At 36.9% G+C, this 134,078-nt stretch overlaps 1 protein-coding gene, 1 non-coding gene and 1 pseudogene across 7 annotated transcripts; 2 read left to right on the top strand and 1 right to left on the bottom strand.

Moving 5' to 3' along the window:
- Nucleotides 1-29,563: 29,563 nt before the first annotated feature.
- Nucleotides 29,564-132,516, top strand: LRCH2 (leucine rich repeats and calponin homology domain containing 2). Of its 6 annotated transcripts, none has more exons than XR_011998280.1 (21): nucleotides 29,564-30,067; nucleotides 60,187-60,331; nucleotides 64,752-64,878; nucleotides 70,039-70,144; nucleotides 70,228-70,364; nucleotides 74,366-74,499; nucleotides 78,967-79,054; nucleotides 79,784-79,895; nucleotides 80,071-80,168; nucleotides 80,287-80,345; nucleotides 83,311-83,418; nucleotides 90,250-90,315; nucleotides 99,026-99,074; nucleotides 99,156-99,272; nucleotides 106,323-106,367; nucleotides 108,502-108,552; nucleotides 111,577-111,634; nucleotides 111,826-112,024; nucleotides 112,403-112,515; nucleotides 112,697-112,834; nucleotides 113,023-113,079. XR_011998280.1 is itself a non-coding variant. In XM_025983882.2 (21 exons), the coding sequence occupies exons 1-21, from the start codon at nucleotides 29,644-29,646 to the stop codon at nucleotides 129,931-129,933; spliced, it is 2,373 nt and encodes a 790-aa protein (XP_025839667.1). In that variant the 5' UTR covers nucleotides 29,574-29,643; the 3' UTR covers nucleotides 129,934-132,516. The 6 variants fall into 6 exon arrangements, 4 of the variants coding, with proteins under 4 accessions (XP_025839667.1, XP_025839670.1, XP_025839669.1 ...); XM_025983882.2 differs by lacking the exon at nucleotides 111,826-112,024 and adding an exon at nucleotides 129,814-132,516 and having other exon boundaries at nucleotides 29,574-30,067; nucleotides 113,023-113,100; XR_011998281.1 differs by lacking the exon at nucleotides 108,502-108,552 and having other exon boundaries at nucleotides 29,565-30,067.
- LOC112908458 (small nucleolar RNA SNORA35) lies at nucleotides 108,891-109,019 on the top strand. Its single transcript, XR_003232934.1, has one exon. It is a non-coding gene; the product is annotated as a small nucleolar RNA SNORA35 (small nucleolar RNA).
- Nucleotides 127,388-127,935, bottom strand: LOC112908434 (transcription factor BTF3 pseudogene; annotated as a pseudogene).
- Nucleotides 132,517-134,078: the final 1,562 nt, after the last annotated feature.

Below are 134,078 nucleotides of genomic sequence, written 5' to 3'. Positions count from 1 at the left end.
ATTTTGGTTCAGGCCTCATAATTTAGTATCTATCCCTGAAGCCACTTTTGAGACACAGTATTTTAAAAATATTGTTCCCCCCAAATTCAAAGAAACATACATATATTTTTTAAACATATATTTTTTTAATAGGGAAAACATTTTTCAATTCTGCCATTTTTTTTGGCTGTGATATCAAATACCTTGTTTTTTTGGACAAAATAATGCATTCTGTAAGAGATCCACACCCCTCATTAAGGACCACTTCATTTTCTGGCCTGAATTCCGTTTGTTGCTTCCCTGCATTCAGATATTCAGATAAATTATCTACTTTCACTGAAGCATTACTAGCTATATACTTAGGCATAATTAAAAACTGAAGTTTTCTTAGGAATACATGAGTTCTTTGTTAAGAACCTTCCACAAATGAATAGAAGGGAACATTTTGTAGTCTTTCTACTATTATACAAAATACCCCAGAATAATGATCACAATTATCTTTTCTTTCATTAAATATTCCACTGAAAATCTATTCATGTTAAGTAACATTCACCATTTGTTCTCATTTTTAACGCAAAAAGGGTTTGCCATAATTGCAGCCTTGCGTACCAAACTTGTGTTTTTAAAAAGATGCAGCATCTTCTGGTTTTCATATTTTGGAACATGGGACAAGTTAAAAATTAAGGGAACTGCAATGCCTTTAAAAAAATCAAATCAACACCTTCACCTCCAGCTTTTGAGTATAGCTTTAAGGTCCCCTGGGCTTATTACTTTGGTTTTGATAAAAGCTACTGCTTGCTTTTCAGATGCAGCTATTGCTTAACTTTGGTGACTCACTGTTCTGCAGGAGCAAGTATAACGCTCTTTGTGTACATGCTTTGGTAACAGTACTTCTTAGCTGGTAAGTGACGATATTGTCACTAGAACATAGCAAAATATCAGCAACTCCTCTCACCTGCAAAGACTTCAGACAGGCTTCCCCTTTTCCCTAAAAACTGGTGGATTATTTACAGCTACTGTAGGGGGAGGACAAAGAATTTTCCCTTCACCCTTCTAAGTTCTTGGCTGAAACACTCTGTAATAAAAGACGGATAAACATGAAAAAAACGGGGACGCCTGGGTGGCTCAGTGGTTGGTTGGGCATCTGCCTTCGCATGGGCATGATCCTGGGGGGAGTTGGTCCCGCATCGCGGTCCTTGTAGGGAGCCTGCTTCTCTGCCTGTGTCTCTGCCTGCGTCTCTTTCTCTCTCTCTCTCTCTGTCTCTCATGAATAAATAAATAAAATCTCTTTTAAAAAAATGAAAAAAAAAAAAAAACCGAACAGAACTTTATCAACATGTATACTTCATGTACACCTGGATATACCCAGAAAAACTGAGCGACTTCATAAAGTGGTTCAAGTCACCACCTTAAATACCCTTGTCAGAGAAAGACAAAAGAAAAATGTTGGGGGTGGGGAGGAACCAGTTATGGGAGGTTACCACGGAAAAAACCCCCAGTAAACAAAGGTAGATTTTATTATGCAGATTTAAGTGAGAGCCCTCTCCACTACTAGATTCTCTTGTGACTTAGTCATTCTTCACTTCCTGGTACAGAGAGGAAGACACCCTTGCCAATGGAGATTTTCTTTAAAAGTGTAAATTTCCCAGGGCAACCCGGGTGGCTCAGCGGTTTAGCGCTCGCCTTCAGCCCAGGGCGTGATTGGGGAGATCCGGGATCGAGTCCCATGTTGGGCTCCCTGCATGGAGCCGCTTCTCCCTCTGCCTGTGTGTGTCTCTGCCTCTCTCTGTGTGTGTCTCTCATGAAAAAATAAAGTCTTTTAAAAAAATGTAAATTTCCCTTACAAAAAGGCAACTTCTACTCTGCTTTTGGAATTTGTCCTGTGTCAGCTCTTTCTCAAAGTAATCAGGTCAAAATAATCCTTAGGCCAAAAAGAGGCAGATTTTGGGGTGATATATTCTGCAATGCTTCACCACTTTAGTTCAATTTGTGTGGGAGAATGTGGAGTACTAAGTAGGGGATTATGTATGGCTGTGAAGGAGCCATCATAACATTTTTGTTTTGTTTATGTGACTAGGTTGGGAAATCATTTGTAGGGTTTTGAATGAGGAGTGAGGTGGGGATTTGACTTTTTTTTTTTTTTAAGATTTATTTATTTATTCATGAGAGACACAGACTGAGAGAGAGAGGCAGAGACACAGAGGGAGAAGCAGGCTCCGTGCAGGGAGCCCGACATGGAACTCGATTCTTCGTCTCCAGGATCACGCCCTGGGCTGCAGGCAGCCCTAAACCGCTGAGCTACCCGGGCTGCCCGGATTTGGAATATCTTAAACAGACCTCGCGTGAGTACTGAGCTCGACATGGGACTCCATCTCAGGGCCCTGAGATCACTACCTGAACTACCTAAATAGAAATCATGAGTCAGATGCTTAACGGACTGTGCCACCCAGGTACCCCCCCCAAAAGACTTTAAATAATTTATTCATTCCTTAATTTCTGTTTTTGGTGTTATTGTTTATATGTCATTGAGGAGGCTCCTGTCTGGCTCAGTCAGTGGAGCTTGTGCTTCACGATCTCAGGGTCGTGAGTTTGAGTCTCACCTTGGGAGTAGAGGTTAGTTACTAAAAAGAAAAAGAAGATAGATAGATAGATAGATAGATAGATGATAGATAGATATGTATGTCATTGAGTTTTCTAAAATCAGGATACTCCTGATTTTTCATGAAGTGTAAATTCCATTTTTTTTTAAATTTTTATTTATTTATGATAGTCACAGAGAGATAGAGAGAGAGGCAGAGACACAGGCAGAGGGAGAAGCAGGCTCCATGCACCGGGAGCCCGACGTGGGATTCGATCCCGGGTCTCCAGGATCGCGCCCTGGGCCAAAGGCAGGCGCCAAACCGCTGCGCCACCCAGGGATCCCCTAAATTCCATTTTTTAATTTCATTTTTTCTAGCTTAATTGAGGTATTATTGACAAAAATTGTATACATTTAGGTTGTACAATATGATTTTTAAAAAGATATACATCATAATTTAATATACATATACATTGTGAAACGATTACCACAATGATGTTAATTGATACATCCACCACCTCATATGGTTATCATTTTTTTTTGTCTGTGGGATGAGAATACTTATTTAAGATCTATTTGCTTATCAGATTTCCAGTATATAATGTAATATAACTAACTATAGTCACCATACTATACATTAGATCTCAAAGTTACTCATCTCATAATTGGAAATCTTCCTATATCCCCTAGCCCCCAGACTCTGGCAACCACTGTTTAAATCTCTGGTACTATGAGTTGAGTTTTTAAGAATTCCACATATAAGATCATAAAGTATTTACTTTCTGTGTCCCTTATTTCACTTAGCATACTATGTCCTACAGGTTCATCCATGTTGTCACAAATGCCAGAATTTCCTTTTTTTATGGTTGACACATTACATACATATACATACATATTATATACATATAGTATGATATATATAATCACATTTTCTTTATGTATTCATCCATTGACAGACATTTAGGTTCTTTCCATGTATTTGCTATTGTGAATAATTCCTCAATGAACATGGGTGTGTAAGATATTTAGATGATGATTTCATTTCCTTTTTAAAAAATGATTTATTTATTTATTTATTTATTTATTTATTTATTTATTTGAGAGAGGGGGGAGAGAGCCAGGGAGTGGGGGTGGGGGAGGGACAGAAGGAGAGTAAGAGAATCCTCAAGCAGACTCCCTGCTGAACGCAGAGCCTGATTGCAGGGCTCACTTCCAGGACCCTAATATCATGACCTAAGCAGAAACCAAGAGCTCGACACTCAACCTGAACCACCTAGGTGCCCACCATTTCCTTTGGATATCAACCAACCCAGATGGGAGATTGCTGGATCATATGGTCATTTTATTTTCTGGTTTTTGAGGAACTTCCTTACTGCTTTCATAATGGCTGTACCAATCAATGTAAGATACTTTTAATTTCTTCAATAATTTTTGAAAACAAGGAATACTTTTCTTGAATAGAGTTGATAGAAGTATATTCTCAACAGCAGAGCATCAATTCAAGCACATCTATGTTTTATATAAGATGGCACAGAAAGAGTCTAGCTGTCTGCTTAAGCTGTATATTATAGCATGTCTATATATTTTGTGGGGAGGAGAGAAAGTCACAATACATTACAAAATCTACTTGAGAGGCAAGGTTCACAATGAAATATATGGTAGATAAAAGTCTCTTTTGGTATAAAGGAAGCATAAAGGATTGAATTATCTTTTTTTTTTTTTTTATGATAGTCATACAGAGAGAGAGAGAGAGAGAGGCAGAGACACAGGCAGAGGGAGAAGCAGGCTCCACACACCGGGAGCCCGACGTGGGATTCGATCCCGGGTCTCCAGGATCGCGCCCTGGGCCAAAGGCAGGCGCCAAACCGCTGCGCCACCCAGGGATCCCAGGATTGAATTATCTTAATGGCTAGTGTAATCCAGTTATGATAATCAGATGCATCCATTACTTTTATAGGAATAGAGCTGTAAAGAAAAGTTCAATCCTCCTATGGCACTGCAGAAATGGACAAATTGCTATACCTTGAATCTCTTGTTTTATTATATTTCTTTATCAATCATCAAAATGTTTTTTCATTTAAATTTTCCTCCTGAGGGATGCCTGGGTAGCTTTGTGGTGGAGCGTTTGCCTTTGGCTCAAGGCGTGATCTGGGAATTCTGGGATCAAGTCCCACATCGGGCTCCCCACAGGGAGCCTGCTTCTCCCTCTGCCTATGTCTCTTCCTTCTCTGTGTCTCTCATAATAAATAAATAAAATCTTAAAAATAAATAAATACATAAATTTTCCTCATGAAATACGTATTTACATGGCCTTGATTATGTTCATTGTTTTATTTTATTTTTATTTTTAAAAAAGATTTATTTATATTAGAAAGAGAGGGGGCAGGAGGAGGGGGCAGAAGGAGAGGGAGAGAGAGGGAGAGAAGCAGACTCCCTACAGAGTGTGGAGCCTGATGTAGGGCTCCATCTCATGACCCTGAGGTGAGGGCCTGAGCCAAAATCAAGATGCTCAACCAACTGAGCTACCTGGTGCCCTTGTTATATTTTAAATCAACACCTTTTTTTTTTTTTTTAAAGATTTTATTTATTTATTCATGAGAGACACAGAGAGAGAGAGAGAGAGAGAGAGAGGCAGAGACACAGGCAGAGGGAGAAGCAGGCTCCATGCAGGGGGCCTGATGTGGACTCGATTCCGGGTCTCCAGGATCAGGCCCTGGGCTGAAGGCGGCGCTAAACCGCTGAGCCACCAGGGTGGCCCCAACACTTTTTTTTTTTTAAATGGGCTGCTCCTAACTTAAGAAATCCCTAGTCTAATTGTCAACATACTCAGAAATCACCTCTTACATGGGTTATTTTCCTGAAAATATTTTTTTCTGGGTGATTAATTTCATCCATTTGATTTTGAGTCTTTTAGTTTTTGCATTCAAACCACAACATTCCTGACCTCATCTAAAAATTCTGGAGGTGAATGTATAGCAGCAATGTCCACAATAGCCAAACTGTGGAAGGAGCCTCGGTGTCCATGGAAAGATGAATGGATAAAGAAGATGTGGTTTATGTATACAATGGAATATTACTCAGCCATTAGAAACCACAAATACCCACCATTTGCTTCAACATGGATGGAACTGGAGGGTATTATGCTGAGTGAAGTAAGTCAATCGGAGGACAAACATTATATGGTCTCATTCATTTGGGGAATATAAAAAATAGTGAGGGACACCTGGGTGGCTCAGCGGTTTAGTGCCTGCTTTCAGCCCAGGGCGTGATCCTGGAGACCTGGGATCAAGTCCCACATCAGGCTTCCTGCATGGAGCCTGCTTCTCCCTCTGCCTATGTCTCTGCCTCTCTCTCTCTTTCTCTGTGTTCTCTCATGAATAAATAAATAAAATCTTTAAAAAAATAGTGAAAGGGAATAAAGGAGAAAGGAGAGAAAATGAGTGGGAAATACCATGATGGTGACAGAGCATGAGAGACACCTAACTCTGGGAAAGAACAAGGAGTGGTGGAGGGGGAGGTGGGTAGGGGTCTGGGGTGACTGGGTGACAGGCACTGAGGGGGGCACCTGATAGGATGAGCACTGGGTGTTATGTTATATGTTGGCAAATCAAACTCCAATAAAAAATATACAAAAAAAATTCTAGAGGTGTATTGTATTTGGAGCCTATAGTTTTGTTGCCTGAGGACTTTCACATGGAGATAATCTATTTTTTAAAAAAATATATAATGCATTTCAAACCACTGAAAAATTAACATTTTTATATTTGTAATTTCAGCTGAATACATACATCCCAAGTTTCTGCCAGGTCTTACACACACTAAGGTATAGTCAAAAGCTGTTTTTCTAGGGTTAGTCACATCTCACTGACTTCACTCACTGATTAACAAGCCAAGTAAAGTTCAATTGTTTTCAAGCAGGCAAATGAAGTGTTTCCATGCATTTAACCAATTTCTCAAATTGTAGTATGAAACCTGTCAAGGAAGGATTATACGTGGGAACTGAGACATTTATTTAGTTTCAACACACTACATTAAATTTTGCCTTACCTTAAATTTGTTAGCTTCTTAATGTTGAAAGGATAACCAAAAAATGTTAGGATTTTTGAAGTTAAAAATATAGCCACTTTAGAGGTAGACTGGCTGGTTCAATCGATACAGCATGTGACTCTTGATCTTGGGGTTGGGAGTTCAAGCCCCACCTTGGGTGTAGAGATCACTTTAAGGAAAAATTAAAAATTAAAAAAAATACAGCCACTTTATATTCCTCTAAAATAAAGAACACCAAACAAAAAGCCAACTGAAGACATCAATAGAAGTGCTCATATTTGTTTTAACATTTCTATGATTACAACTTGTATATACTACTTATATTTTGTGAGACTACTTTAGATTTTCAAATACTCTCATGTTTTTACCCTTTCTATACTATAACCACAAACTAATACTTTGTATTTGTACTACTTGAAAAATCACATTGCTGTGGATGAAAAAATTGGCTAGTTGTTATATATGGATTTCTCTGGTAATATGTTCCTAAAGCTATTAGAACGGTTTAAACTTGTTTTAAGACCAGAAACTAAAAGTTGCCGAGGTACTGTGGCTGACCCATTTTATATATATTTAAAGATTTTATTTATTTATTCATGAGACACACACACAGAGAGAGAGAGAGAGAGAGAGAGAGAGAGGCAGAGACACAGGCAGAGGGAGAAGCAGGCTCCATGCAGGGAGCCCAACGTGGGACTCAATCCAGGTCTCCAGGACCATGCCCTGGGCTGAAGGAGGTGCTAAACCACTGAGCCACCCAGGCTGCCCTGACCCATTATATTTTAATGTACGAGCATTTAATGATGAATTTCCAAACCACTCTGTGGAGTTACTATGGACACTAAGAGGCATTCCACTGCCAAATCAGATGGATAGGAAAATGGTTCTTTTAATACATTTCAGGTATCTGTAGATTTCCAGAGCTGGTTCTGTCACAAACAAATGGGACTTTGCCTTAATTTATCAGAGATTTTCTGACGGCATTTCAGCTATACATTTTTGTTTCATTTTCTTCTGCCCTCTGCCTCAGTCTGTATTTTATCTTTGTGAAAGACCTTACAGTGAAGACACAAGATAATTTCCTAAATGTTATTTGGCTTTGACAATAAGGCCTGTTGTTCAGGGTTGGACTGGCAGATAAGAAAAGGAGAGATTTGCTTAGCATGTCTCCTCCACAGGGACACCTACCAAATCTTAGGGAGACTCACATGCATTCTTGTTGTATTTTTGTGATTGTTGCTATACATGCCCTAAAATAATGAATTTAAAATCTCTTTATGTTTTTGGGAGGATCTTCTTTGATAGGGATTCATTATGTAATCCAGTTGATAGACGTATGAAGCCTATTCTACTAGGGAAGGGTTTGCTATATTGAGGGAATATCATTATGCTATTATTTTTACCATAATATGTATTTTGCTTCCTAAAAATATCTTTTAATTAAATGTTTGGGGCAAAATAGGGTTGGCTCTCTCCTTCTTACACAATATTTAGACCTTTTTATATATCATCAAATATTTCTCAAATATTTAAATAAATTTACATTCGTGTATTACAGTTTTGCTTCTTTAATAGTGTTCTAAAGCTGATCTATGATGTTGAGCTAACCAAGGTACTGTCAAAACTTCATGTGTTTTCCTCATCCTAGTCATCTATTTTTACCTTTATACAAACTAAATTTTTTCTTAATTTTTATTATTATTAGGCCTACACAAATTTAAATCCATTTCTATAAACTGCTCTATGTCTCTTTTTAGAGATTAAGCCATTAAATATGCTTAATTCAGCAAAGTGTTATACAACATTATTCTTTGTCTTACTATATTAATTACCTTTATTTAGGCCACTTGTTCAGAATCTCACCTATATTGGCAAGACTTTTGTTGTTTTCATCTCTACAGCAAATGCCTAACAGATACATTAGGAAAATAGGCAGACAGCTGGTAAACAGACCCAATCCCTGCCTCAGGGCTGATGAAGCAATTTGCCAAATCCATCTTTCCCTAGTTTGTTTCACATCATCACTATTTCCAAATTTTCTGCTTTTGTTCTCTAAGGATTTGAGCATGTCTAGTACATATAAGTAGCTGAAATCAAATTTGTACTTCACCAGTTTTGATTAGTTGACAGGGCTTTCTTTTACTAAATTCTGTAGCATGTGTTCTTGTTTTTGGTTGGTTCATCTTCCTTTAATTTTATTAATTTTATTTTTTAGAGGGAGAGAGAAGGGGGGGGGCAGAGGAAGAGGGAGAGAATCTTTTTTTTTTTAAAAAAAGATTTTATTTATTTATTCATGACAGACACACAGAGAGAGGCAGAGACATAGGCAGAAGGAGAAACAAATTCCTCGCGGGGGGTCCCATGTGGGACTTGATCCCAGATCCCAGGATCACACCCTGAGCAGAAGGCTGATGCTCAACCACTAAGCCACCCAGATGTCCCCCTAGTTATCCTTTTTAATACTAACAACAAAAATACAAGTAGCTGAAACCAGTGGGGCAGGTATGTGCCAAAATCCACATTTTATTGATTTATTATTCAATCAACAAATATTATCTGAGTAATAATAATGTACCAGGCCCTAGAGATAGCATAGTAAACAAGACTCTTGTCCTCATGGAGCTTATGATCTAGTGGCCATAAGCCACTAAACTGAGTCTAGGAAACTCAAGATCAGTCTGTGTGGATCCCCAGCCACATAGTTAGCTTCTACTTCACATTAATGAGGGTTGTGAGGTAGTAATCAGAAAGCAGGTAATATTTACAGGAAAAATTGTGCCAGAAATCACAGCCAGTTGGACACTAGGTAAGCTAGTAGGGTTCCAGAATATTGTTAATGAAAGTCAGAACAGAAAGAGACTGTTCTGTGTACCAAGGAAATTATCAGAAAACCAAGTAGTGAAATGGGCCAATGAATACATTTTAATGTATACTCTGCCATTATTAGAGTTCAGCGATTCATGATAGGAGATATAAAACATCACAAACACATGAATAAAAAAATCTGGACATTGTCAGTGTTCCTTGTAGGTTCTTCTTTCTCTTCTGGTAGCTTAGTAGTTTTCACAGAGATTTCTCTTAGATCCTCTTCTCACTTAATATACTTTCCTTGGATGATTCTGTCTATTTACGTAGTTTCAAAAGCTGATGACTTTCAAATCTAATCTCTGGCTTAACTCCTTCTCCTGCTACAACATATCCAACTGCCTATTGTTTATCTTTATGTGGATACTTCATAGGCTTCTCAAATTCCCCAAGTTCCAAGTTGACCTCATCATGTCCATCTTCTCTGCATAAAAGCTACAGCCTCTGTTTTCCCTGTCCCAGGCCATAAACCTGAGAATTGTCCTGGGTTCCCGCCCCTCTTGAACTCTTTCATCCAATCTATCATCAACTCCTATCAATGAATTTGAAATTATTTCTCAAATAATTTATTTCTCTTCATCTTCAATACCCTTTCACTAGTCTAAGCAATGCTGTCTTTCTTCTGAACTACTGAAGAAAGCCTTTTGTACCTGGTCTCTGGGTCTTCAGTCTTGACTCCTTTCCAATATTTTCCATGCACTAAAAAAATGTTTTGTAGTAGACTGAAAATTTGACCATCTCATTTTCCTTCTTAAAACCCTTCAGTGGTTCCACGTTGCCTTTGGATAAAATCCAAAGTCTTTATTATGATCTATGGCCCAGAGAGATGTGGACCCCATACACCATTTCATTCTCACTTTGGGTCTCCTGGCACTTCTGCTCTAAGCCATTCTGAACTGCCTTCATTTCCTTGAATGAGCATGCTATCCTCTTGCCTCCTGCCCTTTGCACAAGCTCTCCTCTGTCTCTTTGCCTTGCTAACTCCTCCCAACTGTTGAGTTTTCAGCTTAGGTATTATCTCCTCCAGAAAGCGTTCCTGACTCCCAAATCCAGTTAGGTGCACCTTCTTTATGTTCCCTCAGCACCTTCTATTTCCTTCAACCACAGCACTTACCATTCTATATCTACCCTTTTCTCTCACTACACTATACATTCCATGAAGACAGGAACACTGCTGCCTATTGACCATTGTATCCCTACAAACTAACACAGTGTTCAGTACATAGTAGTTGCTCACAAGCAAATGTTAAATAAAGGAAAGATCAAAGAAATCAGGATGACCAACTTTGGAGGCCATGGCATAATCTTATTAGTTTGAAGCTTTTTGCATAAACTTATCAAATGTGTGAGCTAGAAGGGATTCAAGAAATCATTGTGTTTAACTTCCCACCCAATGTAAAAACCCTACTCCATCATGCTTTAAAGACAGTCCTTTATCCTCTCTACATGAACACTTCCAGAGGTGGAGAATACACTGATCTGCAAGAAGGTTACCTTTACTGATGGCTATGTCTAATTTTTAAGATATTTTATTTATTTATTTTATAGAGAGCACAAGCAAAGGGAGGGGAGAGGAAGAGAGAGAATCCCAAGCAGACTGCCCACCAAGCACAGAGCTCAACTTGGGGCTGGATTCCTCGACACCAAGATCATGACCTCAGCTGAAACCAGGAGTTGGATGCTTAACTGACTGAGCCACCCAATAGCCCCTATGTCTAATTGTTTTCTTAAGAATCTTCCACATTTTGAACACTTTCCTTTTATAGCTTTTATCCATAGTTTAAGGTCTGCCTTCTTGAGCAGCACAAAACTAATCTTTTCCTTTCCTGAGCAACTCAAAATTAATCTTTTCCTTTTTCCATTTAAGAACCTTTCCAAATAGCTGAAGGTCATTAGTATGTGCTTTCTAAACCATTAATTCTCAAAGTTTAATGTGCAACAGAATTGCCTAGGGAGCATATTAAAAATGTAGATCTTCTGGTCCTAGCTCCAGAGACTGATTCAATAGGTCTGGGATTGAACTCAGGAACCTAAAATTTTAATAAGCATACCAGATAACTTTGATATGGGTAGTCCATAGACTACTTGTTAAGAAACCCTGCCTGGGGATATATATTTTAAAGATTTTATTTATTTATCCATGAGAGACACACAGAGAGAAAGGCAGAAACACAGGCAGAAGGAGAAATAGACTCCATGTAGGGAGCCCAATGTGGGACTCGATCCCGGGACCCCAGGATCACGCCCTGGGCCAAAGGCAGGAGCTAAACCGCTGAGCCACGCAGGTGTCCAGGAGATATATTTTTAAAATTTCCCAATAAATGATGTTTATATAAGACTTGATCTTCAAAGTCACTAGCTATTTGTGTCTATTCTCTTCCAGTGTAGTCCCTATGCTGGAACCAAATATTCAGGTATATTCTGACTAATAAAAAATAGAGTGAAGATATTATCTCCTTTAACCTGATTTATATACTTATCTTGAAACTGTATCCAGTTGTGTCACCAATTTTAGTAGATGTGTCACATTATTGACTGTGATTTTGTTTTTAGCTAACACTTGTTAGGTCAGTAATGAATTACAGGGCATGAATGACCCATAAGTCACAGATAAGAAAGAAAGAAGGAATAGAGATGCCTGGGTGGCTCAGTGGTTGAGCGTCTGTCTTTGGCTCAGGGCATGATGCCGGGGTCCCTGGATCGAGCCCCACATTGGGCTACCTGCATGGAGCCCGCTTCTCCCTCTGCCTGTGTCTGTCTCTCTATATATCTCTTGTGAATAAATAAAATCTTTAAAAAAAAAAAAGAAAGAAAGAAGGAATAGGATGACAGTAGATAAAGGCATCTCCTGAAGAGGGGTAGCAATATACAGTATTCCCACTAAAGATGGCATACACACTTCTCAATAACTCCAGCTGCCCTCTCCCACAGCCCCTGCGATTTCCCACTGCCAGCCACTTGCAAGAACTGCTGCTCCTGTCATCTACTGATCCTCTCTCCGGAGTCAGCAGATTAACAATCTGCTTTTCCTCTTATTAGAAAGCTGGTAGACCTGCTGCCCATCCTCTTAACCCACAGTAAGAATCAGCATTTTGTAATCAGCCCTGCCACATCAGGAGTTGGAACCTTGGCACACTTCTTTGGAAACATTTTTGATCTCTAACAGACTACTGAGGGTACCTTGGCATATTTGTAAAAGATGATCTAAAACTCTAAAAATAGCTATGAGCATAATTCTCCCACATGCATACAATTTGAATAGGTCTGGCAAGATGCTTTTAAACTCATAAAAATGTCATAGAATGTTATGAATTGGCTTTACATGCTTCAATACACCCGGTGTACAGATTAGCACTTTCTGTTATGACACCCAGGCTCTATGCCCTCTACTCCAAACAGCAGGAAAAATTTATGAGCCAGAAAACCTTTCTTGGATTTGGCCTTAGGGCAGTAAGCAGTGGAATTTAGTTGCTCACAAGGCTGGAGTCTGAGGCTCTCAGAAATCAGGGGGGAACAGTCACATTGAGTGAAATTAGTTGCTAGTGTTTTCAGAGGGAACAGTAAGTCTGAAGGGGATTTAGGGTTGCAAGTATCAAAACTTTGAAACATGGCTATTTTGTGTTGAATGCAAGGATAGAGAGGATCCCAACTGTGATGTGGAGAGAGCAAGTTTAGAATGTGAGCCTGAGGAAAAAAGGATCATTCTGTTGCAGATGTTAGGATTAAATGATTTCAATTCTCACCAGGCCTATATGTATATCTCAAAAGGGGTTGGGACCAGACTTTTTAAAGTGGTACCCAGGAGCCAAATGTAAGGTGGTGATCATGAGGCTTCTGTGATAGTCGCCTTTGTATTCCTTTATTCATGAAACAAATATTTTTGAGCATATACTATGTGCCAAAACACAAATATGAATTTGACATGGTCCCTGCCTTTTAGGAGTTCACATCTGAAGGAGAGGTAACAAGACAAAAAGGTGATAATATATTGTAACAATTAATATAATAGAGATCATAGAGTGTTCTGAGAACAAAGTGAACTGGAGGGAAGCCAGGTGATGAGAAGTTGAAGAAAGGTTTTGTGGAAAAGTGATGCCTGAATTGAATCCTAAAAGATGAGTAAGAGTGGGGATCCCTGGGTGGCTCAGTGGTTTAGCGCCTGCCTTTAGCCCACTGCGTGGTCCCGGAGTCTCGGGATCGAGTCCCACATCGGGCTCCCTGCATGGAGCCTGCTTCTTCCTCTGCCTGTGTCTCTGCCTTTCTCTCTCTCTCTCTCTCTGTGTGTCTCTCATGAATAAATAAATAAAATCTTAAGAAAAAAGATGAGTAGGAGTTACCCAGAGGAGAGTTTGGGGAGTTCATTTTGGTCATGAAGAACAGCATGGTACGGGGAGGGAAATGTAAGTGATTTAGAATGACTAGAATAGAGCGTCCAAAGCATGTGAGGGATGAGAAACAAAACTGGAGAAAAAGGTAGGATTCAAATCATGAAAGGTGTTGTATGCTATGCTAAGGCCGCTGTACTTTTTTATGTAAGCAGCAGGAGAGCTGGTAAGTGGCCATTTTCTTTGCTGCTCTGGCAGCAGCATGGAGAATAGAAAGGATTAGAGAGAGGTAAGACCGAAAGGAGGGGAACTAGGCCGCTGTCCAGGAGATGACTAGGGTCTGAATAAAGAGGACACACTGGGGATGGTAGGAAGGGAATGGGTTTGAGTTTGAGACTGTTGAGGTAGAGTTTTGTTGTTCTTGTTTCATTTTGTTTTGATACAAGACTTAGTTTGACCCTGAGGTCAAAGTGGTTGATGTGGTGGCAGTAGAGAGAGGGTAATGTGATGGTGTGCAGCAACATCATAGAAGCTTATATTAGATATTTGTATAAAAATCATTCTAAAAATGCTTTTTAAAAAATACTATTTTCTGCTCAGCTTGCAAGAGTAACTATTTGCTGGAGATTGGTTGCTTCGCCTATTGTTGAAGGGTAAATAACTAATGTTCAGGCTGCTCTGGGCAATTGTACAATGGGAATGAAGCAAGCTACAGTCAGAGCAAAGGAGAAAGGCTCGGTCAGCTGTCTCCTTTCCTCTCTCCAAAAGCACAAATACCCTCTAAGCAATCCCACACACACAAAAAACTTTCTGTGCCAGAAATCTGCTTATTTTACAAAGGAAGAGTCCAGAAGATCATGTGGAATGCAATTGGCAATGATACTCACTTCAGAATATACAAGACCAGTAAGAAAAAATAACTAGAATAAATGTTAAATTATTAGGACTTAATACTGAATCATAGAAATTAAGTTTAAAATACTAAAGAAAAGGATGCCTGGGTGGCTCAGCAGTTGAGTGTCTGCCTTTGGCTCAGTGTGATCCCGGAGTCCCACATTGGGCTTCTGGCATGGAGCCTGCTTCTCCCTCTGCCTGTGTCTCTGCCTCTCTTTCTGTCTCTTTCATGAATAAATAAATAAAATCCTAAAAAAAAAAAAAACTAAAAGTTTTATGGGTGCCTGGCTGGCTCAGTTGGTAGAGCATGTGACTCTTGATCTCAGGGTTGTGAGTTCAAGCCCCATGTTGTGTGTGGAGCCTACTTTAAAAAAAAATACTACAAGAAAGTTTTATTTTTTTAAAGATTTTATTTATTTATTTGACAGAGAGATAGAGTCAGAGAGCACTAATGGGGGAAATGGCAGAGGGAGAGGGAGAAGCAGGCTTCCTGTCAAGCAGGGAGCCCGATGCACGGCTCAATCCCAGGACTCCAGGATCATGACTGGAGTCATGCCCCATGAAAGAAAGTTTTAAAAATTATAGTTCAATATATTCATTTAAAAATGAATCTTGGGATGCCCGGGTGACTCAGCAGTTGGATGCCTGCCTTCGGCTCAGGTGGTGATCCTAGGATCCGGGATCGAGTCCCACATCAGGCTCCCTACAAGGAGCCTGCTTCTCCCTCTGCCTGTGTCTCTGCCTCTCTCTCTCTCAGTCTGTGGCTCTCATGAATAAATAAATCTTAAGAAAAAAAATGAATCTTGTGGGGATCCTTGAGTGACTCAGTGGTTTAGTGCCTGCCTTCAGCCCAGGACATGATCCCAGAGTCCTGGGATGGAATTCCACATCAGGCTCCCTGCATGGAGCCTGCTTCTCCCTCTGCCTGTGTCTCTGCCTCTCTCTCTTTGTGTCTCTCATGAATAAATAAATAAAATCTTAAAAAAAAAATGAATCTTGGGGTGCCTGGGTGGCTCAGTGGGTTAAGTGTCTGCATTGTAATCTCAGGGTCCTGAAATTGAGCCCCATGTCTGGCTCCCTGCTCCACGGAGAGCCTGCTTCTCCCTCACCTCCCCTTTCATGTTATTTCTGTGCCTCTCAAATAAATAAAAAATCTTTAAAAATTAAAAAATAAAAATGAATCTTGTGGGATGCCTACCTGGCTTAGTTGGTAGAGCATATGACTGTTGATCTCTGGAGTACAAAGTTTGAGCTCCATGTTGGATGTAGAACTTACTTTAAAAATAAAGAAATAAGAAAATAAAAATGAATGTTGTGTAAAAAACAGAATAACCAGTGTATCAGATTATGAAACGAGGTTATAATAAAACAATTATACCAAAGATGTTAATGAAAGTGAACTCAGAATGCTTCATACTGAATAAATTAATCAGGAGGAATTAGGACATATTATGTTTGAATAACAATAGAAAAGATCCCAGGCTTAGAGTATATAACTGTGACTATGTAGTTCTTCTTAAATATGGATGTGAAAGGAGACTTAAATGTGAAATTAACACTAGGTATCAATCAAATATCAAGGAAACAAGGAATAGAACTTATGATGTTATGGAAATAAATGTCTAATTTGTCTCTAAATCTTGTTGTGTCCTCCTATAAAATCTCTTAAATTTATCTCCTAAACATTTCTAAACTACTAACTCAGTCTTCCATAATAGTGAATCTCCCCACTCCAGTATTTCCCTGCTTAAATTCATCAAGTATAATGATATCATATCTTCTCTGAGAAATCTGTCTAATGAATCCAATCAAAATATTTCTTTCTAACCTGAAGACCTTTTATTTTATTTTATTTTTTTTAAAGATTTTATTTATTCATGAGAGAGAGAGAGAGAGAGAGAGAGAGAGGCAGAGAGACACAGGCAGAGGAAGAAGCAGGCTCCATGCAGGGAGCCCAACGTGGGACTCGATCCCGGGACTCCAGGATCACGCCCTGGGCCAAAGGCGGGCACTAAACTGCTGAACCACCCAGGGATCCCCCCTGAAGACCTTTTATAATCTAGTTCCATCCTACCTCTGTAAGCTTATCTTTCCTTCCTTCCAATGTGCCCCCTATGCTCTGGTCAGGCCATGGTGCATACTGTCCCTAAAACATTACATGTTCATTTCTGTCTCTGTTCCTTCTTGAGGTGTAATATTCTATCTGCTCTGTCTGTCTCATTGTCCTTTGAGGCTCAGATCAAATTCCAACCCTGCCATGAAGATTTCCTTAACCTTCTTAGTTCTTTGATTTCCCATTACAATTATAAATGGAAACATACACCCTATAGATAATTTAACTATTATTTAATTGTTTATCATATGCAAGTCTTACTTCTCCAACTGCATTGTAAATTCATCAAGGGGGATATAATTTTTTTTTAAAGATTTTATTTATTCATGAGAGAGTCCCCCTGCGGGACTCCATCCCAGAACCCTGGAATCACAACCTGAGCCAAAGGCAGACGCTCAATCACTTAGCCATTCAGGTGTCCCAAGGGGGATATAATTCAGTATTACTTCAATTATCCCAATTGGGTCTAGGACATTTTTACTCTAACATTTTGACCCATGTTGATAAAGTATCTATTTGAACTCCAAGAGCCTATTGATGTCTTTCTCTCTCTCTTTTTTTAAAGATTTTATTTATTTATTCATGAGAGGCACAAAGAGAGAGAGGCAGAGACAGAGGCAGAGGGAGAAGCAAGCTCCATGCAGGGAGCCTGATGCGGGACTCGATCCTGAGACTGTGGGATCACATCCTGAGCTAAAGGTGGACGCTCAACTGCTGAGCCACCCAGGGGTCCCTCTCTCTCTCTCTCTCTCTCTCTCTCTCTCTCTCTCTCTCTTTTTGGTTAAGCAGGCTCCAGGCCCAACATGGGGCTTGAACTCATGAGCCAGCCAGGTGTCCTGAACATGTTGATTTCTCACTTATATGTACAAACATTTGATTCAGAATGACATTTCACTGACTCTTTCATTGAGAAAGCATATTAAGAGTGAATTCAATTTAAATCTTTGATCAACTTTCTATTACATGGTCTTAAAACATTTTAATATTTTTTATATTTTTATTTTACTGAAATTTTAATCCTAATCTTTTCCATGTTCATTTTATAATGAATATTTACCAATTTTAACCTTGTTATGGAGGTATAATTGACATACAATGAACTACACATATTGAAAGAACAATTTGATAAGTTTGAGCATATGGTATACACCCACGCAACCATCACCATGATTAACATAGTGAATATACCAATCTCTCATTCTGTGGTTTGTCTTTTCATTTCCTTAACAACAAGAAGAAATCTCTGTCTTTCAAAGAGCAGAGATTTATAATTTTGATAAAGCCAAATTTATCAATTTTTTTTATGTGTTGTGTTGTTGATATCACATTTAAGAAATCTTTGACTAAAATCAAGGCCACAAAAAAAAATAATAATAAAATAAAATCAAGGCCACAAACATTTCTTCCTATGTTTTATTTAAGGGTTTAGGTTTTACATTTAGGTCTATGATACACTGTTGGTTTGTGTTTGTATGTGATATGAGGTATGGATCTATTTTGTCCTTTTTAAATATGAAAATTTACTTATTTATTTAGAAGATTCTATTTATTTATTTCATAGAGAGAGAGAGGAAGAGAGCACAAGCAGTGGGGAGCAGCAGAGGGAGAGGGAGAAGCAGGCTTCTCACAGAGCAGGGAGCCTGACATGGGGCTTGGTCCTAGGACCTTGAGATCATGACCTGAGCTAAAGGCAGGCACTTAACCCACTGAGCCACCCAGGCGCCCCTGCATATATTTAATTGTGCTAGCAGCAGCATTTATTGAAACTTTTTTCTACTTATTTGCCTTTATTTTTCCTTTTTAAAAAAGATTTATTTATTTATTTTTACAGAGAAAGAGACAGTTCGAGAGCACAACAGGGAGGGGCAGAGGGAAAGGGAGAGAGAGAATCTTGAGCAGATTTCCCGCCGAGTGTGGAGCTCAACATGGGGCTCCATTTCATGACCCTGAGATCATGGCCTGAGCTGAGATCATGACTTGAGCCAAAATCAAGAGTCAGACACCTAACTGACTGAGCCACCCAGGTGCCCCTTATTTGCCTTTATACATTTGTCAAATGTCATTTGTCCATATGTATGGGTTTATTTCTAGACTTTCTATTCTGTGCTATTGATCTATTTCTCTATTTTTAAACTAGTATTGTTTTGGTTAGTGTAGCTTTGTCTTGAATTTCAGTATTCTTAGTCTTACAACTTTTTTTTTAAAGATTTTATTTATTTAGTCATGAGAGACAGAGAGAGAGAGAGGCAGAGACATAGGCAGGCAGAGAAGCAGGCTCCCCTCAGGGAGCCCGATGTGGGACTTGATATCAGGACCCTGGGATCATTACCTGAGCCAAAGACAGATGCTGAACCACTGAGCCATCCAGATGCCCCTAGTCTTACAACTTTGTTCTTCTTTTTCTGAATTGTGTTCACTATTCTAGATACTTTGCATTTTCATATGAATTTCAGAATTAGCTTGCCATTTTCTTTCTTCTTCTTCTTCTTCTTTTTTTTTTTTTAGATTTTAAAAATTTATTTATTCATGAGAGACAGGGAGAGAGAGAGAGAGAGAGAGGCAGAGGGAGAAGCAGGCTCCATGCAGGGAGCCCAATGCAGTACTCGATCCTGGGTCTCCAGATCAGGCCCTGGGCTGAAGGCGGCACTAAACCGCTGAGCCACCCGGGCTGCCCTTTCTGGAAACTTTAGTACAGGGGTACCTGGGTGGCTTAGTGGTTAAGCATCTGCCTTTGGCTCAGGTCAGGATCCTGGGGTCCTGGGATCGAGTTTCATGTCAGGCTCTCTGCAGGGAGCCTGCTTCTCCCTCTGTCTGTGTCTCTGTTTCTCTCTGTGTGTCTCTCATGAATAAATAAATAAAATCTTTAAAAAAAAGAAAAAAGAAAAGAAACTTTAGTATAATGTTCAACGAGTTGGTGAGAGTGGGCATCCTTGTCTGGCTCCTGGTCTTAGAGAGAAAGCAGTCTTTCTTTTTCTTTTTCTTTTTCTTTTTCTTTTTTTTTAATATTTTAAAAAAGATTTTATTTATTTATTCATGAGAGACAGAGAGAGAGAGAGAGAGAGAGAGAGAGAGAGAGAGAGGCAGAGACACAGGCAGAGGGAGAAGCAGGCTCCATGCAGGGATCCTGACGTGGGACTTGATCCCAGGTCTTCAGGATCACGCCCTGGGCCAAAGGCAGCACTAAACCACTGAGCCACCCGGGCTGCCTGAAAACAGTCTTTCATCATCAAGTTTATCAAGTCTACATCAAGTTGTACGTATTTCATAGATCTTCTTTATTCCAGTTGAGGAAGTTTCTGGAAATTCTCTCAGAGCAATAAAAATGAGCATTTGCAAGTCTCACTTCATTTGTGTCTCATACGTCATGTATTACTATTTTGTTGACTGATATTCAGTGTCTTGAAAACCATAGTTTCATATACATTGTCCAAATTTTTGGTTATTTCAGGTAGGACAATAAATCTGGTCCCCTTAGGGTATGTTGGCCTAAAGCAGAATAACTAACTCTCTCTCTCTCTTTTTCCCATATATAATAAAGATGTTTAAAAACTGAACATTCCCAGTACTAGGAAAATATTCTTACTTATGTTGTTATTGACAATGTAAATAGGTTAAAATCTTTTGGGAAACAACTTAGCAATATTTATTAAGAGACTTAAAATATTTCTACCTTATGATCGAGTAACTGAATTTCTTGAGATTTAGTGTAAGGAAACAATAAATAAGAAAAGTGTTTGGGGTGCCTGGGTGGCTCAGTCAGTTAAGTGAATGCTTTCGGCTCAGGTTGTGATCTCAGGGTCCTGAGATCAAGCGCCCTGTCAGGCTCCCTGCTCAGCAGGAAGTCTGCTTTTCCCTCGCCCTTGTCCCTCTTCCCTGCTTATGCTCTCTCTCTTTCTCAAAAATAAATAAATAAAATATTTTTAAAAAGGGCTCTATTAATAATAATCTTAAAAGCAAGGTTATGCATAATAAAGGAATATTGCTAAGAACCTAAATATGCAACAACAGATGTACAGATCAAGTAGTATACGGTTATTTAATACAGAGAAATATATGCTATGCAGTATATAGTTATAATATCCTTTTTGAAAAAAAGATTTTATTTATTCATTCATGAGAGACACACACTGAGAGAGAGAGAGAGAGAGAGGCAGAGACACAGGCAGAGGGAGAAGCAGGCTCCATGCAGGGAGCCTGATGTGGGACTCAATGCCCCGTCTCCAGGAGGCCCTGGGCTGAAGGGGGCGCTAAACCACTGAGCCACCCAGGCTGCTCAGTTACAATACCCTTCAAGAGGGTCAGTCTCTGGCTGGATCAGTCAGAAGAGCATGCAAGTCTCAATCTTAAGGTCATGAGTTTTCAGCCCCACACTGGGTGTGGAGATTACTTAAAAAAATAAATAAGTAAACTTTAAGAATAATATCTATAAAAAGTATGTAATAAAGAAAAAAGCTTATATGAATTTATAAAATAAATTATAAATATTTATATATATCATAAAAATAAAACAAAATAAAACTTTATGCCACAGGAAAACCTGGAAGCAAATCTATAAAAATATTATCACCAAATACACTCCTTTGGTTGTCTTTGTGAACTCTGACTATGGGTAAATTTTCACAATAATAATAATAAAACCCTTACGAAAGCCATTGTGATAATCTTGGGTTTATGGTATATCAAAAAAGAAACAAGTCAATATTATGTCCATATAAAAAAGTAGGTTGATTTGAAACATGATGGAAGCTGTTAATGAGTAAACTTAATGATTTTTTAAAAAGATTTTATTTGCTGTGATGCCTGCGTGCCTCAGTGGTTGAGTGCCTGCCTTCCACCCAGGGCATGATTCTGGAGTCCCAGGATTGAGTCCCACATTGGGCTCCCTGCTTCTTTCTCTGCCTGTCTCTGTCTCTCTCTCTGTGTCTCTCATGAATGAATAAATAATATCTTTAAAAAATATAAAGATTTTATTTGAGAGAGAAAGAGCATGAGAGAGAGCATGAACAAGGGATTGGGTCGGGGAGGCAAAGGGAGAGGCAGACTCCATGCAGGGAGCCTGATGTGGAACTCAATCCTGGGACTCCAGGACCACGCCCTGAGCCAAAGGTTCAACCGCTGAGCCACCCAGGCATCCCAACCATGCTTCTGCTCAAATTTTTGCTTTTCCACTTTTCAACTGAGACCTTGGACAAGTTCTTAAATCTAAGTAGAGATATTTAAGGTGAAGATTTTATTAAGGAGTGTTTAAGATGTAAAAAATGGAAGAAGTCGATGAAGTCATCAAGGATAACCTAGTTGTTTAGTAATTAATACCTTAGAATTACCTACTCCATTAATGAATGACTATGTTTAGCTATTTCAACAAAGAGACTTTTAGAGACGCTTGGTTGGCTCAGCGGTTGGGCACCTGCTTTCGGCTCAGGTCGTGATCCTGGGGTCTGGGATCAAGTCCCAGATCAGGCTCCCTGGAAGGGGCCTGCTTCTCCCTCTGCCTATGTCTCTGCCTCTCTCTCTCAGTTTATGTCTCTCATGAATAAATAAATAAATCTTTTTTAAAAAAAGAGTTTTAAAACCACAAAAGTGGGAAAGTATGTTAGTTTCCTACATTAACGGCATGTGTTAAAGCCAGGAAGTGTAAATATGAGGTCATCGCAACCAATATATTTTCTCCTACTTTGTGGAATCATATCATAATTGTAGACAAAGTACTTAAGCAGGAATAAATTGCTTTTAAGGGTTAGCATTGCTAAACTGAAACCTATAATGTAAGTGAAAACTAAAATTTCTGACTGCCTCACCAAAACAGAACACATCTCAAATACCTGCAAAGTTGATCACATACTCTCTTGTTTTTTTTTTTTTTTTTTAAAGATTTTATTTATTTATTCATGAGAGACACACAGAGAGGGGCAGAGACACAGGCAGAGGAAGAAGCAGGCTCCATGCAGGGAGCCTGATGTGGGACTCGATCCCGGGTCTCTAGGATCACACCCTGGGCCAAAGGTGGCACCAAACCGCTGAGCCACCAGGCTGCCCCAACCTTCTATTTTTTTTTTTTTTAATAGTCTCCATGCTCAATGTGGTGCTCAAACTCACAACCCAGAGATCAAGAGTCACATGCTCCACCGCCTGAGTCAGACAGGCACCCCACAACCTTCATTTTATACACAGATTTTGAGCCATGTGTTTCTATCTCATTCTATGTAAGTGAATAAAGAATCTAAACCCTTCTGGGATTTATATTTTCTCCTGAGGTTTTAGTCTGGCTTGATATCATAATTCTTTTAATGTGTTTTACTGAAACGCCAGTAATGTCTGTTTTTTTCTATCAGAGGTATAGCCTGCTTATAGGTGTATAATTGTTGCCTAAGTTTTCCTATTAGGAATTTGGATTTTGCTTAAAAAGGCCCTACTTCATCATTCTCTCTCACATTCTGCAAGAAGAGGAAGATAATTTTACAAGACAAGATTTCCCAAAAGGCATTTGGCATGTTTCTGTGTTTAATATATAAAAAGGAGACTTTCCAATGTAATACTAAAGAAGACTAAAAAAAAATCTTCCTCAACCTCATGTTTTCTGATTGGACATTACAGTTTTCATAGTCTAATGTGATGTTTTATTTACTTTCTTTTGGCCAAGCTAAACTAGCAAAATTCTGCACTCTGTATCTTTTATGTGCTTCTCTAATAAGAGAGTTCTTCAGGATGTTTAACAGACTTGTGTCACTTACATGAAATAATATATATATTGTTTTTAAGTAAACTCTACCCCCCATGTGGGGCTCAAACTCACAACCTCAGGATCAAGATCAAGAGTCACATTTTCTACTCACTGAGCCAGCCAGGTGCTCCATTTTAAGATATATTTTTAAGGAGGATTTGGAACAGATATTTAAATGGATTTCATGATATCAGGTTAACATATGAGAAACACAAAGGTCAAAATCTGGAATTGCATTAGAGACATTAAAGAGGAATTGGAATCAGGTTATGGAATCATAGGGATAACACAAAAGTTAGGAGAGGTGGAAGTTTGAGGTGAGTTAACAAGGATGTAACTTCAACAGCAGCAGAAGGAAAATGTTTTGTTAGCACTGGTGGCACAATAGTACAAAAGATTTTAAGAAGTGCCATGCTGATAATTCATGGTTCACTCAGATCAGTGTTCTCCTGACAAAGTGAACCTAGAAAAACAATAATAATAACCTTTATAATATGGTAGGTGTTTTATGTAATTATCTCATGTAATCCTCACTACAATCCTATGAAATGGCTAATAATGTTATGATTTCTAGTCTAAAGGTGAGGAATCGAAACTTTGAGAGGTAAAACTTGTCTATCTCACATCTTGTAAGTGTCATAGCAGGGATTCTAACCAAGATGGAATAAAATAGTGCTTACTGGCATCAACAATTAAGATTAGGTATGTAATCACTTCTTTTAAGTAATAGTGATCATTGATACATTTGTCCAAATCTCTCTCTCTTTTAAGGATTTTATTTATTTATTTATTCATGAGAGATACAGAGAGGCTGAGACATAGGCAGAGAGAGAAGTGGGCTTCTCACCGGGAGCCTGATGTGGGACTTGGTTCCAGGATCCAGGGGTCACGCCTTGAGCTGAAGGCAGAGACTCAACCACTGAGCCACTCAGGCGTCCCTGTCCAAATCTCTTTTGAGTTAATAATTATTAACTTTGAGATTAGTGAATTTGTTAAGATTGGTTAAAGCAGTCCAAGGGGTTATCTGCAAGGGTAGAAGCAAAGAGAGACAGGCAAAGGAGGATTCAGGGATGTTGTAAATAGTGTGCCATAAATTATGCTAAAATAAGTTAATGTATCGTCCTCTGTAGTTCCCATACCAGAACAGGGATTTTAGAAGGGACTGAAGATCAAGTTACTAGAGAGAGGAGGGCCAAGTGAGTTTTCTCTTTCCTCACTTCTCTTATCATTTAGGTGGACTTCTCAGGGGTTTATCTAATTCAGGAGTTGTGCTGAGATTGGAGCGAACAGAACTACACATCTCATTCTAGCTGCAGCTGTGAAATAGTTCAGTATGGAGTTACATGAGTAGGTTTTGCAGGGGCGCCTGGCTAGTTTAGTCAGTAGAGCATGTGACTTGATCTTGGGGCTATAAATTCAAGCCCCATGTTGGGTGTAGAGATTACTTAAAAATAAAATTTTTAAAAGTTTTTATTTATTTATTTGAAGGGGGGTAGTGAGAGAGAGCACAAGCAGGGGGCAGAGGGACAAGGAGAAGCATGCTTCCTGCTGAGCAGAGAACCCAACTCAGGGCTCAATCCCAGGACACTGGAATCACAACCCAAGTGGAAGGCAGATGCCCAATTGACTGAGCCATCCAGGTGCCCCCAACATAAAAAAATATATCCTTGTTGATTTAAAAAATAGTTTTTTAGGGTTTCTGATATACATCTTGATGATACCCACCATTTCTTATTTTTCCCCCTGAACTCACGACTCTGAGATCAAGAGTAGCATGATCTACTGACTGAACTCCCTGCCCCCAACCCTGGACTTAGTATTTAATTGAGCTGACGGGGACGCCTGGGTGGCTCAGTGGTTGAGTGTCTGTCTTTAGCTCAGGGTGTGATCCCGGGGTTCCAGGATCGAGTTCTGCATCAGGCTCCGTGTGACGAGCCTGCTTTTCCTTCTGCCTATGTCTCTGCCTCTCTCTGTCTATCATGAATAAATAAATACAATCTTAAAAAAATGGAGCTGATGTTTTCAGGGAACAAACTGCAGAGACTCCCATGGCTCTTTCCTGGATTCTGATCAAGATGAAAAAAAAAATATCAAACTATAGTTTGATCTATTTAATCCTCAGGTTCATTGACTTGTTCTAGATCCTGAGATAAAACATATTTCACTTTTGATTTATTTACAGACTGGTAAGAACATCCTGCAGTCTATCCCAATAATCTTGCTGTCTAATAGAAGATTTTGGAACTTTGGATCGTGCCTTTCCTCCTCTATATTATTTAGAAATGTTGGTTGACTATGAATTTGCTTGGAAGAGCAGTGACTATAAACTGGCCTGGAATTTCAGAAGTCCCCTACAGAATTTTTTTAAAAAAGATTTTATTTATTTATTCATGAGAGATACAGAGAGAGAGGCAGAGACACAGGCAGAGGGAGAAGCAGGCTCCATGCAGGGAGCCCAACGTGGGACTCGATCCTGGGTTTCCAGGATCATGCCCTGGGCTGAAGGCAGCGCTAAACCGCTGGGCCACCGGGGCTGCCCCAGAATTCTTTAGAGTACAAATCACCTTTGTCATTTGTCAGTGCTTTATTTAATGCAGGCTCCATAATTTCAAAACCCCTTGTTTTCCTTCTGTAATCTTTGATATATGTCATTTAGTCCTGATGATTTATCAACATTTGTTTTCTAAATTTGGCTTGGATAATGCTGAGTATTGACTAATTTAACCAATTACCAAATGTCCAGATCAGAAATACTATTGAAATGTTAATCATTGTAAAATATTCTCTAGTATAAACTGATGCAAAAAATTCATGCAATTTATCAAATACCTCTTTGCCCACAATTATCAAGAAATTAACTGATTAAAAAAAAAAGAAATTAACTGATTTCTCCCTTGATTTCCTCTATTTCTATATTTCTTATTATTTAGTTTTCTTTCATGAGAGGGGAAACGGTATAATAAAGAGACTAACATTTATTGAGTACCTAATGCTATACTATTACTTGGAGACAATAGTTCTTGGCACACAATAATAGCTCATATGTGATCTTATTTATTCTTAGAACAATCTTATGTGAATTATATACCATTTTTCCTCATCTATAAATGGAAGAATAGGACTTATTTTACAGGATTGTTATGAGGATTGAATGATTTAGTATATATAAAGCAATTAGAACAGTTCCTGGTAAAGAGTAAACACTATTTAAAATATTCTCCTTCTTCTTGTTATTTTCTTTTTTTTTTTTTTTAATATTTTATTTATTTATTCCTGAGAGACACAGAGAGAGAGAGAGAGGCAGAGACACAGGCAGAGGTAGAAGCAAGCTCCATGCAGGGAGCCGGACATGGGATTCGATCCCGGGTCTCCAGGATCAGGCCCCGGGCTGAAGGCGGCACTAAATCGCTGAGCCACTTGGGCTGCCCCTTCTTGTTATTTTCTAGTATTACTTCTGATGAGACTGAAATAGATATATATATTTTAAAGATTTTATTTATTTATTCATGAAAGACAGAGAGAGAGAGAAAGAGCGAGGCAGAGACACAGGCAGAGGGAGAAGCAGGCTCCCTGCAGGGAGCGCCACGTGGGACTCCATCCCAGGTCTCCAGGATCACACCTTGGGCCTAAGGTGGCACTAAACCGCTGGGCCACCGGGGCTGCCCCAGAGATTTTAAGTAACCTGAGTATTACACAGGCAGTTAAGTGGTTGGAACAAATTTCTGAATTTCATATTGCTTCTTTTAAACCTTTTACCTCCTGTTAAATTAGTGAAACCAAGGAGGCCATCAGGCTGAGGTGGCTTTATTGCTAAGGCAACTTGCTTAAGCAAAACAAAATCTAAAACTATAAATGCCTCAAGGTTATAAAATCAAAATGCTAAGGACAACCAATCATAAACAGGTAACCAGGTTTTAAGTTATAGCCAGTTAGATAATTTCCTTCCTTTGCTGCCTCATTTTTTGTATATGTCTTTCCTTTGGTTCCTGTTGGCAGAGCACTCCTAGCCACATCTAGTTTGGCACTGCCTAAATTAAAATCAATAAATGCTCAAATTAACTCTTATATTTTTAAAATATGCCTCAGTTTATCTTTTATTTGTTTATTTATTTTTTAGATTTATTTGAGAGAGAGAGAAAATGACCAGTGGGGAGGAGCAGAGGGAGAGGAGAAGCAGGCTCCCTGCTGAGCAAGGAGCCCAAGGAGCCCCACGTGGGGCTCCATTCCAGGACCCTGAGATCATGACCTGAGCCAAAGGAAAACACTTAACCAACTGAGCCACCCAGGCGCCCCTCAGGGTATCTTTTAATACTCCTTAAGGCTTTGGTGTTTTGTGAAAGAGCTAGAATGTGTTATTCTGTCTGATTTTCATGTATACTTAGCCTACTTTGCAGGCTTTCTGTTTTTTGCATTAGATTATCTTTTAATTCTTTGAAAGATTACTTCTTAAATTTTGTTATACATGGCCTTTTTTACTTGTTTTAAATAATGTCAAAATTCATATTTGCTAATTATTAAAATAGTTCCATTCCTAATCTTTTCTCTAATGAATTTATTTATTTATTTACTTACTTATGAGAGACACAGAGAGAGAGGCAGAGACATAGACAGGAGAGAGAAGCAGGATCCATATAGGAAGTCCAATGTGGGACTCGATCCCAGGACTCAGGGATCAGGCCCTGAGCCAAAGGCAGACGCTCAACCGCTGAGCCATCCAGGCTTCCCTCTAACTAATGAATTTAGTTTCTCTTCTCACCCTTCTTGCCTTCTTGGTTCTGGAAGTTCTCAATTCTTGATTTGATTTGTGATATAAAGATGAGATATAAGTTACAGCATTTCTTTTTAACACCAGTGGGCTTAAATAATTTGATTTCACTAATTCATTGTAGAGTCTGATTCTCAGTTCTGTTCCTTCTGTGGGGCATACATATAGCAAATGTAATTTCTTGCAACATAATCATTTTAATTAACCTGTATGGATGGCCACAAAGCAATTTAGACAAGTTGTTAATTTTTTCCTGCATTTTTTCCTAAAGTAGAGCCAACGGCAGACAAACTTTTGTGGAGATTGTCTAAGAAAATGAGACTGTTGGCAGATTGCTCAAATTGAAATGGATGTAAAAGAGATATATTGGATATTCAAATTAATGATAACTGAATATGCCCAAACATTTTGATAGTTTTTCGGGGGGAGGGTCAGTGATTCTACTGTCAGTGAAAAAGTTTTGAATATTGAGTGGCAGTAGGAGGGTAACAGCGGCCTGAATAGTTTAGTTGGGTTCAGGTTCTAAAAACGACCTCCTAAAAATCCAAGATTGATTAGTTTATTATCCCCAGTGTTAAACCTGCAGAATTCCACCTGAAACGCAAACCTCTATTTCAAAAATAAACTTTAAGGTTGTTTAATGATCAGAGTTTTCCATCAGCCATACTGACATGATGAAAAGAAACCTGAGATATTTTGGAGATCTTGGCACAACTTCAAAGAGTGACAGAACAGAATGTAGATAACTTTTCCAAGTTTTGGAAGGCAGCAGTTTGGCTGAGACCCACACATACTGAAACGAAAGGCTTCCTTGAAAACATTTAAAAAGTCTTTTCCTATTTTGGAACTCTAAACTATGGCAAAATTCATATATGCTTAAAACTCAATTCTGCACCAGTTTCCCTCCCCAAATGACCCTCCACTGTTTCTCTCCGCGGCAACCCTGGTAAACAATTCCTGAGGCACTGGCGGTAAGCGTTTCAATGAGGTGGTAGTCCTTATTGAAAGTCCTGATAGTCCTTCTAAATGCCGTTTCAATATATTCTGGAACGAACCCCTTTTACCCCTACCTAATATATTTGTCTTTGTTTTGCAGAGCGCAGAAAGGTGAAGCAATTTACAGATCTGGGGACCTACCGCTAAATGACCTGTAGTTAAGCTGGCGTCGCTTCGGAGGATTTTGGTACCCAAAGCAGCGGAACCGAGATTTAGCATCCTTCCTCTGACCACACATTTCTGAAAGCGAGCGTTCTGCACGTTTGAACACCGTCTCTTCCCTACCCAACACCTCCTCCCAGCCCGTCCCCGGTTCCTTCCCACCATCTACCTCGCCCCCCTCCGCCCCCCAGTCTGCGCATGCGTCCTGAGAAACCCCTACACTCGCGGCACAAGCTGAGAGTATTGTCGGGGGCTATTCTCTCTCCCAGGAACATGGCGGCGAGTCAGGGAGGTGGTGTTAACAGTGGGGGCGGCGGTTGTGGTGGAGGTGGAAGTAGCGGTGGCGGTAGCGCAGCCGGAGGGGGAGGTGGCGGAGCCGGAGGGGGAGGCGGCGGCGGCGGCGGGACCCTGGTGGTGCCCATCCCGGTACCGACTCTTTTCGGTCAGCCGTTCCCCAACGGGCCGCAGTGGAACCCGGCGAGCCTGCAGCCTCAACACACGGTGAGGAGCCTGGACCGGGCCCTGGAGGAGGCGGGCAACTCTGGCATCCTGAGCCTCAGCGGTAGGAAACTCCGAGACTTCCCCGGCAGCGGCTACGACCTGACGGACACCACCCAAGCAGGTGACAGGACGGGGTTGGGGTGGAGGGGAAGCTGGGCGCCGAAGGAGGAGGTGGGGGGTGTGGGTGGCTGCGTGGCTGCGTTGTTGGACTCCGCTGGTCTGGGCGGGTTCGCGGGGGCGGCGAGACCGACAAAGTCGGAGCAGCCTGTTCTCGTGAATGTGAGGGGGAGGGAAGGGAATGGTGGTGGTGGTGGTGGTGGTGGTGGTGGTGGGAGCGGGGGGTGGGGGTGGGTGGTGGGGTGGGGTGGCGGATTGCCGACCGAAGGATGTATGGAAACCCGGCGGGATGTGAGGGTGAAAGAGCATTATTGTTAAAGGGAGTTTCCCCAGTAAGGAATAGGGAGGGAGGTATTGACACCTTCCTTAACGCACTTCTTCCAACTCTCCTGGATGTTCTCCTCTTTCCGAGAGGGAGGGAAAAAAAAAAAAAAGACAATACCTAAAATCACAATCTACACATATTCTTTAAAGACATACGTGGCTCTAAGAATGGCATATTCCTTTTTCATCGTATAGCAGCAGCATTGCCACGGTTTTTATGTGTTCTTATTTTGTGTGTGTGTGTTTTCATCATCCTAGAATATTCCTGCCTTCTTGTCACGTATGCCTTTAGAGGCTGAAATTTTTCATTTTCCTGGTGTTGAGAAGGTAGTGGTGGTTAAATTAGTATTTGCTGTAGTGGCAAATGAAATCATCAATCACTAACATGTCTGGTTGCCAGGGGAAAGGATCCTTGTTTTGAGTTAGGTTAGACTATTAATTTTTATACCAGAAATAGCCAGAAAATTTGAGGGCATTTCTGAGAAGCAGAATTAACCCTATTCTTTAGGGAGTTGTGGGCTAATGGCTTATCATTTTGGTTAAAAAATTGGCTATTGTAGTGTTCTTCATATATTCTCTGATACTCTTTGTTGTGGATGGCATTTTTTTTGTTATGAACATACTCCCTTTCCCCTCTGCCTTATAAACCAGTGCTGATTATTTTAAATATGTTTTGGTTTGATGAAATGATTTTTTGCTTTTCATAATCTTTGCATTTGTTATCTTTTTTATTTGCTTTGCTGAAAGAAATCATGGACAAAATTATTTTGATAGGTGTAGTAATTTTGAAACAGTACAGTAAGTAAATTCACCCATAATGAGAAGTAATAAAAGGCCTCTTATTTTCAGAATGACACTATTTCAGTGTATTCAGTTTCTGGATATTAAATTTAGGTATGTGTTTGGAGGAGAGTGGGGTGAGGAGGAAAACCTAAAATTGAAGCAGTCTATCCAATTATTCTCTTAGGAATTATCCTAAGAACTATGAATGCGTAATCGATCACTGGTTTTGTATTTTGGAAAGCATGTTTGAGTATTTACTCCTTCACTCTGAACAGATTTCCTAAACAATATGTTCACATATTTATGAATATATTGGCAAAATATTATAGGACTTGGTATGTTCTTCAGAGGCTTCAAGAAAAATGGTTTCAGACTGCATCATTATGGGATATATTGTTTTGCTTTTTGTGCTTTATGACCTGTAAAGGATCTGTCTGTAGCACAGAGTTTGAGCATCCTGGCTTGGCATTCAGGGCTTTCACTGTCCAGCTCCAATTTATTATTGCAACCTCACTGCCCCAGACACTCCTACATAGAACCTTCTGTTCCAACTAGGTCAACTCCCTGTCCCTCAAATATATTTAATGAATTTCTGCCTCATCTGTATAGAAGCTCACTCACATGCTTGGGATTTTTTTTCTTTACTCCACCTATTTAATTTTGTTCAAGCCCTAGCTTTTCCAGGAAGCTGTGTCTGACTCCCTTAGTCCATAGCAGTCTCCTGTTTTACAGTTCTTTTTTTTTTTTAATATTTTATTTATTTATTCATGAGAAACAGAGAGAGGCGAGACACAGGCAGAAGGAGAAGCAGGCTCCATGCAGGGAGCCTGACCTGGGGACTTGATCCCAGGTCTCCAGGATCGTGCCCTGGCCAAAGGCGACGCTAAACCACTGAGCCACCCAGGCTGTCCTGTTTTTGAGTTCTTATGGTACTATCTTGATCACTTACTTGCTAGTGCTGGCTTTATTTTCTTTTTACGTTTGTGTCATGCTGTTCCTGAGAAGCTGGAGAGCTCCTTAAGGGTAGGGGATAAGTCATATACTTGTTCAGTCTTTTCATTATATATTACTTGTATTATACTTGATAATATTTTTCATAAACATAAATATCATCTTATATGGTTATAACCTTTGGCTTTTAAGCCTTCAGTTGGTTTTCTGAGGCAAGCTTTAACATAAAGCATAGCCATATTTGTTCTTGATAAGCATTCATTTGTCATAAACTTTATCAGTATCTGTGGTAACACAGGATTTTTGAGATAATTCCACCTCATTTTACTTTCTTTTTTTCTCAGTTTAATGTGTGTCCCTTGTGAAAACCCTTCAAAATTTAAATGACAGATTTGTTTTTTAAAATATTTTGTTTATTTATTCTGAGAAACAGAGAGAGAGAGAGAGAGGCAGAGACATAGGCAGAGGGAGAAGCAGGCTCCTCACAGGGAGCCCTAATGTGGGTCTTTCGATCCCGGGACTCCGGGATCACGACCTGAGCCGAAGGCAGGTGCCCAACCGCTAAGCCACCCAGACTTCCTTAAGTGACAGATTTGTGAGTGTCTCATTTGCCATTCTTTTTTTTTTGTATATTTTTTTATTGGAGTTCGATTTGCCAACATATAGCATAACACGCAGTGCTCATCCTGTCACATGCCCCCCTCAGAGCCTGTCACCTGCCATTCATTTTTGACAAAATTCAGTCATGAACTATTCAGGGACAGTATTTTTATATGTAAAGATACTAGTATTTATTATGTATAAATAGAGGTGGGTACACTTGAGCTGAAGAAAAATAGGGCATATTTGAGATCATATACACATGTACACACACACACACACATTCATACATATCTGTGTACATACAGTATCCTGTGATGAAAACAGTTCTGTTTGTTGGTATTGTTATGCTTAACATGACTCAGTTGGATAATGTTTCAGAACCAAACTGATTAGTTAGGGAAGCATGTAATGGTTTATTGGATTGGGAAGAGACTGGTGGAAGTGAAAATAGGAAGGTATTCTGTTAATCTAGGTGTGAGATGGTGAGAACCTGGGGTAAACCTAAGGTTAAGAAGGGAAAGTTGATAAATTTGAATGGAAGCAGGGAGGGCTTTTTGCATTATTTTGCTGTTCTTCACATATGCATGAAACAGAATAGACCTGTGGTTTTTTCACCTGGGCTGCACATTAAAATTGCAAGGGAATGTTTTTAAAAAACCTATGCTTGGGCCCCACCTCAGACCAATTAAATCTGAATCTCAGGGGTGGAGAGACTTTTTTTTAAAGCCTTCCCAGGTGATTCTAATGTGCAGCCAGGGCTGAGAAACTCCTCTAAAACCGCTCAATTTTTTTGGTGCTCTGGGTGTCTATCATGAATAATTTATTATTTATTATTATTATTATTTATTTATTAATTCACGAGAGACACAGAGAGAGAGAGGCAGAGACACAGGCAGAGGGAGAAGCAGGCTCCATGCAGGGGGCCCGACCTGGGACTCGATCCCGGGTCTCCAGAATCAGGCCCTGGGCCAAAGGCAGTCGCGGTTAACCACTGAGCCACCCGGGCTGCCCAAATAAACAAAATCTTAAAAAAAAATTTAGTGACTGGACTAAAGTCACTTGTCAAGAGGGTAAAAACCAAAACTAGGAACTATGTATTTAAGATCTAGTTCAGTATTCTTTTTAATAGACTTGGTGAAGCAGAAGCTCATTTTTTTTTTCATTATATCATGTCTGTAGAGAATAGAAAATTGCCAGGAAGCTATAGTTTCCTCAGTTACCATGAGTAACCCTTGTTTACATTTAATACTGTTGGATAACTGCACTAAGAAAATAGTGCCCTCCCAAAAAAATGTAGCAGCAAAATCTTGTTTTCTTCATTAGTAGTCTTGTTCTGAGGGAAGATGGATAGTTGGTAGCTGTTGGCAAAGTGTATTTTTTTACCTTTTTTTTTTTTTTGCATTTTTGGTATGTGATCTTCACCTGCCCTTGTCCTCCTGCTCTCTTCATTTCTTTCCCCCTCTTCAGCTCACTCTCCTTTTGTAGCTCAAAGCTAACTAATTATGGCAGCCTTTTGAGGAGATTAATATTGAAAAGGGAGCGTTTGCTAATTTATTTGAATCTTCAATTGGTGGTTTTTGCTCATGACCTTTTTGAATATATCTGCCTTCCAGATTTTTCTTGATTAAAATCCTCATCTATATAAAGACACAAAAGCAGGGACGGATCTGCTTCTTCTTCTCCCTCAGACCCTCCCTTGCCCTCCCTGTTCATGCTCTGTCCTTCATTTTCTCTCTCTCTTTCTCTCTCAAATAAATAAAATCTGAAAAAACAAAACAAGGATGAGAAAGTTCATAATCCATTTCAGGAAAGTAGCTGACTCTTGTAATGTCGTCTTAGATGGTCTATAGGTAGACTTGGCAGGGCAAAGGGAAATTGCCTAGAGCTTTTTAGTCTTTCTGATACTGTGATAATTTGTTGACCTTAAGAGAGCTTGAAAATGATTTTAATAGCTGCCCAAACAAATCCTGAAACTTTTCCCATTTGACTTTGTCACCATTGCTACAAATAAGTCTCAGTCTACTTGCAGCTGCTCCCCTCTGTGTCTTTGTACCTCTTTATATCCATAAACAATGGGTCTGTGAAACAGATTTAGGAATTCTTACATGCATCAGATGGTGTCCTGGTTAATCACATATTTTCCTGTAAACCTGAAGTCAACTTTAGTATTTCCTACATGTGCTGGTTCACCCCTTCAACTGTGGGACATGGTGCATTTTATCAGATTGTAAAATGGAGCCACATATACTTTGCAGACTCTGATAGTGTTGTGTAGGTGAAGGCCCTCTTAGTGCATACAATGGAATGAACTTGTGATTGTGATTTTGTGGACGGATTCAAATATCTACCTTGCTTGTCTAATAAATGTCTTCCTAAAAAATTGAATGTGAAGCACATTTTTTACAGTTGATGCATATTATAATTGCTCTAGATTGAATTTGAGTTGCTGGACCTTGCAGTGATTTATTTTATACTCAGTGATGAATTCTTCTACAGCATAAGTAGTTGCCCCTTAATTTCTTCTTTTTTTTTTGGTAAGTTCACATTTTAAAATAGAATGTTATCTTAAATTGGAGGGTATGGTCATCATTAAAATATTACCATTTATATAGCTCTTTATAAATTTCTAAGCACTTTCATGTATATTATGTTATCGTATCCTAAGAATAACCCTTGTGAGCTTGGCACAGTACATAGTAATTGCTCATTGTTGTGAGAGGTGAAGTGATTTGCCCAAAGTTAAATGGCTAGCGTATGACAGAGTGTGGGTCAGAGCCTAGGTTTTCCAGCTCTTAGCACTCACTATTCCAGTGTTATTTCCATTCTAATTCATTCTGTCTAAATAATAAAGCTATTATTAAACTATACACTATGCTAATATATTATTTATTCTGAAAACTAAATGCTTATTTAGCTTCGTATGTTATATATTTTTTGTGTGCAGTGTGTTTTGTTTTGTGTATAGTAGTTGCATGGCTTGTCTTCATGCCTGTCTTTCTGATGGTTTTTAGAATAGATTCATTAAGCAAGCATTTATTGAATTCCAACTTTGGAAACATGATTATAGCCAATATAAAATAAGAGAAATGGTTATTGTCCTTGAAGAGTTTTTAAAATAGTTGAATGTGTACAGGAATATGTGTAACAATTAGAAAAGAATTATAGGGGTGCCTGACTGGTTCAATTGGAAAGAGCATGTGACTCTTTTTTTTTTTTTCAGCTCAAAAGTGAGCAGTGGGGAGGGGCAGAGGGAGAGAGAGAATCTCAAGCAGACTCCTTACTGAGCATGGTTTTGGGGCCGGGTTGGGTCAGAACCCAATCTAGGGTTAGTGTTAGAGCCCAGGAGCTTGGATGATTGGCACATCACTAGAGTAGGAGAAATCTGAGCGACCTCCTGAGACAAGCCCCACGTTCATTGGCCCTGTGAACACCAACCCAGCTTGATCCCATGACCCTGAGATCATGACCTGAGCCTAAATCAGGAGCCTGATGCTTAATGGACTGAGCTACCCAGGTACCCCAAGAGCATGCGACTCGATCTCGAGGTCATGAGTTTGAGCCCCATGTTGAGTGTAGAGATTACTAAAAAAATAAATAATTATTTATTATCTAAAAAATTACTAAAACAATTCATAAAAAGAATTATATATTCAAAATTGTATACATTTATAAAATGTACAAATAAGTGATGTGAAACTGTGGCATAAGGCTTAATTTTATTGGGGGTTAAGTTAGTTTGAGAAAGCTTCCTTTAAAATTAGATATTTGCTGAATCTTGAGGTAAACAATCAGTATGGGATCAAGTTATGATTATGCAGGAGGGACAGTTGCAGAATTTCAGGGGAGAAATTGTTTGAATACAGAGTTGAGAATGATACTGTGTGTTAAGAGTGGTTGTTAACCAAAGCTTTACTGTGTTTTCAGAAACATACTAAGAGACTGAGAGAAGGGAACCAGTGGAGAGCTCAGTGTTCAAATGCAAGAGGAAGAGGAGAGGGAACCTTTCTTGAAGGCATGGGAAGTGAGGACAGGGTGGGAGCTGTTAGCCATGGAAGGGAAAAGTAACCTGCCTTACATTAAGGTGAAAGTGAAGGTAGATATCTGGGAAACATTAATGTCTTACATTTTAATCTTAAAAAAATGCAGCAGTGTCATCAGGGAAAAGGTGATGAACATAGAAAAAGGTACTCAAAAGAGCATAATGCTTTAAGGAATCAATTTGAAGAATAAGCTACAGTTCAGAATTAGGACTGTGTGGTTAGCAGCTGAATTAGTAGCTTTTGGAAAATATGAGCTTATCATCTTTTATGAAAAAAAATTATATATACTACATGATGGGTAAAAAACCAGAGGTGGTTGATTGGGATATTTTAGAATTGAGCTTATAGGGACACTTTGCTTAAAGTCTAAAATTTAATATTTTGATTTAGATTATTTGTAATTCAAACTCTGAAGCATTTGTCATCAAAAGTATAAAGTTGGACAAGATCCAGATCCTCATTGACAAAATAAGAAATGATGCTAGGAACACTTTTCACAAATAAAAATATTTCTCACAAATATAAGTAATTGAAGACTTGCAGCTTATTGATTCCCTGGAAGGTGGTATTTGTTTAATTTCCAAAGTACTCTGTGACACTTTGCAGAGGGGTATGTCATTCTACTAGCCCATCCCAGCAGCCCCACTCTAAGGCATGCTTAAACTGTGTAATGCCCACCCTCATTCTATAGAGCTTTTCATCATGACCTAAAGGGGAAATCTTGGTTTCCTTTTCTCTTTCCCAGTGTACTTTGGGTGTTTTGGGAGTACTTCTTGAAGTACTGTACTACTGTGAAAAGTTTCAGAAAGTTTTGTCTCCTTCCCTTTTATAGAAAGGGACACCTTCCACTCCAGGGAGCTATTTAATGTAATAAGAGGAAACTGTACAACTAAGTTTTATAACAAAAATTTAAGTTTATGTTCAGTCTTACTTAAAGCTAGTACACTCAAGTCTGCTAAAGGTCAAGTTTGAAATTTTAATCTTTACATTTCTCTTGTTTCAAGTCAATTATAAATTGATAGCATTCCACTTATGGAATATCAGTGAATGTACTGTAATGGATAATTAAACAATGGCTGTTTTCTAATGTATTTGATATGAAAAATTCTATTTTATTTTATTTTTTAAAGATTTTATTTATTTATTTATGAGAGACGCAGAGACAGAGAGAGGCAGAAAGAGATACAGGTGGAGGGAGAAGCGAGCTCCCCGGGAGCCCGATGCGGGACTCGATCCCAGACCGTCGGATCCCAGGATCGCATCCTGAGCTGAAGGCAGACACTCAACCACTGAGCCACCCACGCATACCAATATGAAAAATTTTAAAGAAAAGTTGTTTATTCCAAATGGGGTAGAAAGTCTTTTCCTATTTGTGTACATTGCTAATTCTGTGTACTCTTTTATGATTTGTGACAGAGATTGTTGTCACTTTACTTTTAAATTAATTACTTTAATCTTTTTCAGTATGATTTTATGTATAATATTAGGGATTTAAGGTGACAAAAGACAGAAATAACTGCAGCATAAACTTTTATTTGAACCCTACAGAGACTAACCAGTTCTAGAACTTTTGTGAATTTGGATTTCATCCAAATATCACTTCGTTAAATGATTATGCCCCAAAGAGACTCTAGAATGTGCAGCCTAGAATTCTTCCTCTCTTAAAAATGGTAATTACAATAAGTAGATCCTTAATGCTTTGTACGTACAATATGTCTGCTTGCCATAGGTGTTTTTTCTTTTTTTTTCAAGATTTTATTTATTGATTCATGAAAGACACACACACACACACACACACACACACACACACACACACACATGCAGAGACATAGGCAGAAGGAGAAGCAGACTCCATGCAGGAAGCCCGATGTGTGGGACTCGATCCCTTATGCCCTGAGCCAAACGCAGACGCTCAACTGCTGAGCCACCCAGGTGTTTTTTCGTGTACTGTGAAACTTTTCATTTGTTTTGGCCAAATTCTGTTGGTTGTTTGTCCTTTTCTTATAGAATTCTGTGAGTTAAAAAAGTATTCCTTACAGTACTCATTTGTCAGTTTTGTATACTGTGAATATTTTCTCCTAATTTATCTTCTTTTTGCTTTTTAAGAAGTCTTTCAATGAGCAAATGTTCAAAATTTTAATACAGTCAGATTTGTCAGTGCTTTATAGTTACTGCTTTTTGTGTCTTGTTTAAGAATATGCAAAATACATTCACCTACTTTTTTTTTTTAAATTTTTTTTTTATTTATGATAGTCACAGAGAGAGAGAGAGAGAGAGAGGCAGAGACACAGGCGGAGGGAGAAGCAGGCTCCATGCACCGGGAGCCTCAGGTCTCCAGGATCGCGCCCTGGGCCAAAGGCAGGCGCCAAACCGCTGCGCCACCCAGGGATCCCTACATTCACCTACTTAAAAAAATATTTTATTTATTCGTGAGAGACACAGAAACAGGCAGAGGAAGAAGCAGGCTCCACACAGGGAGCCTGACATGGGACTTGATCCCCGGTCTCCAGGATCACGCCCTGGGCCAAAGGCAGCGCTAAACCGCTGAGCCACCCAGGCTGCCCACCTACATTTTTTACTAAGAATTTTAAAGGTCTGTTTGGGGTGTTTTTAAGTGCCTAATCAATATGGAATTGATTTTTATATAATAGTCTGGAGTCCAGTTTCATATTTTAAGACCCAGATCATCTTTTTCCAGATCTATCCCTGCCTATTCCTTTTCTTTTTAACATTTTATTGAGATTATAATTCAGATACCAAAAATTCACCCATTTAGAGTGTTTATTGGTTGTTAGTTTTGTACATATCACTCCAGTGTAATTTTGAAATGTTTTCATCATCGCCCCCCTCCGAAACCCCATACTTATTAGTAGTCCCTCCCCATTCCCCTTTATTCCCCACCCCCACCCCTGTCTTGACTCTGTCTCTATACAATTTGCCTATTATGGACATTTCATTTGGCCTTTTGTGACAGGTTTCCTTTACCATAATGTTTTCAAAGTTCATTTATGTTGTAGCATGTATCATTACTTCATTCCTTTTTATATCTGAATGATATTGTACATTTTGTTTATCCATTCATCAGTTGATTGGAAAATTGGAAAATTTCCATCAACTGATGAATCCACTCAAGCTATTATTAAATAATATCACTATGAACATTGATGGATAAGTTTTTGTGTAGATGTATGTTTTCATTTGTCTTGTGTGTATTTGTAAGAGTGGAATTGCTGAATCACATGCTAGTTCTGTGTTTAACAATTTGAGGAAATGTTAAATTGTTTCCAAAGTGGTTGCACTATCTTACATTCTCAGTAGCAATGTATGAAGATTCCAATTTCTCCATATTCTGGACAACTCTTGTTGTTATCTGTATTTTTGTTTATAGTCATCTTAGTGTGTGAAGTGTAATCTCATTATGGTTTTGATTTGCGTTTCCCTAATAACTAATGATGTTAAGCATCTTTTCATGTGTGTATCTTCCTAATTGAAATATCTGTTCAGACTCTTTGGCCATTTTCTAATAGGGTTGTCTTTTCATTAGTGAGTTAGAAGAGTTTTTAGTTTTTAAATTCTGTATGTAAATCCCTTATCAGATACATGGTTTGCAAACATTTCTTTTCTATTCTGTGGGTTCTCTACTTTGAAACACAAAATTTTGAAATTTTCATAGAGCCCATTTTATCTATTTTCTCTTATGTTGCTTGTGGTTTTTGTGCCTTATCACAGAAATTGTTGCCTAACCCAGGGTTATGAAGATTTACCTTTATGTTTTGGGTTTGAATTTTACAGTTTTAGCTTTTACATTTAGGTGTATTGTCCATTTTTAGTTTAGATCAGGGTCCCACTTTATCCTTTTGCGTGTGGATATTCACTTGTCTCATTGCCATTTCTTGAAAATATCATTTCTTTCCTCATCCACTTGTGACCCTTGTCGAAAATCACTTGACCATAAACATAAATGTTTATTTCTGGACTTTCAGTTCTGTTTCATTGATCTATATTTTATCATATATATATTTCTATTCTTATGCTAGTACCATTCTCTTGATTTCTGTAGCCGTGTAGTAAGCTGTGTATAAAGTTTTATAGCCAGGAGATGTGACTCTTTTAACATTGGTCTTTTTCGAGATTGCTTTGGCTATTCTGATACCCTTGCATTCTTGTATGAAATTTAAGATGAGCCTGTCAATTTCTTTTCTTTTTCTTTTTTTTAAGATTTTTTAAAAAAGATTTTATTTATTTATTCATGAGAGACAGAAAGAGAGAGAGAGAGAGAGAGAGAGGGAGAGAGGCAGAGACACAGGCAGAGGGAGAAGCAGGCTCCGTGCAGGGAACTTGATGTGGGACTCGATCCTGGGACTCCAGGATCACGCCCTGGGCTGAAGGCAGGCGCCAAACCGCTGAGCCACCCATCATAAATAATTTTTTTAAAAGATTTTATTTATTTATTCAAGAGAGACACAGAGAGAGGCAGAGACACAGGCAGAGGGAGAAGCAGGCTCCATACAGGGAGCCCAATGTGGGACTCGATCCCGGGACTCCAGGATCATGCCCTGGGCCGAAGGCAGGCGCTAAACCGCTGGGCCACCCAAGGATCCTCCAGCCTGTCAATTTCTTCAGAAGATGCAAATTGCTAGGGATTTTGCTAGGGATTTTGTTGAATTTGTATATCAGTTTGAGGAAGTTTTACCATTTTAACAATATTAAGTTGTTCAACCTATGACTATGGATGTCTTTTGTTTTTGTTTTTGTTTTTTTTTAAGATTTTTAATTTTTTTATTCATGAAAGACACAGAGAGAAAGGCAGAGACGTAGGCAGAGGGAGAAGCAGGCTCCAGGCAGGGAGCCCAATGTGGGACTCGATCCTGAGACCATGGATCACGCCCTGAGCCAGGGGCAGGTGCTCAACCACTGAGCCACCCAGGCGTCCCTATGGATGTCTTTTGATTTGTTTATAGCTTTAATTTCTTTTAACATTTTGTAGTTTTCCTAAATTTTAATTTTTGATAGTATTGTAAGTGGAATTTTTCTTTTTTAAAGTATAGTAAATGTACAATATTAGTTTCAATTGTATAGTGTACTATTGACATTCATATACATTACAAAATGATTACCATGATGTCTAATTATCATCTGTCAGCAAAGTTATCACAGTACTATTGACTGTATTCCCTATGCTATACTTTACATCCCTGTGACTTACATATTTTATAACTGGAAGTTTGTACCTCTTAATCCTCTTCACCTGTTTTGCACATTCCTCTCCAAACCACCAGTTTGTTTTCTGTATTTATGAATCTGTTTGTTTTCTTTGTTCATTTGTTTTTTAGATTCCAAATATAAGTGAAATCACAAGATATTTTTTTTTCTGATTTATTTCACTTAGCATAATACCTTCTAGGCCCATCCATATTATTTCATTTTTTTTAAAGATTTTATTTATTTATTCATGAGAGACACACACAGAGAGAGAGGCAGAGACGCAGGCAGAGAGAGAAGCAGGCTCCATGCAGGGAGCCCGACGTGGGACTTGATCCTGGGACTCCAGAACCATGCCCTGGGCCAAAGGCAGGTGCCAAACTGCTGAGCCACCCTCATCCATATTATTTCAAATGGCAAGATACTTTTTTTAAATAGCTGAGTAATATGGGAATATTTTCTGAATTTTATTTTAGGAATGTTCATTACTAGTGTGTAGAATTGTAGTTGATATTTTTTTTATATCGACCTTTTTATCTTGCAACTTTGCCTGAACTAGTGTCTTCCTTCTAATAGTTTTTTAACCATTCATTAGGATTTTCTGCATATAAGATCATGTCATCCTCAAATAAGATGCTTTGCTTCTTTCTTTTGAATGGATGCCTTTCTTTTAAAAAATATTTTATTTATTTATTTATTCATGAGAGACCCAGAGAGAGAGAGAGAGAGAGGTAGAGACACAGGCAGAGGAAGAAGCAGGCTCCATGCAGGGAGCCCGATGTGGGACTAGATCCCGGACTCCAGGATCATGCCCTGGGCTGAAGGCAGGTGCTCAACCACTGAGCCACCCAGGCATCCCATGAAAAATTCTTTTGTCACAGGTGGGTGTTGGATTTTGTCAGATGCTTTTTCTGGTTGTTGAGATGGTCACATGGGTTTTGTCCTTTATTGCATTAATATGGTACATTTACATCGATTGTTGTTTCAGTATTATATCCCCCTTGCATTCCTGGCCTATACGGTCTTCAAATTAGGCTTATACTCCCTCCAAACTCTACATTCCAGCCTACCAAACTACATGCTATTCCTTGACCTATCCTGTGCTTCCTTGTCTCCATGTTTTTACCCCCAACTGTTAATGTCCTTCTCTTTCTTTTCTACCTTGTAAATTCCTATTCGTCTTTTGTATACCAGGTCAGGTCTTTGTTTCCCTGTCCTCTTATTTACACATATAGTGATTACTCTGTATTGCTATTTTGGCAGGTGTGATTCTTTATTGCAATTAATATATTTCCTCTGTTGTAGCATTCACCATCAATTTAATAACTTTTATGGAAAAATACACAAGAAGCACATACATGGATTTCAGGAATGTTAACATTAGAATAAAATGTGCATTGTAAAATCAAAGAAATATGGTATTTGTTCGCCTTCCACATTTTATAAATTTTGGGGTTATTTGAATGTAGTTACTTTGTTCCCACTCCAGCACTTAGTAGAGAGTGGTAGGTGTTTTACACATTTGTTCACTTAAGCCTGCTTCTTATCCTGGGGACATTTTCAGGTCTCTCCACAATTTGTCTCTTTCCTTTTCCTGTGTATTACCCACTACTTACTTATGTACCCTGTTCTCCAGTCAGATTGGACTTCTCATTGTCTCCCTGATTTTGTCTTTATTGCTGTATTATTTTTAAAAAGGAAAAGCTATTAGAAAAAAGAAATGTTTATTATTGCTTCATAAGCAGAGGTATGATTATTGAACTGTTTGCAGATTAGCAATAGTTTTTAAGTTTATTTATCTTTTTAAAAATAGTAATCTCTATATCCAATGTGGGGCTTGAACTCATAACCCTGCAATCAAGAGTCATGCTCTTCTGACTGAGCCAACCAGGCACCCACCCCTCCCTTTTTTAAAGCTTTTTTTTTTTGTAAGACTTTATTTATTTATTCATGAGGGATACAGAGAGACAGAGAGGCAAAGACCCAGGCAGAGGAAGAAGCAGGCCCCATTGCAGGGAGCCTGATGTGGGACTCGATCCCAGGATTCCATGATTACACCCTGGGCCAAAGGCAGGCGCTAAACCGCTGAGCCACCTAGGGATCCACTAAAGCATTTTTTTTCCCACTAAAGCATTTTTTAAAAAGAGATTTATTTACTTATTCATGAAAGACACAGAGAGAGAGGCAGAGACATAGGCAGAGGGAGAATCAGGCTCCCTGCGTGGAGCCCGATGTGGGGCTTGATCTGGGTCTCCAGGATCACACCCTGGGCTGAAGGTGTCGCTAATCTGCCGAGCTACCTGGGCTGCCCCTTAAAGCATTTTTTTAAAAGATTTTATTTATTTATTTATTTATTTATTTATTTATTTATTTATTCGAGACACAGAGAGTGAGAGAGGCAGAGACACAGGCAGAAGGAGAAGCAGGCTTCCTGTGGGGAGCCCCATGGGGAACTTGATCCCTGGATCCCGGAATCAGTACCTGAGCCACTGCTGAGTCACCCAAGCATCCTTAAAGCATTTTTATTTTTATTTTTTTGAGATTTTATTTATTTATTCATGAGAGACAGAGAGAGAGAGAGAAGAGAGAGAGAGGCAGGGACACAGGCAGAGGGAGAAGCAGGCTCCATGCAGGGAGCTGGATGTGGGACTTGATCTGGGTCTCCAGGATCACACCCTGGGCTGAAGGCAGTGCTAATCTGCTGAGCCACCTGGGCTGCCCCTTAAAGCATTTTTTAAAAAAGATTTTATTTATTTATTTATTCATGAGACACACACACACACACACACACACACACACAGAGAGAGAGAGAGAGAGAAACAGAGACACAGGCAGAGGGAGCCTGATGCGGGACTCGATCCCGAGACTCCAGGATCATGCTCCGAGCCAATGGCAGGCGCTAAACTGCTGAGCCACCCAGGGATCCCCCCGTGTAAAGCATTTTTAAAGAAGATTTTATTTACTTGAGAGAGAGAAAGAGAGCATGAGCAGGGGGAGGGGCAGAGGGAGAGGGAGAAGCAGACTCCCCACTGAACAGGGAATCAGATGCAGGACTCTCCATCTCAGGACCCTGGGATCATGACCTGAGTTAAAGGCAGTTGCTTAACTGACTGAGCCACCCAGGCATCCACCCACCCACCTTTTTAAAGTTTATTTACTTGGGCAGCCCAGGTGGCTCAGTGGTTTAGCACCACCTTCAGCCCAGGGCCTGATCCTGGAGACCCAGAATCAAGTCCCACATCGGGCTTCCTGCATGGAGCCTGCTTCACCCTCTGCCTGTGTCTCTGCCTCTCTCTGTTTCTTTCATGAATAAATAAGTAAAATCTTTTAAAAAGTTTACTTTATTTTTTATTTTAATTTTTTAAAGATTTTATTTATTTATTTGATGGGGTGAGAAAGAGTGCAGGAGCACTAGCAGAGAGGCTAGGGAGAGCAGGCTTCCTCCTGAGCAGAGAGGCTGATACACAGCTTGATCCTAGGACCCTGGAATCGTGACCTGAGCCGAAAGCAGGGCTTAGCCTACTGAACCACCCAGGAGTCCTAAAGTTTATTTATTTTAGCTATGGTTTTTGTATACTGTTATATTGTACCATAGGATATGTTTTTATTTTAGAGTAGTTAACTGCTTTTATTTATTTATTTATTTTGTAGGCTACATGCCCAACACAGGGCTTGAACTCACAACTCTGAGATCAGGAGTTTCATGTTCTACTGACTGAGCAGCCAGGTGCCCTGCAGAATAGTTGACTGCTTTTAAATATTTAGGTTAACTAATAAAATTGAGTTTTGAGTCATGTTTATAACATTTAAATAATATTTTTGGCATTGAAAATATTAAATTATAAAATGTTTTGAGGATTAGTACGTTCATTTAACAAGTTCTATTTTGCAAATTATATTTGGAAGTCCAAGAAAAATTGGGAAATAAATGTACATTTTGTGATTAGGTTTAGCAGTTTTCTTGGTAGTATAGCTCTAAATTGTTTAAAATTGTATTTTTGCATTTCTTGTCTAGTTTTCTCTTTTTGTATTAGTTTGCTATCTTCCATTTGCTTTAGGCAGATCTAAGATCTACTTCTGAGTTGCAAAGTTTGTCATCCTCAGTAGATCAGAACTTAAAGGTCCTCATAAACAACTCTTTATATGTTCACTGCTTTTCTTGTATAAAAGCCTCATTTCCTCATGGCTGAGTTTTCTCAACATTTATCTGTTTAATGTTGCCATAAAAGTCTTCCCATTATAGTCTATTATATAGTCTTCTTCCAAATTGTAATTCCTTTTTTTAAAAAGATTTTATTTATCTATTCATGACATATTGAGAGAGAGAGAGAGAGAGAGAGAGAGGCAGAGACATAGGCAGAGGGAAAAGCAGGCTCCACACGAAGAGCCTGATGGGGACTCGATCCCAGATTCTGGGATCACACCCTGAGCCAAAGGCAGACGTTCAACCACTGAGCCACCCAAGCCTCCCACCAAATTGTTCTTCCTGTGTCTTCCCTATGCCACTGTTCCATTGAAGAAAAATATTTTATAACATGGTTTTTTAGGATTGCCTAATAGTCTATTATATAAATGAACCATATTTTATTTAACCATTCTATTGTTAGCTATTTACATTACTGTTTAATGAGTATACAGCCAGGTACAATTGTATTTTTGGCTTAAAATTGATTCCCCTAGGGCTCTTGGGTGACTCAGTCAGTTAAGCCTTGACTCTTGATTTCAGCTCAGGCCATGGTCTTAGAATCGCGAGAGTGAGCCCCGTGTTGGGCTTTGAGCTAGGTGTGGAGGCTGCTTCATATTCTCTCTCTCCTGCTCCCACCCATAAGCACTCTCTCTTTCTCTCAATAAAACAAAAACAAAAACAAAAACAAAAAAAATGCTTCTCTCAAGAGGAATTTAAACTCTTTGAGGGCAGATAAAAAAATTCCCTGTAATATTTGCTTCAATGTTGTGCCTCTCTGTCATGGTTGATAGTGAATGCTTGTTAAATTTCTGAACTTAAAATTATGGGAAGAAGCATGGCATGGTATATTCTTTTATACACTGACTTCTTGTTCTTTTTGACTATAAACTAGTGGAATAGCTCTGCCATGGTATCTTGGTGATCTTGCACATTTCCACATAGTATGCATAGGTCAGGCTTAACCACAATCTGACCCAAATCTTGGGGGAAGACTCTATGATCCTCCCTGATACATGGTAAAATAGATAGATGACATGAGTTTATTTCTTACCTACCTCCCTATCTTGTGGGAGGCTGGTGCAAGACAGTTTATTACTTTCTTCTTTCATCTTGGGAAGACATGGAACATTCAGATGTAGCTGTGAGTATAAAATTGCAAAGCTGCAAATTAGATTTGACTCCTCAAAAACAGAGCAATGCATGGTGCATGTCATCTTCATTTGGTCCCTCCCTCCAGTTTGATTCTGTCCTGTAGGATTGGAGACACAGGGAACTGATACCATACTAATCATGCTTTCTTTGTTAGTAATGAACTGTCTGAATCCATTTGGTCTTACTGGTAGCTGCCAGTGTGCTGCTCTACAGGGGCTGCTTAACACAAATTGATGGAGTTTTCTTTGGCCTGATTTGTGGAATTTGTCATTACTTTGTAATTAGTTTACTATAACTTGCTTTTAATTTCAGCATGTAACATTTAGTGCTTTGTTGTCAAACAGCTCAAATAAGGATGATCCTTGCTCTCTAAATAACAGTTTTTTTTAAGGAGCACAGTTTTTTTAAGGAGCACAATTCATCATGATCTGGATTTATCAAAGATGAAGCATTAATTTTATTTAGCATGGTAGCTTGCTCTCAGGTTTTTTTAACCCTCCTCAAAGACTACTTTTTTAGAGTAAGCTCTGTGCCCAATGTGGGGCTCAAACTCAAGACCCCAAGGTCGAGAGTTGCATGTTCTACCTACTGAGCCAGCCAGGCAGCCCCCCCCCCCCCCCCCCCCCCGCCTTTTTAAGGACTACTTTTGTTTTGGAGTTCACAGCCTACTAGAATTATGCTGGGCAGTCAATTTGATGCAGACTCTTCTCATACTACATCAGATTTTCTTTTCTCATGAAATAGGAAGCTACTAAGGTATCTTAATGAAGGCAAATAAAAAGTATACTGTATAAAGAGATCCACTTGATTTTCAGTTGCTAATTGATCTTGACCTAGGCAGGGAGCATCAATGTCATATTAATTTCATATTAATTATGTATCAGTTCATATGTCTTGGAGATGGTGAAGATGATATTTTTCCATTACTGACTTCACTAATCAGACTTAAAACAATTCAGATTTTATAGTTTTTGGGTTTTGCTTTAAGGGAATAATTTACATAAAAGCATGACTTTGACATTAAAAGTTGCATACTTTCCTGGTAATTTACATTTAAAAAATTATGATATGTAAGTTGAGTGTCAATATAACATGGCTCAGTGTGTTAATAGATGCTTAGTGGCAGACTGTGGTAGCAGGACCAAGTTGTGCCCCTTGAAACAGAAAATGATTATGTTTAATACCAACTTACCAAGCCAGTAATTGTCTGCACATACCGTTTTTATGAGTGGAATGTATATGGTTAGAATTCAGTTTACCTTATGAAATGAAATATAATACCTTTAAAATAGTATATAGTATTGTGTTTTTCTTATAACAGAAGCAATGCCTGCTATTGTAAAAAAATTGGAAATAAAAGCATACAGAAGAAAATACAAAAATATTCCTCATTCTACCAACCTTGAATAAATATTAACATTTTGGTATATTTCCTTCATACTCTCATACTCATCACCTTCATATATGTGTATGGATGAATGTATAAAGTGTACTTTCTAAAAATTTACATTTTAAACGGAAACAGTTGGTTCATACCATGTATATAGTTTGACATTTAAAATGTTGTAGTTGGGACGCCTGGGTAGCTCATCAGTTGAGCGTCTGCCTTTGGCTCAGGGCATGATCCCTGGATTCCGGGATCGAGTCCCACATCGGGCTTCCTGCATGGAGCCTGCTTCTCCCTCTGCCTCTGTCTCTGCCTCTCTCTCTGTATCTCTCATGAATAAATAAATAACATCTTTAAAAAAAATAAAAAAAATGTTCTAGTTATTTTGGGACAGTTGGTTGAGTGTCTGATTCTTGATTTCACCTCAGGTCTTGACCTCAGGGTCGTGAGGTCAAGCCCTGTGTTGGACTCTGTGCTGGGTGTGTAGCCTCCTTAAAAAAAAGTTGTAGTTATTATCCTGTGAGCATTCTGATTTTCATATTAAGGATTCAAATCTATAATAACATTTTTAAAGGCTGCAAGATACTCCATTTTAAAGATATACCATATTTAGCCTTTATCTGTTGTTGGGCATTTAAATTGTTTCTAATTTTATACTGTTTTAAATAATCCTGAAATGCACATAATTTCTTCTGTATCTTTATTTGGTTTCAAAAATTGCTAGAGATTGATTTCTTTCTTTTTTTTTTTTTTTTTTAAAGATTTTATTTATTTATTCATGATAGTCAGAGAGAGAGAGAGAGAGAGGCAGAGACACAGGCAGAGGGAGAAGCAGGCTCCATGCACCGGGAGCCTGACGTGGGATTCGATCCTGAGTCTCCAGGATCGCGCCCTGGGCCAAAGGCAGGCGCCAAACCGCTGCGCCACCCAGGGATCCCTAGAGATTGATTTCTTGAATCAGTGGGTATGAACATTTTTCAGGAGCTTGATTCCTATTGTCAAATTGCTTTCTAGACAGATTACCTCATTTTGAAATCCCATCAGTGTATATAGAAGTGTCTTGCCAACACTGAACAATATCTTTAGAAACCTTTGGGTTTAATGAGCAAGTTGTGGGATCTTATTCTTTGCATGTCTTCTGATGGACAGTGAGGTAGAACGTATTTTCATGTGCATATTGATCATTGATAATTTTCATTTTTGAATCTGTTTATGTCCTTGGCCCAGGTTTTACCTATGAGCTATTGATATCACTTTTGCTTTTTGACAGACTATAGTTTTCCTTTCTTTTTATGTTGCTAAATCTAGAAATTTTCATTGGTGAATTATTTCTTTATTGACTGCTTTGAAAGTCCTTCCCCATTCTAATATTAAGTGGCTATTCACTAAAATGTTTTTCTAGCTTTTTTATGTTTCATTTTTATCGTTTTCCTCCATCTGGAATTTATTTTAGTAGAAGTTATGTGATGAGGCTATCACATTTGCCTTTTGAAAATAAAAGTTTTCCAAGAACCATGTAATAAATAATACTGCATGGATTCATAATGCCAAATTTACAGTATAATAAGTCTTATACGAGTTGAAGGATAGTGTCATTACTTCAATGTTTGAATGTCATTGCACGGTTAATTAGTCATTATTTCTTGGTGAAACTAAAATACTTTGCAGAATTTCCTACAGATAACTGCATAAAGCCACTCCTTCCTTTTTTTTTAAAAATTTTTATTTATTTATGATAGTCACACACAGAGAGAGAGAGAGGCAGAGACATAGGCAGAGGGAGAAGCAGGCTCCATGCACCGGGAGCCCGACGTGGGATTCGATCCCCAGTCTCCAGGATCGTGCCCTGGGCCAAAGGCAGGCGCCAAACCGCTGCGCCACCCAGGGATCCCATCCTTTTTTTTTTTTTTTTTTTTTTTTTAAATAAAGTCCTATCCTTCCACGTGGCTTATAGTTGTTATGACTCACAGTCCTTTTCTCACTGAGCATGCATGTAATCTGCCCTCTGGTTAGCAGCTGTGGTTTCTTTCTCCTTTCAGTATCTGTTTTTGTTTGCACCCTTGCTTCTCAAAGTGCCTGCGCTCAAAAAGAGCTTTCCAGTATTGGTTGCTGTAGGCCAGTGAAGTCTGCTTGTTATTGTTTCTCATAATAGTTGGCTTTGAAGTATTTTTCCTTCATTTTTTTTTCAAATATCTATTGACCCTTTTTTCATTCCACTGTACTTATGATTAATATTTTATTTTTATTTTTTTATTTTTTATTTTTTTATGATTAATATTTTAACTCACCATGGCATAGCTCAGAAATTCTCTCACCCCTACATCTTATTCATGCAAAAAGGCTTCAGAGTTGTACATGGACTTTTCATTATCTTGTCCGGAATGACAGCATAATACCCTTCTAGGGAATACCGAATCAAGAAATCACCTGTCTTTGTAGAGGGCATCTGTTGAAAGCAGATGCCAGAGCCATGAGGTTGTCATTTCCCATCAGGCTCCAACATCAGAGTCTCTGATACTTCAAAGACACTCTCCATTCTTGTATCAACAAACAGCTGTGGTGCCTCCTGTTTTCTTGTTTTTGTTTCTAGTCGTGACATTTCTTTTAGATGGAAAAATAGATAAGGAAGCATTTATATTTGAGAGCATATTAATGAGATCTTACATACTGTAAATGCTTACATTTGAGTAATATCAGTTACTAAAGAGCATAGAAAATTTAATTTTTAAAATTTTAATATTAGGAAATATGATTTTGAGTTGGTTGATTTTATCCACTCTCTAAAGACATATAATTCTGGTATATATTTTCCATGTCATGAGAGCTGAATATAATAATCAGTTTCTATCATTTTATTTTATATCTTTGTGAACATATTATGTGCAAGTTGGTAATTTTCCCTTCATTTCTATTGCTTACTTTTAGGGATTTGAGGTTGTAGTAGAATATTTACTCATTCCTAAAAGCTCTGAGAGTGAGGAATAGTAATTGATTCTGGTAGTGTTTCATAGGTAGTAATCAGTAGAATCAGAATACAGTTCAGATGGGCAGCCCAGGTGGCTCAGTGGTTTGGCACTGCCTTTAACCCAGGGTGTGATCCTGGAGACCTGGGACCGAGTCCCGCGTCGGGCTCCCTGCGTGGAGCGTGCTTCTCCCTCTGCCTGTGTCTGTTCCTCTCTTTCTCTCTGTGTCTCTCATGAATAAATAAACAAAATCTTAAAAAAAAAAGAATACAGTTCAGATCTAGTTTAATGCTCATCTGGTAAAGAACAGTTACCCTTCCTTTTTTATTCCGTCAGTCTTTGTGTGAACTTTGAGCTATACCCCAAGGATAATGCAGCATTGGTCCCACCACAACAGCTTTGTAATAATTTTAGTAGAACTAAGTTGGGGTGATTCTATTTGCATAGTTTCTTTTGCTGAAGTGTTACTATCTAAGCAGATTGTATTTGGTGTGAGATTGAAACAATAATTAGGTTGGTGTCTCAGTGGGCTTTTTATCTACCTTAATACCTACTACCTAATTCATAGTGCTTTATAGAATTTTGTTTGAATAAATGAGTCCAGTCAGAATGCTGCCCAGAAAACAAGGAGAATGGGGCTTGGAAGGTGAAGATCAGGATTTGCCTGTCTCTATCACAGGCAATAAGTGCAGGACTACAGAGAAGTAGGTAATTATTTTATCTGTGTATTCTCTGTGGTAAGGCTGCAACTTCTAATCCCTGCTTGGTAAGGAATGTACATGGTACTATTGGGAGATAATTTTTCATAGGCTTCATGTTTCTACACATCTTGTGAATGAGGCACTAACTGCTCTTTGTTCAGGACTGAATTTTGGAAGAATGAAAGTTACTCTCTGTAGAGCAAAGGACAGTAGAATACAGATAATGTTTTCCTTTGAATGAAGTACATGCTGGCTTATTGTCCATTATAAAAGATTTGGGTTCCCCTAGCTTAGAGTTTGTGCCCTATGCAGTGTACTATGTGGGTAAGCTTTCATCTGTACTCATGTATGTTGCCTCTGTGGGATTTGGGAGGCAAGAGGAAGTGATAAAAATATGCTGCTTATGCCACTCCCTATGCTATAAGTAAAAAAGTCCTTTGTCTCTCACACAGGAGTCTCATGCCTTCTGCCAGCATCCATACAAGTATGTTAGGCTAACTTGTTGGCTTAGAAGTAGGAAAGTCTCAGATATTTCAGAGTTTTTGACGGGTACTCAGGATAGTGGTTTTGCCTAGAAGATGTTACTTCCCTTTTGAAGAAACTTGTTTAGTTTTCTTTAATCCTTATTTATTGAATTGATTAAAAATACTGAAAAATTAATAATGGTCCACTCTTTTAAAGATTTTTTACTTATTTATTTATTCATGAGAGACACACAGAGACAGAGACAGAGGTAGAAGCAGGCTCCTCCCAGGGAATCCGATGTTGGACTCTGTCTTGGACCTTGGGATCAGAACCTGAGCCAAAGGCAGATGCTCAGCTGCTGAGCCACCCAGACATCCCAATGGTCCACTCTCTAGGGAGCCAAGAAAGCTATGTGTTGGCCCAGACCAGTTCTGAATTAGTAAATTAGGAACAGCTGAGAGCTTTATAATGGTGTTCATTATTTTCTTAATTAAAAATTGGACTTGGAGTGAAATTTATGTTGTTTCTTATTGCAAGAAGCAACTTGAGTTATTATTATTATTATTTTTTTAGCAACTTAAGTTATGAATGTGGCTAGGAGATTAAGAATCTCTCTGACCCTGATTTGTGATTCCAGTGGAACAGAATATTTGAAATCTGGGACAGAGGTCACAGTAGCATGTTGTGGGAGTGGAAAAGCACACATAGAACATGGGCTTTGAAATAACATCTCAGTTTGGAACCCTTGTGCTGTCAGTTATTACTAGTTTTTAAACATTGGGCATGCTCTTCAATCTGTCTTTGATTCATGTATATAATGTGGAATAATAGCTACTTTATAAGGCTGTTATGAGGATTAGATATAATTATGCAAAGTCTATAGCATTGTGATCTAACATATGTGGGGTGTGTGTGTGAGAGAGAGAGAGAGAGAGAGAGAGAGAGAGAGAGAGGCAGAGAGAGACAGAGAGAAATATAAATAGTCATCCCAGTTCAACTTAGGTTATTGTTGGTGTGAATTTAGAGTTCTCATTTCAGATTATGCACTTAACCCTCATGTTTCTTAAAAAAAAATTTTTTTATTAAGTAAACTCTGCCCCCAACGTGGAGCTCGAACTCATGACTCTGAGATGAAGAGCCCTATGCTCTACAGACTGAACCTTCCATCTGCCACCCTCCCTCATGTTTCCTTAAGCAGAAATTCTATGACGATATCTGTTACTGATGAGGATGTGTTCCAGTAACACACTTCATTATTAGAAATTTTTCCAGAGGTAGTAGAAATGTGTCAGAATTTCAAACATTAGCTAGGATTTTCTTTAGTAAGAGGGACTATAGCAACCTACATCATTAAATATCACCTAAAGAAGACCCATGCAAAAAAAAAAAAAAAAAAAAAAAAAGAAGACCCATGCATCTTAGTTTAAGTTTCAACAATTTGTAACAAAAACTGAATGCTGTTTTGTATGTGGAATAAGATAAAACCATAATTAGTATAATTTTTAAAAAAGATTTTATTTATTTATTCATGATAGACACACAGAGAGATGGGGGGGGGGGCGCAGTGGGAGAAGCAGGCTCCATGCAGGGAGCCTGACACGGGACTCGATCCCGGGACTCCAGGATCATGCCCTGGGCCAAAGGCAGGTGCTAAACTGCTGAGCCATCCAGGGATCCCCAGTAATTAGTATAATTAATATAATGTAATAGTGTAATTTCTGAAAGTCATTTTCTATATCTACCTTGGCAGAAATGCTAGCCAGTGGGCCAGGAATTGCACTGGGTGGCATATGGACCCGTTTGTGGCTCTTGTGGCTGCAGCTTGGGAGGCAGCAACATTTCCATTCCATCTGACTCCTCTCTTTCCTTCCCCTGGCTTTCCTTGACCTCTGAAGCTCACGAACGTAATTTAGAGCAGATTATTTAAAGTGATCTATTAACATCTTTAAAAGGCTTCTAGCAGTTTCACAAGGAGAGTTTTGAAGGAAGGCAGGAAACAGCATACAGCAATCTGTCTGCTGTTGAGTTGTTGTCAATACTGCTTGATATGATTTTTGATTAAAACCAAGACAAGAGAGGACAGCCCGGATGGCTCAGCAGTTTAGCGCCATCTTCAGTCCAGGGCCTGATCCTGGAGACCTGGGGTCGAGTCCCACGGGTTCCCTGCATGCAGCCTGCTTCTCCCTCTGCCTGTGTCTCTGTCTCTCTCTGTCTCTGTGTCTCTCATGAATAAATAAATAAATCTAAAAAACAAAAAACCAAGACAAAAGAAGGATAATTCAGTGGTATAAAGGTGCTTATCATCAAGGATGCTAATTAACTGAGATATAACCTTACTGCTTAAGAGAAAAAATAGATAGCAATACAATTTTAAAAAATTTGCAGGCATTCTCTCGTTAATTCTGATAAACTATTTTTATGAGAAGTGTGTTAGTTTCCTGTGTCTGCTGTAACAAATTACCACAAACTTGGTGGTTTAAAACAACAGTTCATTTTTTTTATAGTTCTGGAGACAGAATATGAAAGGAGTCTTATGGAGCTAAAATCCAGTTTCAGCAGTGCTGTTTGCCCTACAGAGTCTCTACAGGAGAATTCTTTCCTTGCCTCTTGTGACTACTGGCATTCTTGGCTACATCACACTCCAGTGTCTCCTTCCTCTTCACCATGGCTTTCTCAGGGCATCTGTCTAATCTCCCCCTGACTTCCTCTTGTAAGGATACATGTGATAGCAGTTAGGGCCCACCTGGGTCATCCAGGATAATCTCCTCAGTGCAACATTTTTAGTTATATTTGTACAGTTTTACAGTATAAACCAACATTCATGTAATTAGGACCTGATATCTTTGAGGGCCACCATTCAACTCACTTCAAAAAGATAAGCAACAAATTTTAGTTTTCTTTTTTTGTGGGTGTGTCTGTGTGGGAAAGGTGAAGAAACATCTTTATAATTGTCTTTTCCCAAGTCCTACTTGTCCCCAGAGAAGACAGGCTTTAAGACTGTTGTGAAATGAATGCTCCAATAAGGAATAAATTAACAGTTTGTTTTCTCATCTTTAGATGGAACTGTATTAAATACAGTACCAATTTTGCATGTTTTTCTTGAGAATGTTTGTTACCAAATTATTCTAGTTACCCTAGTGAACATATTAGTTACATGATTTTTAATATTATAAAAATTCCTTTATGGTTTAATTGTACATCACAAGATAAAAATTTAAAAGTTTAATTTGTATCCATTATATCTATATAGAAGTTAATTTTCACTTTTTTTGAAGGAAAATATTAGATGTTGTTAATGTGAGATACTTCAAGAAATTAAGATACATGTTGTTCTGTGTTATTCCCTTTCTTTCTTTCCATGGTTGTATTTTTCTTTTCATGGTTGTATTTTTCTTTTGGCATTGTTATTCTGTTTACCCAATTCTTAGAAAGGATATTTATACAGATTTAAAATCTGAAAAACCCTAGAACAAACTTTCCTTAATCAAGGGCTTTATAAATAGCTTGAGTTTTAATTTTGAGTTTATTATGCTTTATTTGATTTTACTCAATTAAATTAGAATAATAATTGTACTTTAAAAAATATTTTATTTATTTATTCATGAGAGACACAGAGAGAGAGAGGCAGAAACACAGGCAGAGGGAGAAGCAGGTTCCATGCAGGGAGCCTGATGTGGGCCTCGATCCCAGGTCTCCAGGATCAAGCCCTGGGCTGAAAGCAGCACTAAACCGCTGAGCCACCCGGGCTGCCCAATTAATTGTAATTTTAAGTGATGTTTACTAAGTAAATATATTAGATGATCCAGAAAACAGTTTATTATTGCAAATTTAATTAAATTCCTTAAGGGAACTTATAATATTACTTGGTAATTTACTAAATAATCTTTTATTTAGAGGGGAAAGAACATAAAGCCTCACACAATAACATGTAAGTCATTAATATAATGTGTCATAGTATTTAAGTTATTTTACTAAAATCACTGTTATTAATACTGATATTTTGGCTTTTTCTGGATTGTCCAGAAATAAATTGTACACTCATTTTATTTTTGTTTGGGGCTGTGGTTATGCATCAGACCAACAATGAGCTTGTCTGCTGATACAACAAATCAGGAATAGGATTATGATTGCTTTTACCTCGTAGCTGAAGTAATATTGATTTTTTTTCCTGTCACTATTTTAAACATTCTTTATATGGTTATTGTGCTTTCTCTTGACCATTATTTTCAGTCTTCTCTGCTTGCTTTTTTTCCCCTCTATTCAGCTTGTAAAAATTGGCTGTCCTGATGGCCCATTCTCGAACTCTTTCCAACTCCGTACTCTGATGTTAGGTGATGTCTTCCATTTCTATGATTTTATATTACTAACCATATTCCCACAACTTTCAGTTTTATATATCTATCCCAGATCTCATTTTGAGGTCTATAATCATCTGACTAAACCCCCTCCATTGGATCTCTTTCAGATATCTCACATTATACAAATATAAAATTGAATCTTTGATTCTAACCTCTGCTTCAAAAAACAAAACCCCCACGAGCAACAGCAACAAAAATCCCGTTATACCCTCAATCTTTTTTTTAAGATTTTATTTATTTATTCATGAGAGACAGAGAGAGAGAGAGAGAGAGAGGCAGAGATACAGACAAAGGGAGAAAGAAGCAGGCTCCATGCAGGAAACCCGATGTGGGACTCCATCCCGGACCTCTGGGATCCCGCCCAGAGCCAAAGGCAGATGCTCAACTGCTGAGCCACTCAGGCATCCCAATACCCTCACATCTTTTTAATTAAATAGCCTTTTACTTATCCCACAGTCACTTGCCCAATCCCTAAGTATTAATACCAAAATATATTTCAAACTCTATCTAAATTTCTTATCCTTATTCTTGCAATCTTAATTTAAGCTACCATCATTTATCTCTAGGACCACTATATTATTTATGGGTGTATAATGCTAGGTATTATACAGAATAATGAACTGGGCATAATTTTGATTTTAGAATTTCAGATTAATTGTAAACAGTAATTTTCAACTTCTAGGATTCTGAAATTACAAGAGTAAGATAATGTAAAAGAAACATCCTAAACTTAAAAAAATAATGATTTAAATTTTCCTCCTCAATAGAACTGAATGATGCTTGGGTGTCAGAGGAAGCAAGCCAAGATATAGAGAAACTTCTGTTTCAAGCTCAGATTTTGATTTCTAGTAACTCTGTCTATCCTTTTATTTAGTCATTCAGAATCTTATGGTGGTAGGAAGAAGAATCCAAATTAATTCCCAAATAATTATAACTAATGATTTCTTTTGCCTATCATGCAATTTTACATTAGGTTAGTGTGTGTTTACAGACACAAAAACATATTAATATGTATATTAATATTCTGAAAAGGGAATTTACTATATTGCTAAGTACATAGGTCTCATTCCTCAGGGTGAGAAAGTTAAGCATTGGTAGGAGACTGTTCTTATGAGGGAAGATCACATGCTGAATGATGTATGGTGAGTTAAAGTACACCATAGATGTTCTGCCTGACAGAGATAAATAATATTCTTATTTTTTTAACCAAATAAGTATAATGAATTAATGTAAGCAAAGTTATATTTCTATGATGAGGTAGCAGTGGTTCTCAACAGGTGTAGGGGGGTTTGAGCCCCAGGGGACATTTTTTGGCTGCCATTATTAGAGGGTTTTAATGGCATTTGGTGGGTAAATGCCAGGGATGCTTCTAAATATCCTACAGTGCCCAGGATAGCCCCCCACAGCAAGTTATCATAGGGCCCAAAAAGTCAATAGTGGGTCAGTTAAGAAAGTCTTTCAGGGTATTTTTTTCAACCTGTTACATGTTGTCCTAAGTATGTTTCCAAATTTCATTTAACAAACTCTTAAAAGAGGCAAAATGGTTATAATAATTTCATGATTTTTTTGTGAGAACTGAAATAAATGGGAGTATATTTGTGTGTGTTTGGAATAATTTAGGAGAGGAAGGAATAAAGAATAAATGCCAGGTTTCTGGCTTGCACAACTCAACAGGAGGATGTTGGTGACATTATTTGAAATACAAGAAACAGATGTGTGTGAGATGATCTTCAGTTCAGATTTTACAGAATTTGTATAGATTTTGTAGAATTTGACATGCCTGAGAAGTATCAAGAGAAGTTCTGAAGATCAGAATGTAGGTGTTCAGACATAGCTTTAGTTTGAAATCTGTCAGTATATAAATATAATTTAGCCCTGGGATTGGATGAAATCACCCACTAAAGTGTATATCTTAAGAAGGAAAGAGTACTCGGTCACAGCTTTTTGGAACATCGACAGTCACAATACAGGTAGGGGAAAATCTAGCAAGAGACTAAGAAGTAGCAAGAGAGATGATAAGAAGTGATGCATAAGTGTAGTCTTTCAAACCAAGAGAAGGGAAATGTTTCAATGTAGCTGAGTTGTTATTGACATGGAGGCTGTTAGTGACTTTGGTGGGCTTGAAAGTGAATAGAAACCAAGGGTGGGTTGAGAAGTCCATGGTAAGAGATTTAGTTGTGTTGTAGATTTATGTAAGTTTGGCTGTGAAGGAGGAAGAGGTAGTGGGGGATGTGGGATCTGGGGAGGATTTTTTGAAAAAAAAGATTAGATTAGAAAAGATTAGAGAGAATTCCTCATTGATGTTTTAAAAGATAAATTTTAAAGATATCAAGTACAATTTAATAAACAGGCTTTAAATGAATATATTTCAATATGATTAATTTTGCCTTCGTGGTGGATAATATTTTATAATATATATTTTTTAAAAGATTTTATTTGGGGGCACCTGGGTGGCGCAGTGGTTGAGTGTCTGCTTTTGGCTCAGGTTGTGATCCTGGGGTCTTGGGATTAAGTCTCTCCACAGGAAGCCTGCTTTTCCCTCTGCCTATGTCTCTGCCCTCTCTGTGTCTCTCATGAATAAATAAATAAAATCTTTAAAAAAAATAAAAGATTTTATTTGTTAGAGAGAGAGAGAGAGAAATAGCAGGAGAAGGAGCAGAGGGAGGATAAGCAGATTCTGGTCATATCTCAGGACCCTGAGAATATGACATGAGGCAAAGTTAAGAGTCAGATGCTTAACCGGCTGAGCCACCCAGGTGCCCCCATGTTTTATAATATTTTATGTATATTTGTATGTAAGCTTTGTGCCCAATGTGGGGCTTGAACTCACAATCCTGAGATGAAGAGTCCTGTGCTCTACCAACTAAGCCTGCCAGGTGCCCCATATTTTATAATATTTTAAGTAGTTGCTTAGATTCTAAGTGATTCAACAAACATGAAAATAGTTCTGTTGATTATAATAGATGCAGGTGTATGTTTGGCACTCAAATATTACTTTTCTTTTTCAGATCTTTCAAGAAATCGTTTTACAGAAATTCCTTCTGATGTCTGGTTATTTGCACCTCTTGAGACATTAAATTTATATCATAATTGCATCAAAACCATTCCTGAAGCCATTAAAAACCTGCAGATGTTAACATATCTTAACATTAGGTAAGGAAAAATTTTTTTGGTAGATTTTGTTTTTTATTATAGTTCTAATCCTTTTTAGTAACAAAGGAATGTGTTTGGTTTGGCTATGTAACCTATATTTATCTCAAAAGTATCTTATTTGGGTATTTGTTATATGTTCACATTACTTTATAGGTGTTTGGTCTTTTTCTTGACAGCAGTGCTTCTCATCTCAGCCTTTAATCTGCAGAAGATTCACATGGGGATTAAAACATCTGATTACATAGGTCTGCAGTGGGGTCTGCATTTCCTAGAAGCCCCCTGGTAATGCCAGTACTTATTTGTCCTTATCACTTTAAGTAGCAAGGCTTTATTTAGAATAGAAATATTTTCCTGAAATCATAGCACCACAATGCCAATTTATTTATTTTAAAGATTTTTAATTTTATTAGAGACACACACACACAGAAAGAGAGAGAGAGAGAGAGAGAGGCAGAGGGAGAAGCAGGCTCCGTGCTGGGAGCCTGACATGGGACTTGATATCGTGTCTTCAGGATCACACCCTTGGCTGAAGGCAGCGCTAAACCACTAAGCCACCGGGGCTGCCCAATGCCAATTTATTTATAGGCATTCTTAGTTAAAGTGAAACTTTATGAAGAAACACTTGAGCTATATTGTTCACTCTTGTGAGTTCTCCTTGCTACTCTAAGGATGGATAGATTGGGATGGGAGTGTTGGTGTGTTAAGAAGTAGATGTGACAGTTGAGGTCAATACTTAATAGATGCTTACTGGGAAGCCCGGGTGGCTCAGTGGTTTAGCGCCGCCTTCAGCCCAGGGCATGATCCTGGAGACCCAGGATCGAGTTCCACATCAGGCTCCCTGCATGGAGCCTGCTTCTCCCTCTGCCTGTGTCTCTGCCTCTCTCTCTCTCTCTCTGTGTGTCTCTCATGAATAAATAAAATCTTAAAAAAAATAGATGCCTACTTACTATGTGCCAGACAATGTTACAAATATGAAGTAATCCATATTACTTCATCTCCTCTTCACAACAGCATTTTGAGAGAGGCACTGTTGTTTTGTTTTAAAGATTTTATTTATTTGAGAGAGAGAGAGAGCGCGTGCCTGTGAGCATGAGCAAGGGGAGGGGCAGAGGGAGAGGAGAAGCAGATTCCCCACTGAGCAGGCATCTTGATACATGGCTCAGATCCCAGGACCCTGGGATCAGGACCTGAGCTAAAGGCAGATGTTTAGGTGACTGAGCCACCTAGGTGCCCTGAGAGAGGTACTGTTATTAACCTTGAATTACAAATGAGGAAACAGTGAAGCATAAATAAATATATGGCCAAAGTCATATGCATGTGTGTACACACACACACACACACACACACACATCAAGTGGTAGAGCCAAGATTCAGATCAAAGCAGTATTAGAACTCTCATTCTTAGCTATTACTCTCTATTTATAATAGAGTCAACATTTGATAAGTATAAGAGAAAGATGGTTCTGTCAGATGACTGACATTGAATGGAAATTGGTAAATTGTGACTTACTTAGAATAATTTTCGGGGCATCTGGTTGACTCAGTTGGTGGAATGTGTGATTCTTGATCTCCGGGTTGTGGGTTTGAGCCCCACATTGGGTGTAGAGTCCTTAAAAAATGTTAAAAAAAAGAATCATTTTTTAAAAAGATTTTATTTATTTATTCATGAGAGACAGAGACAGAGAGAGAGGCAGAGACACAGGCAGAGGGAGAAGTAGGCTCCATGCAGGGAGCCCGATGTGGGACCCAATCCCAGGACTCCAGGATCATGCCCTGAGCCGAAGGTAGACACCCAAATGCTGAGCCACCCAGGCGTCCCAGTTTGTTTTATTTTGTTTTTAAAATATTTTATTTATTTATTCATGAGAGACACAGAGTGAGAGGCAGAGACATAGGCAGAGCGGGAAGCAGACTCCTTGCAGGGAGCCTGATGCGGAACTGGATTCCAGGACTCCAGGACTCTAGGATCACACCCTGGGCTGAAAGCAGGCTCTAAACCGCTGAGTCACCCAGGCGTCCCCCCTACCCCAGCTTTTTAAATTTTTTTTTAATTTTTTAATTTAAAAAAATTTTTTTTTAAATTTATTTATGATAGTCACACAGAGAGAGAGAGAGAGAGAGAGAGAGGCAGAGACACAGGCAGAGGGAGAAGCAGGCTCCATGCACCGGGAGCCCGACGTGGGATTCGATCCTGGGTCTCCAGGATCGCGTCCTGGGCCAAAAGCAGGCGCTAAACTGCTGCGCCACCCAGGGATCCCACCAGCTTTTTTTTTAAAGTAAACTCTAGGCTCAACGTGGACTTGAACTCACAACCCCCAGATCAAAAGTCACATGCTCTACCAACTGAGCTAGCTATGTGCCCCTCAAAATAGGCCAATTTTTATACGTTTATTTGTCTGAGAGAGATTAGAAAGAGTTTGTATGTGCCATATGTTTCCCACTTACGTTATTTTTTATTTTGGTGAAAAAATTTTGAGAAACTTGTAAGATGGTTTTTCAGTTCTCTTTTCCTATATAACACTCCTTTTTTCAGTAGAATTCTGCAGGAAGATCCTTGTGTGCTCCATACTGGCCCCTTTTCCAAGGAATCTGTTTGATCCTAAAAGTGTCAAGAGTTATAACAAGGCCCTGGCATATTTGACATTCCAGCAGCCTGGCCATGATTGCTGGTCTAGGGGCATTTTTTTTTTTAAGTGTGTGCCTTATGAATAAAGCCCATCTAGTGTTTCTGGATGTCCTCTGCAGGCATAACATGGGGAGTTGAAAGGTCTTCATGTTCTTCCTTGGGGCAACACTAGGTTTTTGTGGCTGTGCATGTTACTCAAAATGCTAGCTAGATACAGGTCTATAAATGCCTCTTTGAAAAATAGGAAAAATAATAAACTTATTTTTATGAATACTTGGCAGTATGTAAAATGTAATGGTATACTTTATATTTTTTGGTAGAGGGGTTGCCTTAGTCTGTTTGGGCTACTATGATAGAATACCATGTATTGGGTGCCTTATAAATAACAGAAACTTATTTTTCACATTTCTGGCGGCTGAGAAATCCGAGATCAAGTCACTGGAAGATTTGGTGGTTTGTAGGCAGCCATCTTCTAGCTGTCCTCACTTGGTAGAGGGAGCAAGGCAGGTCTCTAAGGTGGTTTTTTTTTTTTTTTAAATAAGGGGTCTAAACCCGTTCATGAGGGCTTCTCTCTTATGACCTAATCATCTCTCAAAGGCCCCACTTCCAAATATCATCACATTGGGGATTAGGTTCCAGCATTATAATTTTGTGGGGGACACAAACATTGTGTCTACAGCGGGGATCATTTGGATCAGTCTAAATTGGTATATAAATTTGATCCTCAGTAGGTTGAGGTTACCCCAGAGCCATATTGCCCAGATTTGAATCTTGGCATTCTCTCTCTCTCTCTCTCTCTCTCTCTCTCTCTCTTCATGAGAGACACACAGATAGAGAGGCAGAGACATAGGCAGAGGGAGAAGCAGGCTTCCTGTGGGGAGCCTGATGTGAGTCTCGTTCCTGGGACCCTGGGATCATGCCCTGAGCTGAAGATAGACCATCAACTTCTGAGCCACCAGGCGTCCCTGAATCCTGTGTCTCTTACCAGCTATGTGACTTTGAGCAGTTTGCTTAATATCTTTTTGACTGATTCTTTCTCTGTAAAATGGGCAGCATGAGATGCTCTATTTTCCCAAAGTCAGTTGTTATGACGTTAGTGAAGTTAATTCATGTGAGGTACTCTGAACATGGCCTGACACACAGTAAGCACTCAATAAATGTTAATTGTTGTTATATTTAAGTTTATCCACAGAGATAGGAATGTTTTATCAACTTTGAACTGAGATGAAGGTGTTAGTGGGCTGTTCTGCTGTAAACCGATAAGAAAAGGGAATGGGTTAGGGTTACTACATGTTTTTAAAGATGTAATTCTATTAATTCTTCATAAATTTGAATTTAGTGCATGCAAACTTATCCATGGAACCTGTCCTTTGTTAGAGGCATGGAAGTATTGAGTGCAGTGAAATAATACTAGAGAACAAGGTTCTGGCATTTTCTAGTTGAGAAGAATGATTCTGGGTTTTGAAAACTGATGATATGTAAGACAATATCATAGGTAACAACACAGGCTTTACGATCTTTTGTGACTGGGCAAGTCACTTAGCCAGTTTTAACCTTTGTTTTCTAATTCATGTAATGGAGATAAATAGTACTACCTGTCTCATGGGTTAATGTGAGTATTAAATGACATAGTGCATTTAAGGATTTTAGTGTGATACAAAGTAAGCACTCATTAAATGATAATCATAATTTGATGAAAGCTTTTTATTTACTTTTGAGGTGATTTGTTCTTTTTCAACATAACATGAGAGATTTCAGACTTATCCCGTAATGAGACTTTCTTATTCTTTTCAGTCGAAATCTTTTATCAACATTGCCAAAATACCTATTTGATCTTCCCCTTAAAGTTTTGGTCGTCAGTAATAATAAACTAGTGTCCATCCCAGAAGAAATTGGGAAGTTAAAAGATTTAATGGAATTGGTGAGTAAAATAGTTGCATTGACCGTGTATGATATATAATGTACATAACACATACCTTTATATTTTGGACGATTGTTCTTTATGAAATTTCAGTATAATTTTTTTAAAAGAATAATTTGGTATATGCTTATGTTCACCTTAGTAAAATTTCAGATACTGTTGCTTATGTCTAATTTTAGCTCACAGCCACAATAAAAACCTGGTTGGTCCTTAGTCCTAGTGAAGTCAGAAGGTTTGTTTATATGTCTTAAGAAATGCTTTTCAAACCAATAAGCATTTGTATGTTCATTTTGGGGACAGTAAAGTTCGTAGACTAGGAAAAGATACCTTTTTTTAAAAGGTTTTACATGGCTACTACGAAAGCCTTGGAGAAAGGGGATAAGAGGAAGAGAGTACAATGCCTGCAAACAATAGAATGAACAAAATAACTCTGCTTATCCTATATTCCCATGTGATTTTATAATACTTTTGGGACCGAGATGGAGAGGCCATTATATACAATTGGCTGTGGAAATATAGGAATAATTTAATTACCTTGAACAGAACATTTTAGGTATTAAAGGACATTGAACTTTGAGGGGAACATAGGTATATCCTTAAAGTATTGACCTATTTTCTCATTTTTCTGTTACTTCTGTAGGGGGCTAAGGGCAGGTGGTCTCAAGATGGGTTACTTTGGCATGATTATTTTGAGTTGAAAGTAATAAAAAAATTGGTTTAAGAAAATCTCTTTACCTCCCCCTCAACATCCTAAATTTACATTGGAAAGAAGAGCCTATTAAAAGAGATTCATCTTCACCTAAGGCACTTACTTGAATCAAGGAGCACTTTGTTTTCCAAACATCTCTCACTGTCCTGCTAATGATGGTCTTCCTCCCCTTTGTGTCTCCAGACTCCTACCTCTTTGCTTAGCTCTGGATGTCACATAGGCCTCTTGCTGCCTGTCTTTGGAATTTCATGTTTGTATGGATTCTCCATATTTATGAATCTAAATGTGATTTTCTCTTGTTAATTTGTTTCATGTTAATTTGATTCTTAGTCCAGCTTGAAGGACTTGGAACGCAGAAGACATTTCTTTCTTCCCAGCACTTCCATGTCCTACAATGTGCCTTGCTCTTTATTTTTTGTTTTATTTTGAGTAATGTATTCTTAAGTATGACTTTATTATGTGTGGAAGGCCAAAAGTTTTCTTGGGAATTTATCCATGATTATTTATAGTGGCAAATTAATGTGCAAATAGGATGTAATGAACAGAAATTTCAGGAATGTCATATTTTTATTTCTTTTATTCATTAATGCATGTGCAATTACAATACAAGGAGACTACCTTGAACTTAGTCTTACACTGTTTTAGAATCATAGGATTTTAGCCACTTGCTAATACAGGATCCCTGACACATCTAGTTATATAGCTTCAGTGGTGGATAAATCTGTGTGTGTCACTGAGGCATACCTTATTCTCTTTTGCAAAGCTCTGTTATCTTTATTATTTTGAACAAAAATACATGCCCCTATCACTTTTATCTATTGGTCCTGGGACTGCCATGTGAAAAAGTATAGATAATGACAACTTTTCTTCCCTTCAGATATTTGTAATCTGTTATATATTTACTCTCCATTTTACCAAACTCTAAGGTCTGTTTTTCTGTAGCTTAAACATAATTGTTACTTTTATTCCTTTCTATATTTTCTGTATTTCTATTCTTTGTTACTTTTTATTTTTAGCTTTTTGTTTATTTATTTTTATTTTATTTAAATTCAATTTGCCAACATATAGTATAACACCCAGTGCTCATCCCATCACTGTGCCCTCCTTAGTATCCATCACCCAGTCACCCCATCCCCCAATCTCCTCCCTTTCCACATATTTTTAGCTATTTCTATCCTGAAAATGTTTCTTTTTATTAAAGTCCTTTTTAACATTATATTTACAAATGAACAGAAGATTCTGGAGGTGATTTAACAAATTCATAATAAAAGGGGACCGATATCTTCTTTGACTTGGACACTGTTACACTTTATTCTATGGCTGTAAAAGTTCTTTTTCTTTTATTTCATTCAGTTTTTGGCCCTGTGTTCTAAATTGCATTACAAGAGATAGTTTTTAAATAAAATTTTAAAAATATTTAGGACTTTTAGATTTATTCTAGTATTTTTAGCTACATAGAATGTTTTTAAACTATTAAATACCATATTTCACTAGGCACTATAAAATTATTGTGCTTTTATTTAAATTTTTGAAATAAGTAACAGTGGATAGATAGCATTAGGATGGCTAATTGACCGTTGTAAAGCACATAAGGAATTTATGGGTATTACCTGTTGACAGTCTTCCACAAGAATGTGGTAGCCAACTACAGTGAAATTCTGTCATTAGAAACCTAGGAAATATACTTAGGTTCCAATATCCAGTAGAGTATTTTGTAGAGTATCCATTGGTGAGTAGGTCAGTTTTTTTGTGCTTGGGTTTATTTCTTCTGGGCAGCTATCAAATTTCTATGAATTTTTTGTATGGAAATCCCCAGTATTAGAAACTTTTTTTTTAAAGATTTTATTTATTTATTCACAAGAGACACACACACACACAGAGAGGCAGAGACAACAGGCAGAGGGAGAAGCAGGCTCCATGCAGGGAGCCCCACGTGGGACTCTATCCCAGGTCTCCAGGATCACACCCTGGGCTGATGGCGGCGCTAAACCGCTGAGCCACCCAGGCTGCCCATAGAAACTTTTTTTTTTTTTAATTTTTATTTATTTATGATAGTCACAGAGAGAGAGAGAGAGAGAGAGAGAGAGAGAGAGAGGCAGGCAGAGGCAGAGACACAGGCAGAGGGAGAAGCAGGCTCCATGCACCGGGAGCCCGACGTGGGATTCAATCCCGGGTCTCCAGGATTGCGCCCTGGGCCAAAGGCAGGCGCCAAATCGCTGCGCCACCCAGGGATCCCCCCATAGAAACTTTTTTATAGGAAGAGGTCGTTTTAATTTTTTAAAAGATTTTATTTATTCATTTGACAGAGAGAGAGAGAGAGCGCGCAACAGGGGGTAGCAGCAGGCAGAAGGAGAGGGAGAGCAGGAGAAGCCTAATGTGGGGCTCCATCCCAGGACCCCAGGATCATGACCTGAGCCTAAGGCAGGCTTAACTGACTAAGTCACCCAGGTACCTTGCAGTAGTAATTTAAAGGCCATTTTCCCCAAATTTTATTATCTTTCATTTGGATAATAGTCTATTCTCAACATGGAAGTTAAGGTGATCCTGTCAAAACATAAATCAGATCATGTCATATCTCTGTTTAAAAGTTTTTGGTTCCTGGACACCTGGGTTGCTGAGCGGTTGGGCGTTTGCCTTCGGCTCAGGGCATGATCCTGGAGTTCCAGCATCCAGTCCTGCATTGGGCTCCTGGCAGGGAGCCTTCTTCTCCCTCTGCCTATGTCTCTGCCTCTCTCTCCGTGTCTCTCATGAATAATTAAAGTCTTAAAAAGTTTCTGGTTCCTGTTCAGATCTCTCCGAGTAAAAGCCTAAGTTGTACCCCTCTCCCCAGTTTAGTCTCCTTCCTTTCCCACTTCCTTCTAGTTACACTGGATTTCTTGCTGTTCTTTAGTTCATGTCAGGCATGTTTTGCCTAAGAGTCTTTTTACAGTTATTGTTCCTTATGTTCCTTTCTTAAATATTGGCATGGCTCTGTTAATACTGCTCAAACATCAGCTTCTCCATGAGGCAATCTTTAAAAAAATTTTTTTTAAAAAAGATTTTATTTATTTGAGAGAGAGAGAATGAGGAAAAAAGCACAAGCAGGGAAGGGGCAGAGGGAGAGGGAGAAACAGTCACCCGGCAGGGAGCCCAACATAGGGCTTGATCCCAGGACTCCCAAGATCAGGATCCTAGCCAATCAGAGCAGATGCTTAACCTACCAAGCCACCGAGGCACCCCTCTGTGAGGCAATCTAAATTGCTAATATCCCTCCTCATTGCTATTAGACTGCCATTTTCCTTTATCTTGCTGTTTTTCTTATTCACAGCACTTATCATGTTATGTAATATATAATAATGGCAGCACTTGTCATATTATATAATCTACTCTCTTTGCTAGAATATAAGCTCCACAAAGAGCTGTGAGGGTAGGAATTTTGGTTGGCTTTATTTCTTGGTGTGTCCCCAGCACCTAAAACTGGGCCTAGCAAATAATTGGTATTTGATGATAAGTGTTTGTCACTGAATGAAGATGCTTAGATACAATTTGAAAGAAGTATGTAGGATACATTTTCTTATCATCTTAGTTGTATTGGATTTTCCCTACACGGCTTTAATATTCTTTTGAATTTACCCTCCTGCTTTTTTTATTTTTGGTAAAACTGAATGTATGTGCCACTCTTCTCCCTCCACGCTAACTAATATCATTTCCAGTGAAAGTTGGAAATTAAGGGCAGTTGCAGTCGAATGTGAATTTCATTTGCAATGTGTCTGGAATGACTGCCCTATGAGATCTTGTTGCAGATTATTCTTCAAGGGAAGGAAGAGGAGAGCACAATTAAGCTGTTTCTTATTACGGAAAACTGGTGTCATTTACCTTTGAATCAGGACGTGGATTTTCATTTAACCTTGAGATATTTCAGATTCGGTGCTAGAAAGTCATTGGGTTATGATGTGAACCACAGAATTTTGAGATTGTAACTCCTCATATTTTGTATCCCTTTGAGAAAGAGGTCCATACATAGTCTTTGATTCTCTAGCTCAAGTCTGTAAATCCTTGGCTCTCAGTTTCTGCCCAACAGAGTAACTCAAAACTACTGTAATTGACAGATTATCATAGTGATTGATAGTTGTTTTTTATTTTATCTCTGAATGAAGAGTACCTGGATTATCCTTATTTCTGGTTTTGGTTGGTGAGAACGGTCTTCAGTTGAGATTTCCAAAAGGCTGAATTATGTAGTACTAAATTATAACTTCACAATGTTGCACAGAAACATTTGTTAACTGTGCTAGATTGGCTTCATGATGTAATATAAATAGAAATCTGCCAGATAATCCATTTTTAGAGAAACAATATTTGAGGTAACTTTGCACTGTAGGTAATAGGTAACAGCTATTAGCTGTGTGCTTTAATTTTAAAATGGAAATAGGTCTGTATTTCTCAGTTTGTTATAATTTTCTTATTTTTCTTAGGATATTAGCTGCAATGAGATTCAAGTCCTTCCCCAACAAATGGGAAAATTACAGTCACTTAGAGAGCTAAATATAAGAAGAAATAATCTTCATGTGTTGCCAGATGGTAAGATGCTCATTATTTTTACTGAAATGAATAAGAAAGGAACTGTGTCAAATTTAACTTAATTATTTTTCATTTCTAAACAGAATTAGGAGATCTTCCCTTAGTCAAGTTGGATTTCTCTTGTAATAAAGTGACCGAAATCCCAGTTTGTTACAGGAAGCTGCATCATTTACAAGTAATGATTTTGGATAACAATCCATTGCAAGTACCACCAGCACAGGTTTGTAATAAAAATATGATACTTATTTCTTCTATTTTTATTCATAATTATACATCAAATTGATAAATCAAAAAACATCAGAATTAGGAGTCACTTTGTTGTTGAGGCTTTATTGTCTAAAGGAGTTTTTCTGAGAAGTAACTTTTGCACTTTGGTAGGAATTTTAGCTTAGCTTCTAGAGAAGAGGATTTAGAAAACCCATATCTGTAATTCTGTTTGTCAGTGTTCTTTTAAAAACATAGACTGTGGAGTCTTTTTGCATCTCTCCTACTCAAGTATGTATCTACTTGACATTTGTTGTATGATTGATTGGAACAGGTTCTTAGCACTGATAGATGGAATCCTAACAGAAAGTACAAGATACGAGTGGAAAAGTAATGATTCAGCCTTTTAGTTGGAGGATTAAATCCACATGGAATCTACTGAAATGATAGTAAAGGATCATACTAAGATATAAACCCATAAAGCCAAAGAATGAGAGAGAAGAGGGTAGTAGAGGAGAGATGGCAACAGAATTTTGGAAAATGGAGGATGGATGAAATAGCAGAAACTAGGGTCTTTACTTACACTGGCATGAGAGAATCTGGCCAAGGAGGCACATGGCAGTGAAATGCCAATCCCTAATCTACTTCCAAGCTATGGTCCCTGGATCATGGTTTGCATCCATCCAGAAGAAGGGTTGCCTTTTTCTTGCTGCTTGCCACATGTGGCTATTGAGTAATTGAATTATGGTTGGCTCGACTAAAGAACCCAAATTTAAATGTAATCTTATTTTGATTAATTTAAAGTTAAATAGCTTTATGTGACTAGTGGCCACTGTATTGGACACCACAGGACTAAGACTTACACTCTCAGATTCTTATCCTTAGCTTTGCAGCTAAGTGATAGGCCCTCACTTGCCTTAGCAGAAGCCTGGGTTTTTTTCAGTAGTAGAATATGTAGGTAGATTCTCTCAGATTCTCTCCCTTGTGTCAGTGGCCAGATGTCTATTGTTCCTGGACTCAGCAGAATGTTTTCTTGCTCATAATACTGTAAATACTAGATTTTGATTTAATGAGAAATTGTGATATAGTTATAAAATAGCAGAGATATACCTAGTGCCTACTGTGTTCCAGGTACTTTACATGCATTAATTTATTTAATTCTTGTAGTAACCCTATAGAACAGGTATTGTCATTATACCTCATTTTATATATGAGGAGGCAAAGACATAGAATTTAAGGAATTTATTCAGTGCCACATAGTTAGCATGAGGTACAGCTGGTTTCAAACCTAGGCAGTCTGACTCGAGTCCATGGTCTAACCAGTATGCTATGCTTCTGAAGAAGGAGGAAGTAAGGTGAGTGTGGTGAGTTAGGTATGGTGGTGTTGATGATATTTGATAGTGGTGGGTAGTGGTAGTGTAAGAAATCTAAGTCCTTGTTTTCCATAGGAAAACCTCAATAAATAAGATCTATAACTAGAAAATAAAATAGTAGAACCATGTTACTGATAAATATAAAAATAAATAGCAGAAAACCAACTAAGAGTTGATATGTGGGGACTAGGTTTTAGAGACTGAAAGGAGTGGAATGGGGGTTTAATGTTTTGTTATCAGTTTTATAATTCTCTTTGATTTTAAAACTATGTACACGAATTACTACAATAAAAAATTTATGGGGGATCCCTGGGTGGCTCAGCGGTTTAGCGCCTGCCTTCGGCCCAGGGCGTGATCTTGGAGTCCCGGGATCTAGTCCCACATCAGGCTCCCTGCATGGGGCCTGCTTCTCTCTCTGCCTGTGTCTCTGCCTCTCTCTCTCTCTCTCTCTCTGTCTCTCATGAATAAATAGATAGGATCTTTAAAAAAAAATTTATGAAAGGTGGTGCCTGGGTGGCTCAGTCGGTTAAGCATGTGACTTCAGCTCAGGTCATGATCTCAGGGTCCTGGGATTGAGCTCTGTATAGAGCTCCTTGCTCAGCAAGGAGTCTGCTTGTCCCTCTCCCTTGGACCCTCTCCCTGCTCATGCTCTCTTTCTCAGATAAATCAATCAATCAATCAATAAAATCTTTTAAAAAATTTATGAAACAAAATAATTCACCAGTATTTAATTTGGTAATGAAAGATAATTAGGTTTTGGTTTATCCAGATGATGTTTTAATTGGTAATGTATTTGTATTCTAATAGCTCAGCAGTTTTTCCTTTTTTTTTTTTTTAAGATTTTATTTATTTATTCATGAGAGAGAGAGAGAGAGAGAGGCAGAGACACAGAGTTGGAGAAGCGGGCTCCAAGCAGGAAGCCCGACATGGGACTCGATCCCAGGTCTCCAGGATCACACCCTGGGCCGAAGGCAGTGCCAAACCACTGAGACACCTGGGCTGCCCAGTTTTTCCTTTGAAATGAAATTTTTCAGTGGTCAGGTCAGATTTGGTATCTGTTATCTAAGAAACATTCTTCCTTTTTTCCAGGGATGATAATTACTTTAAATGTACTTTTCTTACTCTTTTGTTTCTTACTGTTTTCTTTGTTGATTATTTTTGCATATATTTATAGGTTATGTGGGCCCATAAAACATTTTTGATTATAGTTTTCTTAACTTTTTTCTTTAAAGTACTACACCGAGGGTGGGGCTTGAACTCTTGACCTCACAAAATCAAGAGTTGTATGTTCTTCCAACTGAGCCAGCCAGGTGCCCCTTGATTATAGTTTTTTAGAAATACTTATTTGATATTACTTACGGTGACTGAAGTTAACATTTGTAAAACTGACTTAGTGTTTTCTTACTGTTCATTGTCTTTTTTTTTTTTTTTTTTAACTTTTATTTATTTATGATAGTCACAGAGAGAGAGAGAGGTAGAGACACAGGTGGAGGGAGAAGCAGGCTCCATGCACCGGGAGCCCGATGTGGGATTCGATTCCGGGTCTCCAGGATCGCGCCCTGGGCCAAAGGCAGGCGCCAAACCGCTGCGCCACCCAGGGATCCCTCATTGTCTTTTTTATATAGAATACTTTCTTTCACATAGTATTTTATCCCTTATTATTCCTTTTCTTCATCTCCAATGAAAATAACTTTTCACAATATTATCTTAGTTGAATTGGCCATTTAAAAATTTAGTTTATTCTGATTGGCCTACTAATGCACCTTTCAACAAATTCATTTTTCCTATATTTACATTCTTTAGATTTTACCTTTCTTCCAGTGCTTAGGTCAAACAATTTAGTGGTTCTGATAAGATTACTTTAAAGAATTACATGGTTATTTTTTTTTCTGTTCTCATCACTGCAATGAATATATTTCTTTTCATTTTTTCCTAATAAAAACAACTTTCATGAATTGTTGATTTTATATATTTAGTTGTTTGTATTTTGTACTTTTAACGAGAAAACTTTAGTGATATACAGAAAAAATAACTTTTTTCTAGTAAGAATAGAAAGCAATAGAATTTTAGTTGGTATCATTGTCAGATGTTTTCATAAAATGTAAGCAGTACAAATTATTAAAATATGTAAAGTACCTATTATGATTGTGATGTCTTAGCATAATTTAAGATTATTAAAATATATAAATAGCTAGGTGACATTTATTTTTGTGTTTTTTATTTAAAAAATTTTTTTTAAAGATCTTATTTATTTATTCATGAGAGAGAGAGAGAGGCAGAGACACAGGCAGAGGGAGAAGCAGGCTCCATGCACAGAGCCTGACGTGGGACTCCATCCCGGGTCTCTAGGATCACGCCCTGGGCTGATGGCGGCGCTAAACCGCTGAGCCACCCAATCTGCCCTGTTTTTTTTTTTTTTTAAAGGTTTTATTTATTTATTTGTGAGAGACACACAGAGAGAGAGGCAGAAACATAGGCAGATGGAGAAGCAGGCTCCCTGCAGGGAGCCTGATGTCGGACTTGATCCCAGGACCCTGGGATCCTGACCTGAGCCATAGGCAGATGCTCAACCACTGAGCCACCCAGGCGCCTCTATATTTGGACGTACATAATTAAATCTACTTTCTCAATTATTTATTGACAGATATGTTTAAAGGGTAAAGTACACATATTTAAATACTTAAATATCCAAGCATGTTGCAGAATGGATAAGAAGCCAGATTCTCTGGATCTTCCATCACTGAGTAAAAGAATGCCGTCCCAGCCTCTCACAGACAGGTAATGTAATATTCTTATAGACTCATTTCATGATTGGTGTCTTCTCCATATGTAAAAGATATTTATTCATCTTGAGAGTACTGAATATACTTAGGTTGATTGGCCCAGTGTTAAAATCAATAATTGACTGAAGTGAATATCACCATCATAGAAGGAACCTCTGTGATACTAGAATAAATTTGGGATTTTCTCAGAATACTATTACTAATATTTTAGTAGTAAAATGTAAATGTTTGATATTATAGAACAGAAACACTAATTTCTCAGCACTTGACAACTGTTAACTTACTAGTATAATCACTCTTGTACTAACCAGCATTGTAATAAGTAGTAGAATTTGAACTGGTTAATGGAAGAACAAGACATTTTGAGGTACCTTTCTTCTTTTCTTCATATACTTTATTCTTTATGTCTGGATCAGAGATGATTTATCATTGATATTCTGTATGATATTGGTCTTTTTCTCCTCATGAGATTTTGAAATGTAGATTTGATTATCTGTTTTTAATTCATCCTTTTGGGATGTAGGTTGGTCTGAAAGATTTTATGAAAACAATTCCATCCAGTAGTATGGAAAATAATTTGGAATGGGGTAAGACTACAGAAAGGGAGACTATATTCTTTTTTTCTTTTTAAAGATTTTATTTATTTATTCATGAGAGACACAGAGAGAGGCAGAGACACAGGCAGAGGGAGAAGTAGGCTCCATGCAGGTAGCCTGACATAGGACTCGATCCCAGGTCTCCAGGATCAGGCCCTGGGCTGAAGGTGGCGCTAAACCATTGAGCCACCCTGGGAGACTACATTCTTGCCTGAAATGTTAAACGTTTGTCATTTTATTTGTGAAGTTTAGACTGATTGAAATGGCAGTATTTTAAGTATCATTCTTGAATGCCCAAATGGGGCATTTTCTTGAATATTTCTGTTGCCTAAGTAGAATTAAGTATGTAAACATTATATTCAATTCCTAAGGATTATTTTGTTTCATATTATGGATGATAATAGACCAAACAATTCTATAAAAATTACACCTTATTCATACTTTAATCTCTATCAGTTTGCTTTATATTTATTTAAAAATGAATTTACTTTAGTAATGGCATACATTATACTAGTCATTTATTTATTTTACAAATATCAGTTGAAAAAAACCCCAAGTATCAGTTGAATGCATGTTGTCAGATTCAGGGTATGTTTTGTTGAATGATACACACCTTGGTGTTGGCCCTCATGGAGTCTACAGTATAGTGGAGGAGATAGCAAACAAAGGAAAGAAATAGAATACACATACACGCATGCCATTTCAAACTGTGGCAAGTACTATGAAGAACATATTTCAGGAGTGTGGTCAGGAAATGTCACTTTGAGAAGGTGAGGTTTTAAGTCAAGACCTGAAAGGAGAAAAGCTACCTGTGTAAAGACCAGGAGGAAGAGCATTTCAGACAAAAAGAATGACATGTGATAAGGCCTTAAGTTAGGAAGAAACTTGGTGTGTTAATGATTGGAGCAGAGAGGCTGAAGGGTACAGATGTACAAGTTGATTTTGGAGAAGTAGCCAGGGCTCAAGTCATGTGGGTGCTTTGAAGGCTGTGATAAGGAGTTTGAATTTTACTTACAGTTCAGTAGGAAGTCAGTGGACAGTTACAAGCAGGAGGTAGCATGATCTGATTTATGTTAAAAAAAAAAGAAAAGCTATTTTGGCTCTTCTAAGGAGAATAGATTGGAAATAAAAGCAGAATCACAGGGACTAGTTAGGTTGTTGAAGTACTTCCAAGAGATCAAAAGGTCTTGAATAGGGTGATTGCAGTAGAATTGAAAAGGAGTGAAAAAAAAAATAAAAAGAAAAATAAAAAGAAAAAAAGGAAAAGGAGTGGACAGAATTGAGATATATTTGGAGATGGTCTCTAGCAATGATGTCCAATAGAAATGTAATATGAGCTACATACATAGTTTTGCATTTTCTTGTAATCCATTAAAAAAATTAAAAATCAAACAGGTGAAATTAATTTTAATAATGTTACTTAACCCAGTATATCTAAAATATAATTTCAACATGTATTTCATGTGAAAATGTTAGTAAGATATTTCATGTTCTTTTTCTTTATATTACATCATTTAAATCTGGTGTGCATTTTTCATTTATAGCACATTTCAATTTAGACTACCCACATTTCAAGTGCTCAATAGCCATGTAATGGCTAGTGGCTACTATACAGGATAGTGCAGGTTAATAGAGTTTACTTAATGAGGTGACTCTTAGGTGTGCAATTTCTTACTCACAGCCTGTATTGAACTATGTAGAAAATTCTTGTATGCACTTTCTACTTTTACACTCATGCCTTTGACTCTGTGGTTCTTACTACCTAGAATAATAACCTTTCATGCCTTGACTATTTTTTAAACTCTTAATTCTACATAGATACGCATTATTGTAGTTAAGTATATCAGCTTTTGGAGTCAGACATATATGCTCATGAAGCCCTTCTCCGACTCTTGATAACTTTATGTCCTTGTGTCGTAACATCTCTAGTCCTTAGTTTTCTTATATATAAAAGGAAAATAATTATACAGATGCTGTCAGGATTAGATTAAATAATGTATGTAGAGTAGTTAACATAGTGCCTTACCCAAACAATTCTTCAACAATTAGCTTATTACTATCATTGTCAACTATTACAAATACACATATATTTTAGTAGAGTCCATGTGTATAATATTGTGCAGTGGTGTCAGATGGATTTTGCTTCTAATCATGGTTTAACCTCTTAATTCCTCTGTAGCCTGTGTAAGCTATTTAATCTCTCTGAGCCTGTTTATTTAAAATGTTAGTAATACCCATTTCATAAGCTTGTTGTGAGAATTAAATAAGTACTTGGCAACTAGTTCAAGAAATGATAATTAGTAAATTTACATTTTCCCCCCAGGAAGTTAAGTTTTCTAAGCTTTATTATCCTAATTTTTAGAAAGAAATAATGTGTAAATTGCAGAATGTAAGGATTATAAAGAAAATATGATGAGTACCTGGCACAGTAGCTAATACAATGTAGACACCCAATAAATGCTAGCAAGTATTGCCTCTCTTCATCCTTCATGACTAAGCTCAAATGCCAGTTTTTTGGCTGAGGCCTTTCCTAACCTTACCAAGAATTAATTGATTTCTCTTTTCTCATAGTACCTTGTATTTACCTTTCTCATAGTTTTCAAAATATATAAACATATTTTCCCTCTGGCTGGAAGGTTTTGAAGCCAAACATTTTTTAATTCATCTCATTTCATTTCAATCATTCAGCATAGTGTCTGCTTACTTACTTGTAAGCAATTACAAGTACATTACTTACTTGTAATTGCTTACCTAAGTTTATTGATACACTCATGAAAAGCATACAAATAAGTATTTAAGGAAGAAATATAGCATGGTGATTAAGATCAGGGACTTTAGTATTAGATAATTTGGGATCAAATTTAAACTGCCATTTGCAAGTTGCATGTCATTGGGTAACTTGTTCAATCTGTCCTGGCCTGTTTCCTCATCTGCAAAATCAGAAAACACTACCAACCTGCTAGAATTTTCATAAGGCATGTTTGAGTTATCATCTTTAAAGCACTTAGCATAATTCCTGGCACATAAAAAATGGTCTGTATAGAGCAATGCAAATTTGCATATATGTAAATTTGGAAATTAAAGTGAAAAATATTTTGCAACCTGGGTGGCATACTGGTGGGTAATTCAGAAATTTGTAAGGACAGCTCTATCTTCATACTAAAACAATTACTTATTTAATGCTTTGCACACTTTTTTTTTGCATTTTTTCTTAATTTTCATATGGGTGTTATTTATAAAGCTAAAGCATATTCTTAGAGCTAATGAAGAAACTGAATTGAAGTTAAAAAATTTTTCAATGTTCTATGATGAAATTTGTTAAACCAGAAAAATAGAAAGTTCTTTCATAAGGGTTATTTTCTAGCAGGACTCTCTACTTTTTTGAATCTCTCAGGAGAAGTAATAGGTTAACAATGGACACTTTAAAGATTTTATTTATTTACTTTTTAGAGATAGAGCAAGAGAGAGTGCACATGTGCACAGGAGCTGGTGAGGGGAAGGAACAGAGAGAGAGGGGAAGGGAGGGCAAAAGAATCTTAAGCAGACTCTGTGCTGAGTGTGGTACCCAACCTGGGGCTTGATCCCACAACGCTGAGATCATAACCTGAATGGAAACCAAGAGTTTGATGCCTAATTGACTGAGCCACCCAGGTGCCCCAACAGTTGACACTTTACAACAGTAAATGCATGGAAAATATTACATGAGGGATATTAGTAAAATATTTATAGGAAGATTTCTGATATTTTCCCTTCATGTCTTTAAGGATCTTAGACATCAGGAGTATATGTTCTGTATTATCTAGGGAAATTTTATTTATGTATTAAGAAGGAAACCCTAATTGCCCTTAGAATTTCTATTTTCATAGTATGGAAGATTTTTATCCAAATAAAAATCATGGCCCTGACTCTGGAATTGGAAGTGATAATGGAGAGAAACGATTATCTACAACAGAAGTGAGTCTTTTCTTTTGTTGATCTATTTTATTTTAAGAAATAAAATACCTATTTTGAAATAGGTAGACACTTGCACACACTTGATTAATTTTACTTAAAAAAATGATCATTATTGGATTTTATGACTTCAGATGACAAAGGACATGTACATTTTTAGAAGCAGAACAGTAAATTTTAGCATATTAATTTTTGGTTTGAGAACTGGAGCTATAAAGCAGATATTCTACATATCCCATGTGAAATTAAAACAACTTAATTATTGTTTTTTATTTTTTTTTTATTTATTTTATTTTATTTTTTATTTTTTTATTTATTTATTTATGATAGGCACACAGTGAGAGAGAGAGAGAGAGAGGCAGAGACACAGGCAGAGGGAGAAGCAGGCTCCATGCACCGGGAGCCTGATGTGGGATTCGATCCCGGGTCTCCAGGATCGCGCCCTGGGCCAAAGGCAGGCGCTAAACCGCTGCGCCACCCAGGGATCCCCTAATTATTGTTTTTTAAAAGATATATTTATTTATTCATGAGAGACACAGAGAGAGAGAGGCAGAGACATAGGCGGAGGGAGAAGCAGGCTCCATGGGGAGCCTGATGTGGGACTTGATCCCAGGACCCCCGGATCATGCTCTGAGCCGAAGGCAGACGCTCAACCACTGAGCCACCCAAAGCAACTTAATTTTATTCTATGTTTCAAATGCCTCATTTGTGCTTTGTATTTACTCCTTTCAGCCATCAGATGATGACACAATCAGCCTTCACTCTCAAGTCTCAGAATCAAATAGAGAGCAGACATCAAGAAATGACAGTCACTCAATAGGAAGTAAACCTGATTCTCAGAAAGGTAATTCATATGGTGCCTATTTTTATTTCATGTATATTGCCCTTATTAAAAATGCATTTTCAAAAATACAGTATCTTTGACCAGTTCTTTTATGAGAAAATCTATTGTTCTAAACACTTATGAAAGCACACTGTTTACAATTTATATTTTCTAATAAATACCTTTCTATACTTAGACCAGGAGGTGTATGATTTTATTGACCCCAACACAGAAGATGTAGCAGTTCCTGAACAAGGAGATGCACATATTGGTTCATATGTCTCTTTCCTTAAGGTAAAGAAAACTTTGAACAAATATTAATAACATAATAACATATTTTCCTTGATCTCACAGAAGTACACCACACAGATTTAAAATTTAACTTTCTTTTATTTTTCCAATTTTATATAAGGGGAAAGAAAAAGGTCCTGAGAAATCTCAGAAAAATGAAGAATTGGGAGATGAAAAAAGGTAAACACACATGAATTCTCAAATTGAAATGTTACTTTAAATTAAATATTTGTTAGATATTCCTATTCGAAAGAGTACTTTGAAAGAATACGATTTTTGGTTCATTTACCTGTTATGTTCAGATAGTTAATTTGTAAGTACTTCATTTATCTGCTCAATTAAGCTGAAAATTATAGTAAGCAATTAAGCTGAGTGTAGTATATACATTTCCCCTACCCCCTAGGAGTATAATTCTATTATTATTACTGAGGAGAGCTGTACCTTCACATACATTGCTTCATTTGAGCTCTTTAGCAACTCTTTAAAATAGATGATTTTTTGCATCATTTGGCCAATAAGGAGCAGACCTGGAGTTTCAAATGTCTGGAACTCAGGTGTTCCAGCACTTGGTTTAATGCATTTCCATTTCATCAGATTGGTTATAGTAATTTTAAGGGCATTTATTTCTGTATTTTATTAAAATCATTGCACTTTAAATCTTTTCTCTATCATTTATCTTATGAAATGATGGAATATGACTTGCCGTGTTCAGTTACTCCTTAAAGTTGCTTTGTAGCTACAGGATGGAAGGAAGGAAGGAATATTTGTTGAATACCTACCATGTGCTAGAATCTGTGCTATGTGCTTTCCCATGTTTCTTATTTATCTTTATTAAATTTTTTTTTTCAGTTTAAAATTTTTTTCGTAGCCTCTACACTCAACATGGGGCTGCAACTCATGACCCCAAGATCAAGAGTAGCATGCTTTTCCAAATGAGACAGCCAGGTGCCCCAAAGATTTTTTTTTTTAAATAAATTAATTTTTTATTGGTGTTCAATTTACCAACATACAGAATAACATCCAGTGCTCATCCCGTCAAGTGCCCCCCTCAGTGCCCGTCACCCATTCACCCCCACCCCCCGCCCTCCTCCCCTTCCACCACCCCTAGTTCGTATCCCCGAGTTAGGAGTCTTTTTCTTCTCCTTTCCCTTATATTCCCTTTCACTGTTATTTATATTCCCCAAATGAATGAGAACATACACTGTTTGTCCTTCTCCGATTGACTTACTTCACTCAGCATAATACCCTCCAGTTCCATCCACGTTGAAGCAAATGGTGGGTATTTGTCATTTCTAATGGCTGAGTAATATTCCATTGTATACATAAACCACATCTTCTTTATCCATTCATCTTTCGATGGACACCAAGGCTCCTTCCACAGTTTGGCTATTGTGGACATTGCTGCTAGAAACATCGGGGTGCAGGTGTCCCGGCGTTTCATTGCATCTGAATCTTTGGGGTAAATCCCCAACAATGCAATTGCTGGGTCGTAGGGCAGGTCTATTTTTAACTCTTTGAGGAACCTCCACACAGTTTTCCAGAGTGGCTGCACCAGTTCACATTCCCACCAACAGTGTAAGAGGGTTCCCTTTTCTCTGCATCCTCTCCAACATTTGTTGTTTCCTGCCTCCAAAGATTTTTTTTTAAATTTTATTTACGTAATCTCTGCACCCAATATGGGGCCTGAACTCATGACCCCACGATCAAGAGTCATGTGCTCTTCTAGCTGAGCCAGCCAGGTGCCTTTCATGTTTCTTATTTAATCTTCACTAAATCCTGTAGCATTGATACCATCCCTATTTTTACAGATGAGGAAGGGGAAGCTTGGAGACTCAGAAGTTTCTTGCCTAGAATCACTTTGTGTCTACTAGAATCTAGGGTGTAAACCTAGCTCTCTGTGATCCCTAGGTTTTTCTCTTTTCTCTACATTGTGCTTCCTACAAATGACCTAATTTGTAACTTTTTAATCAGTTATGAATTAGTCATGTCTGGTTCCCCATAAGGAGGTACATTGCTTTGTCTTGTACTCTTTATATTTCATTGTTCTCTTACTTTCTCACATTATATCATGAAGATAGTTGTATAAACTTGAATGTCACAGTGGCATACAAGATAGAGTCAAGATACAAAGTCTTAGGATTTTTAAAAAAAGATTTATTTATTTATTCATGAGAGACACAGAAAGAGAGAGGCAGAGACATAGGCAGAGGGAGAAGCAGGCTCCCCGCAGGGAGCCAGATGTGAGACTCCATCCTGGATCATGCCTTGAGCTGAAGGCAGATGCTTAACCGCTTTGCCACCCAGGTGTCCCAAAGCCTTAGGATTTGATACTGTGTTTTATTTTTTTCCAATTTATTTATTTATTTTTAAAGATTTTATTTATTTAATCATGCGAGACACAGAGAGAGATGGAGGCAGAGACACAGGTAGAGGGAGAGGCAGGCTCCATACAGGGAGCCCGATGTGGGATTTGATCCTGGAACTCCAGGATCATGCCCTGAGCCAAAGGCAGACTCTCAACTGCTGAGCCACCCAGGCATCTCTGATACTGTGTTTTAAATGAAATACCTTTGGATAAAGTTACTAGAGTTTGGAGAACAACTTATTTAAAAATTCTTTTGCTCTCTTTGAATGATTAAAAATTATGTATTTTAATGAACATTTTCCTGCAAATTGCCAATCTTACTTGGACCTATTTTACATTTCTTCTACTTAAACATTTTACATGGAGATTTTTAATATCATGATGAATAAACTGATTAAAGGAGGGTGGTTTAGTAACATTTTCATAACATTTGATATTTGTAAAGACTGGCATACAGAACTTTGCAGTTCTTATTACACTCAGGACTGGGAAGTATGCATTGTTAAATGACACATTTCAGAAATTATAAAATGGTAATACAATTTACATTGTTAACCATTAGTTATATTAATATAACCAGTATGATACTATTTCCTATTGAATAGAAGATAGATATGTTTTTATATTCCTTACATACTACTTATTTTAATGTTTGATTACAAGGACATTAGGATTTTAGCTTTTACATGATATTAAAAACGAACAAATGGTTTGTTTCTGGAAGCTGGCATAAAATATCTGCCTTACTTTTTGGATAACCGTGTTTGTGTCACCTTTCAGACTTGGGAAAGAACAGTTACTTGCAGAGGAAGAGGATGATGATTTGAAGGAAGTAACTGATTTGAGGAAAATAGCCGCTCAGTTATTGCAGCAAGAGCAGAAGAACAGGTATTTTTTTCAGTAATGAGATTTAAATAGGCAGACTTTATAATCATTAAATGATCATTTAAAAATTATCAAAGGAAGATTCCAGTAAACAATAGGACCATCTTAAGATCTATGCCAAGGAACTAACTACTAAAAGATAATAGGAAATACTTAGGAGAGAAATGTAAAGTTATATACACAATTGACAAATACTTCATACTCACATAGTCATTTTATTTAATTATTGTGTAGGTGGGTGTCTCCTTTTTATTCCTGTGTGCTAAATAATAATAACTGATTTGTTTTTTGATACTCATTTTAGCTCACAATAGCATTAGATACATTATAAGTGTTTTCCCCCAAGTACATGTCATGTGTCTGTAGTGCATTTTTTTATTATATTCCAGATTACTTGGGATATGTGTAAACTCCTTAGAATTTAATGGAATTACATAATGGTTGATGAAATCAACATGATGATTTGAAGGTCACAGGTTCACTTTGGTCTGTTACTTGGTCAATGACGATTTCTCCCTCTGGCTGGGCTTTCTCCAAATATATAGCATTGGCAATAAGGAAGACATTGTATGAATGAGTATAAAATCAATGCATTTTAATTATTTTATTTTATTATTATTTATTTTATTTTATTTTTTTTTGAGATTTTATTTATTTATTCATGAGAGACACAGAGAGAGAGGCAGAGACACAGGCAGAGGGAGAAGCAGGCTCCATGCAGGGAGCCCAACGTGGGATTCGATCCTGGGTCTCCAGGATTGCGCCCCAGGCCAAAGGCAGGCGCCAAACCGCTGCGCCACCCAGGGATCCCAGTATTTTACTTTTTTTAAAGATTTTATTTATTCATTCATGAGAGGCACAGACAGAAAGAGAGAGGCAGAGACACAGGCAGAGGGAGAAGCAGGCTCCATGCAGGGAGCTTGATGTGGGACTCTATCCTGGGACCGCAGGACCACGCCCTGGGCCAAAGGCAGGTGCCAAACCGCTGAGCCACCCAGGGATCCCCGTATTTTAGTTTCCTTAACCAAAACAATAAATGTTTGTGGGTCACATGACCATCTTTTGTAACATTTAAGTACACTGGCATTTGCTTTTATTTATTTTTTTTAAAAAGGTTTTATTTATTTTTTCATGAGAGACATAGAGAGTGGCAGAGACATAGGCAGAGGGAGAAGCAGGCTTTATGCAGGGACCCTGATGCAGGACTCAATCCCAGGATCCCAGGATCATGACCTGAGCCAAAGGCAGATGCTCAACCACTGAGCCATCCAGGTGTTCCTGGCATTTGCTTTTATATATGGTTCGAAAAATAATTACTATTGAAACTCATCAAATTGCAAGTGTCTGGTTTTAAGGGCCACTATTTTTAAAAAATAATTACTAAACATCCTTTTTGGTGAAGCTACTGCATTTATAGAATGAAAAACCATACTAGAAAATAGCAATCTTTTTTATCCCTTCTATATCTGATGTATCCTCATAACCAGCTTATGGTTTTCTTCTGTTATTGTCACCCTTTTCTGTGAAATTTATTTTCTAATCTTTTCCTGTGATTCATTTCTAATGGGCTTTTTAAAATATTGGTTACTTGTGGGGTTATGAATGTTTTCCCCCCTCCAATATAATCAAGGTATTGATCACCCCCATAGTTTAAGTAAGAGGTTTGATGAAGCAAGCCACCACCTACTCTTTGTAGCTTACAAAATAGTTGAGTTTGTCTCTTCTACCCAACAGGTGAAATAATTGTATTTATCATTATGAGCAGAGAATACTGATTTTAAAAGAACCCACAGCATTATTTATTTCTCTGATTCTGTTAAGAATAGCATTTGAGTGCATAATTATAGATTTTAATGATGTCATATATATCATTTCTATATTTTTAAGTTTTCTACTATTCATCTATTTCTGTAACTGGAATTATTCTTTTAGCTTAGAAACAATATCAAATGATATTTCATAGGTTATATTTTTGTGATGGTATTATAATCTTTACAAAATAGTGCTTAGCATTGTGCCTTGTACATGGTAGGTTCTCAGTAATACTCAGTGAATTGATTGCTTGAAAGTGAGATTAACAAATTTAAAACTAATAGGAACCATTAATTTAGTTGTGTTCTTTCTAAATAACTTATTTTTTTAGATGTATGAAAGAGTCATTTCTTTAACTCTGATGTTTCTCTTCATCTGCCTTTTCAGATGTTAGCACAGACGAATATGAAAATTTATTTATTTATTTATTTTTAAAGATTTTATTTATTTATTCATAGACACAGAGAGAGAGAGGCAGAGACACAGGCAGAGGGAGAGGGAGAAGCAGGCTCCATGCAGGGAGCCCGACGTGGGACCCGATCCTGGGTCTCTAGGATCACACCCCAGGCTGCAGGCGGCGCCAAACCGCTGCGCCACCAGGGCTGCCCCGAATATGAAATTTTTAAGATAAATATTAATATGCAGTGATATTAATGTAATAATTATGTCTTATTTTGGAAGGCATTAAAATATTTATATGTGGTCATACTATAAAGAGCACATTTAGCTTTCAAAATCAATAATTTATAGACAATTTAAATAAGATACTTGGCCTCTTTTGTTAATGGCTGACTTAAACTGATCTTAGAATTTTTTAATGCTAAATCTAGTATTTTCTTCACTGAATAATCTCTCATTTCTTCTAAAATATGTTACTGTCGCTCACATCTCTCAGAAGTAGATAATTAAAATTCTTGTTTGCTATTACAGTTCTTGATTTGAGTAAAAAAAAATCAAAAGTAATCTTCCATCCCTTAGAGGATTTGATGTTAATTATACCTTCTCTGGTTGTAGATTTTCTCTTTCACACTGTATTGTGTTTTAGATTTCCACTTTATTAATGAAGAGTCTGAAATGCTATTTAAAATGCAAGTCAGGGATGCCTGGGTGGCTCAGGCAGTTAAGCACTTGACTCTTGACTTCGGCTTAGATCATGATCGAGCCCTCCTTCAGGCTGTGTGCTCATTGCAGAGTCTGCTCGAGATTCTTTTTCCCTCTCCCTCTGCCCCTCTTTCTGCTTGCTTGTGTTTTTTGTCCTCTCTCTCTAAATAATAAATCAATAAAATCTTAAACAAGATAAAATAAAATTGTAAGTCAATCAGGAGTTACAACATTTCATTTTAGGCTTTAACACAGTCTTGTAATGCTTTTGTTGTTGTTTGTCTTGATTTAAAATGATTTATGTGGAGTAAGATTACCCTCGCATATCAGAAAGTACCACCTAGAACTCCTACACCATATGCTACTTAACTGTTCTTTAGCTAGCTACTAGTTGAAGGTAAATGTAGTGTTAGTTCTCTGCGAAAAGAAGCCATGCATGTACTCCCAAATTAAAGGCAATTAAAAAACTGCTTAGGTTGACTTCAGTGGTGATTTTCTGAAAGCAACTTTGCCAATTGTTTAGTTCATACTGTTCTTAAAAGTGTCTTTTATTCTTTATGCAAGTTTATACTAGTACCTGGTTGATGAAACTACTCTAGGAAAATTAACGAGGATAATGCACAGAATTAATAGTGAAAAAGAACAGGAAAGGAGATGAAATAAACTATCAAGTAGATTATTTTATCATAAGTGTTCAAAGTCTGAAGGCTAGTTTTTAGAAGACTGCTCCCTTTTTGAGATGCATAGGTTAAGCTACTTTGTTTTGACAGTTTATTGTTGGTTTTTTTAGAAGCTAATCTTTATTCCTCTTATTAAAATACTGAATTTTTTCTACTTGTATTTGAGTGTATTGAAGTCCCCCTGAATCAGTGAAGCTCCCTATATTAAAATAGCTATTCTGGGACAGCCTCGGTGGCCCAGCAGTTTAGTGCTGCCTTCCGCCCGGGGTGTGATTCTGGAGACCCGGGATCGAGTCCCACGTCAGGCTCCCTGCATGGAGCCTGCTTCTCCCTCTGCCTGTGTCTCTGCCTCTCTCTCTCTCTCTGTGTCTGTCATGAATAAATAAATAAAATCTTAAAAAAATAGCTATTCTGTAAGTTTTTAATCTTCACTATAATTTGGGGAATTAAAAAAACTATCATCTTAAAAAATTATTGTAATGTTCTTCTCTAAATTATTTAGCTAACTCTTCAAATTTCCACCAACCCTCTTATCTATTTTATCGTTAGAGAAATAGCTACTGTTCTCTATTTTTTTTAAAAGATTTTATTTATTTTGGGGGATTGAGGGGCTGGGGGGGGGGAGAGAGAGAGAGAGAGAGTGTCTCAAGTAGACTCTGTGCTGAGCATGGAGCCCAACATGGGGCTCAATCTCATGACCCTGAGATCATGACCTGAGCCAAAATCAAGAGTTGGACGCTTAACTGACTGAGCCACCCAGATGCCCCCTGTTCATTTTCTTATATAGATATTCTTATTATGTGGCTGAATAAGTTGATGTTTAGCTGGCTTCTTAAAATTTGTGTGGTTATCACCATAAAGAAAGGATTACTATATGTGGGCTTTTGCAGTGAATAGCTTTAATTGAATGATTCCCATTGCATGTTCATTCCTGGTAACTTGTATAGTATTTTCTATTATGTTTTTCTTTTTAATAATTATTTTATTTACAGCTAAGTGTGTCCTGAGAGTTTTCACATATTGTGGAAAGATGTGCTTCTTAGTACTATGTAATATGGCTAAATAAAAAAAAGTAGTTTTGAAAAGTTATATTGAAGTATAATTAAGGATAATGGAAAAGGAAAATCACATTTTGAGAAGTTTCTTATTTTGGTTTAGAATTAGAGAAATTATAAACATAACTTATTTCATGTGATTTTTTTTTTTCCTGATCATATATATGAATATTCCAGTTCGAGGAGCATCACGTTGACCTCTAGCTTGTTATTACTAATTAGGTCGTTTTCTCAACCCTTGAAATCTATCCATTTTTTCTTTTCTTCTTGCTTTACTAATGACTTCCCTGTCCTCTCCCATAACATCTTACTTCTCCCACCTCTTGGTTTGGTTCATGTACGGGAAATGTCAATACAGATGGAGGCCTTTGTGTAATAGAGCATCATTCAGTGAAAAACTCTTCCAGAGGACCAGAGCAGCAGGACATGCATCAAGGTATCTAGAGTTTGTGGAACCCTTAAGTATTAAGGGGCCAGGTTGGTGTAGCTGAATTTTATAGTCATTTACTTAAAATACAGTACTAGTGACTGGATTAGGGAAATGTGTTTATTATCTAGAACAGATATTTAGATACAGCACATGTTTATTTTGACTTTGAGTATCAGAGTAAAACATTAAATATCCACATACAAACAGACTTTTACATAGGAAAATTCTCATGTATATTTTATTGGTAAATGGGTCTCAACCTTTTTTCATCTTTCTGCTTCAGTATGACTCCTATACATCAGTAATCACAATGCTAGTGTGGTTTGAGGAGAATTCAGAATTTACTATAGTAAGGGCACTGTAGTTTGATCCTTCTACCTCCCTCCACTGCAATAATTCTGACATTCACTCCTCAGGACAGTTCTCACTGTTATATCTCGTTTTTAAAAATCACTCTTTAAAGATGTATTTCTTAATAGTCCTAGATATTTTTTACCTTAATTCTTTTGCATTTCAGGATTAAGTGCAATTTTAGTATATGTCCATAGTAAGCAAAATAAAGGTGTTATTAATCTCAAAGTTGTTCGGTGCAAAGCTACATTGCATTGCCTGTGATACTTGTCCTTTGCTCCTCACTGTGATTTCCTCCTAAAGAGGCTTTAATCCATCCAAGCTAGTGAGGAAGCTGGGGTAATGAAAATTGGTTTCTTTATGTTAACCATCTTTCTGTAATTACCAACTTATCTTTAGGTTATGATATCTTTTAGTAGTAAATATGTAGTTTTATTTTTATTTTTTTAAAAGATTTTATTTATTTATTCATGAGAGACAGAGAGAGAGGCAGAGACATAGGCAGAGGGAGAAGCAGGCTCTTTGCAGGGAGCCCGATGTGGGACTTGATCCCAGGACTCCAGGATCATGCCCCAAGCCAAAGGCAGTTGCTCAACTGCTGAGCCACCCAGGCATCCCTGTAGTTTAATTTTAAATTATTTTCTCCTTTTTATTTTGATAGTTGACATCCAAAGTTTCTTGAATAAGACATATTTTATTCCTTATAAGACTAAACTTTAAAATTGAAAAGCAAGTTACATTTAAATCTATAGTAAATAGATAAATATTAAGAACTCTTAAATATGTTAGTGACTTATGCTAAAGGAAGTTATTCATTACTTTGGACTTTGAGATTAATACTTAGAATTCTATAAAATTATGGACAAATAGTTCTCTCATGATCCTTTATCGTTTTTTTCTTTTTTGTTTTCTTCAAATATCATCTTATTTGGGTATTAAAAGTTTAATAAACTTGTGAGATTTTTTTAAAGAATTGAACTTTAACATTGGCTTTACATTTAGAATTAAGATTTGTTATTTGGCTCTTGGCAAAATGATCATCTGTTACGTCAGCATAACTTGTGTTATTTGCTGTGTTGGGAAAATGAAATCAGTCATGATGGCACCTAAACAATCTGCATCTATTTATCTTCTGTCTCAGCCAAAAGTTAGATACACACAGGGCAATAGCATGCTTAGAAGATACCCAGACCTCAAGAAAAGGTTTATAGAAGAAGATGTGCGGCAAAGTTGGTGGGCTTCGTTCCTTCATGATAGCCATAGGAATTATATCTAAATGATATTTAAACATTGTTTTCTAGCAGAGATCTTCATGGACCAGATGCAGTTTATTATGGAGATCTTTTATATCATGCGTTAACACTTTTTAATGTATTTTGGAATTAATGTGCTAATTTACTTCTAGGATTCTTAATCATTCAACTTCTGTCCCAAGAAACAAGCCAAAACAAACTGTGGAATGCGAAAAGAGGTATAAAAATATCTTAGTCCTTATGTTTAATATTTTAAAATGAAGCTTGATTCTCTAACAGTGATGTTCCCATATGTGGGCTTTAATTGAATAAATGATACAGATTTACTACTATAATTTAATTTAATGAAGAAATGTGTTATAGCACCAGATAAATTTACTTTTGATATAAACAGATCCAAAAATACTGATTTTGATCTTTTTGTGCTCATACCTGCATTTTTTCTTAATGACAGAATCATTTGTTCATTTATTAACTCAGTAAACCATTTATTGTAGGAGTATTACTGCCAGAATGTGTTTCTTCATCATTGTGTTTTCTTATCGTTCACTTTTTAATTTCATTTCAATTGGGTTTTACTAAGTTTTTCTATGTGAATACAGGGTCTAAGTTAATATGTATGAATTCCAGAGAACTAGAAGACCTTGAAAGTTTCTATTTATCTTTTTGGCAGTTTGAAAATTTGCATCAGGTTCAACTCCTGGGTCATTTCTACAGGAGTATAAAGGTCCAAGGCTGGAGGTAGGGTGGCTGTAGAAGTAAACACAGAGAGAATTAACATTTCTTAAATGCTTGTTATATGCAAACTGTTCTCAATGGGTTAGATGTCTTGTCTCGTTTAATCCTCATAACAACTATGAAGTTGTTACTGTTACCCCATTTTGTTAGGGAAAAAACAGAGGTTCAGAAATTACCATAATTTGCTCAAGGTCACACAGCTTATAAGTGATACAGTGAAGATTCAAGCCCAGGTTGTCTGGTTCCAGAACCCCATGTCTTAACATATGGAAAAAAGAACGTTTTGCTTCCTTGAGATTCACACATACCACTGATATCTTTTCCTGAGTAACTCAGTCTAAACTGAACTTATGTTTTCCCAAACTTACTTCTTCTCCTATATAGTTTGCCTGAGTGAATGTCCCACTACTCAGTCACCTGTCAGCAACTTTGAAATCATAGGAAACTTCTCTCTCTCTCTCTCTTTAAGATTGTATTTATTTATTCATGAGAGACAGAGAGAGAGAGGCAGAGACATAGTCAGAGGGAGAAGCAGACTTCATGCCGGAAGCCTGATGTGGGACTCAGTCCCGGCACTCAGGGATCACACTCTGAGCCAAAGGCAGGCGCTTATCAGCTGAGCCACCCAAGCGGCCCAGAAACTTCTCTTATGCACCCTTCCCAATCTAGTCAATAACAGAAAATTACAGCTTCTTTTTTTTTTGAAATATTTATTATTTTTTTAAGATTTTATTTATTTATTCATGAGAGACACAGAGAGAGAAGAGAGAGAGAGAGAGAGAGAGAGAGAGAGGCAGAGACACAGGCAGAGGGAGAAGCAGGCTCCATGCAGGGAGCCCGATGTGGGACTCGATCCCAGGTCTCCAGGATCATGCCCCCTGGTGAAGGTGACGCTAAACCGCTGGGCCACCGGGGCTCCCCAGAAAATTACAGCTTCTTAACATTACTTACATCTGTCTCAACTTCTCCATTCCTAGCACAATCGTATTGGCATAGGCCCCATCCTTTTCCTCCTGGATTACTGTAACAGTCCCTAGATGTATCTCCTTTCTTCACTTTTGCTTACCTTTAAACTTGTCTTCTGCACTGTTATAAGAGTGATGGTTCTAAAATAGTCTGTTTGATTTCCATTTATTATCTTCTACTGGTTCTTTATCACTTTCAGGATAAAGCTGAAAATGTTTGACTTAACTGTAAGATTGAAGTGAATTTCTGCCTATCTTAAGCCTTATGCGCTCTTCCAGTGGCAATTTTTGCTGTTAGGAACAGTACTTTTTTCCTTATTCTAGCATGGTTTCCCATCTCTGTGTTCTGTATATCCTGATTTCTCTCCTGGGACTGCCCTTTCTTCTTTTTTTCCACTTTGGCATTCAGAATTGAGTTCAAGTATAAAGATGAGTTTTTATACTCAAGTCTAGAAACATTACTCAAATTTCAGTAATTGAATTTAATCCACTCCCTCCATTTTTGAATACTGATTCTGTTATCTTGTATGTTCTCTTTCCTTAAAGTTTGTGTTATTACTTCCCCCCTACCTTCTTTCATTCCCATGCTAAGCTTCCTTCCCAGGTTCCTAATATTCTCTTGAGAAAACCCCAATTGCCCAAACCTCAACACTGTGATATCTAATCCTGGCCTCTCCTTCATATAACTATTACTTCTACTTTTCTCATTTTCAAAATAATCACTCAATTTTTTCTTAAAAACAAAATAAAAAATTTCCTAGTATAAGATTAATGTAGCTTTATTCTTGAAAAATTGTAAGATTTAGCAAACACAAAGAAAAAATCCCAAATAAATATCAACTATTATCCCACTCTTCAGAGATGACAAGTCATAGTATTTTGGTATTTTTCTCTTTAGACCCTTTTTCTATCTGTGTGCATGAATATTTGCATGTTCGTGTGTGTACACACACACGTGCATGCACCACAGAGTTGTATAACCTGTTGCCTACTTAACATCTCCACTTGGATGTATAATAGTCACGAAACTTAACTTTCCAAAACTATACTCATATTTTTTTTTAAGATTTTATTTATTTATTTGAGAGAGAGCACTAGCAGGGGACAGAGGCAGAAGGAGAGGGAGAAAAAGACTCCCAGCTGAAGAGGGTGCCCCATGTGGGGCTCTATCCCTGGACCCTGGGACCATGACCTGAGCTGAGGGTAGATGTTTAACCCATTGAGCCACCTAGGTGCCCCTCTAAAACTATAGTCTTAATCCCTCCTCGTACCTCTTGAACTTGTTTTTCCTGTATTTTTTCCCATTTCAGAAAATGTAAAATCATCCTTCTAGTTGCTCAGCTCAAAAGCCTCAGTCAACCTTAACATGTCACTTTACTTTCACGTGCCATATCTAATCCACTAGCAGATCTCGTTGACTCTGCCTTCAAAATATAACCCGAATCTGATCACATCTTACCACCTCCACACCTACCACCCTAGCTTTAGCCATATCTTTTAAAAATTTTATTTTATTTTTATTTATTTTATTTATTAATTTATCTTTATGATTTTTATGTTTTTTCTTTCAAGTTTTTCTTTAAATTCAAGTTACTTAACATATAGTGTAGTATTGATTTCAGGAGCGATTCATCAACACCCAGTGCTCAACAGAAGTGCCCTCCTTAATACCCAACACGCAGTTACCCCTTCCCCCAATCCACCTCCCCTCCAGCAACCCTCAGTTTGGTCTCCGTAGTTAACAGTTCTTATGGTTGCCTCCCTCTCTCTGATTCCTCTTACTTTATTTTTCCTTTCCTTCGCCTATGTTCATCTGTTTTGTTTCTTAAATTCCACTGTGAGTGAAATCATATATTTGTCTTTCCCTGACTGATGTATTTCCACCCTAGCCATCTCTTAGTTCAGTTATTAAAATAGCCTTTTTTTTAAAAAAGATTTTATTCATTCATGAGGGACAGAGAGAGAGAGAGAGAGAGAGAGAGAGAGAGAGAGGCAGAGACACAGGCAGAGAGAGAAGCAGGCTCCACGCAGGGAGCCGGACGTGGAACTCGATCCTGGGTCTCCAGGATTACACCCTGGGCTGAAGCCTAAACCGCTGAGCCACTCGGGCTGCCCTAAAATAGCCTTCTGGCCGGTTTCCTGCCCTTGGTTTCCTTTAGTCTGTTTTTCAAAAAAGCATCAGATTGGTATTTTTTTGTGATGTAAGTCAGATCGTGTCACTCTTCAGAATTCTCTAATGACTTCCCATCTCATTTGGAATAAAAACTAGAGTCCTTTAGGGACTTAGAAACCTCTACATTATTTGGCGCCCTCCTGCCTTACTCTCTTGCCTGGGTCTTCCTGGTTGGTTAGCTCCTCTCTAGATATACTGACCTCCTTGTTGAGTCTTAATTCACCAGGCATTTCCTGGTCCCTCAAGGCTTTTGCCTCTGCTTAGGATGATTCCCCCCAGATAACCATAAAGTTTATTCCCTTGGTGTCAGGTTTCTGCTCAAATTTCACGTCATCAGCAAGGAGTTCCCTGGATAACTTCTATAAAAGAGAATGCCTCCCCCCCCAACTTCCTTGTCCCTTTTCCCATACCTTTTTTTATTTTTCTCCAAAGATCTTAATACCCTCTGACATTCTAAATTTATACTTTTTTTTTTTTACCATCTGACATTCTGAATATATACTTCTTTATTTGTTTACTGTTTGTCTTTATCACCACATCACTCCCTTGGCACACTACAATGTCAGTTTTATCAGTTATTAAGAGAAGACTATTGAAATCTCCAGCACTAATTGGGGATTTCTTTGAAGTTCTATCATTTTTCCTTCATGTATTCTGAAGCTGTTATTAAATACATAAATGTTTAGGATTGTCGTGTCCTCTTGGTGAATTTATACCTTTGTTGTTATGAAATAATATTTTTTATATTTCTGGTAATATTCTTTGCTCTGAAGTCTACTTTTCTGATATTGTATAGTCATCTCAGCTTTCTTTTGATTATTGTTAACATGATACATCTTTCTCCATCCTTTTATTTTTAATCTACTTGTGTTTTTGTGGAGAAAGTTTGTTTCTTATATTTAGAATATAGTAGCACCTTCCTTTTTTATTTAATCTGACAATCTTTTAATGGCAGTGTTAATATTGTTTATATTTAATGGAATTATTGCTATTAATAGATGTAAATCTATCATCTTCTTGTGTGTTTGTGTCTTATCTATTCTTTATAGCCATCATCCTTCTTTTTAAATTTTTTTTTAAAGATTTTATTTATTCGAGAGAGAGAGAGAGAGAGAGAGAGAGGCAGAGACACAGGCAGAGGGAGAAGCAAGCTCCATGCAGAGAGCCCAACGTGGGACTCAATCCCGGGTCTTCAGGATCACGCCCTGGGCTGAAGGCAGTGCTAAACCGCTGAGCTACCCGGGCTGCCCCCTCTTTTTAATTTTATTTTAAGACTCCTATTGATCTCCTTCATGGACTTATTAGCTGTAATTTTTTGTTACTAATTATTTTAGGGTTTAAAGTATAGTGTTTAACTTATCACAGTCTACCTTCAAGTGTTGGTATGCCATTTCATATATAACTCTACCACAGTATACATCTGTTTCTTCCCTTCTGGCCTCTGTGGTGTTGTTGCTATACATTTTACTTATATATATATATTAAAACCTCGTAATACATTGTTATTATTTTTGCTTTAAATAGTTGATTATTTCTTTACAGAGATTAAAATAATCAGAATAATGTCTTTAATCTTTACTCCCTTAATTACCATCTCTAATAGCTCTGTATTCCTTTGTGTAGCTCTATATTTCCATGTAGTATAATTTTCTTCCTACCTGAAAGGAACTTTAATGCTGCTGGTGCTGAATCCTTTCAGCTTCTGTATGACAGAGTCTTTGTTTCACCTTCATTTTTCAATCTTTGCTGGTACAGAATTTTAGGTTGACATTTTTGTTTTCTTTCAGTACCTTAAAGAGTTTTCTACTGTCCTCTGGATTGTGTTGTTTCCTATGACAATTCTGTTGTCAGCATTTGTTTCATAGAACCTAATGTGTCTTTTTTCTCTGGCTGCTGTTTCCATTTTCTATTTATCATTTATTTGTTTTTAAGTAATTTGATTACGATGTATCTTGTAGTTCTCTTCATTTTTCTTTTGTTTGGAGTTCTTTGAGCTTCTCAAATTTATGGGTTTATTGTTTTCATGAAATGTGAAAATTGGGCCCTTATTTCTTCAAATATATCCTTTCTGTCCCCTGACCTATTCTGGAATTCCAGTTATATGTATATTAGGCTACTTGGGGTTTCCCACTGATTGCTGAGGTTCTGTTCAGCCCTGTTCAGTATTTTTCTTTCTTTGTTTGATTTTTGATAGTTCTTTTACTAAGTCTTTATGTTCACCAATCATTTCTTCTTTTAAAGATTTTATTTTTAAGTAATCATCATACCCAGCATGGTGCTCAGACTTACAGCCCTGAGATCATGAGTTTTATGCTGTCCCAGCTAAGCTAGCCGGGCACCCCTCTAATCATTTCTTATTAAATGTCCAGTCTACAGTTAATCCCATCCAGTTTATTTTCAATTTCGGATGTTGTACTTTTCATCTCTTGAACTTTGATTTTTATCTATTTTATGTCTATCGTGTCTGTACTTAACATGCTTAGTCTTTTTCTCTAGCTTCCTCAACATTCCTGATTGAATTGTTAAAAAAGATTTTATTTATTTGAGAGACGGAGAGAGCTAGCAAGCAAGCGCACATGCAGGGGGAGCAGTAGAGGGAGAGAGAGGAGCAGGCTCCCCGCTGAACAGGGAGCAGTACTCTGTTGAAAATTTGAAGAATGCTTCTGTAGAGTAAAAGCTCTTCAAATCCTTTCTCTGTGCATTGCTTAATCTCTATTACTTTGTCCTGTTAATTCCATCTACCTTTTTTACTCTGGCTCCCAGCTCTGTCTCTTCAATTCAGGGAGCCCCCTGGGCCTTACTTTGGTTCCTCCTCTCTGGGCTAGGAGCCTGGAAACTCTCTTTCTGCAGCAACCTGATGCAATTATGGGGTTTGCCTTCTTTGTTACCCATCTGTAAGGGATAAATGTCTTTTTTTCTTTCCTTCTTGCCTCATACTCAGTGTCTTGGAAAGCAGAATTTAATATATTTTGTCTGTTCTTTTAGTGTTTTTAGTCAGGGTATAAATCTGATCACTGTTACTCTATCTTGGCCAGATACAGAGTCTAATTCTTACATTTTGTGTGTTTTGTCAGTATTTAATTTGTTTCTTCCATATACTCCCTCTGCCTCAACATTTAAAAGCTTACTGCCCGTATTTTTCATATACTTATGCAATTTCTTTTTTTTTTTTTGCAATTTCATCTTTATTTATATTTGAATCTTTTAGTCATGAATTTTGGTTTTTGATATGAGGTGAGGTATTTAATTTTTTCTTCTTTTCTTGCTCCCTCTCTCCTTTTTCGTATCCAACTCCCCCTGTTTTTCTTTCTTTCTGTATTTTGTAATTGGTTAACCAGTTGTCTCAACACTATTTGCTGCATAACCTATCATTTCTATAACAATTGTAAATTTCATTTTTTAAATCACAAGTTGTTATATTTGTGGTTCTGTACTTGTCTTCCACTGGAAAATCTATAAATTCTGGGTCTAATGGTATTTAATTAATTTAGTAGAATATATGTAATTTCCTAGCAGGGAAGTCCCCTTTATTATAGAACTTTTCTTTATCATCTGTACTTCCAAATCAACTTTGAAATTCTTTTATCAAATTTCTAATACATTCTTTCTGTTTTTTATTATAGTTTATTTCAGCTGCCGATTAATTTGAAGAAGTTATAATATTTTGTCTTTCTAAGAACTTTCCAGTTATTCAATTTTCTTACTAGACATTTGTAGTTATGTTTCTCTTTTTTAGAGAGAGAGAGCACAAACAGGGAACAGGGTCAGGTGGGGGCAGAGAGAGAGAGAGAATCCCAAGCAGGCTCCATGTGCTGAGAATGGAGCCCAATTCAGGGCTCCATCTCACAACCCCAAGATCATGACTTGAGCACTAGACTAGAGCACTAGACTAGACTACAAATATCTAGTAAGAAAATTGAATAACTGGAAAGTTCTTAGAAAGACAAAATATTATAACTTCTTCAAATTAATTGACAGCTGAAATAAACTATAATAAAAAACAGGAAGGATGTATTAGAAATTTGATAAAAGAATTTCAAAGTTGATTTGGAAGTACAGATGAAAATCAAGAGTCAGATGCTTAATTGATTGAGCCATTCAGGTGCCCTGACTTGGGTAGTTTTTGATGTAGATCTTATGCATGTCTAAGTTAAGTTTGTTCCTAGTATTTTTGCTTTTCCTTCCTTTTATGAATATTTTCTTCCTGATATATTTTATAGCTTGTTATCAATATATTGATATATGAGAAAGCTATTAAGTTTTGTATATTTTTTTATAACTGGTAACCTTCTTTTAATAATAATAGATTTTTTCCCCCTTGGATAATCATGTCTTCTCTAAATTTTGAAAATTTGTTTCTTTCTCTCTAATATTTAAATGTTTTTTTCTTCCTGTATAATAGAGAAGTTCTTACAACAGTGTTGAATAATAATAGCTCTAGTGGGCATTTTGTCCGTGTATTTTTTCCAAAGGAACTTCTTGTTCAAATTGGCCACTTAACAACATGTGCAGTCTACTTTTCCTGACAAAAATAGATGAAAAGAATTTCTACCATAGACCCTGTGTGTCAGAATAAAGGGTTAGAGGTTCATAATCAGTAATTCAATAGTCAGAGAAGAATTACTCCCCTAATCTCTTTGGCATTTAAACAAAATAAATCTGTATAAAGAAATTATTAGGTTTTTGTTTGTTTTTAGTAGTGATTTAATTTAATTATTAAAAATATCTGGTTTTTCATTGTATGTCTAGGTATAACATTTCTTTTGGCCTCTAAAAAGTCCTTAGTGTAGTCCTTTGCATAGGAATGATATTAAAAAAAAACTTATTTAATGTTTTTTTTTTTAAAGGAATAGAAGTGATTGGGAACTTAATATATTTTTGTCAACTTTTAAGTTTTATGTAGTTTAAACCATAGACATGGATAAAGTCTTTTAGATTTCTGGTAAAAAAAAAGAGAGAGAGAAAGCGAGAGACAACATTATATTGTTCATAATAAATACCTAAGAATAATTCTAAATTTTTTAACATATGAAGACATCTTTAATTTTGTAGTGTCTCAGCAGATGAAGTTAATTCACCATTATCACCCCTCACATGGCAGGTAAGAGAAAAATGAATTACTGTTATATCTAATATTTTATTTATGTCATTTATTTAGTTAAAAGAAATTGTCTCATTATAGCCCCTAGAAAATCAGAAGGATCAAATAGATGAACAGCAGTGGCCAGAATCTCAACCTATAATCTGGCAGAGTGAAGAAAGAAGGCGGAGCAAACAGATTAGAAAAGAATATTTCAAGGTACTTTATATTAAATTGCAAAATTTACATTGTAATTATTACTTTTAGCTTTATCAGTTTCATGTTAATAAGGTAGACTGTAACTCTAGTTACATATAATAAATGTATTATTTTATCTTGGTTTCCCACATGCATGGATATAGATAATATTATCCAGCTAAATACATAAAATTTCAATAATTCAGAATAATTAAGAATGACATTGCAGATCAATCTGAATTGTGATTTACCAGATACTTGACATGAAGGATGAATGTTTGCTATACTGCTAGTTGTAGCAATATGTAGTTATGTTTTAAAAGAATTGCCTAGAATAGGTCTTTTGTTAGATTTGTTTCAGTATATAGTTCACATGTATTTGCAATTAGTATTTAAATGTTTCTGTCTAAATAAATGCTATTTACATGGCTCTAAAAATGCTTGAAAGTGTTTGTACCCCATTTTTTCTTCTTGCTACCTTAGTAGATTTCTTAAGATGATCTTTCAGCTAAATTAAAAGTTTAGACTATTTGAATCATCCCAAATTTCTAGGTAGCAGGGTTTTAATGAAATTTTACTGTGTACACCTTTGTAAGTATTGTATTATTCATTTGTGGTTAAAGTCTGCTACGTTTGTAGATGTCAGTGGAATTAGCTTAATCTTCAGTACTAGTCAGAATCCATTATTGGACAGTGCAGATAAGCTTCCTGCCCCATGAATGGCAAATTCTGTTGTCTTTGTGCCTTTTGTTTCCCAAAGCCTAATTTTTATGTAATAATAACAATTTTATGTAAATACATAGTTCTATGACAAATTATAGGTAGTTTGAAGTTTATATCTCTAGTGGATAGGATTATATTTTATGTTTTTCTCTGGTAAAAGTGGTTATCTGTACACATTGATCTATTTCCTTTTATGGGAATATAACATATTTGGAAGTAGGGAGTATCATATGAGCAAAACAAAAATGTTATGTGTCTTAACAAGTCTGTGGTAAGTTTCATCCTTCTACAAGTAATTACTGAATCCTTTTATTAAGCTTCATGGTACCTGGTCAGTATGAGAGATAATGAAGAAATAAAAAGGAAAAAAAACAAGGACCTTCTAAGCAGAACCCTGGTCAGTAATGGCGAAAGTCTGTTTATCCCAAGTCTTTACAGATCTGCAGTTATATTCTGACATTTGTTTTAAAATCTCCTCTTTCAATTTATAGGACGTTGAACAAAGGCACATAGTAAAATTTGTTAGTAGATAAAACCTGATGAATGAGAGATTTTAGTTTTTCTGACTAATGGAAGAGATTTTGATATTTACTTGATCTACTAGTAAAGTATATAAATAAGCATATAAATTTTGATAATTTATCAAAAACACTTGCATAGCAATTATTAAGTGCCAGGCACTCTGTTATAAGGACTTGACAAATATCAACTCATTTAATATTCATAGCAACCCTATGAAGTAAGTACAATTATCATGCTTATTTTACAGATGGGTAAATTAAGGCACAGAGAGGCTAACTAATATGCGTCATGTCACTTAGCTTATAAACAGCCAAGTCAAGATTTGAACCTAGAGCCTATGCTGCGCTGCCTGTTTACCTACTGTGGATAGTCTAATATCAAACGAAACTTTCAAATCAATACAATTTATTGTTTTTAAAAATACTTTACAGTAACCCAAGTGAAGATCTCAGTAAAGCCTTAACAGAAGCCTTTAAAAAATAGTTCTTTGATTTAATAGTATCATTTGTTGATAAGTATTTTATTTTTTAAGGCTTAAACATATCTCCTATAATATTTCTATTTTGTAAGTTCCTAAGAGATCAAATGAGATCCTCTTTGAAATGTCCATTATGTTATCCATCATTCAAGAAATGTTAATTTCTTCCATACTTTTAATAAAGTGGGTTCAAAGATAAGCTTAGTCACTGGGAAAGATTTTAAGGAGATATGTAGTTCTCCTCAATAGTCAGAAGATGTCAGTGTTAGGACACTGCAAAAAAATTGAATGTGAACAAATTTTTCCTAAGACGTAAAAAAAAGAAAAAAAAGATAAAAACCTGAGATACTGCTCTCTGAGTCAAAAGCATTATTCATGGGACGCCTGGGTGGCTCAGTGGTTTAGCCCCTGCCTTTGGCCCAGGGTGTGATCCTGGAGTCTGGGGATCAAGTCCCACATCAGGGTTCCTGCAGGGAGTCTGCTTCTCTCTCTGCCTATGTCTCTGCCTCTCTCTCTGTGTCTCTCATGAATAAATAAATAAAATCTTAAAAAAAATATTCAGAATTGCCAGTATTTTCTTGCTTAAGACGTCATTGATTTCTATAAAATATCTTTATTTCAAAAATAAAATTTATCTTAATTACCCATCTTCCAAGAATCAAAAGGGTTATTCATAGGATATAATGAACTTAATTTGGATTTATAGTTCATTAAACACTAAAATATACTACTTTAGAAATTTATATCCAAATATCACCAAGCTCATTCAGCGATAGCCCCTTAGCTTTGTGGTGTTGAGGAACATACAGAGCTTTTGTGCAACTTTATCCTAATACATATAAATGACTGAGCCACAAGATTTCTTTGTGTTCCATGGTACATATTTAATGGTGGTGTTGTTATTCAGTATATTTATTGAAAGTGTGCATATGTTTGTGTATGTGGGTCTCTTCATTAATTATTTCTCAGTTGCCAAGACTGATTTTGGATAGTAATGTTTTTCAGGTAAGCCCCAGAAACTAAGTAAAAAATGTTTCAGTATATTGGCCAGATTATGTGAGCAAGATGATAAATTGGGTCAGATTATACGAGTCAGTAAATCATTGTAGGAGAGTTACACTAACTCTTCTAGACTTCCAGACCACTTCTGTGTAGATTACTACTCTACTAAATAAAATTTAATGTCCTCGTTGCCAAAATAAAGTCACTGCATCTTTCAAAGTAAAGGTATTTCAGGAAATACGTTACTTTATTAAAAATCTTTTATAGAAAGGCAAGTGTATTTTACATTTTACGGAAATGTGTTAATGCTTTTAATAAGATTTACAACAAAATATGAACATCTAATTTTTTGATAAATTATGTTTAATATAAATTAGCTTTAATTTCTTCTAAGAATAATAACATCATGGATTTCTAAATGGATTAGATGATTGATTTCTAAACAAGAAAGTTTAAAAGCATTAGATTAAATACTCTATTAGTCTTAAGGATTATTTGCTTTATTGAAATGCCCTGTATATTTGTCTTCAAATCTATCTTAATTACTGCTGTGATAAAACATTATAATGACCCTTAAAATACATACCTGATTTCATAAATACAGTATTTTTTCATTTAGAGGCTAATGCCCAGAAAAATATTTTTATATATTTTATCTGATCATGGTTAATTTTATACTGGAATAGGGAAGCCAACTGGGTTTGTGAAATAACCTGATTTGTGTTGTTAGGAGTCAGAATTTGTACACAAGTTACTGTCTCTCCTGTGAAATTAACATAAGATACAGAAGTGATCTGACCTTTTTGTTTCTCTGGTTTGTAAACAGGTCTTTATTATTTGAATTCCGATATAATAAATTTCAATTATTCAGACTAATGCTAATTGAGGACAGTGGACAGCTGAGTTGATTGAATAAAAGTTGAGCTTATGGAATATCTTCAGATCTATGTATATATTAGGTTTTGAGTGTTAGGACTTTTAAATCTGTGTGGTAATGCAAACAAAGTAGTACCTTTCTGAGTTTTCAAATGTGATAAATATTTTAAATTAGAAGTGTAGTTGAGTAACAATAACACAAATCTCATGATCTATGTTCTTAACCTCATTTATGCTCCGTTTCTTTCCTTTATCAGTTATTCACTTACTCTTCTACATCCTTTCCATCTCTTTACTTTCCATCTGATACATGCTCTCAGACCTCTACAATTATTCCCGAGTCCCCTTGCAGCTGTTGCCTTGTCTCTTTTTCTTTAGGCCAAATTTATATTTTTACATCCTAGTTTCTGATTACTCCTTAACCCACCACAGTCTGGCTTCCACATCCATTTCTCCATTGACATAGCCCCTTAACCTAGAGCTTAACATGTACCTAAGAATTTGACAGTGATGGCCACATCTCTTTTCTTGAAACTCCTTTCTTGGTTTCTAAATAATTTTTCTTTCTTGGTTCTTCTGGGTTTTTTTGGATGTTCTTGTCTAACTTCTGACTTTTCTTCTGCTTGCTCTTAGGGGCTCATTCTCTTTTCATTACCCTAAAAACTCCCTCTGAAGCTTTTATGACTCCAGATGTCTCATATTCTGGTGGGTCTAAATTTACATCGTAGTTTTGTTTTCTGGTTTCCAGGCCTGTGTTTCTAATTGTCTGGATGCTTTACATGTATTTCAAGGTCAATCTGTCTCTGCCTCCTACCCTTCTCCCCCATGGAACTTGCTCCTCCTCCCTATTCTTTATTCACGTTAATAGCAGCAGTGTCTGTCCAGTTGTCTCAGCTCTACACCTCAGACCTCTTTGATCTTTCCCTCTCTCATTCCTCCAATCATCACTAAGATATTAATTATATGCCCTCTTTCTCTAATTTGCCACCTCTTCTGCATCTTCACTGCCCTTGCTTTTGTTGGAACCCTCATTCTTGTCTAGGCAATTGTAATAACTTCTTAATTTGTTCCCTTTCTGTAGCTTCACAGTCCATTGAGAAAACCCTGGCTTAAATTTGTTTCTTTCCTGTCTATTATCAATAACACAAAATTTAGACTTTTAAAAAACTTCAGATGCCATGATCCCCTAATCTCTAAGGTTTATTACCTGCCACAATTCACTCTCCTCACTAGCCATACTGCTACTTTTTTTTTAAGGCTTATTTATTTATTATTTTTTTAGAGAGAAAGTGTGGCGGGAGGGAGGGTGGGAGAGGGAGGGAGAAATCTCAAGCCTACTCCCAGCTGAGCTTGGAGCCCAACAGGGTTCTCGATCTCACAACTTCGAGATCACGACCCGAGCCAAAACCAAGAGTTTGATGCTTAACTGACTGTGCCACGCAGGCGCTCTGCCATCTGGCTATTCTTTGTTTTCTGCATAGGCTGAGCTTTTTTTTTTTTTTTTTTTTAGTTTGTGCTTTCCTTCTTCTGAGAATGCCCACTAGCCCTTTTTATTCCTGGCAAACTTCTACTAATCATTCAGGATTTAGAGATAGTGGTTAAGAGCCTTGGCTTCTAGAATATATGTGCTGCTGAAGTGAGCACAAGCCTTGGCTTCTAGAATCAAACCACGTTGGTTCCAGTTTTTAACTTAGATATTGACTGTGTGATTTTGACAAATTACCTAACCTTGCTGAGCTTAATTTTTTTCTATCCCCAAATGACTCTAATAGTATCTTTTTTACAAGATTATAACTGCTGAATTACTTAATAATGTAAAATGGCTATGAGAATAGCACTTGCCCCAAGGTATACATTTAATAAATACTAGCTTATTATTCACTCAAATGTCATTATTTTGTTTGGTTTTTTGTTTTTGTACCAATCATCTTTTATCTGGTATTAATTCTCAATTAAAATATGAAAGGATTCAGCAAATATCAGGGATTTTTGCTCTACAAAAATCTACCCTACAAAGGTCATGGCCAGGAATATAGACTGTGCCCTCTTCAGTGGTACTTGTGTAGCTGTTCATGTTTGAGTTCCTTGTATGAAAGGCAGTGGTTGAAAAGCATGTAATATTCCAGCAACATTGAAACCCCGATGATGTTCCCTGTCTTCACATTGACATGCTTGTAATACTGGTAGTAACTTCTTTGAAACACTCCAACCAGTATCTTTAGAGGCGAGATCCTGCAACAGTATTCAGTTTGGCAACTCCTCTGTTTTGACATCCATGAGTTTCTTTTCCTTTACTTGGATGACTGATGGCCATCTTCAGGTCCTGGGGTCTGCTGTGCAAATGTCATTCTTTTGTTGAAGTAGAATAGAACCAAGACAATGTATTGTCAGCAAACATCATGCGTAGGGTAGTTGTCATAAATCACTGGAGAGACAATGGAGGAATTTAGGTCTGGTGTTTGTAATCCCTAATATACTGCTTGCCTTCCAATCTGCGGTTGAGCTATCAGATCTAGTTTTCCAAGAGTTATGGAATATAAAGCTGCATAAGAAAGGGGGCCATTAAATAGAACTTTGAATGCCAGGCAAGGAAAGTTGAACATAATTTGAAAGTAGGTTTTTCAGTAGGGGAATCATGAGATGCAAATAGTGTTTTGAATGTTTTAATCTACCATTAATTTGCAGGATTATTTGTGGTGGGGAGGAGTTAGAAATAAGAACTTTGGTGGTTGTCATTCTGTATTTCTGTAATTCCTGATTGTAAAAAAAAAGCTTTTTGACATAGTAGCATTTTTTATTTTAAGCATATGACCTTGGTGCCTCAGTATAAAATGCAGATAATAATATTTACTTTAGCGTTGTTAGGACAATCAAATGGGTTGATATGTGTAACATACTTTTGTCAGTGCCTGGTACATAGTAATCACTAATATAAGTATTAGCTATTATCACTATTACTGTTATTGTATGGTCAATATATATACCTAACGTAATGGTTTTTCTTACCTGAAATCAGTTTCTTAACAATAGATAGCATTTTTGAATGGGGCGGTTACCATCTAGGTGGGAGGTAATGGGGCCCTAGGATAAATTGGTAGTTTTAAGAATTCAAAAGAAGCAAGTCAGAGAGATTACAAAAAGAATTGACAATGATGTTTTGGATATAGTGGATTAAGAAAATTGAAGAGTTTAAGACAACCTTCAGATAGGAAACCTGAGTTGAATGGGAAGTGGATCGGCTCAGGAAGGAAATGTTGCTAGATATATAGAACGATGCCTTGCACATGAAAGCCCTGTATGTATTAGCTATTAATAAGTGGTAGGATTGTTTAAACTGGTTATATAATTAATGTTAGTATCAGATAATTTAATAAAAGTGCCAAAATATGAATAAACCTCACATATAATTTACTGGTAGAGAATTCATATGTTCAAAGAAAAATAAAGTGTATGTTTTAAATATTTTTCAGTATAAATCATCAAGGAAGAGTTCAAGTGGCAATGAAAACGATGAGGTGAGAAAAGAGGGTGATAGTAGCAATTATTTAAAATGTTTACTTTTCATATGTAGTTGGTTCATCAGAGTAAAATGTAATGCCTCTGTCAGTTTCTTGGTTAGTGATTTAATGCATGTTTTTTTTCTTTTTTTCTTTTTTTTTTTTTTTTGCATGTTTTTTTTTCTAATAATAAAAGCTGAGTATCATCATGCAGTTATTAATTTAGTTATATAGTTTCCATATATCCTTTATTTTGAACAGAATTTCTGATAGTTCAGTTTTAGAATTCTATTAACATTTGTCTTTTACATTTTCTCATCTTCTGTCTTACTAAATCAACCTCGTAGTCAGTTGAGATTCTTTTGACATTTATTAATCTTTTTCTGTAAATTCTGTGTACTGTTTTAACATTTTTAAAAATTAGATTGCTACAGTTTGTGCATTATTATAAATTTTTCTACCTTACCATTTAAAATTATGCAGCAGCCTAGCATTTTTGAAATGACACTGTGTCATCACCATAAATACTTAAGCTTTGTGTATTTTTGATTGGAGGGATTGGTAGTTAATTTGATATTGAGTACTTGGCAGGGCTTCTGAAAACTTTAATTTTAGGAAATGGAATCACACAGAAAATATTTGCTGAACCCTGAGCTAGAGGTTCAGCTTGGCTATTGTCTCTGTCCCTTTGTGTTTTATATCCACTATGGTCTTGCCTGCTTTAATATCTAATATTACCAAAGAGCTAACTTTTCTTTTTGATACTGAGGTATTTTGAATACATTTTCCACCTGTATTTCTGCTATTTCTGCCCTGGCATGGGCCCTTAGCATTTTTTGCCTGTACCACCACAATAGCATCCTTGCTCTTTTCCCTTTCTCCAGTCCATTGTCCTCTCTGCAAGCCACAATGAATACTCCGAAGAACACAAAAACGGGATGAGGTCATCCCCTTGCTTAGAAACCTTCACTATGTCCTGTCACTTAGAAGATAAATTCTTGATCCTTCCTGATCAGGCCCCTTCTTAGCACATCAGCCTCAGCTCATGATCTGTTCTGTTTTTTTTTCTTGCTTTTCAGTACTCTCCAGCAATATGGACTGCTCAAAGGTTTTCTGCATCATCGTTTCATTTTTGCTTCTGTGCCTTTGTCCTTGTCCTCTCATCTTGGAATGTTGTTCCCTTCCTTCTCTTTCTGGTAAACACACTACTCAGTTTTTCACTTTTTCAGGAAATTTGCCCTTTCACTCCTACCATTTCTCCAGGTGCCCCTTACCTGTGCCTCATCATATACCATGCATACATAGCTCTAACACTGTACTGAGAAGGTTGTATTATCTGTACAAATGAATCTGTGTTCCCCCTAGACTGAGAGATCCTTGAGTGGATGATATTTTACTCAATTTGAATACTCCACTGTTGTCTAGCACAGTGTCGACATATAGTAAGCAATCATCTTTTATTGAATGTTGAATGAATGTCCTATGTGGCATGCATATTCAAGGTTAAATGTGAAGATTTTTGTATTTGGTTGGTAGTAGTCATTCAAAAAACATGGATCGTTTAATATTATTTTATGCAGTTAAGTTCTCTAATTATTTCTAAGCCTATATTAGATACACATAATTTCCCAGGTAAAATGTTCTTACTTGGAGGGATGGAATTTTTGCATGCTTCCATGTATCTCTCTCAATGGGATTGTACCATCCCATTGGCATTTCCCATCAGGAATTAATCCTAACATGTGAATCTCTCCTAAGAAATATGGAAAGAAAAAAAAAAGAAATATGGAAAGATTTTTTTCATTTGTGTTCTTTAAAGGAAATAGATTTATAGGAATATTTGATGTGAATAGATAGTGCTTCTAATACCTTAAAGTGCTTATGAATCAATCACCTGGGGACCTTACTGAAGTATAGAGTCTGGTTTAGCAGGTGTAGGGTTGGCCTGAGATTCTGCATTTCTCACCAACTCCAAAAGGGTGCTGAAGCTGTTGGTTCACAGACCACACTTTGAGTGGCAAGGTGGTTGATAGTATTTTCCAGATTCTTCCTTTAGCAGTTGATCAAAACAGTTTTTGGTTTTTCTTTTATATGTCTAAATCATCATTTGTATTTTAATTTCATCTTTCATCTTTTTATTTTTTTATTTTAGCAAGACAGTGATAATGCTAGTATGTCACCACAATCTCCAGTATCATCTGAGGTACAAGTTCTGTTTTTATGTGTTTACATAGGTTTCTTCCTTGTCTCTTCTCTCTAGCTTCATCTTTCTTTTTCTTTTAAACAATATAATTTATTCACCCATGTTAAAAAATCCACAGTAGGTTAATTTGTACAAATCTAGCCTATAAAAAATTCTAAGAACACCATCTTTTGTACAAATATTCATAATAATAATATCACCTGAATTACTTAGTGGAAAATTCCTATAGAGCATAGAGAAGACTTCACTTTATAAAATTCTTTTGTTTTATAATTCATCTATATTTTGAAATAAATGATAAGAACGGCTTTGCAATTTTAAATTTGAAAGAAGTACTTCAGCATTGTGCAATGGCCTTTGGTTTTTCTCATAGCCAATTAGGTCTGAAAGCAATGCAAGAGAAACTTCCTTTTTCCACGAGAAACTTCCCTGTGGTGGGTTGTTCCTATCGACAGAAGGGTACACATTTACTGGCATCTTAGACCTAAGGGAGAACATGGGGAGAAGGGGTGGGTGAAAGTTCGCATTTGTGAGATCTCACCCAAATACTCTGGTGATTGATTCTTCTAATTTAGTTAGATGGATTACTTTACAACAAGAGATAAATTTTAAAAATTCGAAACAGCATCTTTTCTATTTTATATTACCTTCTTTAGTGTTCTAAAAGTGTGTTGGCATTAGTAATAAATAATTCTGTATTCATTTGGTGAATTCAGAACTTTGTCTAAATGTTTGGATCATCCATATTCACCATATAACTTTAGTTAATTACATAGATAGGTATTTCATTTTATATAGGCAGTGTTAATTTTTTTAAAAGCCAGGATCATTTGTTTATTGTTTTGGATGAGTTGCATTATGAAAGTTTTAAATGGATTTGGATATTAGCTTTATAAACATGTTCCTAAATTATTTATATGAGAAGTAAAATTGTTTGCATTCTTTTAGAAAGCAATATAAATTAAGATATCCTAAAATTAGTCTTTGTTGCATGCTCTTGTTAATCCTTTCTTTTACTTTCAGTTATAATAAATGTAAGCATATAAGTGACTAGTTCCCTGGTTGCCTTATGATTTTATGATCTGTGCTCATGGGGAGAGTATTAGTGCCAGTTTTCTCAAATAATACATTTTGCTTACATTTGGATAAGTGAAGTTTTGGGGAATTCATGACGCTTTAACCAATATAATGAAGACAAACTGTGAGCTTGTGGATGGATAGGGTGATGAACAAGTGTTTTGGTGGCTCAGCTAACATTCAACTGGAACTGCATATAACATGTTAATCAGCAGAAGATTTAGAGAATCAACAAAATTCTGATTACTTCCATCTCGTCTGTGAAAGAAAATGGTAAAAATCAATTAGTAAAAAAAAAAAAAGGTAAAAAAATAAAAGAATCAATTAGTATAGGGACACCTCGATGGCTCAGTGGTGAAGCATTTACCTTCAGCTCACGGTGTGATCTCAGTGTCCCCGGATAGAGTTCTGCATTGGGCTCCCTATGGGGAGCCTGCTTCTCCCTTTGCCTATGTCTCTGCCTCTCTCTGTGTCTCTTATGAATAAATAAGTAAAATCTTAAAAAAAACAGTATAGTACTATACTATTTTTTAAATTTAAATTTAATTAAAAATTTTTTTTCAGTAGGCTCCATGCACAACATGGGGCTTGAATTCACAACCCTGACTGAGATCAAGAGTCTCATGCTCCGCTGACTAAGCCAGTCAGGCACCCCTGGTATAGTACTATACTGTTTTTTAATTTAAAAAACTTTTAAAAATATTTTATTTGTTTACTTGAGAGAAAGAGAGAGATGACAAGTAGAAGGGAAGGGCAGAAGGAGAAGCAGACTCCCTGCTCTGCAGGGAGCCCTATGCAGGACTTGGTCCCAGGACCTGGGGTCATGACCTGAACTGAAGGCAGATGCTTAACTGACTGAGCCACTCTTTTATTTTTGAAGTAGTCTGTATGCCCAGCATGGAACCCAACACGAGGCCTGAACTCAAAACCCTGAGATCAAGACCTGACCTTAAATCAAGAGACACTTAACTAACTGAGCCACCCTATTCCTAGTACTATACTATTAACAAAGTGCTTGTCTATACACTTGAACCTAAAGTAGTCCCCTGAGCTAGGTATTATCCTCATGATTTTGTAGCTAAAGAGATTGGTAACCTTTACCAAGCTAAAGAGATTGGAACATTTCCCAATCAGTAAATCTCAATCATTTATTGACTCCAGTCAGTGAATGGTAGACAAGTGACTGAAGCCAGCTGCTTCACAGCTATTGCAAATGTTAAATAAGGTACTGCTGAAATTATGAAAGGGATCTTTTCGCCTTTGGCAAGCCCAATTTCCAAAGTGCTTTTAGTTATCTCAGTTACTTCACAACAAACACCCCATTTTAAGTATGAAGAAATAGTCACAGAAATTAAATGTTTTGCTCAAGAGTTAGCCTAAGCTTTCTAACTCCAAGCTCAGATTTTTAAAATATACCATTTCTTTCAGCAGCACACCACTGTGTGAAAGCACTTCGAAACAATGTATATTCAAATAGAAGAGATGATAATTTATAATTAGTATCAGCTATCATCCCCTATTAGTGTGAATATGCAGATTTGTCTCAGATTATCTACTAAATGTCAAGTCATTAGTAGATACTGAGTAAATATTGCTAACCATTTATTTTTCATTGAAGCTTATTTAATTTTTGTGGAGGCTTTAATCTGCTTCTTCATTCAAAAAATAATACCTATTTATTTTATGTAATTCAGTAATTTTTATTTTTCCTTACACTAGGAGAGGGAAGTATTTGCAAGCTTATGTAGTCAGATCAATTAGCAAATATTTGTAGACTTTTTCAAAGTGAAATGTATCAATTTGAATTGAAATACAGTTTGCCTTTCTGTATTCCACCAATCATGGAAACAAATAAATACATCTAAAGTTGGAATGGATATAAATAACTGTCTTGTCTATTTTGAAAGAAAAGTGGTTTTATTTCTTTTCTTTTCTTTTTTTTTTTAGGAATATGATAGAACTGATGGTTTTTCACATGGTCCTTTTGGCTTGAAGCCTAGATCAGGTAAGTGCATATTCTGCAAGTAAATTTTTTTGGTTATATATGAAACTAGCGTTTTCCAGCTTAAGTGGGATTGATTCCGTAGTTTTAAGTACACATAGATTCTTTCCCCTCTCTTAAAAGTAATTTTCTCTTAACCTTATTTGTCTTTCCAATTCCCGTTCCCCATTTCTTTCTTCCTCTTTACCTTCAAGCTCCTGAAACCTCAGCTTTTTGCCTTAGATATACTGCAGTCTTATTTCCACTCTACTGTGACTGCTATTAGAATGACCACTCTGCCAGCAGACCAAACACTGTTTGAAATTGTAGCACTCCATTATATTGTGGTTTTAAAAAGGGATCTTTTCGCATTTGGCAAGCCCAAAAGAAAATGGATCCATGTTACTTGGCAAGGTATTGAATTATAGTTTTTATTCCTGAATAACTGTATTGACCTTCAAGAATAATTTCCTTTTTCTTTAAATATAATAAAGGCAGATTTATGTTCAATAATAATTTTTAACCTGGATCATAAGTTTTTAATAACTAGTATGTTTAAATAAGAACATATGTAGGTGGTAGAAATCGTTACACTTGTCTTCCCTGTTGCTTTCAATTGTGCAGATAAGTAGATTTCAATTATAATCTATGAAAAAATATTTAGAATGTATTAATAAGTAATAGTGTTTTATGTAGTTTTGTACTGATTCTTCATTATCATGCCTCTTTTCCCACCACTGGTTGAGTCTTCTATTAGCCTTGTGATAAGCTAGGAACTTTCTCTTTTTATAGCTTTTAGCCGCTCATCTCGTCAGGAATATGGGGCAGCAGATCCTGGATTTACAATGAGAAGAAAGATGGAACATCTACGGGAAGAACGAGAACAAATACGACAACTTCGGAATGTAAGTGAGCTTGACCTTACAGATCTGCTTTGTGAAATGGGTTTAACTTGGAAAATTCGCAAAGTATCTGCATTTTATTTGCAAAGCTTTTTAAAAGTTTGAATTATATAATGATTAGTAATATAAATATGTAGCATATCTATTTATAGGATATCTGTGATTTATATCCATTTCTTTATAGAATCTTGAATCCAGGTTAAAAGTAATTTTGCCTGATGACATTGGAGCTGCGCTGATGGATGGAGTTGTTCTTTGCCATTTAGCCAATCACATAAGGCCACGCTCTGTAGCTAGTATTCATGTGCCATCACCAGCAGTGGTAAGTTTTGTCTACAATTTGTTAGTTTTCTTTTCTTTCTTTTTTTTTTAATTTGTTAGTTTTCTAAAGGGAGGTAGAGCTTCTTGGAACTGTCTTTAAATAATATACCTCAATAAATTTAATTTTTAGTATTGATAAATTTCTGTATAAATATGCCTGAAAAATGCCTTTTTCCCCTTACTTTACAGCCTAAACTGAGCATGGCAAAATGTCGAAGAAATGTAGAAAATTTTCTTGATGCTTGTAAAAAGTTGGGTGTATCACAGGTAACTGTTATTTTTCTAACAAAATGATCATTTAAATATTAATTTATTATGTGCATACTGGGGTTCCTCTTCACAATCAGAATGAATAATGCTTTCTGAACATGAAAATCAATACCTTCCCTTAGTACCTTTTACTGAGTTCTAACTTTAGTCATAGCAGTTGTCTAATGAATGTTTGCAAGCTGCTTTTAAAGTGATTTATAAAATAGGTACATATATGGAAAAATTCCATAATCATACTGAATAAACTGTATTCATTCATTCATTCCATATCACTGAATAAACATGATCTAATGGCTATATTAAAACCTTATCATGATGCAGTTGCTACTTTCATTTTTTCCTGCTGAAAGACATTTGGACTCCTTTGTAAATTCATGGGTAGACTCAGATTGAAGATTTGCATTCAGTGTTAATTATATTTTAAACTTTATTTAAAATGTCAAATTGGAAATCTTAGTAACATATTATGGTAATATCTCAAGAGACAAACTTTGTCTAAAACTTGTAGGAATTGGCTTATGTTTCACATAATAATTACAGTACTGGAAAACTAACAAAGCAACATTATAAATGTGTAAGAATACGAATAATTAAAATATTGCTTTTTTAAGAAAACATAATAGGCCTAACATCAAGATGATTGACTATTGAGAGGTTGTAGTGTTGTTAAGAGATCACAATATAGTTGTGCTTTTTTCCTCTTTTATTTTTAAAAATTTATTTTTATTGAGATATAATTAACACATAACGTACAAGTTTGGTGTACAGTGTGTTGATTTGTAGTGTTGTTAAGAGATCACAATATAGTTGTGCTTTTTTCCTCTTTTATTTTTAAAAATTTATTTTTATTGAGATATAATTAACACATAACGTACAAGTTTGGTGTACAGTGTGTTGATTTGATACTTTTATTATAGAATTGTGCTTGATTAGCTCTTTTTACCTGTGTCATTGTAATCTGATCTACAGATTCCACTTTGACCTCTTTCCTCAAGTGAATAAATACAATATATATAGAGAGAGAATCAGTTGAATTATAGTGTAATTTATAAACTACACGCTATTCTTTTCTAACTACATCTCTATACTTGACATGGTGTTTTAAAATTTTAACTCTTAAACATTTTTATATTAGTTCTTTCTTTTTTTGTCCTCTTAATCTCTTATTGAGAAAACAAAAATTAGGAAGGTTTGTTTTCTAGTTGTGATTGTATTATATACATTTTTCTCACTGAAAATGTTCTTGCATATATAAATAGGTCATTACTTTTTATTGCTGAGTAGTATTTCATTGTATGAATATATCACAATTTGTGGTCTCTATTGACCTCTTGATGACCATTTTTAAGAGTTTTTGGGGGGGGCATTTTCAATAAACATTCATTGAATGAATGCACATTTTACAAATGAGGAAACTGAGGCACAAAGAAAGTAGGGAATTTGTCCAAGGTCACATCTTTTTTTTTTTTTTAAAGAGTTCTTTTTTTTTTTTTTTTAAGTTTTATTTATTTATGATAGTCACAGAGAGAGAGAGAGAGGCAGAGACACAGGCAGAGGGAGAAGCAGGTTCCATGCACCGGGAGCCTGACGTGGGATTCGATCCCGGGTCTCCAGGATCGCGCCCTGGGCCAAAGGCAGGCGCCAAACCGCTGCGCCACCCAGGGATCCCCAAGGTCACATCTTTAATAAACGGTGCAGCCAAGCTGTGAACTCCTGTGGTCTAACTTCAGAACATTTCCTCTAACTTGGATATTCTCTATTTCTGTTTGTTTACATGGAAAAAAAAAGGCATTGTAGCATACTCCAGACCTTCTTGGTACAGTAGGCATGGAGGATTAATGAGGAAGGTCTTATGAAAACTATCCTACTTAGTATACTCTAATCTCTCCTTAGCTTGTTTTAGAGAAGGATTAGTGCCCCACCATGCTTATCATAAAAGGAACTATGGAAGGACCAGTTATCGACTCCCATTTTCAAAACTCTCCAGCTGCTGCCAGTGGTGGAAGAGTTTAATTGTTAGCTTCAGTTTGTTTTTTCCCTGACTTAGAAATGGTAAATAGAGTCAATTTTTTCATTTTAAGATTTTTTTGTATTTAATAGTTTTTTGAGGTATAATTGACATTCAGTAAAGTCCATATAGATAAGGTGTTTTTTGACATGCATACATTATGAAATCATCACCATAGTCAAGATAATCTGCATGTTCTTTACCGTCAAAACTTTCCTTGTGTCCCTTTGCAATCCTTTCTTCCCAAGATAACCATTAATCTGCTTTCTGTTAATATAGTTTAGTTTGTATTTTCTATCTAAAGTTTTATATAAATGGAATGATAGAATATGTATGATTATTTTCTGCCTTTTTACACTCAGTATAATTTTTTTTTAAGATTTATTTATTTATTCATTCAGAGAGAGAGAGAGAGGCAGAGACACAGGCAGGAGAAGCAGGCTCCATGCAGGGAGCCCGATGTGGGACTCGATCCTCGGTCTCCAGGATCACACCCTGGGCTGCAGGTGGCGCTAAACCGCTGCGCCACTGGGGCTGCCCAGTATAAATTGTTTTAAAGACTCACTGAAAATGTTCTTGCATATATAAATAGGTCATTACTTTTTATTGCTGAGTAGTATTTCATTGTATGAATATACCACAATTTGTGGTCTATTGAACTCTTATTGGCCATTTGGATTATTTCCAGTTTTAGGGATCACTTAGACAAATAAGACAACTATGAACATTTATATAAAAGTCTTCAGATATATACATTTTTTAATTTGGAGTAGATATCCAGGAGAGGAGTGACTGGAACATATGGTAGGTGTGTACTTAACATTATAAGAAAGTACAAAACTTCCCCAAAGTGATTGTACCATTTCATATCCTATCAGCAGTGTATGAGAGTTCTAATTTCTCTACATTCTCAACAACATTTAATATAGTCAGTGCTTTTTAAAAAAAATTTTGCCATTCTAATAGGTATGTACTGGTTTGTCAGTGTGGTTTTAATTTGCATTTCCCTGAAGACTAATGATGTATATTGTCTTTTCAAGGGCTTATTTGCTATTTGTATGACTTCTTTATGAAATGTTCTAATAATTTGTCTATTTTTTAATTGGGTTGTTTTCTTGTCAGTGAGTTTGAGATTTCTCTACAAAGAATGGATACAAAGTCCTTTATCAGATGTGTGAATTATGAATATTGTAGCATAAGTCTTTGGCTTGTTTTTTCATTCTCATTAGAGTACTAAACAACACAAGTTTTATATTTTTTGAAGTAAAATTTATCATTTTTAAAGATTGTGCTTTTGGTGTCAAACCAAAGAAATTCTTGCATGACTCAAGGTCACAAAATTTTTTTTCTAAGATTTTATTTATTAATTCATGAGAGACACACAGAGGCAGAGACAGAGACAGAGGGAGAAGCAGGCTCCCCACAGGAAGCCTGATGCTGGATTTGATTCCAGGCCCCCAGGATCGCCACCTGGGCCAAAGTCAGACACTCAACCACTGAGCCACCCAGACGCCCCTCAGGTGTAGGATTTAATGATTCATCACTTCTATACAACACCCAGTGCTTATTACAACATGTGCCTTCCTTAATACTCATCTGCCTACCCACCTCCTCTCCAGCAACCCTCGGTATGTTCTTTATAATTAAGAGTCTGTTTTATGTTTTGCCTCTCTTTTTCCCCCTATGTTCATCTGTTACATTTCTTAAATTCCATATATGAATGAAATTACATGGTATTTATCTTTCTCTAACTGACTTATTTTGTTTACCATAATTCTCCCTAGCTCCATCCATGTCCTTGCAAATGGCAAGATTTCATTCTTTTTTATGGGTAATATTCCATTGTGTATATATAACACTTCTTTATCCATTCATTAGTGGATGGACATTTGGGTTCTTTCCATAATTTGTCTATAGTTGATAATGCTGCTATAAACATTGCATGTATACCTTCAAATCAGTATTTTTGTATCCTTTGGGGTAAATACCTGTAGTTCAGTTGCTGGTTTGCAGGATAGTACTATTTTTAACTTTTTGAGGAATCTCCATAGTGTTTTCCAGAGTAGCTGCACCAGTTTGCATTCCCACTAACAGTGTAAGAGGATTCCCCTTTCTCTGTGTCCTCACCAACATCTCTTGTCTCCTGTGCTATTAATCTTAGCCATTCTGACAGGTGTGAGCTGTTATCTTATTGTACTTTTGATTTGTGTTTCTCTGATGATGAGTGATGTTGAGCATCTTTTCATGTGTCTGTTAGCCATCTCGATGTCTTCTTTGGAGAAATGCCTCTTCATGTCTGTTGCCCATTTTTTAACTGAATTCCTTGTTTTTTTTTTTTTGATGTTGAGTTCTATAAGTTTTTTTTTTTTTTTTAGATTTTATTTATGAGAGACATAGAGAGAGGTAGAGACACAGACAGAGGGAGAAGCAGGCTCCTCACAGGGAGCCTGATGTGGGATTCGATCCCCAAATGGGGATTACACCCTGAGTGAAGGCAAACACCCAACTGCTGAACCACCCAGGTATCCCGAGTTCTATAAGTTCTTTATAGATTTTGTATACTAGCCCTTTATCAGATATGCCATTTGTAAATATCTTCTCCCATTCTGAAGGTTGCCTTTTAGTTTTGTTGATTGTTTCCTTCGCTGTGCAGAAGCTTTTTATATTGATGAAGTCCCAATAGTTTACTTTCGTTTTTGTTTTCCCTTGCTTCAGGACACATACCTGGTAAGAAGTTGCTACAGCCAATGCCAGAGAGGTTACTGCCAGTGTTCTCCTCTAGGATTTTGATGGTTTCCCGTCTCACATTTAGGTCTTTATTACATTTTGAATTTCTTTTTGTGTAAGGTGTAAAAAAGTCCCATTTCATTCTTTTTATGCATGTTGCAGTCCAGTTTTCACAATACCATTTGTTGAAGAGACTATTTTCCATTGGATATTTTTTCCTGCTTTGTCAAAGATTACTTGACCATATAATTGTGGGTCCATTTTCCCATTTCTTTTTTTTTTAAGATTTTATTTATTCATGAGAGACACAGAGAGAGAGGCAGAGACACAGGCAGAGGGAGAAACAGGGTCCATGCAAGGAGCCCGATGCGGGACCCAATCCCAGAGCTCTGGGATCCCCCTCTGAGCTGAAGGCAGATGCTCAACCACTGAGCCACTCAGGTGTCCCAATTTCTGCATTTTCTATTTTGTTCCATTGATTTATGTGTCTGTTTTTGTGCCAGTACTATACTGTTTTGATCACTATAGGTTTGTAATATAACTTCAAGTCTGGAATTGTGATGCTTCCAGCTTTACTTTTCCTTTATAAGATTGCTTTGGCTATTCGGGGTCTTTTCTGATTCAGTACAAATTTTTGGATTATTTGTTCTAGCTCTGAAAATTACTGGTGGTATTTTGATAGGGATTGCATTCAATCAATGCAATTGTGTAGATCACTTTGGGTAGGATAGACATCTTAACAGTATTTATTCTTCCAATCCATGGGCATGGAATGTTTTCCCATTTCTTTGTGTTGTCTTCAATTTCTTTCATCAGTGTTTCATAGTTTTCAGAGTACAGATCTTTACCACTTTGGTTGGATTTATTCCTAGGTATCTTATGGTTCTTGGTGCATTTGTAAATGGGATTGATTCCTTGCTTTCTCTTTCTGTTGCTTCATTAATGGTATATAGAATTGCAGCAGATTTTTGTACATTGGTTTTATATCCTGCAACTTTACTGAATTAATGTATCAATTCTAGCAATTTTTTGGTAGATTCCATCGGGTTTTCTATATATACTATCATGTCATCTGCACATTGTGAAAGTTTAACTTCTGCCGTGATGATTTGGATGCCTTTTATTTCTTTTTGCTGTCTGATTGCTGAGGCTAGGACTCCTAGTATTAACAGTGATGAGAGTCGACAGACATCCTTGTCTTTTTTCTTACTGTAGAGGAAAAGTTCTCAGTTCTTCCCCATTGAGGATGATATTCAATGTGGGTTTTCAGTAGATGGCCTTTATGATGTTTACAGATGTTCATTCTATCCCTCTTTGTTGAGGGTTTTTCATGAAAGGATGTGATACTTTGTCAAGTGTTCTTTCTGCATCTAGTGACAGGGTAATATGGTTCTTTTTTTTAAAGATTTTATTTATTTATTCATGAGAGACACACAGAGAATGAGGTAGAGACACAGGCAGAGGGAGAAGCAGGCTCCATGCAGGGAGCCCGACATGGAACTTGATCCCGGGACTCCAGGATCACGCTCTGCTCCGAAGGCAGGCGCTAAACCGCTGAGCCACCAAGGGATCCCCGGGTAATATGGTTCTTATCCTTTCTTTTATTTATGTGTTGCATCACATCGATTGATTTGCTACTATTGAACCACTCTTGGAACCCAGGAATAAATCCCACTTGATCATGGTGAATGATTCTTTTAATGTACTGTTGGATTTGATTTGCTAGTATTTTGGTGAGGATTTCTCATCAGAGATATTGGCCTGGAGTTCCCCCTTTTCTGTGAGGTCTTAATCTAGTTTTGGAATCAAGGTAATGCTGGCTTTGTAGAATGATTTTGAAAGTTTTCCTTCCATTTCTATTTTTTTTGAATAGTTTGAAAAGAATAGGTATTAAGTCTTTAAATGTTTGTTAGAATTCACCTGTGGAGCTATCTGGCCCTGGATTTTTGTTTGTTGGGAGATTTTTGGTCATTGATTCAATTTCTTTGCTGGTCATGGTTCAAGTTTTCTATTCTGTTTCAGTTTTGGCAGTTTATATGTTCTAAGAATATATCACTTCTTCCAAATTACTTGTTTTGTTGGTATATAATTTTTGATAATATTCTCTTATAATTTTCTTTCTGTGGTGTTGTGATTTCTTCTCTCTTATTCATGATCTTACTTATTTGGGTCTTTTTTCTTTTTGATAAGTCTGGCTAAGGAATGAACCAGCTCCTGGTTGCACTGATCTCTTCTATTTATTGTTTTTTTTTTAGTTTCTGTATCATTTATTTCTGCCTTAATCTTTGATATTTCCCATCCGTTTCCTTTAGACTTCATTTATTGCTCTTTTTCTAGCTCCTTTAGGTAGAGCCTTAGATTGCATATTTGAGATTTTTCTTTCTTCTTAAAAAGGCCTGTATTGCTATATACTTCCCTCTTATGACCACTTTTGCTGCATCCTAAGGGTATTGGACCATTCTATTTGCATTTTCATTGGTTTCCATGTGTTTTATTAATTTCTTTTTAAATTCTCTGGTTGACCCATTCATTGAAGAATGAGGTAGGTTTTTCTTTACCCTCCATGTATTTGTGCTCTCTCCAAATTTTTTCTTGTGGTTCACTTCAAGTTTCAAAGTGTTGTGGTCTGAAAGTATGCATGGTATGATGTTAATCTTTTTGTACTTCGTGAGGCCTGATTTGTGACCTAATATGTGATCTGTTCTGGAGAATGTCCCATGTGCACTCGATCTGTTATGTCCATCTGTTCCAGTGTGTAATTCAAAGGCAGTTTCCTTGTTGAGTTTCTTTTTAGATTATGTGTCCATTGCTGTAAGTGGGGTGTTAAAGTCCCCTACTATTATTATATTATGAGTTCCTTAATCAATTTACATATTTAGGTGCTCCCAAGTTGGAGACATAGATATTTACAGTTGCTAGATCTTGTTGGATAGATCCCTTTATTATGACATAGTGCCTTTCTTCATCTCTTATTACAGTCTTTGGTTTGGAATCTAGTTATTTTGATATAAGTATTGCTACTCTGGCTTTCTTTTGGCATCCGTTTCCATGGTCAGTATTTCTCCATCCCCTCACTTTCAATCTGTTGGTGTCTTTAGGTCTAAAATGAGTCTTTTGTAAGTAGGATACAGATGGGTGTTGTTTTTTATCCATTCTGACACCCTCTGTCTTTTGATTGAAGCATTTAGTCCATTTACATTCAGAGTAATTATTGATAGATATGAATTTAGTGTCATTTTATTACTTATTTTTTCATTGTTTCTGGAGATTGTTCTTTTTTTTTGAGATTGTTCTTTTCTTGTTGCTTTTTGTCTTTCTTTCCCACTCAGAATCCCCTTTAATATTTCTTGAAGGGCTGGTTTGGTGGTCACAAACTCCTATTTTTTGTTTTTCTAGGAAACTCTTTGTATCTCCTTCTATTCTAATTGATAGCCTTGTTGGATAGAGTATTCTTTGCTGCAGCTATTTCCCATTCAGCACTTTGAATATATCATGCCACCTTTCTCTGGCTGCCAAATTTCTATGGATGGATCTGTTGCTAACTTTATTAGTCTTCCCTTATAAGTTAGAGACTTCTTTTGTCTTGCTGCTTTTAGGATTTTTTTCTTTATCTCTGTATTTTTGCAAATTTAACTGTGATATGACAAGATGTTGGCTTGCTTTTGTTGATATTTTTAAAAGCATTTATTTATTTATTTGAGCAGAGAGGTAGAGTAGAGGGGGAGGTAGTCGGAGAGGGAGAGAACTTCCAGCAGACTCTGTGCTGAGCATTGCACCCAGCGTGGTGCTCAATCTCCTGACCCTGAGATCATGACCTGAGCCAAAACCAACAGTTGGACACTTAACTGACTGAGCCACCTGGGCACCCCTGCTTTTGTTGATTTTGATAGGAGTTCTCTGTGCCTCCTGGGACTGTTATCTTCTCTAGCTTAGGGACATTTTCAGCTATAATTTTCTAATAAACTTTGTACCCCTTTTTCTCTGTCTTCTTCTTCTGGGACTCTCTGATATGAATGTTATTACATTTTATGGAGTCACTGAGTTTCCCTCATATACTTTCATGATCCAAGATATTTCTTACCTTATTTTCATTGGCTTCATTATTTTTCACTGTCATATATCACTTGTTTGTTCTTCTGCTTCTTCCATCCTTGTGGTCATTACACCAGTTGGTTTTGAATCTATTATTTCAGTTTTCATTTTGGCCTGACTGGTTTTAAGCTCTTTCATCTCCATGGTAAGGGCCTCCCTGATATCTTCTGTGCTATTCTCAAGCCCAGCTAGTATTCTTATGATTATCACTTTATATTCTGGATCAGGCATATTACTTAATATCTATTTCAATTTGATCCCTGGCTCTGACGTTTTCTTGTTCATTCTTTTAGGATGAATTCTTCCATCTTGGCATTTTGTCTAGATCTTTTGTCTTTTTTTCTGTGTTAGGAAAGCCTGTTATCCTTTCTGCTTCTTGAGATTAATAGCTTTATGAAGAAGAGTTCATATAATGTACAGGGCCTGGTTCTTCAGGAAGTGTCTCTGGTGTATGCTGCATGCACTCTGCTGCTGTGTTATGGCCGCTCTGTCAGATCAGACCTCTGCAGTTTCTTCTCCTGTGTAGTGTTCTGGTCCACTTGGTAAGAGACCTGATGCTATTTCCACTAAAGCTAAAGCTTTGTACAAGTTGATGGTCAGTATATATAGTGCATGTGGGGGTTTGTGCTGGTTTTCTTGCTGAGAACCTTCTGCTCTGGTTCTCAGGCACAGTTGTCCTAGAAAAGCAGTACCAGAAGTGCACGTGGCAACAGGGCTTGGTGTCAGCAGTTTAGGCAGCCATTGTTGGCATTGTGGTGTTTATTGAAGTTAGTTTATGCTGAGGGGTAGGGGCAGGAAATGGTACTAGTCAGCTCCGTTTTCCCCAGAGAAGGGAGTTCTTGATTGCTGCTGTCAGAGAAGCTCTCCCAGAAGAGTATAGTTTCTCCTCCTGTGTCCTAGGTATTTTTCAGATTGCTTTTTTCACATTGTGTCTAGGTTGCTTGCCCTCCTGGCGCAGCAGTGTACTTTGGACTCCATCCCAGACACGTCAGCTGATTTTTAAACCTCCAAACTGTAGGAACTGGGCGTGGAGGGGACCTGTGCTGGTCGTCTGGGGGAAGGTCTCGCCAGGCTGGGATTGATGCAGGTTTGACCCAGAAGGGCACTCGCACCAGAGTGCAGGTGTGTGGGGTTTGAAGCAAGATGCACTAAAGAGCCAGTGTCCTGGTTAGTTGCCCTTATCAAGGTGTCTTAGCACCTAGGCTGAGAGAGGGTCAAGGGAGGGAAATGATGCTTGTCTGCTCCTTTGTCCCTGGAGCGGCAATGGCAGTTGTCTCAGATGTACTCCAAGAAGAGGAACCACAGATTATAAAGTCTGCCCCCAGGTTAGTTGCTTGTGTTCTCTACCGTAGCACTGTAGTGCCACCAAGGCTTTATATCAGCCATGCCACAGACCTCTAGAACTCCAGTATTTGAGCCCCACTGATTGCAAAATGTCCTGAAAATCAGCCCCTCTCCTTTTCCCTGTCAGTGGCTTTGGGGAAGTGTTTTCTTTGTGTGATCCCCTGTGCATTCCACTCTCTCTCTCACCTCTCTCTGTGACCAGGGTTCCCTCCATTCTGCAGCACTCAAGATCCTTTTCTCCCCCAAACCACATATCCACACCTTCAACCTTCCATGATGTGGTCTCCTCTCTCCCTTTGGTTGTGCAGTTTGTTCTGTCAGTCCTCAGATCTATTTCTTGGATATTCAGAATGATTTGATATTTATCTCGCTGTGTTTTAGCAGTGAGGCAAGCCTAAGGTCCTCCTCATACTCTGCCATCTTTGTTCCTCCCCTAGAATATTTTTATTACCCCAGAAACCTCTTACCCATTAGTAGTCTCCCTTCCCATTCCCCCTGCTGTTTTGTTTCTATGGATTTGCTTATTCTAGACGTTGCATATAAGTTAAGTCATACAGTATGGGATCTTTTGTGTCTGCTTTTTTCATTTTGTGTAATGTTTTCAAGGTTCATCCATGTTGTAGCATAAAGTAGCACTTCAATTCTATTTATGTCTGAATATTTTATTGTATGTATATACCTCATTTTATTTATAATTCATAAGTTGATGGACATTTGGGGTGTTTTCACTCATTGTTTAGTATCAATAATGCTGCTATGAACACTCATGAATACATTTTTTTTTTGAACACTTGTTTCAGCTTTCTTTGTTACATACCTAGGAATGGAATTGCTAGGTGGTTATATGGTCACTCTATGTTTATCTTTGAGGAACTGCCAAATTATTTGACAATTTACATTTCCACCAGCAGTGGTTGAGGATTCTAATTTGTCCACATTCTCATCAACAATAATTCTTGTTGGGACGCCTGGGTGGCACAGCAATTGAGCATCTGCCTTCGGCTCAGGGCATGATCCCAGGCCCAGGGATTGAGTCTCACATCAGGCTCTCCCTGGAGGGAGCCCACTTCTCCCTCCGCCTGTCTGCCCTTCTCTCTGTGCCTCTCGTGAATAAATAAAATCTTTTTAAAAAACCCGTAATTATTGTTTTCCTTTTTTGATTCTAGCCAACCTAGTGGTATGACGTGGTAGGTATCTCATTGTGGTTTTAATTAGCATTTCCCTAATGGCTAATGATGTTGGACATATTTTCATGTGCTTATTGACTATTTATATATATTCTTTGGAGAAATGTCTTTTCAAATCCTGTGTCCATTTGTTAATTGAATTATTCACTTTTTTATTATTGAATTATAAGTGTTTTTAATATAATCCAGAGAGAAGTACTTTATGAGATACATGATTTGCAAATGTTAGCTGTTGTGTTTTTTAGTGATGAACTATATCAGCTTGAGAAAATTTCTCTCTATTCCTAGTTGCTAAGTGTTCTTATCAGCAGTGGATGCTGAATTTTGTCAAATGATTTTTCTACAACTACTACATATTTTTTCTTTTACAATATTGTGATTTACCTTGGTTGATTTTCAGATATTAACTCAAACTTGGATTCATGGGATAAACCTTGGTCATCATAGATTTTGTTGTTTTTATATTGTTGAAATCAGTCTGCTAAACTTTTGTTTAGACTTTTTGCATCTATGTTCATGGGGATACTGGTCTTTAGTTTTATTTTAACATCTTTGCCTGGCTTTTAGTGTCAAGGTAATCTTGACCTCATGGAAAAGGTTAAGAATTATTCCCTGCTCTTCACTTAACTCGATTTTGTGTAGAATTAATATTATTTCCTTTTAAAATATTTAGTCAAATTCTTTAATGAATCCATTTGGGCCAGGAGTTTTAATTGTGGGAAGGTTTTTTTTCTTTTATTCTTTTTAAAGATTTTATTTATTTATTCATGAGAGACACAGAGAGAGTCAGAGACATAGGCAGAAGGAGGGAGCCTGATGTGGAACTTGATCCCAGGATCCCGGGATCACAACCTAAGCTAAAGGCAGACACTCAACCGCTGAACCACCTAGGTGCCCCTGTGGAGAGGTTAATTTTAACTACAGTTTTAATTTCTTTAATAGATATAGGTCTATTCCGGTTTTCTATTTCTTCTTACATGAACTTTGGTATACTATTTTTCAAAGAATTTGTCTATTTCACATAGTTTGTCGAAATTATTCCTATAAAGTTTAAATGTCCCATTCTTATCACCTTAGTATTTGTAGACTCTAGTGATGTTATTTCTCCTATTCCTAATATTGGTAATTTGTATATTTTCTCTTTTTTTTCCTGATTAACCTAGCTAGAGGTTTATGAATTTTTAGTAATTTTCTCAATGAACTAATGCTTCATTTCACTGGTATTTTTTCTGTTTTTTTCTTGTTTTTATTTTATTGTTTTCCTCTTTCAACTATATTTGTTCTTTCTTTCTGCTTCCCATTGGTTTAATTTTTCTTTTTTTGGTTTCTAAGGTGGAAGCTGAGGTCATTGATTTGAAACCTTTTTTTTTTTTTCTAACATTTTAGTGGTTATATGAATAAATAAAACAGTAGGAGGGCAACAAATGTTGTGAAAATACAGATAAGATAGTTTTTTGAGAATGCTTCTGATTAATGGGATATTATCAGTAATCTTTGGTGAATGGTTTATCAGAATCATGAAGAAAAAAAGATTATTGAAGGATGCCTGGGTGGCTCAGTGGTTGAGCGTCTGCCTTTGGTCCAGGGCGTGATCCTGGAGTCCGGGATCGAGTCCCACGTCGGGTTTCCTGCATGGAGCCTGCTTCTCTCTCTGCCTATGTCTCTGCCTCTCTCTCTCTATGTCTCTCATGAATAAATAAATAAAATCTTTAAAAAAAGGATTATTGATTCTCAGGTTTATGTTGAAAGAGATTGAATAGTGTATTACCGACTGAGGTATAGAATATAAAAGGAAAAGTTAATATAGTGATGGAGTAATTCTGTTTTGGATATATTGATTTTGGTATTTTTGTTAGACATCCATTTGGTTATATCACATTCTTTTTTGTATTCATAGCAGAGTAAAGAGATCATGGCAGGAAATAAAGATTCAAAAGTTATCAGGATGAGAATATAGTTGTTAGTGTTTGGGAATAGGAGCCCAGTCTTGCCAAACCTTCCCATATTTCTAGAAACAGTGGATTTAAAAATACATATATAATTTTGGGACACCTGGGCGGTTCAGTCAAACATCTGATTCTTAATTTCAGCTCAGGTCATGATCTCAGGGTCATGAGATCTAGTCCTGCATGGGGCTCCCCACTCAGCGGGAGAATCTGCTTGGGATTCTTTCTCTGCCTTTCCCTCTGCTTCCCCCTCACCCCTACTCTCTCTTTCAAATAAATAAAATCTTAAGAAAAAATGTAATGTTTCTAGATTTGTAAAATACTGTGCTAACCAAGTATAATACAGTTAAAAAACAGGACCTATAGGTGGCCTGTTTGCTATTCACTTTATCCATTAGTAGCTTATTTTCCTAAGATGAATGGGTGTCCCAACTGAAGCAGTGGATTGCATCACTTCTTCAGAAATAGCTACCAAATTTATTTGATGATATGCACATGTATGCAAACTTTCATGTTTTGATAAAGCTTTGAGAATACCAAAGAGAAGATACAGTATACAAGAGAAGAGGGTGAAGAAAGAACCCTTGAAAACATTAAGAATATTAGGAAAGGGACATCTGGCTAGCTTAGTTGGTAGAGCATGTGACACTTGATCTTGGTGTTGTGAGTTCAAGCCCCATGTTAGGAGTAGAGATTACTTACAAAAAAGAAGAAAAAAGGAAAGAATGTTAGAGTAGGATCAGTGAAGGCTAATGAAACCTAATGCAGAGTTGCTTTCATTTATTTATTTTTTTTAAACTTTATTAACCTTATTTCAAACTTTATTCCCAGGCTTCTTCAGCTTAATTAGCTGCTAAGAATGAATTGTGTATAAGCAAAAACTGAAAAGAGCTGCAGTGTCCAAGGGGCTTGGGCTTAAAAATACTAGAGATCTAGATTTTATCAGACCCACGAACAAAATTTTAAAAAGCAGTCATAATATAAAATAGCAGCTCCCAATAACTTCTTCAAGTTTTATCTTCTTCAGAAGTTGACTCAATTCAGTTTGCTTCATTCTTGGAAGCTTCATCAAAATTCTCCACAAGATCTGGAACTTCATCATCATCATCCTCTCCAGTAGCCAGTGGTGCTTTTCCATCCACGGATTGTTTGGGCAGAGCTTCAGCGAGTCTTTTTAAACTAGTCAGACTGTCTGCACCAAGCTGGTTTAAGATACTGGGTAGCATTTCTGTCAGCTGCTTTGTCTCAGCATGGCCTGTAATGGTGAAAGTGTTCGCTGCCAGCGATGCCTGAACTTTAGAGTTGTTAAAATGGATCACTGTTCTTGGTTTGTGAACATATTCACTTCTTCAATACCAAAGATATTGTTTACCCCTAACTTCTTTAAGGAAAACTCAAGTTTTTTATCATCTGCTGTAGCTGTTCTGTGAACCACCTTCTTCTTTCAGCGAGCAGTTCCTTTCCCACCAATGCGCACTTGTGCTTGCAGTTTGGCAAGTTTCTCCTGGTTCATAATAGTTTCTTTCATCTTGTTGGAGCACAAATGGGACTGCGCAGGGGACTAGGGTTGGCACTCAGAGGGTCTCGGGCGGACCAGCTGAGGTTAGGCGCACACATGCGGGGATGCAAGATGGCAGCTAGAGGCCAGAGTTGCTTTTAAACTTTTATTTTCTTTTTAAAGATTTTATTTACTCATGAGAGACAACAGAGAGAGGCAGAGACACAGGCAGAGGGAGAATCAGGCTCTCCATAGGGAACCCGATGCAGGACTTGATCCCTAGACCCTGGATCAGGCCCTGAGCTAAAGGCAGATGCTCAACCGCTAAGCCACCCAGGTGTCCCTGCTTTTAAACTTTTTATAGAATTGTGAAGCTCAAATGACACATGATGTCCTTGTAAGGGGAGGTGTTGTTATTTATGAAATTCTAGATCCCTGGAACTACAAGCAAAAAAGCATCACTAGAAGCTGGAGAGAAGTAAACTAAAGACAAAAGAAGTAGTGAATCTCTTCATATATCAGAGACTATGGATCCTGAGAACTGGTAGAATGAACAAACCAGAGCAGACAATTTTGTACAGGACTGAAGAGTTTACAAAGCACTTCTACCTCTTGACTATTCACTTTGTTTCTCACACAGTCGTGTTCAGGATAAAGAAACTGAATCTCAGGGAATTTTAGTACCTTTAGTACTTCATATTGCATGGCCCTTAGATGTCCTGGCTGGAAATGTAGTGCTCTTTCTACTTCAACACAAGAGCCCAGGGAACATCTAGCAGGACTGTCTCACTTTAAAATATTTGCTTATTATATGGATTAGATCAACCTCAGATGAAAACACAGCTTGTAAAATAGAATCCCATACCATAAAAATTTATTGAAACAGACATTTTAGAAGTAGAATTTACACAATGAGATATCACTTCACATCTGTTAGAATGGCTATCATCAAAAAGACAAAATATTGGTGAGGGTGTGGAGAAAAGGGAACCCTCATGCCTTGTTGGTGGGAATGTAAATTGGTACAGCCATTATCTAAAACAGTATGTGGGTTGCTCAAAAAATTAAAGATAGAAATATCATAAGATGTAGCAATTCTACTTCTGAGTGTTTATCCAAAGAAAATAAAAATACCCATTCAAAGGGACATTTGCACCCCTATGTTCATTGTGGCATTATTTACAGTAGCCAGGATATTGAAGCAACCTAAGTGTCTCATCAACTGATGAATGGATACAGATGTGGTATATATACAATGGAATACTACTCAGCCATAAAAAGAATGAAATCTTACCATTTGTGACATGGATGGACCTTGAGAAAATTATGATAAGCAAATTAAGTCAGACAGAGAGAAAGAAATCTTGTATGTTTTCACTTACATATGCAGTCTTAAAAAACCCCAAATGAACAAACAAAATAAAATGTACATCATAGATACAGAGAACAGAATGGTGTTTGCCAGAGGAGATTAGGTGAAATCAGGTGATGGGGGCTGATGAGGTACAAACTTTCAATTATAAAATAAATAAGTCACAGAGATATAATGTCCCACAGAGTGACTATAGTCAGTAATATTGTAGAATATACTTAGAGTTGCCAAGAGAATAAATCTTAAAAGTTAACTTTGTATGGTGATGGTACTATGATTTACTGTGGTGGTCATTTTGCATTATACTGTATACATATTCCAAATCATTACGTTTTACATCTCAAACCAATATAATGTTATATGTCAATTACACCTCAATAAAAGAATAAAAAAATTAGAATTTAATTTAATTAGAATCATACAGTTTTTGCTTGAAGTTTTATAAGAAATGTTTTAAAAATCCAGTTCTGGTTTGTCTTAGCTTTACTGCACTATTAAAAAACAAATGTTCTGATATCATTTATTTTGTTTTTCAGGAAAGACTTTGTTTGCCTCATCATATTTTGGAAGAGAGAGGTCTTGTGAAAGTCGGTGTCACAGTTCAGGCTCTTCTTGAATTACCTACAACCAAGGCATCTCAGCTTTCTACAGCTTGATGTAACATTTCAAAATTATAAGTGTATAGTTGCTTTTATTTGAAGTGATTTCAAATATCTCAAATTCATGATAACGTCTAATCAAAAATAATTTTGTTAGGTCAAGCCTTAGGTTTTAAAAAAATTATGTTAAAACATCAAAATTAAATTAAGAATTGCCCAAACTTCTTTTTGGGGAAAACTGGATTAACTTAAGACTTTTCAATTAAATTCAAATTCTCTTTTTACTAAGTCAGTTGATAACCTTGATTATTTTTCAAAAACCAGATTGATACTAAATTTAAAATGTGGTTTCAATTTAATAATCACATTAGGTTTAATTTTTTATATCATAGCATACTAGTAAGCACCTGGATGAGGTAATCATTTTTTTACCGATTTAAAACTATTCTATATTTGAGTTATTTAATACACTTCTAATTCTAGTTTATACACAGTTTCTTCAATCTTTGGTCTTAGTTTTCTAGAAAAAAAATGAGTAGAAAATGCAGAACTCTGGCTTTATATTAAATTCTTTTAGTATTATAGGTTGGTGCCAAAATATTTTCAGTTGTACTGTAGATTGTTTACATGTGAAGTGCCTGTGTAATTGATGACTCTTATATAGTCTTAAGCATTTTTGCAATTTCTTTTTATGTATTAATGGAATCAATTGAACTTTAAAATATTTTAGTAGATTTTGTAAGGTCAGTAATATGTGAGGATTTAAATGTACCTCACATTGTGACATTTGTGATTTTTTATTTAGTCCATTGCAGTTTTCCTTAAATTGGTTATGTCATGTTGTCAAAAAAACTCCAATGTTAATATGCTTAATTTATGCTATTTAATTTTGCAAAACATAATCATCTTTTAAAATGTATTATTTGAAGAGTATTTTATTTCTGTATTGAAAATGTTACACAAAGCAGTAAGGTTTTTGAGAAGTAGCAAAGTACTAATTATCAAGGACATTTTGATTAAACTGCCAAAGTTTGGGTTTATGTCTTGATTTTCAGTAACATTATGTCAGTGTGCTGCCATTAGTTTTATTGAGATTAAGACAGCAGCAATTGAAGAGTAGGTTTTTATTTGAAATTTGGCCATCTGTGGATCCTGTAAATCTTATGATCCTTAATTAACAATATGTTGAATTAAACAGACCATTCTATAAATATTTTCATAAGTATACTATGTTACCAAGTCCTTGTTTAATTTGGAGAGGGATAAATTTATGTTGGTAGTAGTGCAGGAATTTTTCAAAAACATTACTGTAATGAATAACTCAGTTTGCTATAGAAGAACCTTAGTATAATTACTTTTGTAGTAGCCAAGCAAGTACCATATCTTAAATATGTGATTATTTGCACTTGTTACCTCTTAATATGGATGCAACTTATTAAAAGTGTTGGCCTGGGAATTTCAAAGGGTATATATAAAAGGTAAAAACTAGTGTGCCAAATGGTAGTAAGGTTTGGTTTAGGAGCATCTCAACTTTTTTTGATCAGTTGGCCTGAAGCCATATTATTACATTTTGGCATTAGAATACAGATGTGTTCTTTATATTCCCCAAGTGTGAATTTGGAGCTTTTAAAGAATTAAAGCTTCTTATGACTATAAGGTTTAAAAATTAAATTATTAGTAATTTATTACTTTAAATATTTGAGCTAATTAGTTACTATTTTTCAGTTGGATCTAAAAAAAACTTCATTGGCATAATCAGTCTCCCTAGTGAAAACTTGGGTAATAAAGGTAAGAAATGGCAAATAAATATCTTAAGTTGTTAGTTTTTATTGTAGAAATTTGACAATGTTACAAATAAAGTGACCAGTAAAAGCTACAGCAATCATTCATATTGCTTTCATAGTTATCATGCTGTGGGAGTCCTCTTATTAATCAAGCTAGGTGTTAATTTACAAGTTTTCCTGTTTCATATCATTGAAATATTAGTGAAATTATAGGCCATTTCCTTATTGCATTTCACTTACTTGTCAGTTATTATTTTAAAGGGTAAATACAGCAGAATCTTACTATAGCATTCTTACTGCAAAAAAAAATTTGACTTAAGATGGGTTCATCTGAAGTCCATATCATGTCAGTTTATTTACTGTAATGCCAGAAGGCAATACCACTTCTAAGTCAGTTTCTTTTATCAAGGCTCTGATGTATTTCTTTTAGTAGTTTTTAAATAAGTGTAAGTTTTATTCTAAATGGTTTTTATGGTTATTTTATATTTGCTTCACCAATTATTGAATTAAGAATTATTATAATTATTTGAATTGGATTTGTGATTTGAAGAGGGTTAAATAATTAAACTGAAATATTTTATTAGGCCCTAAAGAATGTAGTAGATAGCTAAAATCTGCTAAATTTTATTATTGTATGGCACAAGAAAGAAGTGTTGTTGGATATGTTAGAATTGAAATAAGGAGTAAAAATGCATTACCATTTGTTTAATAATTATCTCTACAGAATGCTAGTTTATTGACTTTTCTAAGTGAGTTTTTTGAAGAATTCAGAAATCTTTGTATTGGTCACAGATCTATCATAATTGATTTTCCGATGCATTTAAAAATAAATGGAACACTAAATGTATATTACCGATGCAAACTGTGGATAAAGTTGAATGAAAAAATTAAAGTCTGAGATTTCTTTTCTCCCTCTCTACCTCTTCTCTCAACATCACAGCATCCATCTTTTCTAGGTATTTGATAGCTTGTGTCTATATTCTCTACTATGGAAAAATAGACTTCAAGAGGATATTCCACGTAAGTTGTTTGAGTCCAGATTCTCTTTACATCATATTATTTGCAGTAGATAACGTTTTCTTTAAAAAAAAAAACCACATAATTTCCTAAGATATCTTCACAAAAGAAATCACCTTTGTGTAAGTTAGACTTTTTGTATATGTGTCAGATAAGCCTTTACATAAAATAAAAGATAGGATAGGTCAAATTGTGATTATTTGTATTGTAGATTTTAGTGTGAGGTATAGTATTGAAATACCCTTAAGCAATTTGATTAAAAAATAATCTTACATTTTCAAGCAATTCTAGTTTTTAAAAATTTCATATATTTTATTAAAATGTCATTTATTCATAATTGTTATGCATCCTAAAAGTGGAAGGTTTATTCAGGTAAATATTATTAAAGATTATATTGCCCCTGTTTTATAGTTACTCACCCTAAAGTCTCAGATTTAAAGAAATACGTAAGTAAATATTTGGCATAAGTTGTTTGAAAAGTACTCTAAGTTTATCACAGAATTTTGAATTTTTATTTGCTTTAGTAAATTTTGATGTTGTACATGGAATGGTTCTAAAGTTGTCAGGAATCTATCTCAGTATCCAGAGTGCTCTAAGACCCTGGGTTCCCTTTGATACATTACCATATATTAAATTAATTTGGAAATGCCTAGATCTCTTCTGTTCCTTAAAGCATAATCTCTTCTATTTCTGCATTTTAAAACATGAAAAAAAAATCCCTATATTTATGGTGCTTAAATAGCTTAGAATTTCCACAGAATGTGTGTGTGTGTGTGTGTGTGTGTGTGTTTTATGCAAGGCTTCAGCTGTTCTAGCAAAGGAGAGTGTTAACTGCATTGGAAAATTTAGAGTTTTTAGGAGTTTTTTTTTTTTTAATTTTTATTTATTTATGATAGTCACAGAGAGAGAGAGAGGCAGAGACACAGGCAGAGGGAGAAGCAGGCTCCATGCACCGGGAGCCCCATGTGGGATTCGATCCCGGGTCTCCAGGATCGCGCCCTGGGCCAAAGGCAGGCGCCAAACCGCTGCGCCACCCAGGGATCCCGAGTTTTTAGAAGTTATGAGAATTCTGACATCAGTAGATTTGGATGGGAAGTTGCTGATTGAATCATTTGAAGTTACCGTAATTTGTAAAAAGAGAAAATTCTTTTTTTTTTAAAGAAAATAATAAATTTATTTATTAATTTGACAGAGAAAGAATATAAGCAGGGGGAGTGGCAGGCAGAGGGAAAAGGAGAAGCAGGCTGCTCCTGGAGCTGGGAGCCTGATGCAGGCAGCCTGATGGAGGTTTGATCCCAGTATCCTGGGATCATGATCTGAGTGGAAGGCAGACACTTAACAGATCGAGCCACCCAGGCGCCCTGAGAAGATTATTTAAAATGTGATCTTTTAAAAAATTGG

Source organism: Vulpes vulpes, chromosome X (assembly GCF_048418805.1).
Source record: "Vulpes vulpes isolate BD-2025 chromosome X, VulVul3, whole genome shotgun sequence".
NCBI classification, from domain to species: domain Eukaryota; kingdom Metazoa; phylum Chordata; class Mammalia; order Carnivora; family Canidae; genus Vulpes; species Vulpes vulpes.
Note: the sequence above shows the minus strand (reverse complement) of the source record. Positions and strands in the feature narration are given on the sequence as shown.

What these genes read in the sequence shown, in the direction of transcription:
- LRCH2 (XM_025983882.2), top strand. Translation starts at nt 29,644, where the DNA reads ATGCGTCCTGAGAAACCCCTACACTCGCGGCACAAGCTGAGAGTATTG. An exon ending in TCTTCATGTGTTGCCAGATG is followed by an intron (nt 70,145 to 70,227) that starts GTAAGATGCTCA and finishes ATTTCTAAACAG; the next exon opens with AATTAGGAGATCTTCCCTTA. An exon ending in AACGATTATCTACAACAGAA is followed by an intron (nt 79,055 to 79,783) that starts GTGAGTCTTTTC and finishes TACTCCTTTCAG; the next exon opens with CCATCAGATGATGACACAAT.